A 105,822-nucleotide genomic window follows, 5' to 3' on the forward strand; every position below is an offset into this window, starting at 1 on the left:
GCTTGTACTACCTTTAATCTATACCTCTTATTAAGCTTGATTACGACTACTACTACCCTCTCATTAACGCTCTAGAATTCTTCAATGTTGCCCTCTGTATGCTTATGGATTAGAAATCCTACCCTGTATCACTTCTTATCTGGGATACCTTTATAGCAGAGGACATGGCCTTTAGTCAGCACTGCATAGGCCTCACCAGTTCTTCTAATCTCACTAGGGCCAATGATATCACAAACAATGTCTGATAGTTCCTCAAAGCGTCCTGCTAAGCTAGCCTCACTCGGCAAAGTACGGTGTTGCCAGGGTCAGTTGCCAGGGTCAGTTTCCATTGGCGGCCTGTTTGGGTCAAAACATTCCTAGCACCCCCTGCTGCGTTACAGGTCTGACCGCCGACTTGGTCAGGTGCTCTGCAGCTGCTGGGGACTGAGGGCTATTGGTTGATCGAATGAATCACTTGGAAGGGAGTGGCCGAATACTGCACCTGGGGAGACTAATTCCTGTTCTGGTGAGGGAGTGTCTTTTGTTGAAGCTTAGTGGGTCTTCCTAATTTGGTTGTACCTGGATTAGTATAGCCCCACTCGCTCTCAGCATCTTTTGTCGGTGTCAGGCACCACTCCAAGCCTGGCGATGTAGTGCACTGGAGGAAGTGAAATTAGAGCTTGCCAACCTCAGATTAATTATATATATATATATATATATATATATATATATATATATATATATATATTCAGGGTGTCTACCAAGTTGACATTTCCAAATTCCCTGAGTTTTCCAGGTTTTCCCTGAGTGCCATTGCAAATTTCCCTGAGTGATGCAGAACCATGTTTTATATCAACACGGGCTGAAACCATATCGCCTGATGCTGTCACTCTCTAGTAAGCACATGAAAAAAAAGCTATTTAATCCAATTTCAATACTAAGGAGCAGTGTTTATGTTATTCAAAAAGAGAATAGAAGGCAGGGGTTAGTAAAATGCACAGCAAATAAAGTGTCTTCGAAAGCAATTGCAAATAGGGTCGGACATTATCAAATACGAATAAAAAGGAGATGCATACAAAGGCAAATATTTTCTCATATGAGCTATTTCTATCAACTGATAGCAACCTCAGTGGGATGAGGCCTGAACTCTGTCACAATTGAGATTCTCTCTCAACAGCTCGTAAGTCAACCTCAACAGTCCTGACATACTCTCAGCCCGCGCACGACGCCCGAGTGTTGTGTTGCACTGCTTCAAAGAGTGTATTTTGGTTTGGATGAGGGACACCTGCATCTCGGCATCAGCCAAAACTTTACTTTTTGAGCTCAAGCTCTTTCAATACGGCGGCAACAAGCTTACTTTCTCGTTTATTCCTCAATGCGTAGGTCACTTCTGTTCTTGTCCGCCTTCCACCACTCGTTCACCCCAAGGACCATTTGAAGCATCTTGATCAGTTGCACAGTCCACGACCAATTTTTCGAGCTCCCTAGGGGCCGCGAAAACGTCCGAAAAATCGGCCAGTTGGAAAAAAATAAATGCGTATCATTTACTGCCCTTGGGGGCTCAAACCGCCACAGGCACGTTCGAAAACGCTCTGAAGGCCTGTCGATACACATATAAGGCATACCTGTGCTCGTGCTGTGACAGGAAATGCCGGGTGCCCGCGTGCATAATTCAGATATACATACTGTATTCCGTGGCAATAGCCCCTTCCCACGCTTGTTGTGCTTCACTGCAATACTTTTTTGTAAGCTTTACCGAGTAACATTTCTGTGCAGAGGCGAAGCTGACTTTCACGAACCGGCATTATGCAACGCACCGTGTTTTCCAAGTTTCTAAGCCAATCCGCCTTTTGCGACGCCGAACTGCGCATGCGCAGTGCCCTAGCGGCTGAGGAGCGAAGCGATTTGGCAGGCGCTAGAGCAGACGGCGGACGGCCGGGGCAGGCGCTGCGATTCTCAGCTGCGCTATTCTCGCTGCCGCGCGCACGGCACGCCTTCCTAACATATTGACATCGAAATTTGGCGCGATGCCAATGTCGTGTGTCGCGTACGGCTGCAGTTCACGTGACAGTCCCAGCAGGACAGTGCGGTTTTTCCGATTTCCGTCGGTAAAACGAGATCGACAGCGCCGTGAAGCCTGGATTAGGGCTGTGAAGCGGCAAGATGCGCAAGGGCGTCCATGGCAGCCGTCAGCAGCATCTCGACTCTGCGGGAAGCACTTTGTGACAGGTATGCATCCACATACGTAGTTCTCTGTTTTTGTCGTTACTGACTCATACGAATAATCTCGAGAAAGACGCAAATGTGTTTGAGCTAGCGAAACAAACGATCTCTTGCTCGCGCGAGCCGGCCGAGTGAAACGCGGTGCTTTATTTTTTTTTAAATTCTTTTTTGTCGTCATCTCTGTGCGGCCGCCGCGTTGTGCTTTACTTTGTTTTTTTGCTGTCATCTCTGTGCGGCCGCCGCTAGAACGCCGTCTTTAGCAACTTTACACCGTGCACACTTTTACTACTTCATAAGCGTTCAGCGAGTGCTCGTGATGTCGGCGTAGTTATCTGTTGGAGCCAAGCGCGCCTGCACTGCCGGGCAGATTTGGAAACGGCGTGCACTGTTTAAGTAGCTGATGGTGCTAGTTAGCAATCGCTGCTATTTGTCGTTTCATAATTCTCGTCGACACCGAGTATAGTAATATTTCTTGAAGAAAGCTTATGTTCGTTTAGCGAATAGCGATGTAGTACGATTTGTACTATGGCTCATTTTCCCGTGCTGCGCTTTCTGGAGTCGAGTGGCGCGTCTTATTGTGTAACGGACACATTCCAGGGGCACCTTCACCGTCACCCAGACATCCGGACTTCATACCGACGCTGTTCGTGTATACAGACCAGTTCAGAAAGAAGGACGCGGTCGACCGCCATGTTCGTACCGCGGCGCGTTCCAAGAGGAAAACAGGCGCTCCACCAACAGCAGGTATCGCCGGTTCCGGGCATACTGGCCATTTTCTGGCATTTTTGTAGGTGTACATATACTTTATGTGGGTAAAACACGTATGCAAACTGACATTCTGTTGGCCTCCCCATTGCCTGTGTATGTACGCCAAGCACTATGGCACACTATAAAGGAATATATGCAGTGGTGAAACGTGATATTTGCCCTAAGAACTACACTTCATGCCCTATCCGAGTCATGCGTTTTTGTGTGTACTCATACTATTTTATTACTCACTTTACGTCACAGGTACAGAGGTTTCAGGTCAAGGAGGAACTTGTAAAGGTCTCAGTGATGGGGAACCAGACACGTCCTGTGTTCAGGGTGAGCAGTGGCTTTTGAACTAATGGCAAGCACACTGTCACATTATGCAGCTGGAAATGTTTTCTGAGGCTCACCTTATGTTGCTCATTGCGAGTCTTGCACGTTTGCGACATATGAATTATCCATAATTTGCTTTCAGGTGACCAGGTCATTAGAGTAGTGCACTCCGCACAAAGTGCGAATGCTCAGAGTAAATGTCAGTGTTCAATGAATTGTGTCTAAAGCAATAGCGTCACTTTATTGCATTTGTTGATGCAAATGCAGGTGCAGACTCTTCATTCGACGAGGAAGGAGCAGCTGATGCACTCTTGCTGCTTGCAACATCCCCAATGCTCACTGAGCCACAGGAGGTCCTAGAGCCAACGCCCTTAAGCAGAGAGGAGAACACTGACCACCTATTAACTGAAAATGTGGCATTACAACGGAAAGTCAGGGATCTAGAACTGCAATGCAGAAAGCTAAAACGCTGCACGTTTTCTGTGGATACTATTCACAAATCGTCTTTTAAGTTTTATACAGGACTGCAAAGTAAGGAACAGTTTGAAGCACTCTTTAAGCACATTGAAAAAAATGCAGAACGCATGGTTTATTGGGATGGAGGAAAAACACAAGCAAAGGAAAGACAGCTCTCCAAGCGCGAAGAACTTTTCATGGTGCTGTATAGGCTCAGGACTGGTGTTTGTGCCAAGGAAGTGGCTCGAATCTTTGGAATTTCTCAGTCATGCCTTAGTCGCATCTTTTGTACATGGGTAATTTTTCTCGATAAAGAGCTCTCAGCATTGACAAGGTTTCCCACATTAGCAGAGATCAAAAGGCACATGCCAATGGCATTCAGTGACTTCTCAAACACTAGAGTCATCCTTGATTGCACAGAGGTGAGAATCCAAAGACCTTCAAAACTACAGGCACAGAGGCATACTTTCTCCTCGTACAAGCATTATAACACGTTCAAAGCACTTGTTGGGGTAACACCAGATGGCTACGTTTCATTTGTGCCAGATTTGTGGGGTGGGCATGTTAGTGATAGCGAAGTTGTCGAAAAATCGGGCCTACTGGGTTTATTAGATGCAGGGGACGGTGTGATGGTCGACAAAGGCTTTAGATTGGAGGGCGTTTTTCCACCATCTATTCAAATCCACATGCCACCATTTAAAATGGGGAACCAATTGTCAGCTAGTGACGTGATTGCCACCCGAAAAATAGCTGGCGCTAGGATCCATGTTGAGCGAGTCATAAGACGTATCAAAGAATTTCATTTTTTAGACAAACCACTGCCAATCAACATGCTCGACATTATTGACAGCATTTTTAGGACTTGCGCCTTTTTGTGCAATTTTCTACAGCCAATCATTTCAATCAATAATGAGAACAAGTAGCCAGCTCGCACATCTCTACTTCAAATGAGCCTCCTTTACCATGCTTATGACCAGAAGAGACCAGACTGTGTAACAACAGTGTACTCTCATACTATATCACGTGTACTTACGACGACGCTGTCTACTGTGCTACCTTCTGAGGAAATTTGTATTTTCCATCTCTAAATAAATGATACTGCTTTTTCAGTTATCTTCCATGTACACTGCACATTTATTTTGTTATGTCTATAGACGTAACGGCTATAGTTATCACCAATGCTACACAATTTGCTTAGGCCATGCTATTTCTTTTCATTTTGCCATAGAAAACAAAATACTTCGAAACAGTTTAGCCGAGCTACGAGCCGAGTTTGAAGCTTTTAAGCACACGGCAAACAACAGCACATCACAGCAACCCATACAAATTGCGGACCACACTTCCAAATCACCACCACAAACATCACTGCAACAAAGTACCGCCTCCAGCACTCATTCGTTAACGCTGCAACAGTTAGCACAAAACATGCAACTAATGTTCGCAGAGCTACACAAACACCACACAATTCTTTTAAACATTGAGGCAGTTAGCCGACCAATCCGCTCCATGTGCCAGGTTGGATTTGCGGCCTGTCCAATCGTTGACTCGAGAACTGCTCTGCTGTCCACCGAGAGGGCCTGTATAGCTGCAAAAAACACAGTATTGTTAATTTATAGGTTTAGAATCCGTTTTACAAGTCGTACAGCAAGCATTACATTGTATTAAAGCAATGAGAAGTAGCATGACGTCAACAAAGCATCACTTGTCATGGCAATGTTGAGCTATTTGGTGGGGATTCATCGTGGAAGGAAGTAAGGGGTGCAAACATGGACACAAGAGAACCAGACAACACAAACACTGCAGATAGGAGCTAAGTGTACTAGAAATGAAGCTTAAAATGAGAGAAAGTTCAGCTAGTTGGTAGCGAATCGCACTAAAAGAAAGTAACGCATGCAAACATGGATACAAGAGAACCAAACTAAGTAAATGCCATGTTGTCTAGTTCTCTTGTTGGTGTTTGCACGCCTTACTTTCTTTTATGTTGAATCACTTGTCAGAAACTTAATACCATTAGGTTAGCTTTTATTTACTCCTACAAAGAAACCCCTACAGGCCTACTCAAAGAGGCGAAAGTACTTAGGCTGTGTCAAATGACACAACTGCATATTGCAACGATTAAAATGTAGGTAGATACTAATCTCCTACAAAATTGTACAGCTTACTTTCACAGTGACATAAGAATTTTTCTGCAGCTTGTAACTTGCATGTGCTCATTATGTTTTATTTTTTTTTCGCTAATTATGCTGGTCAACATAGCTAAATCGTAGAGTTGGTTCAGTATTGCAAGTATTTAAACATGCCTAAAAACAAGAAGAGCAAGACAAATGTGCATGCTTTCAATTCCATGCTCTGCTAAAACACAGTCAACATATATATATGACAAATGCCGTGCATGAATCCAGGTGATGGACTCATGCTAAAGGAACATCCATTATACATTCACACAGTGCTTCACAAACATGCCATAGATGAAGCAGATATGTTTGAGGACCCTGTGGGTGCTCACACACATCGAGTTATGCGACAGCCCTGTAAAAGTTAAGAAATGACAAGACACTAAGTCTAAAAGTGACTGCTGCATTATCTGCTGCTCAGTGGGATACTTGTGAAGGTGATGCCCAGAGACATAGGTGGGCATTCTTATATAAATGAGACAGCCTCAGAATGACACGTGCCAAGACAAAAAGTTGCGAAAAAAGTAATAAACAAGGAAGTGGACTTTCTTACCATCAAACCTCTCTTGTATGAGTCTTTGACAGGTCTCACTGTGGATGTCTTCAATGTCTGGGACCAGTGGAGTGTCTGAAGCTTCTGGTGCCACTTCACTGGGACTGTGTTCATCCTGGAATATAGTGCTTTACATTAGACAGCGCAGATAACATGCAAATGTTAGCTTAGTGACTACCTTGAATAGTAGTGCAGCTTGAAATATACGAAGCAGCATAGTAAAGATTTGAGGATTTTGTAAACAGGTCTTTGACAGCATCATATTGCGCCAGTGGTGAGAAGCGCAACAAAATAGGTTCAGATTGTGGTCTCATACCTGGCATGCCTTATTGTGCATGGTTGTTAAACAAGCAAACTCAGTATTGTACTTCTGAATCATTTTTCACATTTTATTTATTCGTACTCTAAATGCCTTCTTTCAGGGTGAGCAAAGAACAGTTTTGAAAGTAAGCAAACTACAAGCTTACTAGCATTAGAAAATTAAAAAAAAAACATTCAGATGCAGTGACATGAACTCGTGCTAACATGTGCTGTAAATCAAGAGCAAATGTAAATATGAAAGTGCAATAATGTGCATGTTGCAGAAGGGGATAGAAAAAACTCAAGCCATACGTAGAGGTAAACAGTAATCAATGCACATCAGATATGCCAACGCAAGATTTAAAATTCTTTAAAATTAGGTTCAGCAGCTCTGTGTAGAGAAGTTATTCCATTCAGCTATAAAGCATGGTATGAAAAATCAAGGGACACTTAATACACGTAACTAAGGAAACTATGTACAGATAATTTAATAAGACTTGCCCAGCATGCTATACTCACATGCTTTGCTGCATAAGTTGCAGGTGATTGGACAGTCTCGCATGATAATTATGTGAATAACATGTGGCTATAAGAATTTATGAAGCAGGCACTGGGGAGTTCATCACCGACTTGATACCTACAGTATTACAGGAGGCGTCAAAGGTCTTGTCATTTGTAAAGGCACACAGCATTTGAAAGCCCTTAAATGTATCACACTTTGGAATTCACAGTCCCTTACTGCTGTCATGGACAAGACAAGCTATAGAATGGAAGTTGAACAGATGTTTGTGTCAGTTTAACAGTGTATATGTGCATGAATGCTCTCGCATTATTTCAGTCATCACGATATAGGTTCTGCCAGAATTTTTAAAATAACTTTGGCTTTAAAGAGGTTTAGTTGCCTCAATTAACCAAGACTTACATCACAGGTTTGCTGCATCATCTCATTGCTAAGCTTGCAGATTGTTTAGCGAGATAAAAAAGAAAGTCACCGTATATAAACACTACTGACATTAGTGTTATACTGATGCAAACTGTACTTCGCATAAAAGCACAGTAAAAGGGGCTCTCAAACTGTTCCTGTCTGTCGTCACATGCTGATGGAACACTGCTAACTCTTATTTTAACAGATCACAAGCATGCAGAGTTAAGTGTAGCACTTACAAGTGATTCTCCTGAGTTTTCTTTGCTCATATAATGGAGAAGCAGGCAGTTTGCTGCCACCTTTTCGAGATCGGCAGCAAGCAGAGATGGGTCACTCGGTGAGAGCCCTGGCAGTGGATCAAACCGCCGCCTTTTCGCACCTTCATGTTTCCTTGTGTGAAAAGTGATGTCTTGCAGAGGCAGAGGTGGCTCATGCTTTTTGACTGAAAAAAAAAGTTTTGTTTGTACAAGTACAATAACGAAATTTTAAGTGCTTCCTGTGATGTTTAGCCAACGACCACATCCATTGTAAGAAAATTAAATGTTGCAGTTTGGGATTATTTTTTCTCTATGCAGGTCTTGTAGTTAAGAATTTATGAAGCGACACCAATATGTGTTCTTAATTAAAACCAGTAGCCTATATTTGTCCACATACCAATACTCATGTACGCTGTAAACAATGTAGCTGTGTGAATGAGTTGATATTCAACAGCTGCTACCACGAATGCAAACTTTACAACACGTTAAATGGTCAACACGGTGCCACAAAGAACCGTTTGCAGAAAGGGGCCGGAAGTGTGATCACAGATTTTTTAGGCACTTTTGCCGCCTCCTATGTTAACTAATGCTTGCTAAGTAGTAGCATTCTTACCTTGGGCAGGAACAATCCAAGCACATGGAACTTCCGTGCACGTTGCCGCATCCTTTTGCGCCAAGTGAATGGCATGAAGGATTAACCCAACAAAATGTTGGCATGTGCCGCTCAGGCTGCAAGAATAAAATGGAAGAGGAGATGAGTTTTCATGCTCAACAGGTATTCATCAAGGAAAAGATGGGATCAAGTGTTTATGAATTCGAAAGAACGGGTTTAAGTTCACGTCACTCAACGTGAAATACATGCGCCAATCTCAGACATGAGCCGCACACCACCACTCGCGCGTTGGCCTTGTAACACCATGTGCACACATTAACAGCATCATTGAACGATGCGATGCGGCTTGTCAGACAGCTATGCCGGCACGAAGTTAGGTACAACTAGCGGTTTTACAGTAAACAGCCAAACTTGAAAGTCATTCTCGTTATATGCCTCTAAATAGTGTACTGTGTGATACCGGCAATCCAAGGCTGTGTACGGTCGCAGACAAGTGCAAATTGGTATGCTGCACGACCGTGTCGATCGGTATACATGCAAATGCGCAAAAACAAGAACTCCCCGCTTTCTTCATTTACAGTATGTGTATTTTTTCAACATTTAAGCAACCGTACCTTTATATAAGCAAACAGCTAGCCCAAAACGGCAGGGCCGGTATAGTTATGAATTCCAAAATTTAACCCATCAGACTTAAATGTCCAGCACGCGGTTCATGCAGGTCGCGCTCCAGATGTAGAATAGAAAGCTTGCTCACCCTGCGGGGCAGAGGCAATGACCAGCCAGGATGGAGCCCGACGCCTTGGAAATCGCGGCGTGCACGATGTAATAGCCGCCTTTCATTGACGGTAGGCAGATACTACGCAAAAGTCCGCACGTGGATTCTGCTGACACGTCGTTGTACATGACGTTGCGCACGTATCCTTCTTCTTGGAACATCGTTCCTTTCATTTGCTGTCGCGCGAAGCGCGCTCCGCTCGACACCATGTGTTTTTCGAGCTGCGCTTCCGTGGGTATTTTGACGTTACCGAAGCGCTTTTTCCAGCCGTTCGTCACGCTGAAGAAACCTCCAGGTACAAAGCAGTCACCAGCGGGCTCCATGGCTAGCGGACGGCGACAAACTGTGCGCACACGTTGTTGCGGTTTTCACTCACACGCTGCTTGCTTGCACACGTGTCTCGCGTGCGGCGGCTGTCTGTCGCGGCGAGAGCGACGCCTGCCAAATCGTTTCTCGTGGCCACCGCACAGTGGCGCCACAATGCATCGCAAAAGGCGGATTCCAGTGCCTCACTAACTATCGTAAACTGCTCTTCTCTTCCGAGACTGTTAAACAATACTTTAGTTTTCTCCAGATTAATTTTTAGACCCACCCTTCTGCTTTGCCTCTCCAGGTCAGTGAGCATGCATTGCAGTTGGTCCCCTGAGTTACTAAGCAAGGCAATATCATCAGCGAATCGCAAGTTACTAAGGTATTCTCCATTAACTATTATCCCCAATTCTTTCCAATATAGGTCTCTGAATACCTCCTGTAAACACGCTGTGAATAGCATTGGAGAGACCATATCTCCCTGCCTGACGCCTTTCTTTATTGGGATTTTGTTGCTTTCTTTATCGAAAACTACGTTGGCTGTGGAGCCGCTACAGACATCTTTCAGTATTTTTACATACAGTTCGTCTACACCCTGATTCCGTAATGCCTCCATGACTGCTGAGGTTTCGACTGAATCAAACGCTTTCTCGTAATCAATGAGAGCTATATATAAGGGTTGGTTATATTCCGCACATTTCTCTATCACCTGATTGATAGTGTGAATATGATCTATTGTTGAGTAGCCTTTACGGAATCCTGCCTGGTCCTTTGCTTGACAGAAGTCTAAGGTGTTCCCGATTCTATTTGCGATTACCTTAGTAAATTGTTTGTAGGCAACGGACAGTAAGCTGATCAGTCTATTATTTTTCAAGTCTTTGACGTCCCCTTTCTTATGGATTAGGATTATGTTAGCGTTCTTCCAAGATTCCGGTATGCTCGAAGTCATGCGTCAAGCCCAACGGGTGCCTGGCAGTTTCTCCAGAATCACTGAATTTCTTCAGAACCACAGCAACGGGGACACCAAGGCTCAAACCCAACCTTATTGGAGGGCCTGGGCTGCGCCGAGGCCTCCTCGTGCCGGGGGCGGATAAGATCGGCTGTACGGTGTAGAAGAAAGCCGGCGTATTCCTCTTGTTAACCTACAACATACCTATTTGACCGGACCTAACCTGATCAACCCTAACTTAACTAGTGTCGCTGTTCTCGAAAAAGACATATATATAAGCAGCTGCTTCCATGTAATAAACTCGGTTTGTAGTCAGCACACGTCCACTGTTTTGGTTGTCCCTGTCGTAAGCGGTGCTGTTGAAGATTGAGCCTGTTTCTATCTATATAAATAACTCTGTTTCATTTTAACGGGTTTGGACGTCCTGAAGCAGCAGAGTGCGTTATGATGGACTCTAATATTAAATTTGGACGTTCGGGGTTCTCTGATTTAGACCTAAGGCATGGTATTCCGGCGTTTTCTCAATCCGCGCGGCGCCTTTGCAATGCGGCAGCCGCTGCCAGAACTAAAACCCGCGACGTCGCGACCAGCAGCACAATGCTATAGCCAATGATCCCCTGTGGCGGGTATCTATCTATCTATCTATCTATCTATCTATCTATCTATCTATCTATCTATCTATCTATGTATCTATCTATCTATCTATCTATCTATCTATCTATCTATCTATCTATCTATCTATCTATCTATCTATCTATCTATCTATCTATCTATCTATCTATCTATCTATCTATCTATCTATGTATCTATCTATCTATCTATCTATCTATCTATCTATCTATCTATCTATCTATCTATCTATCTATCTATCTATCTATCTATCTATCTATCTATCTATCTATCTATCTATCTATCTATCTATCTATCTATCTATCTATCTATCTATCTATCTATCTATCTATCTATCTATCTATCTATCTATCTATCTATCTAAACTAATCTAATCTAAATTTATTGGGAGTAACCTCGTCACCACCAGTGCAAACGTTTGCTGTTCCTGGTGCGCCTGCTCGATGCGATCTTAGTGTGTCTAGAATAGAAAATCGCTTTCCCCGTGGGATGAGCTCGATTTTACTCGTTAGATTATTTGCGCGTGCGTGCGTGTACTTCGACACATGTACACGTGTACTTAGATTTAGGTGCACGTTAACACGTGTTTAGGTGCACGATTTAGGTGCACGATTTACGTGCACGTTAACACGTGTACCACGTGCTTACTAACTAAGTACACACGTGTACTTAGATTTAGGTGCACGTCAAAGAACCCCAGGTGGTCGAAACTTCCGGAGTCCTCCACTACGGCGTGCCTCATAGTTATAAAGTGCTTTGGGCGCATAAAACCCCATAATTTAATTTTTAATGCTTGCAGCACCGTTTCGCACCAATGCTGTGTTAGCTAACCCCGACGCAAACCATTATTTAGTAAGCATAACGGCAACCGCGATTCTAACTCTATATCACTATGTTGAGAAAGCATAAAGTTCACCGTAAAAGGGGGGGGGGGGGGGGCAGAAAGCAAGCGCATGTTTTTAGGTTTACGTCACACCTTATAAACCGTTACATTTTTGAACTAATAGATAATGACCACGCCAGAATAGTAAAAAAGGATCAAAAAGCGAGCGCGTATGTTGAGGTTCACGTCACATTTTATAAACCATTGTCTAGAACACGATGCGGTTTGCATTCCTGAACTGATAAATGATGGCGACGCCAGAACGGCCCCTAACGCCTTGAAAGCTCGGAGAAGGCGGTTTATGGTTTCCCTCTACTAAGTGAAAACAAAAAGACGTATGTGCAAAAATCGCAATACTATCCAGTGTCTAGAAAAAAATATAGCACTGAGGTTTGCCGCATGCGTTAGGGTTAACTTTTCCGGCACCGAACGTCAATTCAGTCTTAAAGAATCCCCGAGCGTTTTGAATTACACGCGCCGCAGTTTCGCAGTGAAGCGTTAGCCAGAAATAATGGCATGGTGTGGCCCCTTTATAAGTGAAACCTTATCTTCCCTTATTATTACAGCAGGCATCCTCTGGTCGTCTAGTTTTCTTTATTAGCTGGAGTTAGTTACAGGTGGAAGCTACAGCGAAGCGAGGCGATAACAGCTGTCTATAGAATAATGCTGCGCGCATTCATGACATACTTGTGAGAGTGGAACCTCAGAGCCTCTTGGAAACCAAACCAAAGAAAAAAACTTACGGCCTTTGTTTTTCCTGAACTTATCAGCGGTGCGCCGGAAGTGCTCATTAATTTTCTGCAAGCTAAGCGCGTCTGTTGCGTGGCAATGAACATGTTAAAACAAAAGTTTCACTTCAATTTCCTCGACAGGAACTGCGTTATAGCTCCATGGTTAGTGACAGATATGACATGATATGATATGACATGATAGTGCGACGCGGCGTAAATTATGACACGAGCTTGTCGGGTCTTGTTCCCCTGGTGCCACATTAGTGACAGTGAATTCCTCACGAAGATAACGTAATCATCTAGATTACTTTATGCCGACATTATTGTTATTATCAGTAGTATTATTATTGCTTAAAAAACGAGTAATCGAGTTAGGATACCCCCTACACGACGCACACCTCCCTGGTGGCCACCGTTTCGTAAATTCCCCGAGCATTTATTGGACAGACTTTTTGCATTTTGCTTGCTTCTTCCACTCAGCACGGTTTCAAAGCACACATACGAAGTGAAGTGTGCCATAAGGTATGCTAGAAGTTAATTAAAATCGGAAAGACGAGGTAATTCGGCAATGTCATCGCTTTATTCATGGATGCATGCATCTTTAAAATGACTTGAAATTGTAACTGTACGAATAAATTATAATGTGAGCAAATGTACTTTTCAACCAAAAGAGTCAGATGATTCGTCCTGTAATGCAAAACTTGAACCTTGTCACCAAAGCAGTTAATCAAAGGTTCTAGAAGTGGACGAACTTCACGCCGCAGGTGTCTTCGGCCTAGTGAATTGGAGCCGGTTCCATCTAGCGCCATTTATAGACTAGCGCCATTTATATATCGCACAGCAAACAACTCCTATACAGACATTTAATTACGCAGATTTCTTTCTCTTTTTTTTGCGCTCAAAAGTCCTACCACCAGTTCGCAAGACCTAGGGACCCCTTGAATAGCCCATAGAGCACGCAACGCAAGGGTAAGTTAGTCCTTGTCGGGCAGCAGTTATGCGCAAGCACCTGCCATTTTCCATGCAGCGTCCGATGTACAAGGTGAAGACGTCGGTACCGAGCACCTAAGAAAGCGGGCAACTGCTTAAATGAACGAAACCGTGCACGCAGAGTGTTCCGGTGCCTACTACATAAGTCACTGAACCTTGTAATTGCGTCATAATCATGTGCGCGATCTGGAAGGGCCCGGATACGCCATAGCCACACAAGAATGCAGATCCCATGCACTGTGGGAGTAGATGTAAGCGAAGCTTTGTCGGCTGCTTGCGTTCGTTGACGTTATTTGACGGTGATATTGACGGCATACGACAGTCGTGACGTGATGGGAAATTTTACCTTGCCTGCTCCGCTTGTGTTTGTTGTTCTTTCTCTGCTCGACGCTTTATGGGAAACCTTCGTTTCTCGGCACCAAGTTCACGCTTCGGCGCCATTCTGGGTTGCAGCGTTACAGCTCACACAACCGCCTCCTCTCTCTCTCTCTCTCGCTCGCTCGCTATTCCCTCATTAGCATTATCCCCACCTCCTCCCTCTATTGTCGTTGCGCTTGCGGGTGAGCATGGAGACAAGCGCGGCAGCTCCTGCGCTGCACTTGTGGAGGGAGTAACGTCTAATTACCGCGTCCATAGGGCATTGGGCACATGCGACGCGGAGTAAATTATGGCACGAGCTTCTCGGGTCTTCTTCCCCTGGTGCCACATTCCTGCCACGTACTAACGCGATGGCGGTAAAGGGAAGCTGAAACGGTTTTCAATTTCCATGAATGGCTGGGATTGTGAAGAACAGACCTAATAATTGACGGTTCCGAAATTTTTTCTACGTTTTGTTAATATAAGGGGTGGAAATCGCTTTCTAAATCACCTCGCGAACACGCCCCCATCGCTTCCCAGAGCGCCGGGTGCGGTGGTTGCCAGAGGAGAGAACCGGCGAGAGTGACGTCACTCGCGGGGACCGAGCTGCCGGACCGGCGTGCTGGCATGTGCTGGCATGCCTCTTTCCCTCCTGCGCTTTACTGAATGACGCTACGATAGATTTGCCGCCCCCGCCGCCACTCACGTTTGTTTTCTTTTGAGGTTTTCGTAAACTGTTCTTTCCTTCTCTGCTGCGTGAGTGCCTACAGCCAAGGGCGCCCAACATGCCCTGGTTCTGTGCAGCATTCGGCTGCGCGAACACAGGCGGGCGAGACGATGTGGTGTTTCACAGGTTCCCGAAGGACAAGAAGCTTGCAGCGCACTGCGGTGAGGAAAGATAAGTTCGTGCCGACGAAATCAACTGTGCTGTGTTCGGACCATTTCCGCGATAGCCGGATAGCCTTTCGACAAATGCGGAAACACGTTGTTGCTAGCGTTGCTATACTGCGTTTCATACATCAGGTGCAACGCCGTGGAGGCTTTCATCAAAAGTAGGAATTCTCCACAAGAAAAGTTGGAAGATACCTATAAGGAAAGGGGTCAGACAAGGAGACACAATATCTCCAATGCTGTTCACTGCGTGCTTGGAAGATGTATCCAAGCAGTTAAAATGGGAAGGCTTAGGAGTGAGGTGCAACGGCGAATATTTTAGCAACCTTCGGTTTGCAGATGACATTGTCCTGTTCAGCGACACCAGGGACGAGTTATAATAAATGATTGAGGCCCTTAACAGAGAGAGTGCAAGGGTTGTGTTGAAGAAGACAAACATAATGATCAATAGCCGGGCAAGGGAACAAGAGTTCAGAATCGCCAGTCAGCCTCTAGAGTTTGCGAAGGAGTACGTTCACCTAGGTCAATTACCCACAGGGGACCCTGATCATGCGAATGAACTTTACAGAATAAAATTGGGTTGGAACGCATACGGCAGCCATGCTCAGATCCTTACGCGAAGCTTACCATTATCACTAAAAAGAAAGGTGTACAATCAATGCATTCTACCGGTGCTAACATATCGATCCCAAACTTGGAGACGGACAAAGAAGCTCGAAAACAAGGACCGCACAAAGAGCGATGGAACGACGAATGATAGGCGTAACGTTGACAGAAAGGAAGAGAACTGTGTAGATCAGAGAGAAAATGGGGTTAGCCGATATTGTAACTGGCATTAAGAGAAGGAAGTGGAGCTGACCAGGTCATGTAATGCGTAGGTTAGGTAACCGGTAGATCACTAATCTCACAGAATGGGTGCCAAGAGAAGGGAAGCGCAGTCGATGGAGGCGGAAGACAATGTGGGGTAATGAAATTACGAAATTCGCACGCGCAAGTTGGAATCGGTTGGCGCAGGACAGGGGTAATTGGAGATCGCAGAGAAAGGGCTTCGTCCTGACGATGATGATTAACACTAAAAAGAGTATTCAGGTTTGTTTCTCTAAGAAACGGAAGCCGCTTATGAATAAGAAAGCTACCAGTGGTGATGTGGTAGCCAAAGTCAATGCTCACACATGTTTATGTCTGCTATTTTCAGCTGACTGCTCATAGACTGCACCTATAAAGGAAGCAGTTCCAAAAGCAGGCAAGTTCCTAAACTTTCTCCAGTGAAACTTCAGACGTCGAGAGTCTGAATTAAAGCATAGTGCACACACCACATAGCAATAATTTCAGACCCTAAGATGAACGGCCACTTAGCGCAAATTGGAAATAAAAAGGCGAGGTGACAAGATCGCCGGCTAACTTCCGACTATTTATTCTGCTTACAAGGACAACCACTCTATAGAAGTATGCTGCACAGTGTATACTTTTATACAGGGTGATCATATTTAAGTCAATTCTAGTCCTTGAACTAGTATTATTGAGAGAGGCAGACATTACTCGCAAGAAGAATATGAACAGTTATTCAGCTTATTAACGAACATTCACAAATTAGCTAGTGAATTGGTTAATTTACCACACGTACCGAAATTTACGAATTGTCACCGGTGAGTTTGCAAAGCGTATCCACTTGGAACGAATTTCCAGAATGATGTCAGTTTGAAGATAAGCGCCACCAAACTCGCCGTCAGAATGCACTGTCGTGCGACTTACTCTTTTTTTTTCGCAAACGCTCTGTTATGCATAACAGCACAAAAGTAACGGTAACGCCCATGTATTTCGTCTTACATTTTCGGCAATGACATCTTGAAACTGGTGCCTTCCTGGACATTCAAGCCGATACGAAGTTTTGGACCAAGTAACTCGAAACAGGCTTCCAACTTTCTTGCCAACCGAAAGCAGAGCCTATATTTGGGAAACGTAAACTTCACTCTTCGCCAGAAAATTACGCATTGCTGCCGTCAGTATTACGCCTAAGTTGCACACAGCGTGAAAACAAAAGGAAACTAACGGCACCCTATGCCTGCTGTGGTCCTTTCGTTTGCAAGCACGCCCGCCCGCGTCCTCTTGGAAATATTACACTGCGCAGAACAAAGGCGTGCTCATTACACTGCTTCGTGTTCAGTGAGTCTCTGATTGCCTACTCCACGCGTCTAATTTGCCTGGCCTTCGCGGCACATCTCAAACAGTTGTGTTCACTGAGTAGAGAAAGGAACGATTCTCGCTAGTTATCGGCCTCTTTTAAATCAACTAACTTTGCTCGATTAAGACCAATAAACCTGCTCGCCGAGCCGCTCACGCACAAGAGGCGTGAGAAGTAGTGTTTTCATCGTTGCCAAATAAGCAGTGAAATTATGAAAATCAAAGTCAAGGGGCGCTTAGTTATCCCCACGTGGATGAATGTGAAATCACTGCGACCCGCGCGCGATGCTTAGACATTATGCCACAGCGCAAGGTCGTGAATTCGACTCTCACCAAAGGTCGAGCGTGTGACTCGCAACAAATGTCGTGGGTTCGAGTGCCCTAATTAACCTTACCTTAATTCGCTAGAAGAATGCTAGGCATAACTTTAGGAGACAGAAAGAGAATGGTTTGGATCAGAGAGCAAACGCGTATAGAGAACATTCTAATTGATACGAAGAGAAAAAAAATAGCGCTCGGCAGGTCATGTAATGCGTAGAGTAGATAACCGTTGGACCATTAGGGTGACAGAATGGGTACCAAGAGAAGAGAAACCCAGTAGAGGAGCACAGAAGACTAGGTGGTGCGACGAAATCAGGAAATTTCCGGGTGCTTGTTGGGATCGGCTGGCGCAAGACAGGGGTGATTGGAGATCGCGGGGAGAGGCCTTCGTCCTGCAGTGGACATAAAATAGACTGATGATAATAATGATGAATTCACTGTAACTTCACATCATCATCATCAGCCTGGTTACGCCCACTGCAGGGCAAAGGCCTCTCCCATACTTCTCCAACTACCCCGGTCATGTACTAATTGTGGCCATGTCGTCCCTGCAAACTTCCTAATCTCATCCGCCCACCTAACTTTCTGCCGCCCCCTGCTACGCTTCTTTTCCTTTGGACTCCAGTCCGTAACCCTTAATGACCATCGGTTATCTTCCCTCCTCATTACATGTCCTGCCCATGCCCATTTATTTTTCTTGATTTCAACTAAGATGTCATTAACTCGCGTTTGTTCCCTCACCCAATCAGCTCTTATCCCTCAACGTTACACCCATCATTCTTCTTTCCATAGCTCGTTGTGTCGTCCTCAATTTAAGTAGAACCCTTTTCCTAAGCCTTCAGGTTTCTACCCCGTAGGTGAGTACTGGTAAGACACAGCTATTATACACTTTTCACTTGAGGGATAATGGCAACCTGCTGTTCATGATTTGAGAATGCCTGCCAAACGCACCCCAGCCCATTCTTATTCTTCTGATTATTTCAGTCTCATGATCCGGATCCGCGGTCCCTACCTGCCCTAAGAAGATGTATTCCCTTACCACTTCCAGTGCCTAGCTACCTATCGTAAACTGCTGTTCTCTTCCGATACAGGTAAACAGTACTCTAAACACTGCAACTTAATTCGCCTTCATTAACATCAAAGGTCGTGGCTTCGACTCCACCCAAAGGTTGAGGGTTTGTAGCATTTTTGTTCCATCGTGTGGTCGCGCGCCAACGCCGGATATTCCACCTCATGAGCCATTTAATGCTCTCGCATTAAAACTGGTTCTTGTTTGTTCAGTTTCATTAAGTGGGAAACGGGATAGATAGTGTGCTGTATGTGTTGTGTCTGGAACCAGCACGAAGCTGCTGTTTCTAGACTGTCTTATCATCACGTGACTGCACTCGTGATCGCGAGTTGCGCATGGCATTTGCGTGCCGTGCTGGTAAGTGCCGGTAAAATTTTTCTCATGCAACAGTCAATTATTAGCAAGAAGTACCCAAGTGCCAAAATTGGTAATGGCTTACCCGGAATTTCCTTTCCTGTTTTACTCGCTTCTAGGCGTCTCGCTTAATTAGTATTTATAAACGATACAGCTTTAAATTATACCTGTGCCATAGGTAAATAAACAATTGGAAGTTGGAAATGCAAAAGTGCCTGCGCTTTCCCAAGCTGGAATCAGATTTTAAGGTGGTTCTTTGTCTGTAGGAGAGGATCTTTGATGCATCCGCATATTTCTCTAATACGCTCTTCGATATGTATTTAAATGTGGCGACAAATGAAGGTGCATATACCATTCTATATATGTATTTGCATGTAAATTGAAGCCTGCAGAAACTTGAGCTAGTTCGCAGTTTGGGAGTGATTCACCGTGAAAAAGAGAAAGGGGGCAGGCCTGCATACACAGGCAAAAACGCGGTTTTTGTCTTAATCAGAGATTAACGGAGCATAAAAGGTGGTTAACTTGAGGGTCGCCGTCTACTTTTTCATTGCACAATCGCACTGGTAAATAGGCGCCAGAATTTGATGAATGCGATGTATTGGACAGGCACAAGAACGAAGAAAGGGTCGAGGCCGGCATATTAACAAGAGTGGAAGTCCGCGCGTGAGCCAACCTTCGGTCGATTTGCAAAAATAGAAAAAAATGAAATGCCTAAACAGTTATCTCAAGCATATGGTCGCACGTGTGATTGATTACCAGATGGCGCTAGGATGCATGCCTGAGCATGCGCAGTAAAGTTTTGCGTCTACTTTCTCTTCCCCAGAAGTGCGCACTTCGGCTGACTGCGGGCGTTTGTGTCGTCTGGTTCTCTTCCTTTGTCCTCGTGTCTGCAAGCCTTGCCGTTTCTTTTTTTACGATTTGCATGCAAATAACGCGACCACGACTATAATGCGAAGGGGTGGGGCGGATTTCGGCAAGCAAGATAAGAAACAAACATATTTTACGATTATAACGCGAAGAGTTGCCAGATAGTAACAGGGAACGACGTATGAAAGCGCGTGCTCGCAGGACTTCGTTCATCGTTGCATTGTTGCAGCCAAACTGCCGTCGCAAAATAAATTAAAAATGCGAATGCTCACGTCGTTGCGACCGTCGGCGAGAACGCAGCATTATTCAGCGACACCTGCATGTGCTGGGAGATTTCGCCATATGAAAATAGAGGCAGTGACTGCACGTATAATCACTGTATTCTGAAACTCGCCCGCCATGGTTCCGTAGTGTCTGTGGCCTTGCGCGCCGCTGTACGTTGTCAGAGATGCATAGTTCAGAACCCGCAGACGTCGCTGGAGTCTGCTGACGCAGTTTTTTTCGCTTCGTTCGTGCCGTGGTCTGCGAGTCATTTCTGCCGTTCTCGTGAAGGGAGAAAACGAAACTATAGAAATGCGCATCTACAGTAACTCTACATTTTGGTCACCTGCAGGGTAATATACAGGTTTCAGGTACACTTATGTCTGGCACATGGAAAACCGGGAGCAAACTTTGCTTACTCCCCGTTTTAATACACACAGCGTAGCGGGCGTGTGTGTGTGTGTGTGTGTGTGTGCGTGTGTGTGTGTGTGTGTGTGTGTGTGTGTGTGCGTGTGCGTGTGCGTGTGCGTGCGCGCGCGCGCGCACGCACGCACCAAAGCATGAAACAAACGCACGCCTTCCTCGGCTCCTGATCATATTTAGTTGTGGGCGTTGGTTTTAAAAGCGCTGTTCGTATGAAGAAAGTTAACGAAATCAGACGTTCCTAGTGTTCATGTGCGAATGCAAACGCTTTAGCCAGCGAAGGATTCACTTCAGTCCGCCTCGCTTGTGAGCGCGTTCCGCCAAATTCGTCAACTTTAGTCCTACTACCAGTGATTGTCAGAGAAATTGACGAAGTTAACATGGAATGGGGGGGGGGGGGGGGGGGGGGGGCAGGCTGAGTTGACTTTCGACCTACTCTCAGTGATTAAGCTCGCAAGCAGCTTTTCAGTTGCGGTGTCAATGAAACGAATCCAAGGCGGTTCATATATTTGCGCGGAGGAGTAATCTGTGAACAAAACAACCCCTCCCCGAACGTTTACCGTAAATCCGAGCAAACCGAATCGAATGCTTAGTTGAACGGAAGCCGATGTTACATTCTCTGTTTGAACATGACCTGGGAATCGTCCTTGCAATAAATAACGCGCAAAAGTGCGACTTCTGGGTAGCCAGAATATTCCTAGAAAAACTGGCATGTACTATACCGCTCCCCTTGTGAAATTTTAAATACATCTACACGTGGCTCATATATATTGGAGGCAGTAGCAACATGTAGCGTTCATTATTTTAATATGTCCGGTAAAATCAAAAACATGCGTATTTCTATCAAAGGGACAGACAACCCCTCAGCACATGAATCGAGATAACCCCGCGGATAAAATGATTCGCTATCGTAGTGGCTAAGACGAGCCATGTCTTTCTCATTAAACGTGAATTTCTATTTTGAATTCGTCACTCAAAGTCACGAAAAAATTACCTTTGGCGCCCCATGCGGCAAAAAGAGGAAACTGCGTAGGAGGTCTACCACGTGGCCTTCTACTAGCGTTACGTGGTTCCTGGTCTGTTTATTAGCATTGAAATGCAGTATACCCTTTTATTATTATAAGTTTTTTTGATACACAGTGTGTACATAAGCCTTCGTTTGTAGTGAGCATACAAGTGGCGCTGCCTTCGCCTTCGTTTTCGGCGAGTTGGCTTGGCTCATCAATCGACAAAACAACGATGCCGGGGGCCAGCCGGCCATGACGTAGGCGTGTACTTGGGGGGAAAACGCGGTACAAATATAAGAAATGTCTTTTAAAAATTTTAACTATGGGGTTTTACGTGCCAATACCACTTTCTGATTATGAGGCACGCCGTAGTGGAGGACTCCGGAAATTTCGACCACCTGGGGTTCTTTAACGTGCACCTAAATCTAAGTACACGGGTGTTTTCGCATTTCGCCCCCATCGAAGTGTGGCCGCCGTGGCCGGGATTCGATCCCGCAACCTGGTGCTCAGCAGCCTAACACCATAGCCACTGAGCAACCACGGCGGGTAAGAAATGTCTTTACAACAACGCAAACCTATTGAACCAGCTTATAATTTTCAAAAGTCACTGAAAAGGTCGAAACGTAGGTGGTTAACCGTATACACTGTCTCCTGTGAAGGCAGAAGAATGGGCGGCTTTCACAATTTGCGAGGCTGGCTATCGAAATCGCTCGCTCTTCAGAGCGTTGCTGGAGGAACGACTCTTACTTTTTTTAGAGGCTGTTCAGATCGCAAAGTTATGCTCACTGAATATCTACGTGCTTTTGGAAGTAACCATCTCAGATGTGAACACTACCGAAGGTGACCTTTGCGTTGCGGCATAAAACACTAAGTCTCTAAAATTCGGTTGTCAGGCCCTTTAGGCAAAGCTACGATTGCGAAATGAATCTTTTTTTTTTTTTCATTCGTTAGCGTTGCGTGTGGTGCACTGCCTTTCGCAAAGACGCAGGAGAAAGCTCCTTATTCAAATCATTACTTCCGCGGCGAATTTGTCGCGGGGGTTTCCACACCACCGAAACATGAATCGTGAAAAAAGACTCTCGCGTAGCGTGAATGCGCTGTTCTCGTACAAAATTATACATTACGGTGAGAGCTGAACTTTGCATATGTATAAGGAAGGCCGTGCCGTTTATCGCCACGGGTTCATGAAGTATGCAGGGTTCGCATTCTTCGCGAGTATGGTAATTCGGCCGTCGGCAGCTAGGAACCATTTCCAAGCGAAAGGAGATTTTTAAAAAGGCACCAAAAAACAGCACATGCCGTGGTTGTCTCCCATACTTTAAGAAAATGTCTTGCTCGTTTAGCCTACCACAGCGAAACCGCTCAGGCGTATAAATCATGTGGGAGCGAGGGGGACTCCTTGGAAAACTACGTTGGAGAATCACCGTTGGCACGGCCAGAAAAATGAGACCATTGATTTGGCAAGACTTTCCGTGCTTGCACTCTAAGAAACAAATTTCCTTGAGACAACGTTCCCGAGGCCTGCTTTTCGGGAGATTAATTTACGAACAACAAATGCCGCATTATGCTGAAGTACTCGGTCATTTGTGAATTGTCTTCCTGGCTCAGTTATCTATTCGCGCACGTTCGCTCCCGTATTGTACTCTTGCTCATCCGAACATTTCGCACTCGTTTGGGCGCCAACAGATGTCGTTAGTTCGCGCGATAGTAAATCGGGACACGAAGCAAAGGGAGCTGAGAAAACGTTCTGAGAGCTGTGTCACTATACATGTTCAGAGCATATCGCACGTTGGCTCGTGGATGCCGTGGTTACGTTAGCACCGTACCTAACAATTCCAGCAACAGATGAACTATGAAGACGAGCTTTAGTAATTACACTTTATACCAGTGTAACGTGTGTCATTCGTACCCATCTCACGGAAATCTCGTACACCAAAAAAAAAGCCTCAATAGTTTCTACATAGCGCCCCAACATTCGCTACCTTAGTATAAGTGTAGTGTGTAAAGAAAGAGTTAGTAACAATACTTACTAAACAAGGCCATCACTGTCACTAATGGATCTCAGCTACCGATCCCAAATACAGTTAGCACCGCCGTACTCAAAGTTTCCATTCTATAGCCCATATATCGGATATATCGTACCAACTCTGGAAAACCACAGACCTGGTTTGATATATGCACCAGGAGCGGGAACATTTGCGCCAGGTAGTGACAACTACAACAATCGGTAGCCGAGGCTCCCTTAGTAACAGTGACTACCTTGTTTAAATGGCGTCGTTACCAACTGTATCGTTATCAAGTGCAGTTATACTAAGTATATACTGTGGCGAGGAAAGCATATGTCGCCTTGAAGAAGACAAGTCCACTTGTCGAAACGTTGGCTCCTGCATTCACCTTGTTCACGTTTTGCTGATCGTCTTGAATTGCCATCTCCCGCATTCCCCATCTTTTCTCCAAGTTAGCAAGTGGTGTGACACTAGGTTAATGTGTCGCTGCCAATTTCAATACGTTTCTCTTACTTTGGCACTGTCTCGCTGCACAATGTAGTCGAAGCAGGTGGAACCCGTCGCGGTAGCTTAAGGGCTAAGGCATAGCTCTGCAGCGTTCGAGGTCACGGGATCGATCCCCGCCGCGCATACCGCATTTGGATGAGGGCGAACCCTTGTGGTTCGTGCAAGTGAACTTCGAGAAAAAAAAAACAAGGACAGAAGAGGGCACAGCGCCAGCGCTGACTTCAACAAATTAGTTATTTCAGACAGGGCGCGAGGGCACAGGGTGTCCCACGTAACTTGTGCCAAAAGTGTAAAGGTGTGCGATTGGCACGTAGCTAGACAGAACCAAGGTAACGGTAGTAGCCGTCGCTTAGAGGAAACCAGGCATTTTTGTTGTATTTCGTCTAGTTGCATTACTAGTTAATCATAATTAAGTTCTAAATATTATATCAGAGCGAAATCGTCAATCCCGAAATTGTGGCCATCATGAAATATTCCCGATCCATCTTTGTGTTGCTCAATAGGTGCTGCATAAAAGGTTTTTTTTTTTTTCAAGCCTGAAAGAAACCCGGGTAAAGCACGGGAAAAGTGCCGTGCGAATAACCGCGCGGGCGCATATTGTGTTTCACGGGCTTCCTTGCGGGCTTCAAAAGAACTTTTGCGTAGCACATATTGAGCAACACGGAAATGGATCGGGAAATCACTGCCCCCAAGCGAGCATTCTCAGTGATATCGCCGATCTCTCCCGCATGCCTACCATCTGCTCTCAACCACCTCCTGACGGGTTGTGTAACACATTGGCGTCAGAAGCAGCATTACAGCAGCAATAGCTGTAATGGAAAAATCTAAAGAAGAGGCAAATAGAGCTTCGCTTTAAAACTGCGCAGAGTTTACGACTAGTCGTTCATTGTGAAGGCCTCAGGACATTCCGGGATATGTATCGGCCTAAGAAGTTGGCATCGTCTGAGTACGGTGTCCGACCTCAGGCTAACGTCAAAGATACACTTAACACACTATAGAGCCTTGCGTACGAAACTTCCATAGCCAGCTATGGCTCCCTTTCCCTTGACGCCTTATCAAGACAGGCCTAGGGTCATCATTTATAATTATTCTTTCTGTGTCTCGCTTTCAGTCTGTGCAACGTATGTAAATTTATAGCGTCTGCTGTTAGTATTGTTCATGTCATTTTTGGGATAAATTTACTGTCTTTCTCGAATAAGGCGTGCGTTCTTATAGTACATTGTATTGGACCGGTGATTAGCCACATTAGGCCGTTGGTTCCAATATTTCTATATGCAATCTTCGACAGGGAATAAAATGTTTTCGTATTTATTTTTTTATTTACTTATTTATTTATTTATTTATTTATTTCAGTTGCTTGTTTTATTTATTTATTTATTTACTGACTTATCGGTTGATTGAGCAGTCGACATTACGCATGTCTGGTTTGCTACCCTCCACCGGAAAATGTGTATACGGGATGGGACGAGAGAAAGAAATAAGCTGAACGTGTGAGCACAGCCACCGAGATACGTCAACTGGAACTGCAGCAGCGCACGCCGTTCTGTTGTTTTGTCGCCTTTCTTTGACATACTGATATCGCAAGTTTTTTTTTCGTTTTATAATGTATTACATAATACTGAAAGATATGACCGAGGTTGTTGGAGAAGTATGGGAGAGGCCTTTGCCTTGCAGTGGGCGTAACCAGGTTGATGATGATGATGATGATGAAGGAATGACTTTTCACACACTTTGCGCAAGCACATTCTTCAAAAGGCATCGCCACCCGTGCATTGAAACAATGCAAGGATCTGTGAAAAGACATTTTCCACCCTAGTCCCACGAATCAAGAGATTTAGACCGAGACTATGCAGCCGCATAGAACAAGAAGCACGTGATGGTGTGTGACGCAACAGAGGCGGGTACTCGGCGTACATACAATCGGCAGCGACTAGATCTACACGATACAAAAAATGCGAAAGGAACTTTGAATGCAACAGACATGCACAAAACCAGAATCTGCTACGACAGAATTGCACGCTGCGACATTCGATAAAAATACCGACGGCCGTATTGAGTTTCACATATCCTTGTCTCATTGAAAGCCAGCAAATTAAGATGTTGTGACGCAATAGTGCAGTCACTTCCAGCGTTTTCTTCATTGCTTCACTTTTCCGCATCGCAGAAACGAGCAGTTACACTCCGTCGTTCTTTTTGCACAATTGTCCTTGAGGCAAATGCTGTGTAGAGTAGAGAGCAGTTCGAACGTCTCGCTACCAGACGGGCAAAGCTTTTCGAATGTCTTAGTGGGCAAATCATTTGCATTCGCAACTCCCTTTGACCGCATATCTCAGAGTACACACCTGCGCACACTCACATACGCGTATGCAGGAGAGCTGCGATGAAGGGCTATAGTTTGAAACATCGTCACTAGACGCGCTGCTTAGTATCACACAGAGAAGGCAGGTCAGTAACGAGGTGTCGCAAACGGCTCAAGAAAGTTGTTGCACACCACCACAACGTGGCGGCTCAGTTGCTCTGGCTGTTTTTTTTTTTTCGCTCCTGAATGTATAGTTGCGGGCTTGATCACCGACCACGGTTGCAAGAGTTCGACGGAGGTGGAGTGCAAAAAAGAATAATTCTCGTGTGCTTCGGTTTAGGTGCACGTTAAGGTATGCCTCAGGCGTTCAATATTAATCCGGCGAGCTCTATTATGGCGTCTCGTGTAGCCCGAATGTTAATATCCGTTATTGTTGCGGTAGCAATTTTATGGCCACTCCAGGCGAATTACTGAGCCCGTTACTGGACCCATTAGGCCGCGTGCAGATGGCTCAGCAGGAGGAAGAACATCCTTAAGAATATTCTAATAAGATCGATTATCTTCTTCCTTACGCGCCTACGCGACACTTTCGTTTTATTCTTTGTCATTTTAGTGTTGGTCTTCGTCTCTAACACGTTTATCTGCGTTGCAATATCAGTCCATATGCGACATGCTTTAAGAAAAAGTAAACATATCGTGAGTTTGCTCATCGTCTTCTAAGTGTCACCTTGCTGTTATACTGTCCTCTGTTATAATGCAAGACAAATTATATATATATATATATATATATATATATATATATATATATATATATATATATATATATATATATATATATATATATATATATATATATATATATATATATATATATATATATATATATATATATATATGTACACTCAGATAATGTGGTAAGTGCATTTAAGATGAATATTTACTTCGAGCGCTTTTATCTAACTGCACGAGAACAGACAAATCGTTTCGCTCGGCAATTACTAGAGGAAGTCACATTATATTTGTGGCATTTAAAAAAATAACATGCATCCACTCGCTATAGGGAGCAGATCTCCAATTCAAGTAATAGATCCTTTTTAATGTTTGAATTTCTAGAAACTTGCGCATCAAGTTTGAAACTACGTAACTCAGCAATAAAAACGACATCGCAACTCTGTAAACTGCATCTGTCGAGACATCTAAAGCAGGCAAGATTAATTTGAGATTTCTAGGTGATACTTTTGCGAAACCTCCGTAAGTGTGTCACAATTATGCGTAAACTGCAAACTTTTCATGACATTCGTTCACTTTCGATGCCATTAGAGATTCAGCGATCTCTGTCTTTGGTGCGTAGTTAAGCATTTGTAAACGTCGTGCTTCATTTTTTTTAATCCATCAGAAGGGGTATGTCCAACTGCCACCCGAAAGGTGCAATGTCCCTAAATGTCGCTTGATACGTGTCGTACTTTTCTATGCATAGCAGACTGCTACGTAACGAGTTACATATAAATAATTACCTCTAATCGATAACACTTTTCCTGATAGTGTAACATAACGTTTACTTTGTGCAGTCGGTAGCGCTCCCCGCAATTAAATTATTTTTTTCCGGTAGCCAATTACATGCAACCAGTTACTTTATAGACGCGACAAGCTGCGACAGATGACGCAGCTATGTGAACCCGAATTCGGCTACAGAAACTACAGTAGAGAGCGAGAGATCGTGCCGTATGCAGCAGTCTCGCGAATACGCATGTTCACAATAGCAAGCTCAGCTTTTGTGTCCTGATTAAAGCAGCGCTGGTATGTCTCAACGGAGAGAGTTTGCATGTACGGTACTCCGGCAAACGCAGGCAGATCTGGCGGAATAGCGGATTAGTGGGGGCGCAAACGCCAGTGGCCTGCACGGTGGAGTCGCTTGCCTGGCGCAGAGCTAAGCAGGACAAGCACGGAGCTATTCTTAGAGCTACCCAGTGCATTCTACGTCGCTATTGGCGTATATTTCCCAGAGTGGCGCAAACGTTCACGATTGTGCTTCTGTACCTCTCCCCTCCCTTTCTCCCTTTCCTCCTCCCACTCCGCCTTCCCTCCCGGACCGCTGGAGAGGCCTGCGTCCACTTTGTCCTTTTCACTTGAGTTTCCCGTTCTCCTTGAGTGCCACTCTCCACCCCTTCGAGTACTAAACAAAAAAGCATTATCAAGGAGGACCTTGTTTGCCGAGTGTTCTGCAAGAGTGTAGCGTTACGGGCGCGAACGAACAGGTTCTCGTAGATTTATTTATTTGTTTGTTTATTTTCGCAATAGCAAAAGCCCTAGTGCTATAAGCAGGAGGGAAACAATTCAAACATACATGCAATGTACGCAAAGTGTGCGCATTTGAGAAAAAAAAAACAAATAAAAGCAAAAAAGCATTGGGCAATTCTTAATGCATGAGAAGAAGAGCTTTATTGAATTGGGAAAAGGGGATAGGGGGTTAGGAGCTCGATGGGTGGGCCCCTAGTCCGGGGCTCCACTGGCTTCGGCCGTCAGCCGAACGTGACCCAGAAGAGCCTTCTGCACCTCCGCGTCTGAGCTGGCGAGTTGTGCCTCCCATTGCTCCAGTGTGTTATTTAGGTTATACCTAGCTAAGTAGGCATTTAAACTTGGCGGTCTACTCTGGCATCCCCATGAGATGTGGTACAAGTACGGTGGGGAGCCGCTACACCACGTACAGGAACACCCATACATCCTCGGGAAAATTTTGCTTAGTCTTAATAAATATGGGTAGACCACCGTTCGAACCCTGCGGATATCTACTGCGTAGAACACGTTGGGGGGCTAGTCGGTTCACAGCTTTCAAACGATGAAGCGCCAACAGGAAGAGCACGCCAATGAAGAAACACGCAATAATGGGACAAGGCGCTACCTGCAAGCATTTATAGAGCGCCTTGTCCTGTTTTGTTTGTTTCTTCATCGTTCTGCTGTTTCTGTTGGCGCTTCATCTTTTGAAACCTGCTGCGTCTTGCCCCTGTGAAGATGTGTGTGTGTGTGGGGGGGGGACACCGTATCGTTGCCGCATGCCGTGCTGGTGGGCAAGTATATATTGCGTGGTGCCATGCGTGACGCTGACATGGCGTCGCCGTTTGGGCTGGGCGCGAATTCACGGGCGACACAGCAACGTCGCAGCGTCGTCTCGCGTCAAGCCAGCGCGTGGCTCGAAATGTGCGTACGCGGGAAACGTGTTTCTCGGAGCCCCTTGATCTGACGAAACTCCGGCAGGGTCCCATGTCATGGCGCGTGGGCGCTTTGCTTTCATGCCGTGTTTCCAAGTTTTTCTTTTCTTTTCATTGCTGCTAATTTATTGCGTCATTGAGCTTGTGTTGCGGGAAGGTGTGCGGTCTCCGCACTGGAGATGAGATGGGCTGTCTACCGTGCGGCCTGCGCTAAACGCTACAACACGTTCGTAAAGGCACGGCAAATTAATCGAAAAGCGCACATGACTGTGACGCATAGACGGATGGGCATGCGATGTTCCTGTGGTAACGCATGGCCCTGCCTTGCCGCATGCAACGCAAATTTAGTGGTGAAGCGGGCCAAAATATATAACCAGACTCGTTGCATTCCTTCCCTATGTGTTCCTTCTTCATGCCATGCTCTTTAATTTTGTCGTCGTCGTCGTCGTCGTCGTCGTCGTCGTCGTCGTCGTCTTTGTTGTTGTTGTTGTCGTTGTTGTTGTTGTTGTTGTTGTTGTTGTTGTTGTTGTTGTTGTTGTTGTTGTTGTTGTTGTTGTTGTTGTTGTTGTTGTTGTTGTTGTTGTTGTTGTGTATTAGATCATGTATCAACATCCCATGAAAACAAAATCCTAAAAGACTGCTGACTCGCCGAAGTGCACTTTCTTTCGGTAACATGAACCAAATAGTTTAGGACGGGCAAAGGTGTCGAGTTTTGCACAATATTTTACTAAAGGAAACTCAAGCGCTGGCGTCTGCTGCGAGAACTACAAGTATGGCGGCTCATGTCAACGTGTAAATAACGGTTAATACATCGGTTTGCCTAAACTTCCCCTCGACGGCATCAAACGGCTTTGTGACATTGCAAACTAAATTTTTAAGATGGCATTCCGTTAGAAATGCAACAATATGCAGTCATTATGCGTATTCACGCAGTCTCGTAGCCCACCATGGTGCCCATATTATACCCATACCACTGTCAAGAACAGATGCAGCCACAAGTCTTCGCTCCCTCGCCTACGAGCTTACGCAGAATATGTGGAACAGCAGTGAATTCACGAACGCACGTCTCCACAGATTGGATCCGCGTCTGCAACTCCGTTTTCCACCAGGGTTACCACGCGCGGAAGCAACACTTTTGTGCCGCCCATGGCTCGGCGTGGCATTCACGAACTCCTATTGCTTCCACATTGGAATGGCCGACAGCGCTACTTGCGACACCTGCGGCTGCGAGGAGACGATCGAGCACCTCCTCTGTCACTGTCCCCGTTACAATGTGTCAAGAAAAGTGCTCGTGACCGCGCTCGAAAAACAGGACAATCGCCCCTTCACAGAAGAAAAAGCTCTCGGACACTGGTCCAGACGAGTTTCGGCACTCAAGTTCTTAAGGGCTCTGCCGAAGTTTTTACGCGCTTGTGGATTGTGCGACCCCCTTGGAATGTAGTAGCGCGTGGCATCGCATCGGGCCTACCATCAGGGTTAGAGCAAACGATTAAAATGACGATGCAAAACGCCACTCGCATGATGACGACCTCTTCCACGCGGAATGACTTCGACATAGAATTAGAGCACCTTCGAGCGCTTCGTCGCCGGGCGGAACGTCGATATCGGCGTACAAAATCAATTCATGACCTTAGGGCAGCCAGGAGGATGCAAAAGAAGATTCAGCGTCGTATGGATAGATTAGCGTCGGAACGTTGGGCAACGTTTTGCCAGAAACTCGACCCCCGCAAGCCACTGTCTCACATATGGAAAACGGTGCAAGGTCTGCGTTGCCTTCCGGAACGGCGTTTCCCATTCAAGGCGCTAGCGCTTTTCCAAGGGCGGCAAGACATCGATGTCGCAGAAGACTTTTGTGCGCGGATCGCAGACCAAGCTACTCGTCCAGATCCTCCAGCCCGAGCTGACGTCCCCAATTCACGTGATGGCCGCATGGACCTTCCTTTTACAATGGAGGAGCTCGAAGCGGCTCTAGCTCTCTGCAGGCGCTCATCATCTCCGGGTCCGGATGGTATATCATACCGGGCCTTGTGCTATCTCGGAGAGTCCGCACGGATAGAGTTGTTGAGCCTTTACAACTCCTCATGGTAGGAGGGAAACGTTCCTGACGAATGGAAAGTAAGCCGCCTGGTGCCACTCTTAAAGCAGGGCAAATCCCCATTAGAACTCACCTCTTACCGCCCAATAGCGCTGGCCAGCTGTGTAGGAAAGATAATGGAACGGATGATCCTTGGCCGCCTGGAATGGTACCTTGAATACTACAAGATTTATCCGATTTCCATGGCTGGTTTCCGACGTGACCGCTCTTCTATCGACAATGTCGTGGATCTCGTTTCCTATGTCCAGCACGAAAAGTCCCGTAAGCGTTTATCTGCAGCTTTATTCCTAGATGTGAAAGGGGCATACGATAACGTATTACATGAGGCCATTCTCGACGCCCTTGCGACGGTTGGCCTAGGTGGTCGAGTTTTTTTGTGGATTGCAAGCTACCTATCTGCAAGATCATTCTTTGTGTTAACTGACGATGGCCCAACTACGCGACGCTATACCAGCAGGGGCGTTCCTCAAGGCGGTGCTCTCAGCCCGACGCTATTCAACCTCGCTCTTGTTGGACTTGCTGAGTACTTGCCAACTACCATCAAAATTTCAATATACGCTGACGACATCTGTGTCTGGACTTCGGCAGTCACACGTCCTCAGATACGTGCGCGACTTCAAAGAGCGGCCACTTTGACAGCGAACTACTTGTGTAAACAGGGTCTCAGCATATCACCAGAAAAATGCGCACTAGTAGCATTTACTCGCAAACCGATGACGCCTTATATCATCTCAATCAATGGGCGGACTATTTCCTATGTCCGAACCCACAGATTCCTTGGCGTAATAATTGACCGAGACCTCTGTTGGAGCCCGCACGTGGCCTACATGAAACGGCGCCTGACAGCGACTTCCCAGTTGTTTCAATACTTGGCAGGAAAGACGTGGGGGATGTCAGTAGACGCAATGCTTAAACTCTACAGAGCTCTCTTTCTCGGTTTTCTAAGATATAGTCTACCTGTGCTGACCAACACCTGCAAGACAAATATTCGTGTTCTGCAGGCAGCACAAGCTCAAGCACTCAGAGTCTGCCTTGGTTTGCCCAGATGCACCTCAACAGAGGCAACTATTGCGATTGCTCGGGACCATCCAATGCGAACTCACATTACGGTGGAAGCCCTGAGAACGCACATCAGACATTTTGCACGTGCCACCTATCACCACCTTGCAGCACTACCTTCGGACAGGCACCAATCATCATTCGCTAAAACTATCATCAAATACAACGACAAACTGCCATCGGGCTTCACCGCTGCATCTAAACCATCGATACCCCCTTGGTGTCTTATCAGCCCTACAGTCCATCTCAGTGTACCAGGAATCGGAAAAAAGTCTGAACTGTCGTCGCCTGTGCTCAAACAACTGTCTCTGCTTCTTCTGCACGAGAGGTACGCGGACAGGGAACACATTTATACCGATGGTTCCACAAACATCCAGTGTTCGTCCGGTGCTGTGGTTGTCCCAGCAAAAGCTATTACCATCAGCTTTAGGACTGACCACCCAACAACATCGACATCTGCTGAACTAGCTGCTCTTCGCGCTGCACTTCGTGTCGTCAATCGGGAGCCACCTCGGCAATGGTCAATCTTCAGCGATTCAAAGGCAGCCCTACAATCTGTACTATCAGCTCTGCATCGCGGGCCATTCGAGCAGCTCGTATTCGATATTAGATGCCTACTCCATACATCACAGGAGAAAGGACACCATGTGACGTTTCAGTGGCTGCCAAGTCACTGCGGCGTCACTGGAAATGAAGACGCCGATAATGCCGCTCGGGCAGCTCTTGAAGACGCACAAGAAGAGGCCATACCGCTTTCACGATCCGACGCAGCTAGCAGACTTCGAGTGCTTGCACATGAGATCACGCTATCTCTATGGTGCACACCAAACAGCCAGACCACCCAGAGCAACCGTCAATACCACCTGCCCTCTTTGATGCATCTCTATATGCCATCTGGACTGCGTCGAAGAGAGGCGACCCTGCTTTATCGCTTATGGCTGGGGGTGGCTTTCACCAAATCTTACTCCTTCCGCATTGGAATGGCCGACAACGATCTCTGTAATGCCTGTCTTTGCGAGGAGACGCTGGAACATGTTCTGTGCGACTGTCCTGACTATAACGTTCAGCGACAGTCCCTGGCATCTGTTCTAGCGCGCCTTGACAGTAGACCATTGTCGCTCGACACGATTTTCACATGCCGCCGACAGAAGATATCGCAGGTGAAGGCGACAAAGGGACTACTTCGGTTTTTGAAAGAGACGGGATTGGACAAGCGGCTGTGAGAGTAACGTCGCGTACCATGCCAGAATGATGGACTCCAACGGACGATGTGTGTGTGCTGTGATATGTGCTCTCTCTCCCTCTCCCCCTTCCCCATCTTTAATCTCCCCCATCCCTCTCCCATGTGTAGGGTAGCAAACCGGTTAAGCCATACTGATTAACCTCCCTACCTTTCCTTCTCCACTTTTTCCTTCCTTCCTTCCGTGGCATCGCATTATTGTGTGAATTTCTCTGAGTTTTTTTCTCCTTTTATTCCCTTTAATCCTTTCCCCAGCACAGGAAAGCCAGCCGTACTTATACACTCGCTACCTCCTTCTCTTTCCTTCTCTTTTGTGTCTCTCTCTCTATCATCGCCGTCAGCGTTTAGTAAAGTAGGCGGACCTCAAAGTTTAGAAAATTAAAGGCAGATGAAGCGCAGAAAGCAAAACCACAAGAATGTCTGAAAGCCACAAGCACAAAACTCAAACATCATTATTTATTTATTTATTTATTTATTTATTTATTTATTTATTTATTTATTTATTTATTTATTTACCAATTTCCTTTTTAATTATTTATGTATCCTAAAGGCCTATTCTGCCATTACATAATGGGAAGGGAGTTACAATAACAACCGCTTAAATCAAGTACACCATAAAGATATGGTGAGGTATTTATCAGGAAAAATGCCTATGCGAGAAAGTGCTGAACACATGATAATGACACATTAAGGAAAGAATATTGAACTCGTGAACAAAAACATCATAATCCATTACAGATACAGCTTTCTTTGGCCTATTCCACTGACACATTTGCAAAAGAAGCGGTGAATACCGATACTAGTTGTTATGTCCAAAAAAGAAAAGTGGGGTGGTGCAATATCTCGGAATCTAAACGCTCAAAAACACGAGCTGCATTGATGTGAGATCGATGGAAAAGAAATTTACTAGGATAAGGCGTATGAAATTATGACAACACCGTTTTTGAAGGGAACGAAACCAAACCTATCCATGGATATATGTGTGACGCTATACTTGTACGACCATTTCTTCGTGATAAACGCTGCGTTATCCTGTGTTGCTTCTAGTTGAGGGATCATACACGTATGATACGGATTAAAAAAAAATCGAGCCTTATTCAGCGTTATAACGGACAAGCCTAGAGTAGGCTAATAGTTCAGTATAAAAGTTGGCCACATAAAGGGTTCGTTTAATGATGCCATGTGTCCTAGATGCCTTCCTAATTATGGCATTGGTACGCTCGTTCCACTAATCTTCACTCCCATGGCCGATGATATATCGCAGCGACAAAGTTCTTTTAGTACTTTTAGCAGAAAACTCTGTCGGCGTCGTGTCTCGGGATGTTCAGTGGCGATAGCGATCGGCTAACCATTTTTCGAAAGAGGTACGCCTACAATGAACGGTGATAACTTGCATCGGATATCTACTACATAAGGTCCTCTTGCGATAACGTTTTCAATTTGGTTTTTTTTTTCGGAGTCTACGAGACCAATTAAAATTATTCAGTGCATACCGCTTGGTGTAACCATAAACCTGCTTCATTAATTCAACGCGTTTCTTAACGCCCTTTCGTAATTTTTCGTAGAAAGCAATAACGCTTTTCCAGAACCTCAATTAGACGATTGCGAAGTTTCTCCTTGACAACCAGTCGGGAGCAGTCTTATCTCAAACTGCGGGAGGAAGCAGCGGTTCGACAGCAGATTCATTAGTCGCATAATTTGTGTACAGTGGAATAGTACTGCATACTTTCAATATTGCTGGCTATTTATCCTAAAAATGTGCATATGCTTAATTGGCGGACAGTGCTCGAGACTGTTTGGCGCATCAACAGTTTGTACAGGTAATGTACATCCCTTTATTGTAGTGAATCCTCTTGCATCTCAAAGAAACACACACATGCCACCCTTTCGGCCATTCAAAAGATATGGCGGCCGCATTTCGATGGGGGCGAAATGCGAAAACACCCGTGTGCTTAGATTTAGGTGCACGTTAAAGAACCCCAGGTGGTCAAAATTTTCGGAGTCCTCCACTACGGCGTGCCTCATAATCAGAAAGTGGTTTTGGCACGTAAAACTCCAAATATTATTATTATTATATGTACAGAATACAACTTTACAGTAAGAAAAGGTTGCTTCATAATCACGCGTAGAGGAAGAAGTATGGTCTACTCGCACGTATAATGTAAGGCAGCTCAGCGTACTTACAAGCAGATTTAAACTATAGGAGCGTCGTGAGTCTCAAATCTATTTTCTTCACGAAATTAAATCAACCAAAATAATGGTCTCTTGTCCAGCTCTTCACCATACAAAAGCTTCGCATGCATTCCCTGGTGTAGCATTATATCGCGAATCGTTGCAATCTGCCTTGTAGTTTAAAAAGATTGTTGCACTTCTTATTTGTTTGTTCTAGTGGGTAAGCAGTTGCTTTGAATATTGAGGCCGTTTGTAATAATTCCCGAATGTATTAGCGCATGATACCCAACTAAAAAAATATGATTTCACGCGAAGATCAGGAGTGTTGTTTCGTTGAGCATTGAGAAAGCAAACACAGCCCCATGGCACTCTGTGGAGGTTTGTCACGTTTTTGGTAGCCTAACGGGGTTGTCAGATGTTCGTGAAGCTGCACTTTGAATGCTATTTGTGTCCTCAAAGTCGCTGATACAAAGAAAAGAAAGCTCAAAAGGTGCATAAATCGGTATTGGCGCTGCCTATATATAGCTGCATGCGTGCCCAAAATTCTCTCTTCTCAGCTGCAAATTGTTTCCGCTGAGTTTCACAGACAGCGCGAAATGAACAAACACGTAAGAAAGACACGCTCACAGAGAATCAGTTCACCACTCTTCGTTACTTTTTTTTTCTTTTTTTATCCGAAGGTTTACTGAACTTTCATCCGACGCAAGTCACCGCCGTTAAAAATTGAGTTTGGGCGGTCGATTCTATTCTTTGTAGGACAATAACACTGCTCGCCCGAACTTCAAACGAGGAATGGGCTTGAACGTTGGGCGAGCTATCATTATTGCAAGAATCTCAGCTTTCACTGCGACCCGATCATGTGTCGTGCTTTGCTCCGAGCGGCAACTTACGACAGAGTGCACCGATTCTAAAAGCCGAAGCACAGCTCGGGAGACGGGACGTGGCTGGTGGGGCAGTTAGGTTTCACTTCACATCGAGTTCGCTGGTTAGGTCCACTTATAACTGAAATTTCTTGCCGTCCAGTCTCCCGATGTTTGCTGTAAGGATAAAACGAAGTGAGACGTAACCTTACTATTGATCATGTCAAACCCTTTGTGAAGACGTACAAGGAAAAAAAGTTGTAGTATAGCTTACACTTGCTCGGGTACATTTGTTTATTTATCGCAGTTATAAAAGTGCAGTGACTTGTATGGACCGCGCTCTGCGGGTTATAAATTGCGAAAGCTTATGACTTCAGCGTGCCTCTTGTATTTTCGGGGCTGCTGTCTCTGTCGACCGAAGTGAAGGAGAACGATATGGATGGTATTCTAACTGTAGAATGTTATTATGATTATTATTATTATTATTATTATTATTATTATTATTATTATTATTATTATTATTATTATTATTATTATTATTATTATTATTATTATTATTATTATTATTATTATTATTATTATACCGGCGAGTGCGTTGCCGCAGCTAATACGCTGTATTCCAACAGGTAGCGTGTCATTTGGCTGATATCTCTCGACTTTGAATTTGCCGCTGGCTGCACACTGTGTACGCCTTACCTTGTGTGCCTTGTACGCCTTACCTGCATGACAATGACGGAGTGTATTACTCGCCATAAGGCACTGGCCAATGGTGGCAGATTCATAACCAGCGCGAGTTGTAAATTTTCTCATCATTTGGGTCAGAGCTGTTCTGGAATTGCCTCAAACACTTTTAACACAATGGGTAGAGCAAAAAGAGGCGTGGGGGTATGCAAGACATGCATAACCGCAAAAAAAAACGCCCAGACGGTTCCAACTCTCAGTCTGATGTTGCCGAGGTCGATGAGAGTACGGACGTGGAATCGGCCTTGCTTTCGAAACTACAAGATATCAAAAAAAATCTACGATACTTACCGGAGATTTATACCAAGGTTGGTTCGTTGCTCCTTTTGAGTACAGAAGTGTCCACATTAACCACAACAGTCCAAGAATTGGAGAGCTCGGCGAATAATAAGTCACAACAGTACGATTCTGTTCTCGGAGCAATAAACTCAGCCAAGGAACAAGCGTCTTCTCGAGATGCAGAAATATCTACCGACAAAGCAGATGTCCAGACGCAAGCCGTACATCTAGAACGGATACAAGAAGAACTAAATGGCAGTGGATAATACAGCCACAACATGAACATGAAAATCCATGATCTCAAGGAAGAAAAGGACGAGAACCTCAAGGAAGTCTTATGTAATATCGCCGGAAAGCTACAAGTCCAAAGTTTTTCCCTGTCAGAAGTTGAATCAATCCATCAGTTGCCGGGCAGATATGGCGCTGTTCCTAGGATTCTTGTGAGCTTCACTTCCGTTGCATCCAGAGAAAAGTTACTTGAAGCCCGCAGGAAGCTTCCAAATTTTTGCGAACCTGGAAAATGCCAAAAGATATTTTTCGACGGCAACTTCACAAGATTGAATCGAGAATTACTCTGGCATGCAAGGACTAGGGCAAAACAGAATGAGTACAGGTTTGCTTGGATTAAGCGTGGCAAGATTTATGTGAAGAAGACCGAATACGCGACCCTCCCTCGAATAACCAGACCGGCAGACTTGGATCAAGTTATGTAACTACTATGGCCAACACCTGCAGCCAGATCCCAAACTTTAAGTATTTTAAGGACACATTCGGTAACACCTCGGAGAATGAATTTACTGTCGCAAACACCAATATCAGAATCCTTCGAAAATACTGGGAAGAATTTAGGCTAGTTGCTACATCGGCAATAGGATTTGTTGGCGTATTCGTCCTGGCAGAAATCAATGTTTCAGAGGCTTGCATGCATGCGTTTTAAGTGCCAGGCTATCAATGCCACTCTGTGACGCGGCCTCACCAACGAGGGCGCGGGATCGCTATCTTTATTAGAGATACGTTTGACGTTGCATTCATTGACCTGAACTTCGTTCATGCGGAATGCGTAGCGCTGACGGTATCTTGCGATACTCGATGTATAAAGTTGCTAGCTCTGTATCGGCCATCTTTCAACAGTGTTACCCGTTTTCTTCTGGAACGCGAAGAAATGTTGATCTCATGGAATTCAGTGGAAGAATTATGTTTAGTGGGAAACATAAATATAAATACCCTGTGTTCCACCGTAGGCTCTGTATCCGATTACTTGTCCCTCTTGTCCTCGTACGGCATTGCTAATACTATAACCGCTCCCTCCAGGGAAGAAATAGTTGATGACCATGTAGCAATGTCATGTTTAGACCATCTCGCTTCAGGCGCTCCTAACTACTGATTTGCTTCTTTTGTTATTTTGCAACGTTTCGCGGATCACAATCTCGTCGCTTGTCGTTCCTCTCCATCTTCTCCAATGCCAACTGCTCGTCGAACCACCTCACCCAATACATCAATGTACATCACTATAACTGACCAGAGGGTCTTAGACAACCTCATTAGCAGTTTCATTTGAATGGCTATAACTGATTCAAGTTCACCACAGAAGGTGTATAGTATATTTTGCGGCAAAATAAAAGAGTTTCAAAACATTTCTAAACGCGTCGTAATACATAAACGTAGAAAACATTATAATTGGTTGACCACGGACATAATGCGTGCCATTTTTTAAAGAGACATGCTCTGGAAACGGTGTAAACATGCCTCAAAAAAATAAAAACATACGTCTCGAGTACAAAGCCGAAAGAAATAGGGTGGTTGCTTTGACAGGATACACGAAGCACCAGTACTTTTCTGAAAAATTTGGTGATGCAGTTGAAAGTAAGTTCGAGCCAGTGGATTACATTACAGTTTCGCGTTAGGGTGTATCGTAATCATCGGTGCTTTTTCTCTGGCCACAGAGACACAGACAGCCGGTATACTGTGCAGTTTATCTGGTGAATCCCATAGTGTATTCTTAATTTGTCGGCAAGTGTACTTTCTTTCCTTACTCAATACAGAGCTAGGGCCTTCGGCAGACTCTCGCGAAGCACAAGCTTTCTTCCCAGGTGTTCGAATTCTGTCTCGAAAGTCAGAGCACGTCAGCGTAACGTTACTCGTCCTGGTAATCATCTTTCACCGCTTGTATTAGTATTTCACCAAGACGAATGGATTTCCTGGGTTCTGCGTAGTTTCATTCTTCGCAGGTGTTGTTCGAATTCCGTCTCGAAACCCGGAGCACGTCAGCGTAACGTTACGCCTGCTGTTAATAATCTTTCATCGCTTGTTTATGTATTTTACCAAGACTAATGGCTTTCCTGGGTTCCGCGCAGTTTTGTTCTGTGCGCAGCTTCCGAAGCCTCAACGCACATAACTGTGCCTGCGCGGACAGATATTCAAAAGAAATAAAGAGCTACGACGTGCTTAGTTTCATTCAGCGTAGCAGAGGTAACACACTAAGTTGCCTTTATGTTTTGTTCTTTGTTTCGGCTGTTCTCGTGGCGTCAAATTCATAACTCGTGCGAAAAAACCCGTGGTTATTTTTTGACAGTGCTTGTAGCCATAGATATATAAGTGGGTGACGTTCGAAGGTTAATTCCTAAATGTCAACCTGTGCACGGGTCATACCATCGCTTTTGCGCCTGTCTGCACAGAAGTTTTCCTCAAAGAGAAACTTACAGCCGCGACGAATACGGTAGTTAGGTCTGGCAATGGCCCTAAACGGTGATCGAAGTGGTTTTCAACTGATATTTCAGCAAGATATTGGTGTGGATTAGTTTATGGGTCATTCTGAATATGCTTACAGCCTAAACACTTCTTGCCACATCGTCATTTGGCCCATGTATTGCCATTTCGGTGGCCTAATTTTTTTTATTGAAATGAATATTAGGAGAGATTGGCGCCTTTATGGTGGCACCGGTTACTCCTTGTCACTTGGCAAAGGAAACAAGTTTGCGCAAAAAGGGGAGAATAGCGACACGAAACATGACACTCAGTACAACACTGCATGAATAAAAAATACACAGTCCAACAGTACATGAGTCGCAAAGGTCTGTGCATTAGTGCAGTCCACGTACGCATATATAAAGTCAGATATTTTGAACAGCCAAGACATACAACACATCTAATGCACTGCAAGTACAGAACAGAATTATACATATTGCGTAAAAGTTGCGATCACCACATAAACCAATTATGGACCACGAACAATGTTTCTGTTACTCAGTTAGCGTATTCGGATCATCTGATAACTAATATTTTCCCAAAATATTGGTGTCTTCTAAAAACTTTTTCAGAGCAAGAAGCGCTCTTTTTTGAAGGCCCGCAGTTGGCCATGGGCCAAGCATCGTTCTTAGGGTGAATGGTCTTCTGTCTAACAACAACAAATTTGCTTGCAGTACCCTTCTTTGTGGATCATATTTCATGCACTCGAGAAGATGATTCACAGCTTCGTCTGGATGGCCACAAGAACACTGCGGATTAGAGACAGGTTTATTCTGTACAAGAAGTGTTTGGTAAATGCAGTACCAAGACGCAGGCGGTCTAGCAATGTTTCGAATTTTCTGTTGTCTCTTAGATTTTCCGGCATTGATAAGTTTATACATGGGTCTATAAAGTATAACTCCGAGTTTTTTGTTTGCTGATCAAACCAGGTAGTTTTGCTGAGGCGACAAGAAATCTGTCTCAGGAGCAGACGGACTTCGCTACGCAATAGAGGAAGTTTGGTTGTCTCCGCGTTATTGTGCGCCCGATTCGCAGCTGCGTCCGCTGCAGTATTACCAGGAATATTGCAGTGCCCAGGTATCCACTGGAATGCAATTACGTGGTTCATTGCGCTTGCTTTTGTAAGTTCTTTGAGTGTCTCATATAATATCAAAGTGACAGTGACAAGAACTTTTTTTAGAGTGTCCTGAGGAACTCGATTGGGGGGACCGAAGGCTCCCCGATCAAGTTGGTGGCTCCGCCCACGACGGGACAGGGAGGTGGTGACACTCCGCGACGTCGCGGGCCCTCTGGACGGCTTGTAGTTGGTTTGTGAAATCCGAGCTCTTCAGCAAGGCGTCCCACTTGGACTTGTTATGGAAGTCGGAGCCCGCGTTGTACGGGCACAGCCAGAGCATGTGGTCGAAGGAGCAGCACGCGTGACCGCATTTGGAGCACGATTGCGGGAAGTTCGGGTCTATCCATCTCAGCGCTCTAGGGGTGAGGTAGGATCTCGTCTGTAAAAGTCTGAAAGTAACAGCCTGAGCCCTGTTCAGTTTCGGGCTGGGGGGAGGGAATTTTCTCCTGCTTTGTCTGTAATGTGATGTAATTTCATGAAAGGTCGTAAGATTATCTTTGAAGGGGCAGTCCTGCGAGAGAGCCGGACCGTTATCTCGGGCGCGGTTCGTGAATTCACGCGCAAGGCAGTTGGCCCGCTCGTTAGGGTTGCAACCCGCTTGGTTAGTTGCATCGTTCATGTGCGCCGGGAACCACGCTAATGTATGACCTCCAATGTGTTCTCGCGTAGTAATACGAAAGGATCTGTTGACGATGTCGGCTGCGTGTTTACAAACTAGAGCGGACAAGAAAGCCCTAACCGCCGTGCGCGAGTCAGAGAAAATGGTCGCCGGGCCTTTTGCGGCTTGAAGAGCCAAGGCTATCGCGGTTTCCTCCGCCTCATTCGCGTGTTTAGCGTAAATTGATGCGGCGCTGATAAGTGTTCCGCGCGCGTCAACGACCGTGATTGCAAACCTGTCTCCGCTGCCATATTTGGCGGCGTCGACGAAGAATGCGTCTGCCCCGTAAGGATCGATTCGTCGAAGGATGGTTCTAGCCTGCGCTCTTCTGCGACCTTCGTTATATATTGGGTGGATGTTCCTCGGCACGGGCTCAACCTTTATACCTTAACGGGCTAATTTAGACAGGGGGTGTCTGTCGAGTGGTGCCTGTATAGGGAGTTGACCAGCTTCATCGAGAATTTCGATTCCCGGCTTAGTTGACGAAAGCCTGGAGATCTGTGCAATAAACCTAGGCTACCCCACACACAGCAAAGGCCACGAACAAGCAATCCATCTGGCCCCCAACTTGCGAGAGCACATCAAGGTAGCCCCTATCCCCAGAAGCATGCACCCGGAACATCATGCCGATCGTCGCCAAGCTCGCGCAAAAGCTCTACAGACAAGATATGGCAGTCTCCCCACCACACTATACACAGATGCCGCGCAGTACCCCCAAAAAGCAGCCATGACGGCCAGCGTTGTCGACTATAACCTACAAGAGGTGGTGTCGCTGACTGTCCGCACTGCCAGCACCCTCGTAGCGGAGGAGACAGCCATCGCCTTGGCCATCACCTCTAGTCTGACCAACGAGTACATCACAATTATTACCGACTCCCAGGCAGCTTGCCGCAGCTACGCGAGAGGTCGAATATCTTCTATCGCCCACCGACTCCTCAAACAGGCCTCCGCATTCCCGGACGTTGAAATAGTGTGGACTCCAGGACACGAGTCCCTCCGTGGAAATCAGCGTGCGCACGCTGTAGCCCGAGCTCATGCCACCCGGGCGCCACAAGAGAGGGATACGGACGCATCCATGGAGCCCGTACCTTTACAATACAACGCCATACTGCAACACCACAGATTGAACAGACGACAATACCCACCTCCACACAAGACCCTCTCACGTGAAGACGCCGTAACATGGAGACAACTACAAACCAATACATACCCACATTTAAGCAGACTACACGCAATCCACCCTACACTATACTCATACAAATGTCCTTTTTGTAATGATTACGCCTCCCTATATCACACCACATGGGCGTGCCCCAACGTGAAGGCGGCCCCGCAAATACCCAACCCCACACCCGAGCAGTGGGAGGCCGTGCTGACTAGTTCGGACCCTCGTAACCAGCAGCAACTGGTGCGGCGGGCCCGGGAGACAGCAAGAGCCGCAGGAGCCCTGGACTAAGGGCGCCTCCCGCACAAGCAGAAAGACATCTGCTTGTCCTTTCTTTTATTTTTTAAAATAAATGTTTCTCCTCCTCCTCCTGTGCTTCAATTGATTCGTCTGTGGTATTGTGAATTCCGAGTTGAAGTATTTTTACTGTGCTAGCGGATTGTGGGATACCGAGTATTCTTTTGATGCCGGACCTGATGAGCGTGTCGAGTTTGTTCTTTTCAATTTTGCTCCATTTGAGGTACGGTGCCGTGTAAGTAATGTGACTGATGAAGAAAGCTTGGAGCTTGGAAGACCCTGAGTAGGTTGTCCTCCTTGAGTCCCCCGTTTTCTTTGCGATTCTAGTTACGAGTCTTAATATGTTTTTCGCCTGCGCACCCAGCTTGTTTAGAGCTTCTGCATTACAGCCTTTGGCGTTGATTAGAGGTCCTAAAATTTTGATGGAGTTCACGCTCGGAATGGGGTGCCCTTCTCGTGTTGTAATTTTGACTGGTAGCGTTTCCAGAGGCTCGAGGTTCCTAACGCCCTGCCTCGACTGTCTGTAGAGGAGGAGTTCGGATTTGGTCGGTGACAGCTTGAGACCCGTGCTTGTAAGAAATTCTTCCGTTACATCTATGGCCGCCTGGAGAGATTGCTCTAAATCGGCCAGAGATCCCCCCGGGGACCTGATTGTAATATCGTCTGCATAGATTGCGTGGCCTATTTTTGGGAGTGCGGCCAGCCTTTCGGACAGTTTATGCATAGCGATATTAAATAGCAGCGGGGATAGGACCGAGCCCTGAGGGGTTCCGCAGTTGCCCAGTTCGTAAGGACCGCCCGAGATCGGCCCAGTCGAAGGAACGCTTTCCTTTCCGATAGGAACGAGAGAGTGAAATTAAAGAATTTCCGCCCTAGGTTGAGATTGGAAATATCAAAGTGTTCAAAGAATTTTTCTTATTGCTCTGTAGTAAAGTGAGAGCGGCTTGCGAATCGCTAAAGATAACCCATTTTTGCAAATGTTTTTCTGATGTTATGAAACGCAAAGCACACAGAATTGCAAACAGTTCTGCCACGGTGGAAGATGTTTCTCGGGACAATTTGAATGTTTTCTCTAGCGCTAAATGTGGTATGACGAATGCTGAAGTCGAGGAATTTTTTATGACACGAACCATCTGCATAACGTGGATATACTGGGGATATAAGGAGTAAATTTCGAAGAGTGCCAGTTGTTGTGCGGCTACTATGAACATGTCTCTCTTAGATATAATCCCGTCAACCGATAATTCTATTTTAGGACATGTTAACATCCAGGGAGGGTAACAAACATCCACTTTGCGTAATTCAAATCTTAGTAATAATACTTTATGTTCTCGAACAACATGGTGAATGTTGCTTTCGTTTCTTTCGGTAAGCGCGAGGTTTAATGGATGATTCTCGTGTTGGGTTAAGATGCGATAAGTATGTCGGCATGTTTCGACCGTTCGTATAACTGGAAATGGTGGGTGACGAGCTTCAGCAATTACTAAAGAATTCGAGGTAGCCTGCGGAGCCCCAAGACACACTCGCAGCCCTCTTGCCAGTAAACGTTGAAGACGTTCCTCAGAAGTTTGCGATAAACTATGGAGAATAGGTGTCGAGTAAGCAATTCTTTGTTTTATGAGTGCGTTATGAACCTGTAGTACTGAAGAGACTGATCCCCCCCACGTTGTGCCAGCGAGTCGCCGAAGTACGTTTATTACTGCATTGGTCTGCTTTTGAATTGCTCGGATGTGTGAAGCCCATGTTAGCTGGCGGTCAAGAACAACTCCAAGAAATTCAAAATTTGCCCATTGAGCGTGAGTTGGAAATTATTCAGCTGTCGTCTAGTGAAAGGAAGTACGGCTGTCTTTGCGTATGAAAGTCTCATACCTCTTTCTTTTCAAAAGGTGTCGATACTATCAAGACCCTCTTGCAGCGTTGTTTGAATGTCTTGTATATGAGATCCAGAGGCCCATATGCAGATGTCATCTGCGTACAGCGAATACTGTAGACCAGACGGGAGTTTTAGTGGCAAGGCTGCCATGACACAGTTGAATAAAAACGGACTGAGAACACTGCCCTGCGAACGCCCTGCGCTATGCTGTGATAATTGCTCTCTCCTTCGATTGTTTCCATGAATATTTTTCTGTCTTTCAAGAAATTTGACACCCATCGCAGTGCTCGACCGTGTAGGCCAAGCTCTAACATAGCAGCAAGGATGTGTATGTGACTTACAGTGTCGAATGCTCTTTGAATGTCTAAAAATACTCCTACTGTCACATTTCCGCAATTACGTTCATGTTCGACGCATGTGGCAATGTCTAATACTGAATCCATTGTACACCGATTTTGTCGAAAACCGGTCATGTAATTGGAAAACACATTTGTGTGTTCACACCACCACTGCAGTCGACGGTCTATCATCTACTCCATTAGTTTAGAAAAGCAGCTTGTAAGACTGACGGGTCGGTAGGAGTCAAGACAAAGGGTAGTCTTTCCAGGTTTTAGAACTGTAATTACCCGGGCTAATTTCCATGAATCTGGACGAGTCTCTCTGATCCAGGTATCATTAAATATCTCCGAAAGAGCCATTCTTCCTGCTGGACCTAGATTCTTTAACATCATATACGTGACACCATCTGGACCTGCTGTCTTTGTAGGGCATGACGAAAGAGCACATTTCAATTCGTTTAGACTAAACTCACAGTCAAGTTGAGGATGTTGTGATATAAAGCATGCACGAACTTTCTGTTCTGCTAGTGTTGTCGAATTTTTAAACTGTAGGCAAGTAAATTGAATTCCTGGTCTGGTTATAAGTTGACAGAATTCGTCAGCAACAAATGTTTCCGGAGTGTTTCGAGCTACGGCAAGGGCTCGGAAGGGATGGCTCTGGGTAACTGGACCACTAAAAGATCGGACAACTGAGCATATTCTGGGAACTGGAGTAAACGGAGACAACGACGCGCAGTATTCTCGCCACCTTCTCGTGCCTAATTTTTGTAAGCGTCTGCGCGAAGTTGATCGAGCTTTCGGTGCCATCTTGTAGAAATCCAGCTTTCCACTGCGGCGGTAAGACCGTTCTGCGCGTCTCATAATTGCTCTTAGATATTCATATTCCCCGTCGACTGCAGCGTATTCATTTGGAACAATTACTTTCTTTGTTCAGATCTCGTAAGACTCACACAATATATTTGCAAAACTTTGAAAGCTCGGATTTTCGCCCAATGAGTTACTTGAATGGTGACGAAAACTTTGCCAATTAGTATATTTTGAGTAGCGCCGGTTCCTCTCACTCCGTATGTGGTGATGTTTTACCAGGATCGGAAAATGATCACTACCGTGCGTTTCTATGTCTGTTGACCATTCAACGCCATCAAGAAGGTCTTGTGAGCAGAGCGTAACCTCTATACAGCTTGAGTAACGAAACTCCGGCAAGAAGGTTGGAGAGCTGTCATTTAACACGATCAGATTACTTTTTTCTGTGGCAGACTCTATGATGCTTCCACGGGAATCGTTATATTCACTACCCCGATGACGTTATGTGCGTTGAAGTCCCCACAAACCAGCACATGTGAGTTTGCGATACCAAACACATTCGCCAAGCTGTCAACTGATATTTTGCTAGCACATTGTAGATAAAGGCTGATCACTGTGACGCTTGTATTTCTAAAAGATATCTTGCATGCTACGAACTCCGGTATATCTAAAAAGCTCGACTGTAATAAGTGCGACGGAAGGTCCTTTCTCACGCATAACATCGCTCTGCTACTTCCAGCAATGCGCGATGATTTATATATAACATAGTTTGAAAGATGAAAGTCATCTCTTACGCCTACCTCCTGTATACATAAAACAGGAAAGCTATGTTGAGCTAATAGTTTGCGAAAGTCAGCTGACTTATTTCGAAGGCTATTAGCATTCCACTGAAATACGAAAACATTGTTGTAACGATTATTCATCGTAAGCCTGCCGTGGAACTGTTGGTGGTTGTGGAAGCACTAACAATTCCGTAGAAAGCAGTGCTTTTACCTCTGGTAGGTTGTTTGCTTGTGGAATGGCATTTAGAATTGCACGCCTAAATTGCCTAAATTATTTATCTTTGGTCCTTGCGCCATTCATGCCTACAACTGCGCCGACTTCAAAATTTGTGCTGCGGCCACACACTCTGCTGTCGTTCCGCCGAATGTCCTGGTCTACCCAAATAGTATTTGGCACCCAAAAGCGTAGTCATGTGCAGGATGCCTTCTGCGCATGTGTGATAAGATTTCATGTGTTTATTTCGGTAGCCACGTGGTACTACGCCCCTGTTTTTATGATATGAAATCAGAGGACACGTTGGCGGTTTTATTAGTGCATGCTAATCCTATTCGCACGGCAAGCAACACTAAAAGCATAAAAACGCTAAAAAGCACGCGAGACAGTGAAATATCAGAAACATTTTAGAAGTTTCGCTCACAAGTATAGGAAGACAGAGAAGGCAGTTTTGTAGACAAGTGAAAGTGCAAAAATGAGTCTGAACACACGGCCGTAAATTGAGTTTCTCAGATGGCTGACGTATCCACACATATCATGCATAAAAAGACACATTAAGAACACTTAACAAAATCAGACGATAGCTACACATATGCGTGTAATAATAACATATAAGGTTAACAAGGCTCCCGTCAGGGGAGCCGAAACGTCTTTTCTTGTATTCTTTCAGTGGTCGGTGTCCTCCTTTTTGCCCTTCTTCATGATGCCTCCCGACCAGACGGGCTTCCGTCAAAACCTCGACTTCAATAATAATATACGTGCAACCACAAACCTTTGGTATCAGCCTAATACTTTATTTTTTAGAGATATAAGAGGCACAAGTGTTCTGTTTTGTAGACCCATCGCTCACTATGGGCCATGCATATCAAAGCGAAACATTCGTTTCCTATTTTCCCGCGTTTGGCATGGCTGCCTGACTGCTCAGCGCTGGATGCTGTTTGGTCAGTCGCTATCTAGGCCGATGTATTTTTGTTTGACAAGCATGCGCAACTTCGTTCTGCATAACAAAAAAGATGACTTCCTACATAAAACGTGAACATTATAACGTCAGTCGACACACAGCCATCTCCAAAGCACACCGATGTTATTAATAGAATGGCAAATTACGGTCGAGGTACCATCGTAGTCGTTCCATTGTCGGCATTGCAGCCTCGTGATAATACACTCGTCATACGGATGTCGCCACGCCATCCACCCCGACCCAGTGGGCCAAGTAGTCTAATAGCTGGGGCCAGTAGGTATGGGCTCGTGGTCGTGGTGCCATCGCTGTCATTGTATCGCCGTCATTCCACCTTTGTCATCCGACACTCGTCATACCATCCTAACCGCGCCATTGCTGTCGTACAGTCGTCATTCGTTCGTTGTCTCACCGAAACGGTGTTGCCGTCGTGTTTGTTCAATCGTCGTCATTCCAACATCGTGATTTGACTCTCGTCACACTGTCACCTTCACGCCTTCTACTCCGACCCAGCGGTAAAAAATAGTTTGTGTCACTAGGTATTTGTTCAGGTCCGTGATGGCGTCGCTGTCATTGCATCCTCATCACTTCTGCTTCGTCACCCGACTCTCGTCACGCCACCCTCATCACGCCACCATCGTCCCGCAGTCGTGGTCATGTCTTTGTCGTCACACCACACTCGTCATTCCATCGACGTCAACCTTTCTTCGTCATTTTATTGTAATTATACTGTTGTCATACAATCCTGATTATGGCGCCCTTGTCAGGCCGTCATTGTTAATCGCTATTATGACTCCGTCATCAGCCGTCTTCTTGATACCGTCGTTATCGTGACATCATCGTCTCTGAAGCTACGTCATCCAACTCGCGTCATGCCGTCGTGGTCAAGCCATCGTCGTCCTACAGATTTCGACATACAGTGGTCTTCACGCCATTGTCATCGCACACTGGTCGTCACCACATTGTCCGCGTACCATTATCTTGCCATCGTCTTTACTGCGTCGCCGTCACACAGTCGTCGTCCTGCATTCGTGGTCACACCACTGTATTCAGGCCATCTTCATGTCGCTGTCTATTCACACATCGTCAGTACATCAGTATCACCGTTCCAATGCCGTCATGCCGTGGTGGTAAGACTACCTTCGTGGATCCATTGACGTCATTCCTCATTCGTCCTTTTATCGTAATCATGCTGTCGCCATTCAATCGTGACTGTGCCGTCATTTTTATGCCATCCTCGCCACTGCGTCGTCGTCACACAGAAGCTATCATGCGTCCGTTGACCTACCGTCGTTGCCACGCCGTCTTGGTCAAGCGATCGTCGTCCTTCTCGCTTCATCATATAGATGTCGTCATACAGTCGTCTTCATCACGTTGTCGTCGTTTTACCATCGTCATAATTTAAGAATCGACACGTCATTGCCAGCACGCTGTCGTCGGTATACGCCTGTGTCGTGCCATCGATATCATTCCTTCTTCCTTATTCCGCTGTCACTGCGTCAGCTAGAATAGCAGCTTGGCCTTGTTGGTTTTCCATCCTGGTGTTAACAGCGCAAAACGCAGACCGGGCACGAGACGAGAAGACGACACACCAAAAGCACTGCCTTTCAACAAACAACCTCGTTGTTGGAAGCAGCGCTTGTGGTGTCGCCTTCTCGTCTCGTGTCGCGTCTACGTTTTGCGCTGTTAACACCAGCACTGCGTTAGCGTCATACAGTCTCCGTCATGCCTCCACGCTCGCGGGCGAACTTGGCAAGCGAGTGATACAGCGAAGTGGGACGATATACTGGTGTGTAGCATATAGCCGAATCAACGAGTCTCAGAACTGCCTCTACCCGGGTTAAATGGACGGGATTTCAAGTTTACGTTCCGTCGCCGCACCGCTCGAATGCTCTCCGTAATACCGTCTACAGCCATCATGATATGATTTCTACCGTAATTTTCTTTGTCTTGTTTCATTTTGCACTGTCTCCTCTTATTCGATCATTTGCTCTTCAGGCGCGGCAACTTTTTTTATTTAGTACAATGCTAAAATATGTACCGTTATGAGTCTGCCTTACAAGCAATCCTCGAGGCTTTCGCCTGCCCAACCTGCAATATTAAAGGAGAGGCGAGACGCCTTGTGTAATGGTGAAATATTTATTTTGCCGTATAAAAAAAATGCGAAAAACTAAGTGCACGTGTAGATGCGGCCATTTTTGTTCGTCGTGCGTGCCCATGATACATAATGTCTCGCGCAGTGAAAGGGTCCCTATACACCTCTTCTGCCCAGCGTACAGCAGGCTGGCTGGCTTTATCCCCAAGGTAGTCACTTCGTGTGTACGCCATTCGCGCCGTCGGCCTGCCTACATGTTTAAAGCAATGGATCCGCCGGAAAAAAAAGGCAACTTACAAGCATTTTTCGTTCTGTTGTATAAAAATTATAGAAAAGTGCGGGAAGAGGTGCAACGTGCAGAATTGGTGAACGGGCGGCTTTGCGAACGTGGGCAATTTTCGAATGTCACAGGAAAACACCGATGCATTTATCATCATTAAGGCACGTGCTTTAAAAAGGTAGCCATATATATATATATATATATATATATATATATATATATATATATATATATATATATATATATATATATATATATATATATATATATATATATATATATATATATATATATATATATATATATATATATAGCTAGCTTTCAAACTTAAAGAACTTCAGGGATGGGACGAGGTGAACAGAACAAGTGTTTAATTTTAACAATTTCAGTGCAATTGACGGCAGTGTATTATGGACCCAAGCGTTAGTTCGCTCCTCGAAGAGGCAGGATGTGTATTGCGGTGAGCTCCTGACAATACTATGAAATGTTTGAAAAGCGGTCACAAACCATGAGTCCCGGGATCCAAAGGGATGCGACGTAACACTAACTTATTTTTGTCGCATTTACCGCTAAATTGCCACTGAAGCTTCTTAAACAGCTATTTTTCCCCCAGCTCTCTTTTACTCCAGTATTCCAGGGCAGCAGCCGTTGTCAAACCAATGTCGTGACATTTTCGCCGTGTCTCGACAGAATTTTAATACAGAGTTGATTTGATCTGATCTAGTTGGTTGTCTGCTCATTATGCTTGTGCAATGACTATTTGTCTCAAGGTATTTCGCCTTACCAGGCTGCCTGGCTAGCGAAAGGTAGCCTCTAAGAAACATTAGGCCTGCGAACGGCGCCTTAAAGAAAAAGGCTTATTCCTAGCCACTCATATCTCGAACACATTGGCGAGTTGCCACTGTAGTAGTGCGAAGGACTCCTCCAAGATATATATACAGAAGCGAGGGCCATCCATCACGGTGATGGATGCCTCCTGTGGGACAAAGCATTTATGCATGTTTGCGTAATCATTCCTAAAGCCATGGGCGGTGAATGTGGAGCGGTTCGTATAGGCATACTCGCCAGGCTTGGCCTAATAGCATCTTTACTGCGTTATGCTCGTTTTTGACCGCGTTGTCATCGCTAATAACTACGCACGCTTTCTCACATAAGCCAGTTCCTCCTGACGTAAGTTCCTATATGCGGGGAACGATATCTCGGTTTACCCTGCTCTATTGTTTTTTCTCTCTCTAGCTGAAAGCAAAAGTACAATCCTGGAAGCTCTTCGTTCGTAAGAAGCACTTATCATTGGCCGGCTGCCTCCGCAAATGGTTTGGTTGCTCTCCCAGAGGAACGGTGTCAGTCGTAACGAACCGTTATGGCAAGAATAAGCTGCCATCAGGCCTACAGGTGACCTGAACCACGCCTCGGGCTTGGTGAAGAAACGCAGCCCGTGAATATAGCGTATACGCTGCTGTGAACATCCCAACGAAATTTTGCAGTCGTTCGAGGCACGTGGATCGCACAAGCGGAACGCAAACTCACCTTTTTCTCAAACACTCTCTTTTCAACAGAAGCGTTGTCCTCACTCTTTTCCGTCTGACTGCATTCGTTCATATAGCAGATATCCATACGCTGCTGCTTTTGGCCATTAACTGGCATCAATCTAGAAGCGTGTTTGGATCAGAGCCCTTCTTTCCATTATTCTTGTGTGTACTTACTGACGCAGTAAGCACGCTGAAGTAAGAGAAAAATCTGTGTTTGGAATTTCGATCGGAATAGCGTACTTCCGGATGTGGGACTATTGTCCCATCCCCGACTGTCGAGTCCTCACGCTCGCCTTCGCCCACTCGCGTAGGAAAGAAAATGTCTGTATACCATTTCTTGTAGCCAATCGCTATGAACCAGTAATAAACTGAAACTGAACTAAAGCTGAACTGAAACTGAACTGAAACTTCAGCCACCCTGTTTATTAGTGCCGTATCCGACGGTTCTCGCTATACTTAAAGAGGAGAACCGCGACTTCAGACGGGACGTATGCCATCCGGGACGACATAAGACGGCCCATATGTCATCACCGCTAGAATCCATTGATTGCACACCTTTATTTTGCAACGTTTAACACCCGAACCCTCTCGAGTGAAGCTAGCTTAGCAGGACTCTTTGAGGAACGGTCAGGCATTGTTTGGGATATCATTGGCCTCAGTGCGGTTAGAAGAACTGGCGAGGATTATAGAGCGCTGACTAATGGCCGCGTACTCTGCTCAGACGCGTACCCGGGTTATCTTTTAGAGGGTAGGGGCAGGTGGAGGTGGGCAAATCAAGGTAACTTCTTTATGAAAATGAGGGGGGTACCTCTACTAGTACAAATGCGAATAATGCCCAGCATTCGCCATAAAGACGCGTAAACCCGCAAAAGATAAATGAAATAAGGTGTATCTCACTAGTACGCCTGCGAGATACACCTCTCCTTTGCTTAAGAAACAAGGAACCACATCAGATGTACTCGCGCAGGGAAGATGCGCAGGAAAGAACACTGCCAATAACAAGTAAACAAGCGAAAGTGTAAAATAAAGATTTCTAGTATCGTTTCTTGAATTATGTTTGGAAGAATTAAACTGAGATATGTATTTGTGGAACAATCACAGTTCTTTTGGATCTCTCATATACTTCTCTGCCAAGTTAAGTGACAAACCGACTCGTATTGTTATTTGGGAAGTTACGCAATGATGCGTTTCCGCTCATTCCGTACGACAGCGTATAGAACGCAGGACGCTGCGGTTCTAGACGTAGGGCTGGAAAAACTTCGGATGGCTGGAAAAACTTCCACATAAGCACAGCAGAGAAGTGGCTACGTCAGGTGGCTTGACTGATAACTGTAGAAGCGTAATTCAAAACACATGGAATCATTCTCAACTTCCGGCGACATTTTCTCTACATTCTTTTTAAACAAAACAATGTTGATCCACAAATATTTTCACGAACAACGTTTAAATTTGGTAATTTTCGCATTTCATTTCTGTTTGGCTGTTGCCTCTGCTTTCTCCCTTAGTAGATCACTTAATTTCTCAACTCACTGCGACTCTTGTTTCCAGTTGCCAATTTTGCACGAAAAGTTCTGTACAATTAGGGGAAAAGCAGACGAGGTAACGGATGACATTCATATTGCTTATGGGTTTAACGGTTATTGCAAGGTTTGATCATGTGCGCTGTTTCGCGTGATTTTGTTTTCCACCTTATCTATCCCATATCACGTGTATACGGTTCCGAGGATCTGCCAGCGTCGCGGCGAGCCATCACTCGAGGAAATAATGAAGCAAAAGGAAAAGTTAAACGTAACTGGCGTTTTCTCCGCCCGCAGCTCGCTCCACGAGCATACAGACCAGCTGCCTATGGACCGAATTCCTTTGCTGGTCTATGGATCAGTCTAAACAAGGAAGGTTGAACTAACTGCTAAAATTGAACTAACTGACAAAGTTTATCCGATATTTGTTTACTAACTACCGCAGCTCTGCATTCGTAACTCTGTTATGCAGCAATTATTTCTACTCATCTTTGCGGTATTCTCGTGTACAACTTACTTACTGTGATGCCCGCCTTATTCAATGCTTCTCATGGGGCCTGTAAGTTATCTTGAAATAAATAACGAAGAAACAGCGATGTGCGTTACCGTTGAATAGATGGCGACAACTGAACGCACCTCGAATTAATTGCGCGGCCACCGAAAGGATGAGAAAACTGGCCCCCACACTCCAGGAGACGGCGGTCCCTACCGCCTTCCAAAAGTAGTGAAAAAGGCAGCAAAAAGATGACCGCCGAATAGCTATCAAGTCTCAAGATTGATTTGGCGGCGCTTTAATAATGTGTGTGGGGAGTGGTACTTTTATCTGGGGACGCGGAGGGGTATGCCGAATAATTTCCGGGGGAGGCAGGCCACCCCCCCCTGGATACGTGCCTGGTTGTAGCGCATTTGGCAGATATTGTCAAATCCTGACTAGAAGCGTATATATATATATATATATATATATATATATATATATATATATATATATATATATATATATATATATACATATATATATATATATATATATATATATAAAGATATATATATATATATATATATATATATATATATATATATATATATATATATATATATATATATATATATATATATATATATTGTAGTATGTTAATTTCTGTTTGTGGCTATAGTAATTCGTTGTTTGGACATCGAAGGGTTGCGAAATCACCTACAGACTGGTGATCAGCTCTAACTTTGTTTCACAAGTTGATGGCTACAGTATGTGAAAGCCACGGTGTATAAACTCCGAGCAACACAGAAGTATACTCGGAAACAGAACCCGCGATACTTTTGAAGCTCATTTTTTATTGGGCATGCGAGCATTCGCCGAGGCCACCGTCTCGAAACCGGTCTTGCGGATCCTAGGGGACAAGGAAATCAAGCACCACACGATCGTCTGGTTCCCCACTCACATGGGACAGATCATATGCGCCCCGTCCAACCTACACGAATCGGCCCGCAGAGCTGCGCGAGGAGTCCTCGAACGCGTAGCTATGGAGTGGTGCGGCGCTGAGGTTCTCTACAATAGGGATCCCCCTGCCTCGTTCAACGAACTCACGAAGTACTTTTATCTGGGGAGGCGGAAGTATCCGCCGCCGCACAGTAAATTGAACAGGACTCAGGCATTCATTGACACTCAGACTCTTGCAAGTCGGGGCATACCCTAGCCCCGTCCTCTTACACCGGATCTATCCCGAAATTCAAACGTCAAACACTTGCACGCTTTGCTCAGACTTTGCCAACGTAGATCACATGCTCTGGCAGTGCCCCGCGTAACGGGGCGACGAAGACGTTACGTTGTCCAAGTGGGAGGTTGCCCTACGCAGTCCCGATTTTGAATCCCAACTACGGGCAGTCTAACGGATCCGTGACGCCGCGAAGAGGCTGGGTCTTTCTGTCCCGACGTAGGAGCAGTGCGCTACGTGCTAGTGCACATCCCGGTGGACCTTATTAAAGTTTTTCCACCCATCCATCCATGCGGGCGTGTGAGCTTAGATGTGTGAGTAAGAACAAGCGTCGCAGACATATTCTTTAAAAATTGTTGCGTATCGGGTTGGTTGCATTCCCAGTCAAATGGACTACGGCAAGCGTTGCAGCAAAGCAAAGTGTGAAAATGCTGCCGAAGAACATTGTGCTATTCTATTTCCTCCTCCCCCAGTTTCTGCGTGCATTAGAGCAAGTTTTGATAGACCACTTTTTAGCTCGCTAAAAAGAAATCAAACGAGGCGCACAGGTAAAATAAACCCGATTGAATAATAGAAAGGCTTAATGTTGTTATATGTATAAAAAATGGTGGCATAGCATTATTCAAGCAAGAAAGAGATCGCCAGCCCGAGGCACTTATGAAAAAGAACAGAAGTTCTTTCGTTTTCCATCATGTTTCCCAGTCGTGAAGAAATAAGACTCAGCTGGAATGAACACACCGCTGCAGGCTTCCGCACCCGTAGCTATGCTTGATAGGCTCGAAGCGGAAACGGGCTTAGAGAAAATCTGCTCTTTCTGTTTCTTAAGTTTGTTTCATTGTATTCATCACGTTAATGAATTTGAGTTTTCTGTTACAGTGCTTTCACTTTCACTCGGGCAACACGAGGAGTTACCGGGGATATACAGCGAACTGCATCTCATTTTGGGCTCTCAGCTGTCAACTGTTTTGCTAACTCATATCGTTAAGCTAATCCCTGTGGCTGTTCTATCTGGTAAGAACTTCTCAATTGAATCTCATACTGCATTATATTACAGCAGAAAAGTTTTCCGCATGCCACACGAAACGAACGGCTGACATTTAAAAAGAAAACAAATGATGTTTTTTATGCTACTTAAACATGTACAGACGGGAACTCGAGAGTTCCCGTCTGTCCATGCAGTATCCAAGCATGCATCCAATAAGGTGCAGCATAATAAGCTGATGTGCTAGCTCAGAGCCTGTGTGTGCAGAAAGGTGTCTGCTAAAGCTACAAGAAAAAAAAAGACATTAGTGATGCAAATTCTCGCAAAAGGAATTCATTTATCAAACACCCGACGTGAAGATAATCAAGCACCTGGGGTCCCACAACCAGAAAAAAATATGAAAAGAGAAGTCTGAAGCCACCTTTGGGTAAAGGCAAACCATGCCGCTTAACTCTTGGATAGGCATCTAATTTCAGTAACCAGATAGTTGGCCTCGGGCCGAAGTTCCTTACCTTCTTTCTTTTTTTATCATCTTCATCACTTCATTAGATATTTCGTGTTTTATTTTTTTCACGCTTTTCATGATGATCCACCCTGAGTGCATCGATTCACACTTCGTAATACATTTACAATACGTCAATTCTTGCTTAAAGTGTGCTACTCGTGCTCTTTGTATGAGTGGGATGGGCGTCGTTGACGCAAGGAATATGTATCTGTGGTACAAATGATAGGCATTCGGTCCTGCAGTGGAGCTAATGTGACTGATGTTCGATATAATGAGTGTTCTTGTGACCTACCAAGTGCCACACTATTGGCCTTTATATATTCACAGTGAACTGCAGAACATTACGGCAGGCGCTGCGGCCGTAAGTGCGAACACGTGCGGCATAGATTATGAATTATTACTTGACGTCCTTGTTAACTGTCATTGCTGCTTTAATGCGAAGCATATTACTAGAGCTCAACCCAGCTCCTCAGGCGCGGCGGTGTCGCCTTCAGTACCACGTGACACCGTGACGTCACGACAGAGGAGAAACGGGGCTCCAACTCGCGCCGTCGCTCACGGCGTCGCCTTCAAGGCTGACCACGTGACACCGTGACGTCACGACAGAGGAGAAACGGGGCTCCAACTCGCGCCGTCGCTCGCGGCATCGCGGTGGTATATAAGCAGCTGCGCTTGACTCTGCTAGACACTCACGAGGTGAGATGCCTCCTGGAGACAGAGCTGCTCGTTGTAATGAGAAGCGAAGGTTGCGGCGTGCTACAGAGACTGATGAAGAGCGGGAAGAACGTCTGGCCAAGCAACGTGCTCAGTATGCGGCTCGGCGACAAGTTACTTACCAAGTTTAGCCACCAATATGCTTCGCATCTGACTAGGCTTAACCAAGCTAAGCCTCAGCCAATTTTTATTATCCAGTTCTGAAAACGACAAGAATATAACTTGTGGCAGAAACCATAGGAAGATGATTGTGAAAGTCGCGTGAAAGCTTCCCGGCAGGCCTGTCGAGATATAGTGTTGAGGACAGCCAATGGTTAGAGAGAGAGAGAGAGAAACAAAGAGGAGGAAAGACAGGGAGGTTAGCCAGTGTAAGTACTGGCTGGCTACCCTGTGCTGGGGAAAGGGGTAAAGGGAGTAAAAGGAGAAAGAAGAAGAAGAGGAGAAAAAAAAATTAAGGAAATTCACGCAGTACCGCGATACTACACGATACAACACTCAAAGGCGATCGCACAATTCGCAAGTCTTTAGATACTTCAGCAAAGCCTTTAAGGCCTTGAGTGCCGAAGCCTGTCTGGACCAGTGTCCTAGAGCCTTCTCCTCTGTAAAGGGGCGATTGTCCAGTTTTTCGAGCGCGGTCACGAGCACTGTTCTTGGCACTTTGTAGCTGGGACAGTCACAAAGGAGGTGCTGAATCGTCTCCTCGCAGTCGCAGGTTCCGCAAGTAGGGCTGTCGGCCATTCCAATACGGAATGAATAGGAGTTCGTGAAAGCGACGCCGAGCCACAGGCGGCACAGAAGTGTTGCTTCCGCTCGTGGTAACCCTGGTGGTAGCCGGAGTTGCAGACATGGATCCAGTCTGTGGAGACGTTCGTTCGTGAACTCACTGGTGTTCCACAGATTCTGCGTAAGCTCGCGGGCGAGAGAGCGAAGACTTGTGGCTGCGTCTGTTCGTGACAGTGGTAGTGGTACAACGCGGGCACCGTCGTGGGCCGATCGGGCGGCGTCATCCGCATGATGATTGCCCGCAATTCCGCAATGACCCGGTATCCACTGGTAGATGACGTTGTGCCCTTTGTTGATTGCTTGATGGTGGAGTAGTCGGATGTCTGCCACTAGTTGCATATTTGGTCCGTGGTTGAAAGGGGACATCAGACACTGGAGAGCTGCCTTCGAGTCACATAAGAGGGACCATGACTGTGACGATTTGTGACTAATAAACTCTAAAGCAGCACGGATAGCTGCGAGTTCTGCAGCCGTCGATGATGTTACGTGAGACGTCTTGAACTTGAGGGTGACAGACTCTGCGGGAATAACCACTGCTCCAGCTGAGCTATTAGAGCAGACAGAACCATCCGTGTAAACGTGGATGCGTTCTTTGTGTTTGTCATGAAGGAATGAAAGCACGGTTTGTTTGAGGGCAAAAGATGACATCTCCGTTTTCTTTTTGATACCGGGAATATGAAGAAGAGCCTGGAGTGGATGAAGGCACCACAGCGGTAGAGATGGTCGTGCTGCAGGCGTGAAGTTTGATGGTAAAGTTCCGTGGTTGGCGGCAATAATCCTGCTAAACGCTGAACGAGGTCGAGTGGCAGGAAGGGAGGCGAGATGATGCGATGGAAGTCGCGCGAAGTGTCTGATATGCATCCTTAAAGCGTCGACTTGAAGATACGTATCGATGGGGTGGTCGTGCGCGATGGCTATTGTTGCTGCCGTGGATGCACATCTGGGAAGTCCAAGGCAAATTCGCAGAGCTTGAGCTTGTACAGACTGGAGGGCACGGAGGTTGGTCTTACTGGTCCCACCCAGTACAGGTAAGCTATAGCGCAGGAAACCGAGGAACAGTGCATTATAGAGTTGGAGCATCGCACTCACAGACGCACCCCACGACTTTCCTGCAAGAAATCTGAGCACGTGAGTCATCATGAGTAATTTCCTTTTTAGGTACGAGACATGAGGACTCCAGGAGAGGTCTCGATCTATTATCACCCCTAGAAAGCGGTGCGTCTTCTCGTAGGCAATCGGATGTCCATTAATTTTGACAACGTACGGTTTCATTGCTTTGCGCGTGAAAGCGACCATAGAGCACTTCTCGGAGCACACCTCCAGGCCTCGCGCTCGAAGATAGCCTGATGTTAGTGTGGCCGCTTTTTGAAGTCTGGCGCGCACCTGGGGACGCGTCGCTCCTGATGACCAAATGCATATATCGTCTGCATAGATCGACACATGGACGGACTGCGGAAGGATGTGAACCAGGTCGATGAGCACGAGGTTAAATAGAGTGGGGCTCAAGACTCCACCTTGTGGTACGCCACGGCAGGTGTTGTGTTGTGATGACGCACCATCCTCTGTTTGCACAAAGAAAGACCTGTCCTTCAAGAAGCTGAGTATCCACCGAAAAACAAGGCCGCCTAGGCCGACATTGCCCAGAGCGTCTAGGATGGCTCGATGGGTTACGTTATCATAAGCGCCTTTAACATCCAGGAACATTGCCGCTGACAGCCTCCTTAGGCTTTTTTCGTGCTGAACAGACGTGACAAGGTCGATGACGTTGTCTATAGAAGAGCGTCCGCGTCGAAAGCCTGCCATAGCGTCAGGGTATAACCGGTAGTGTTCTAGATACCACTCTAGCCGCGTCAGCACCATCCTCTCCATCACCTTTCCGAGACAACTGGCCAGAGCAATGGGACGATAAGACGCCACGTCTAGGGGTGATTTACCTGGTTTGAGCAGAGGCACAAGGCGGCTGGACTTCCATGCAGCAGGAACCAGTCCTTCACGCCATGAATTATTGTACACGCCTAGAAGAGCATGCCGGGCTGTTTGACCGAGGTGTCCGAGAGCTGCGTATGTCACCCCGTCAGGCCCAGGCGATGAGGAACGTCTGCACGCTGCCAACGCCGCCTGCAATTCCTCGATGGTAAACGGATTGTCCATACGTGAATCCCGCGAGATTGGAACATCACCGGGATCACGTGTAACGAACGATGGCGGTAGACCAGCAACCTTGACACAGAAGTCCTCCGCTACGTCGATCTCTCGGCGACCTTGGTAGAGAGCCAGACATTTGAAGGGGTGGCGTTGTTGCGGTGACGTTCGAAGACCACGCACCGTTCTCCAGATATGTGACAGGGGTTTATGCGGATCAAGGGAATCGCAGAAGGTTTTCCATCTGAGAGACTGCAGGGAGTTGATCCGACGCTGGATCTTCTTCTGTATTCGTCTCGCCTCCCTTAGGTCGTAGATGGACTTGGTGCGCCTGTACCTTCGTTCCGCGCGACGGCGGATTGCTCGAAGCCGCTCCAATTCTGCTTCGAAATGAGAAAACATAGGAATAGGCCTAGAAGCTCTGGTGGCTTCTTGAGCAGCGGCGTTAATTAGCTTTTCGATGTTGCCAGGTAGACAGTCCTGAATCTCTTGGCAATTCTTCTCCATGAGCAGCGTGTATTGAGGCCAGTCAATGTGACGAAGAACTGTGGTCGACTGTGTCTTGCGTATGCCGTCAATTTTAACATATGTTGGGACGTGGTCACTACCATGCGTTTCGTTGTCCGTGAACCATTTCACACTGGCGCTGAGGCATCTTGAAACAAAAGTCAAGTCCAGGCAGCTGCTGTATGTCAATCCCCGCAGAAAAGTAGGACTGCCATCATTTAGGCAGCAGAGCTCATGGTCCGACGCGAAGGATAGTAGGCGTCTTCCTCGGCAATCCATCTTTAAGCTTCCCCATAGCGGATGATGCGCATTGAAGTCGCCGGTAATAATCCATGGTCCAGCTGTCGCTGTTAAAATTGCACTTAGTCTCGCGTTGTCAAATCGACTCGAAGGTGAAATGTAGGCACCTACGAGCGTGAGTGCGACGTTCTTGCATTTTATCGTCAAACATACGTACTGCTTGTCGTCATCAGGTGCGACTGGGTGTGAAACATATGTCAAATCGCATCTGATATAAACGATGACTTTGCTGCGTTCGCTACAGGTAGCAGACATGAAAGCTTCATATCCTGATAGGCGGATGGCGTTGTCGATGTTTGGTTCACAAATGACGATTATTGGAAATTTGTACTTAAAGACAAACGGACGAAAGTCCGAGATGCGGGATTTAATGCCTCTGACATTCCATTGGAAGAGAGACGCTTCCTTGACCTCCTTAATGAACGAGTGTAGAGGAGCAGCCATGGTGCTTCTCAAGACCGGACAGTACTGGATTCAGGGCGTCCAGTATTTGAAGTGCGCCTCGAGCCGCCGGAGTGTGTATGGCGGTCAGTAGTACTCGTAGCGTGTTCATAAGGGCCCTTATCATGGTGACAACTTGTTTGTCGTCGTCTAGGGTGCTACCTGAAGGTGAAGCCAATGCCTGAAGAAGGTGCGAATGGTTAGGAGTAATGATTAATGTTATTAGGCGTGTCGGTGCTGGCACATTGCACTGCCTACGTGATCTGTCCGCGTTACAAACCAAAACAGAATTTTCGCAAAAGCAGGAATTGTGAAGTTGCATTGGGATCTGTCGAGAAATTCCTTACCTACGATTACACTGTGTCTGGGATGGGCCCAGTTCCTCACGGCCTTGTCTGTACACCTGATCCTAAAAAATTCCCGCGAAAACTTCTCTGGTAGTTGTCTAAGTATATGGAAGCATTGCACCACTTGCTCATCTCCACGCAGCCTATTGTAATTATCAATAATATGGAACTTCATTCGACCAGTATAAATGACAGCGCTGCGGCGACACGAACTGCTGTGGACGGCGGCGCAAGGTGAATTGGTGACGCAAGCAAACTACTGCAGGTGGCGGCTCCAGGTGCGCTCATGAGGTTCCGATCATTATCAGCCGTTGTCGCTCTAGAAGGATTGACATTTCGGCTAGTTGGTGCTGGTTGAACATCTTGAAGGAGCAGCGGAAGACGACGTAGACTGGCTATGGGTTGTAGTACATAAGTTTGTGTATGCCTCCGAATAAAGTTACTTGTGAGTTCAGTGCTGTCCTGTGCGTTCCTGCCTTCTGTCTTCGTCTTCTTGCGCTGTCCCTTCAAGACATTGTCACCTTTTAGCGCCTTATCCATCCCCGCCGAACCATTACCAACCGTGATCAACCGTACAACGGCGGTGGCTTCAATAGCTTCGTATGTGCTGTGTCCTCGCCATTTCCTTCGCGTTGAAGCGAGAGGCAGCACAAAGAATTCGCTTGCTACTTCGGGCTCTATCTTGAAAGCGATCGTCTTACGTAACAGACGGGCAGACGAACGGACGGGTTCGCTTTAAAAGGACAATTTTAAAAAAAAATTTTAAACTGAGTTAGGTTTGTAGAATATTTGTCAAGAAGTATATCATCGTTTTTGTTTGCTAATATATGACTTTCTTGTATTAGTAATTGCCGGCGAAGGTCCCTTTGATCATCCTCATTTTCAAGCGCCGTCGCCGAAATGGACGCGATTACGTAATCCTCGCGTAACGTCCCACTAAAGTTCGTTCTTTCTCCTTGAAGTTCACCAAGTCCCTCGAAGGTGACAATCGGCGTTCACGAAACAGAAGGCAAGTTGAGGGTAGCAAACTTGGAGATATAGTGCAGCGAATACATTTACATAGTCAAATGCACAGTTTGTAGAACACTGGTGATAAACGCAGAAGTAAACAGCGCCTTAATCTCCTGCTTTTCCTTTGTTAGAACCTAGGACAGCTGTCCCTACATACGGCCAACTGAGTGTTAATGTTCGACCACCAAGTGTTTACGGCACATATTAGCGTTGCATCATCCGAAGCCTTACTGATCTATCAGTTTGATGATTGCTCCCTAGGCTAAAAGGAATGGCTTCCGTACAGCCTTTAAATATATTTCAGCAAACAAATAAAAAGTCGAGTTGGCTACTGCTGGCCCGCCTCGACATTTCCTTGGCCAACATTCCTTTAGCCAATACCTACTAGGTTGGGCTTAATCCCTTTAGCAGAGTTGTCAGACGCTGCGCAAACATTCGGCAGTCTTTCGAATGATGGCTGTCTGAGTCGCATTATTGGAATTCACCAACAGGTGCTTGTCTACAAAAACAATAAGAATTTCGTCTTTGCTGCAGAACTTATTTGGACACAAATACATTTGGCCGTTGTTACAGGGTTGGAGGTATCGAAAGTGCTTTACAGGAAGTGACAACACTGCTTTTGCTACAACGACAGGGCTCCCACCATGGATGTTGACGCTGGCATCACTATATATATGATTCGGGATGTTACGACAGCACTTCGCAGCAAGATGTGCCAAGTATTTTCTTTTTTTCATACGACCCTGTTTGAATGAAGACTTCAAAGGAGGTAGACATGACCCAAACCAAGCTTTAGAAACTAATGTAAACTGTACCAACTGAGAAGTTAGGCAGTCCCTAACCAAATAACTACGGAAACTACAGTGAGCCAACCGGCGATATGTGTTTGTGTTATCCTTTCTCAATCCTATGCCTACAGTTGAAGCGTTAGACTTTTGTTTCTTTCGATATATATTTCTTTCCGCAGAGGCTGGTCGTCCAATTTGTTGAGCCCTACAGAAAGCGATTGTCTGTGCACACTGTACTACGGGCACTGACATAGAACGTGCCCAATCGTTTCCGCGTTGCTGCAATCGCCACATGCTGTGCTGTCAGCCATCCCTATGCGGGAATCGGTAAACACGACGCCCAACCAATGCCTACACAAAAGGGTCGCGCATTCATGCAAACATAGTTGTTGTACTGATAGATACCTACAGCCCTAAGTGTTCAACACACAACAATGTCACATCGCATTTGTCCATTCATAGAGCTCCTTTGTAGTACTTCGTGGAGCATAAATTACGATCGACTGTCAATCGAGTATGTACTGGAGTGGCTGTTAAAGTTGCGCATGGTGTGAAGTTTGAAGTTGCACAGTGCGTGGACCTGTCTATCCCACTTTGCATAATCAATTCCCTTGTGGTTCTCGCGATGCCCTTTGAAGTTCTAAAGCGCAGAATCTCGTGTAGCCCAAGCCCCTCGGGATTATAACGTCGAGGATTCATTCGCGACGCGAGACGTGGACACGAAGACAGGACTGCACATTCACATGCTGGAGACATATACTTTGAAAGCAGAGATGACTAACTTGGCAGGGCAGTATCTTACTTGCAAAAACTGAGTAACGCACTGTTTGTGTTTGTTGTATGCGTCCCATTAGTACTGTCCGAGTTCATTCTTCTCACTGGGAAATGTTCTCTCACTGAGGAAAATGACGGATATGTCTGCTGCAAGTCGTCCTATTTAGTCTTCGAGAGAGAAAATTTCCGCGCCCCAACTGTATAAGTAGGGAAGGCGAATGCAGGCACCTCGAATATTGAGATTCACAGTCGACGTATACTTCAGGCTTTAACAGCGGCGGTCCCACCTTCCGGCAGCGTGGATCGTCACCGGGTAACGAGGCTGAATGATAACAGATGCTCTTCGCGTAGAATGAACCCGAAATTAACTGGTGTCCCGTAAGTTTCCAGTCGCCAACACGTCGGCATCCCAAAGAGCTTTGTATAATCGCCAACCGCTCTCGCGTGCGGACGTCACTGCGAGAGTGGCATCGGTTGCAGTCGTAACCCTTTCACGGAGCTGCCAGTTGCCTGGTTTGCTAGCGCTAACCAGAACCCATGCTGCCGGTAATCCATATTTAGTTGCAGCCGGGGTGCAGCGCATCTGTTCCCATTACCTCAGTTTCAAACTGTGTTAACGTAGTTTTTGGGCCTGACGGGTGGCCCAAAGACATAATATGCTCAACTAAATCTGCGCAGCCCTTCTTCGTGAAGCAACTCCGGAAGTTCTGTGCTGAGTTTATCATCTACCACTAATCCCACTTACAGTCCTGAAGCTGGTCCGTCCGGACACCAGCACCTCTAAGCCAGTTAAGTATTGCGACCTTAGTTATTCTAAACGGGCACTGCAGATGGGGAGCATTCATATTTAAAACAGCGCCAAAAAACACGGACAAGGGAGGACACGGGACGAGCGCTGTCCTGTGTCATCCCTTGTCCGTGTTTTTTTTTCGCGCTGTTTTAAATATGAATGATCCGCACCAACTAGCTCGCACCCAAACCCTTCTGAGATGGGGAGCGTTTGCTGCTAATGTGCGGGCAGTGCCCATTGGGCAACTCACAATGTTTTCAGGAGCTGGGCACCAGTGCGAGGTTAGGAAATGTGTAAGGGCATCCCAAGCCCGGAAGCCTCTTGAGCAAGGTGTCCTCCGCCCGAGAGAGATGACGTGAAGAGCAGCAGACACACGCAATGTGCCCGGAGGGGGGGGTTACAGCACGTGTATGCCGTCAGCGAATTATTATTTTTTTTTTGCGCTAGTAGGAATGGAGCGGGTGAATTGTAACTAAACGAAACAGGTTCGTTGTTAGATACAGTTGGGGAGGTAGCGATCGCGTTAATTTTATAATTATAGCTGCTGCGACCGTGTTCCTGCACCCGGTGAAATTTGATGGTCCATATGCCTTATTAAACTATGCGACTTATAATAATATTTTTATGTGAAAACAACCATAAGGGAAATGCAGTGCCTTATGACTGAATTATCAGTAAATGAAACATTTTCTGTCGTTTGCTGGCCCTAGGTGGAATTGAGGGCTGCTTTTCAAGAACGAAGGACAGCCTCAAAAGCAAAATTTTATAATTATTTCTCCTGACTCTTTGATCGGGCAATCGCTATGAAGTTGGAACATTTCATGTCTTGAAAACTACGACTAAAAGGACTTGTACGACGTTGACCCTAGCAGCTGGCGCTTCGGACTGCCTATAGCTTGTACTTTGTTCCTAAAGTGTTCGATGTGGTCAGTCTCCCATGTTGAAATTTACGTTACAAATAACGGATGGCGATAAACTGATGGTATGGCTTCTTGAAGTACACATTCCCTTCAAGGTTCCACCACACAGGACTAACTATCCAAGGAAACCGCTTTTCAAAGCTTTGCAACTATGGAAAGAAACAGCCTAACTCCGATTGAAATAGTGAAACAGTGTACATCATACCCCAGTGTTAAAATGCAATGAATTTGTATCACATGACCTGTTCCACGAAATAAAAGTAAGCCGGTGGCTGGTCGATGTATAAATTCCTTTATATAACTCGTCCAGTGTACCGTATGTACCACTTACTCTTTGTTATTAATTTATGTCTGCGTTTGTCAGAGTAAGGGCACTATAGCGTAAAGCTATTCCAAACTTTTCTATTCCAATTCCACAAGAAGCCCTCCGATCGGTCAAAAAACGTTCGGTCCACCCCCACTTTGCCTGCCGCGCAACGCCAGGAAAACCGTGATAGCTACTGATTTAAGAAAGAAACCACAGAGAAAACCACAGAAAACCACTTGCATTATTACTGGGAGCTCACAACACAAGTATCTGTGTTGTGTCCTTCCTGTGCAGCGATGTGGTTTTGCGATATAATTGCAAAATGTCACGCAAGCAAAGCTGACCATCAACTTTTACATTTCAAAGGCTTTTCTGAATGCTAGCCAGTTATACTTATAAGCATATTTTGACAGCAAATGTGCCCGTCCTTCATTTCAGAATGATTGAAATGGATGTTTAAGCATAGCCAAGCTGTTCTTGAGTGTCTGCGGGAATACAGCAGTGCCTGTTGGCACCGTGGAGTTCAATCGTAACAGTGAACAAGTAGACAAGAAAGCGGCTGATACTAAGGTGAACCATAAATAGGATTATGCTATCAAAGCCACATGAAAAGTTGCTTTCAATGTACTTAATTACCACAGTTTTCATTTGTCAGGTCATTTTACTGCACACACACAGCCCCAAATAATATCTGTACAATGGTTAGCAATGCTGGAAGAAATGCACGATTATTTGTGATGCGCAGATTTTAATAATACATCTGAATGCATATCCAGTTCGCCACCATGCATGTGTTCTTGTGGAACAATTTTGCACTTAGCACAGAGTCTGAGCCACTGCGGCCTCTTGACCGCAAATTTATGTGCTCTGTTTCACAGTGCTCATGGGGGGGGGGGGGGGGGTACCATTTATTTGGTTACTTGAGTAGTGACTAAATAATACAGCACACCAATCTTGCGGTTATACGCTGAACACATGGCGCACTGATCACAAGTCTTGACCCTAGGAACTACCCGTTGGTTTGTTATGAAAATAAATAATGGCAACGAGTGTTTCCTCACTTCTTTTGTGCTGCCCTGTCTTGCGCCATACGAGCCTCCACTTCATTTCCTTGTCATTTTAATCTTAAAGCAGCTAATAATTAATGAAGACAAATACAAAACCACTTACTACACCAACCTTTTCAGACAACGTGAGATCACTGAACATAGTGCGATGCATGCTCACTTGATAATCTTGGTCTGATTTCAGATAAAATGCCGGTACTGGCCAACTGTTTATGTTATGCTAAGCATTTTTTTTTTCATTTTTCTTAAAAGATGGCTGAACATTAGCTAGCTACGTTGTTGATAAGCAACACGCAGCCTATGCCGAACTCAAATAACCTGAGCAGAGTTAATAGCTTAACTGATTATGTGCAACTTGTGTGAGCTTATTTCTTATACATGGAAAAGGAATCAATATAGAACACGCATGTATGGTGCTAACAAAATTAAACGGTCTCAAGTCGATCATCCTTGTCTGCTGCCAAGGCTGAAGGAGGTAACATGCCTGCTATGGTACTGCTTGATTGTTCTGCACATTGGCAATGGGGTCGTACATTGCTTAAACGCTGAATTAGGTATGTCTGAGTAGCAAAGGGACAAAAAAATGGCCACCCAGGCGAGCAAGAAAGAGTGCAATTATTTTATTTCACTCAAAATAAGTTGTATTATCAGCAATATAAATTATTTGCTTTCGTATAAGTATTTTCCTTCGAACCATTTGACGAAAATATATCTGGATAAGGTCACCATCATAGATACATATTGCGCTTAAGCCAGTTATAGGGAATAGTACACTCGCTTAATATTCTCTTCCTTGCTGCGTCATGTTATTCGTTTATGCACAATATTTTTACACACAGCAAGAACTTCATTCATGACTGAGCACGTTTTGTATTTCTCTGCTTCAGTTGGGCTGGTTTTTTGGGGAGACAGAGGGAGGAGGGGGTTTACAAGCAGCAAGCATTCAATTTCTAAATGACATGTTTCATGCCGCATTTCGTCTTTGGTTGTGTTATATATGTAAAGAAAGCAAAGGCATTTCACGCATTAAAGTGTTTTAAGCACACTCTTAAAACTGGCAGAGTAAAAAAAGACACACGTTGGTTAGGTTGAGGTTGCTCCCCTATATATTTTTCAAAGGTTGCGTAGATAAGGTGACCGTGCAGTGTTTCGAACAAAAGTAACCGCGCCATTGCAACACATGCGGCTGCTTAACAGGATGCGACAGCCTATAGAGTCGCGTTTTCACCTTGACGCGGCAACTTGAACTCGCATCTGCAAGAGCATGCCAGTGTCGTCTGCTGTGAAAAATGGTTGCCAGCCTTGAGTGCCTTTGCTTCGCCGAATGGTTGCCAGCTGGTAACAGACCGAGTCGTCCAGTCGGAGCGTCTGTGATATCCGCTCGTGCGGATTGAGCGTGCAGCAAAATTTGCGACGTGATTCGCCCTGCAGGCGTCCGCCCCGGTCCGCATGCAGACGGACGAGATGGGCGTCCCCCATTCATATATATATATATATATATATATATATATATATATATATATATATAACCAGCTTTTCTAGGATGCATGGATGGATGGATGGATGGATGGATGAATGGATGGAAGTTATGAGCTCTTGCTACATAAGTTAAAGCAGACGTAAACGAAAAAAAACCCACGATGAATTCTCATAACCAAATTTTCTGACCCCCTATTGTGAATTTCGTTTTTGTACGTCTCCGTTTTTTTGTCATTTCCCTACTTTTCTTCCAGCAATCTTCTCATCGCCTCCTACCAATCTCTATTACGGACATGTTTACTTTTCCCCCTGTTCTCGCTGAACCGAAGGGCTTGAATGAGGCCAGTGGTGCCTCAATCAACCGCTGGACAGATATCTTCACATTCTTCACATGCCGCAGCAAGCACATGCTTCTTCTTCGTTCTTATATCTCGCTTTATAAGTGCGCCTTCTAAGACATCCTGATCTCGCTTCGAAACGTAATGAGCTTCCCTTTGAGTATTCATGAATTCTTTCTTTCCTGATTTCGTTTTTTCAAAGGCCATGTATTTAAAAAATGGCAGTTTTTTCCGCAGGTCGAAGCAATGACCATGACAGCAAGCTTTAGCGATGCGCTCGGACTCCTCTGAAGATGTCATAACTCAATACGGGTGCGACATATTTAGAAGCAGCCCGCAAGGCAACTTCTGCTCAGCAGAAGAAACAGCGCCGTGGCTGTTACCAGGCGTCCCAGAACGCTAGCGTCATAAGCGCCACCACCAACGCCCATGGTGACGATGACAGTGAAAATTCGCCTGGAGCATCCATATAAATGCTGTCACAATAATGAATAAATATCGCTCGGCGCCCACTCCTCAAGCACTGGCTTCCTGCCTCCTAGAGCTTGCATGACGAAACCTGGCGCCATTCACGTGAAATCGTCTTATGTTATTATTACTCCCCTCTACTCCTTCCTCACACACTAATTTCTTCATCTTAGCACTTGATGTGCGCTGATTTGGCAAAGCACATGAGACCTCTCTTCAGGGAAACCCGCATTATTTAAGCGTCTCACAATAGAAAGAGGGACGAATTCATCTGAATAATTTGTCGCGGGGCAGATAACAAGAATACCACAGTGCAGGCTTGCGCATTAGAGAACGTCATAAACGCGACCGCTATCATCTCGTCGTATTGTTGAATAAGTGAATGTCGTCACTTTGTCCGGAAGGGGCGGGGGGGGGGGGGGGAGCGAGAATAGTGGATCTGCATTTTAACGCCGCGGAAACAGCCACGCTTTCCTGCAGTGCAGCCTTCTGGTGTCGCAAGTTCCATCATTGGAGTCCTCGCTACGATGTGCAACGCCTCTCTCTCTTAGGACAACATTAAAGCGACTGCACTCGAGGCCGTTCTCTGAGTCAAAGATATTCGGTCGGTGGCCACACCCGTCCCTGGCCCAAAGAGCGATTCGTGCACTAGGGCAGTACTTGAAGCACACCCGTTTGAGAGACCGCTTATAGTGTCCCTGTCCATCCTCCCGGGTGCATTCAGTACTCGCTGTCTCCTTCTTTTCATCGTTTTATTCCCATTACCTTTACCCCAAGTTTAATGTAGCATACCGGACGCTCGCCTGGTTCACCTCCGTGCCTTCTTTCTCCTTACTTTTTCTCTCTCTCTCTCTCTCCATCACTCGAAGCAGGGATGTGAAAACCAGCTGAATATTCGTTGCCATTGAATAAAACAAAAAATTGAAAACACGCACGTAGTGGCAGGAATTATAAATAGTTATTAGCAGCAGGACACATCGAGTGTTATAGGCTAAGTGTTAGAAAAGCGCGCTTTTTTGAAGCGCAACCTAAATGCACAATTTTGATGGGTATTTCTATGCATTGCCGAAGAAACACAAGATGTAGTTTCTTTCACACACTTGACATCTGTTTCATAATCTATTTATGTAACGGATCCATTACCAGCCTAAGTGGCTAAAGATCCAGATGCGTAGTCACAATATTAAGGTACCACTTATATTTTCAACGAAAGCGTTTCATTTCGTTAGAAACCGATTGCGACAATTGTGTTTGGACGCCACGTGGGGCTTTACCGCTTCACATGGAACATACTGGGACAGTTTACACAGGAAAACACTAGCAACACTTGCGCGCGTTCAAGCCACTTCCTGGAGAAGGGAAAAATCCACTGTGTGTCCGATCGATGTCCACGTCGCTGCCTTTGAACTTCTGTAACAAAGGACACCCTTTGTTATGCCCCTTAGGAGTGGCTGTACAAAGACTTTGGAACGTCTTTGCTAACTTTGCAATTACTGTAATTGCGCTAAGATGTTGTCTCTGCTGCAAACACAGGAAACTCGTTTGTTTCCCACTGTAAAGCAGTGGGAAACAAACGAGTTTATTATACTTCCGAAGAAACTGTTATCTGTAACAAATTTTAGTGAAACTGAAGTGGAAAACCCACTGCACTTGCACCCCTCGAGAAGGGTTTCCCAGTGGAGCTTTTATCTAAATACATGGCAAAAGAGACATGGCTTTTCTTGGCGCCCGCGGCACCGCATTCAATTAAATGGTTGCTTTTGAGAAAAAAAGAATCTGAGGTTGCCTAAGGGCACTTCTTTTGAAGGGGGAATGCGAAAGCATTATTATCAAATTGAACGCCCCTGTGCAGTCCTTGGACTTGTAAACTCCTCGCAAGCAAGCGAAAGTGTTCAAACGCTAGGTCAACACAAGGCCACTGCACTTTGACGTGTAACATCATGCTACCTTGTCCCTTTGAATAGAATCTAATGGGCACGCTTCTGAGTAGGCCGCGGTGACTTTTGACGTCACCGCTTTCGTCACGTGCCGGGCTTGAAAGTGGAAATTTCGTTCCAAGTTGCATGATTTCGTAAAGCAGAGTGCACAGGACTGCTCTCTAGGAGGCGCTTGTTTAGCCCAGTGACTTCTGAGCGCGGGATCGTAGGTTCAAAACTCACTCCCGCCAGCGTTCTTCCCATCGACTTTATTCTATTTTTCTACAGATTTTCTTGATAGCGAGAACCGGGGGGAAGTTAGCACCGAGGCGAGGCCTTGCGCAGACATGGAACGCGAGGATAACACAGGCTTCCGCGAGCGAGAGTGACGTGACGTCACGGTGATGCCCTCTCCCCTCACGCAACACCTCGTGCGCCAGCGCGATAGCAGTAGTACCCATTCCCCCGCTCTGCTCCATCGAGGCGAGCACGTGACGTAGCATTGCAGCCTATGGGAATTTAGGTGCTCTTTCGCTTCTACAGACGCTATCTTTCTAACTTAATTGGCCATTTGATTCTTTCGCATGAAAAAAGCCCCTGTATCACGGCAGTAGATGTTTTATTTAGGACAGCGATTATACTTCCCAAGAAACTAGAACTTGAGACTGACTCCAACCAAATAACTGAATTTTATTAGCCCGACGTTTCGGAGCCCATTCGGCTCCTTCTTCAGGGGGTTGTTCTTCGGGGGGTGGCGGTGTGCCGCTTTTAAAGCGTCTTTTTTAAAGAAAGGAGGGGGGGGGGAACACGGGAGGTGGGGAGACACTTCACAGACGGAAAGGTGGGGGGGAACAAAAGGAAAGGGGGGCTGTGTTGTTGACCGCTTCCATGGTGCTGGGATGACCGGTGCTGGGGGGAGTGTCTAATCAATTTCCCAACCAGACAGGCAATTCTGTCGAAATGTTTAGCTTCAAGTTCCCAAGAAACTGTTATCTGTCACAAAATTTAGTAACACTGAAGTGGCACCCCTCGCTACGTACACCACTTTCTTAATTTCATTTTTATATGGACATCGCATCGAGGCTAGGCAGGTGCCCAGCCAGGTCGAGGTGGGTGGGAGTAGGAAAACTAATGCTGTCATACCAAAAAATCTTCTAACATTGTGCTGCCGGTAGATGAGACTAGAGCTGTTCACGGGCTCGGGCCGGTCCGAAAGCCCGGACCCGGCCCGGCCCACGGGCCGGGCTCGGGCCATTTGGAGATTCTCATACTCGGGCTGGGGCCGCGCCCGGGCCAGGCTTTCTATGTCTCGGATGGACCGGTCGGGCTCCCCGATCTCTAATGCTAAACCTTATGCGAAATTACGCTTGTCATCTCGCATGTAGGTACAGCAGGGAGTGCAATGTACTTATTCATCAAAAATGGAATCTACAGGGACGTGAGAAAAGTGCAAACGCTAACAAAAGGCAAACAAAAGCCAGCGGTGGCTTGGAATGCTTTTTCGGTTCTACCAAGTACCGACGCTTCGGAAAAGCCGCCGCTTGCAGGCGCCTCCCAGTAAAAGGGCTGAGAAGGGAAGCGTTTGGGGAGAGAAGATAGTCTGTGTACGACGCACGTGGGGTCGCCTTTGCCACACATACTCCGGGCTCCGGGCCCTCCTCTCCCGACGACCTTGGCGAGGCGGCGCCCGCCGCACGGTAGCTTGTAGAGAGCGTGAGGAGGTATACGATCGCGTAAGAAAGCTCCTTGCGTCAATACCACGGGAGTACTCGTGAACTCTGCAAGAACAACCTCCCGCAAGAAAAGCCATGCATGGACTTCTTCAGCGAGTGGAGCGACGCAGCCAGCAACCAGACTGCTGAGCAAGACGAGCTGACCGATCACTTGGCCGCAGAATCGACACCGTGCTCGGAATCTGAACTCGCGCAGTTTCGGAAAAGCAAGGAAGCCACGTACCCAAAACTTGCTCTTCTTGCTAAGAGGCCATTAGCAATTCCGGCCCCCACTTCAAGCAGTGAACGAAACTTCAGTGCTGCCGGATTCATAATGCAGGAGCGCCGCACTTGCCTTAACCCTTCATCAATGGGCAAATTGTTGTTTTCGCACAATAGCTTTGAGTAACAATTCTGTGTGCGCGCTGCATCTGTATATAGTCACGATTTTGTGACATGGTATGCAAGAGTTCAACATTATAAGGTCACTTAAATAAAATGATTTTGCTGATAGTGTTTCTTATTGTGTCGGCGTCGCCTTATTGCATGACGGGCCGGGCCCGGGCCGGGCCTTAACCCGGCCTAAGGCCGGGTCGGCCGAACTCAGGCTTCTTTAGCGTCGGGCTGGACCGGGCCGCCTGTGGTAGTGTAGGGCCCGGGCCGGGCGCGGGCTCAGAATTGCGGCCCGTGCACAGCTCTTGATGAGACCTCTGACTTCATGTGGTTCCACACTGCACGTACCTGCACGACACCTTTGCTGAAGACCCAAGCATGTCTAGAGTGGATGTTCGACGTGCCAAGTTTCATTACCGATTATTAAAGAAATAATGTTTTGTTTGATGTATTCCTTACAGCCAAAGGCTAACTTGTTTGTATGCTTTGAGCCGGTCACCAATTCATTTTGAGAGAAAAGCGAAGAACGTACCACAATTCACTGTGCCCTAAATCGATGTTGTGTTCGTTAGTGAAATGGCGCAGCCCACCCACTCTAGGGTATCGCCCAAGAATGGGTGGTGAAAAGACTTCTTTTTGTTAAATATATATATATATATATATATATATATATATATATATATATATATATATATATATATATATATATATATAGGTGGTAAAGAGAAATTCTTCACGCTACCTTTCTAACCTAAAGAACTTGAGTGGTGCTACAACGTAAACACAACAAGTATTTAGTTCGGCCATTTTGTAGTAAACACTGATTGAGATCAGTCCACTGACCGAAACTGGTGAAATTAAATACTCGTTCCTTTTACCTTGTAGCACCGCTCAAGTTCTCTCTCTCTCTCTCTCTCTCTCTCTGTGCGTGTGTGAGTGTGAGTGTGAGTGTGCGTGCGTGCACGTGTGTGTGTGTGTGTGTGTGTGTGTGTGTGTGTGTGAGAGAGAGATTGCAGCCTTTCCTGCTCAAGAGCCTCAGAACCTATTGGGAGCACTTATCGGACGTGGAAATGACAAATAAACCACAGTGAGGGAATTGCCCCCCATTACTAAAATCCGACAAACCAAAGTCATCTTTTGCCGTCTTAGAATCGGGCACATGTATGGCACGCATGACATGATAGTACATGACCGGGGTAGTTGGAGATGTATGAGAGAGGCCTTTGCTCTGCAGTGGGCGTAACCAGGCTGATGATGATGACGGCACAAATTCTCCCCTGTTGACCGGTAATGAACCTCCTGTCTGTAGCAATTGTGGGGAGTCGCTGACTGTAATCCATGTTTTAATAGAGCGCAAGGTATTAGAACCTCAAAGAAAGAAAGAAATGCTTCCCCTCAGCATACAAATAATACGTTCCTCTACACCCAGCAATGTTCCTGGGCATGGAACCGCTTTTTGCCCAGAAGATAGGTTTAGGGTTTCTCTAAGATGCCAGAACATTGCGAGTTATCGACTTGTCACCATGTGTATACACAAGGTGATAAATTTTCATATGAATTGTTTATGAGATTCAGAGTTTTGCTGTAACAGTGTATGTAGCATGGCCGTAAACAGGCCTAACATCACACGCCGTAGCTTGTGTAAAATATAGAAGTACTAAAACAAGGACAATGACTATAGATGTGAGCTACGGTCATATATGTTTTTTTGTTGCGAAGGGTTGATGCAGTAATGCGTGTAGGTGAAATTATCACTGATGCCTCACAGGGCCCTTGAATGCAAGGGCTGGGAGCAACGTACTCTACGAAAATGCTACCGCAGCAGCAGCCTCTACGGAGAGGAGGTGCTACGTATGGCAGTCTTTGGCCATACTTGGCCCTTGCTCTATAAAACCCCATGCATCGTCAAGGTTTATAGCCTGACGTTATACATTTATGCTCATGAAAATATCGGAGACGAGGAAATCAGCGGGGGCAATTATATTTTTCTTTTTTTTTCATTTTGTGACGCCGCATTCAACGTTATGACTAGGTCGTAACACCGGTGTACGAAAATGAGCTAGGAGACGGGGCGGTCCGTCCGATGCCGTGACTGTTCCCCGTGGGATTTCACAGTGCGAGCCGCAACAGATCCAGCGCCGGGAACGTGACGTAATCACTTGGTCACGTGGCTTTGTGCTGCCATCGTACGACAACAATGGAGGGGCGGATTTTTCGCTTTATGGGGCGTATGAGGCTTTCGCCTTCAAGATGGGTTCCTAATTCGAGTGGCTGACCCCATCATCAGAAGATGCGGTCATTCCACTCTCGTCAGCGTCCCACAAGGCTTCCTTGCTCCATTATATAATACCTCAGCTCTCTGAGCCTTTGTTTTTGTTTTTTCTATGGCGCCTCTTTCTCGCGTGCCGCTAAAAGACTGTTTGCGTGCTTTCCATGATGGAACATTCTTCGAGGAAGCTTGAGGAGCGTCATCTCGGCAGAAGTTTGGAAAAGAGACTCTTGTCCACAATATTGCTAGCACCCACTTCAGCATTACGTGCCCCTGCAGGAGGCTTGACGCCATCATACTGCGGGCACACCACTCGTCCGTAGCGCTGAAAGAACCGGAATGAGGCGTTTCCTCTTTTTTGTTTTCTTTCGCAACGACGCCATCTGGCACTGAGCTGCGCAACATTCCAGATATGATCCCGCACAATACGCAGGGATTATACGGGGCGACATAACACGGGGGCATTTGGTGCTTCGCTTCGCCGCGAGATTGAGACTTCGAGCTATTTGGCGGCTCCTGCCTTTTCTTTCCTCTTCTTTTTGCGTTTTTAGTTATGCGGGGAAACACGAAAATGCTCGTAACCAGCCCTTTCGCTCGGAGCAACGTTCTTGGAATATTTCTTTCGTGCGTGTAAAAAATTGCGAGGTGCTGAGAAATTGCATGATACATTTTATTTAGACACAGTATACTCGCAGGCTTTCAAATTCAGGGCACGTACTTACAACTCCATAACTCCGCCACAAAAATAGGGGACGGGAATATTCATTCATTCATTCATTCATTCATTCATTTATTTAACTCAAGGACTCCGAATAAAAAAATTTACATGAGACGTTGGTCCAGTTATTTGCGGGTGAGTATTAAGTTAACTTAATTCAGCGTTGACAAGGTCACAGCATTTCCTAACCGAACTGAAGAAGCATATAAAACGGACAGCTCTCGCGCGTTCTGTATGCTTTAAGTTGCACAAAGCATCGGCTAACCATTCGTTTCGTCTACGCTGTATAGCTTTATTGCGAAGGTTTAACATGCATATACGGCCCACTTTAGACTCGCTATCAGTAGTACTTCACGGAATCAAACTGGGCTCTCCTGCACGCCGCCTTTCAAGACGTGGCATTCCCAGCAGGCCCAACGGAGTGGTAATTAAGAAAGCTTTACGCCTCCTTATCGCCTTTCTCAGAGACACCCGTTGCTAATAGCTGGACAGATGTGCTTGCGGAACAATTGCTGGCCAAGCACACCTGACTAATTGCACCTGCGGCTACTATACTAGCACCACTTGAGGTGTCTGTTTTGCAGCGAAGCTATATATCGATAGGGTTACAGGCATTTTAGTTCTCCGTGAACAGAACTATCATCGTCAATGGCTCATACCCTCGTTAGCATTCTTGCTCCCGTAAGCAAGCAAAAAATGCACTGGCTTATAGCACCATAAGGCAGAAGGCTACAAGCACTCGGCAAAGTGAAGCGAACCTTGCTTAACATATTTCTAATCACGCATACAACATACAGTACAGCATGCCGAAAACTGTCATCATCGATGGCTCGTACCCCCGTGAGCAATGGCTCATACCCCCGTAAGTAAGCAAATATTCAGTGAGCAACTGTCCCGTAAGGTTCATGGCTGCTCACTTTGCATGAATCAGCTGAGATTACGCTACTCCTGTTGCCGTTGTCGGTGATTTCAATGTGTATCTGTCAGTACCGAAAAGGAAGTTGTTTATGCGTTCCGTGTTGCAGAAATATCCCTTGCGATGCCACACCGATCCGGCCCAACCGGCCGCCCAGCGGTGTAGGTGCATCGATTTGACATTACCAAAAAAAGTGATTGCAGTTGCGAGTGAAATAATGACCAGTGATCAAGACAACAAATGAGTCTGCGCACCTTTCTTCAGGATGACCACCCATCAAGACAATACAGGAGTTTGTGCCTTTGTTCAAAATTATGTGCCACCTCCGTGTCGTGTGCTAGACAGCTTCACTGGTCAATCAAATTCAGAGAGTGGAATGGTCCATGAATTTTGCTATTGCTCCTTCGTAGTCGTTGTCGCTTTTGTCGATGCTATCATTGTTCATGATGTTGTCATTGTTGTCGATGCTCTTCTTGTGGTTGTTGTTGAATTAAGAGGAAGCTTTAGCTGGGGGACTCCGATCTACATACAAGGGAAAAGAGAAATCGGTTTTCTCGACAACTAACGCTGCAGGTTTGATGTTTGTTGCATTTAGCAGAAAAAGTAAAAATGTAGCGACTGTTGGTTGCGAATATGTGATTCAGGTCGCCGCTTTTGCAGTAAGAACTGGCAAGATTAGCGCATCTTCGGAAAACGAAATCGTCAAGCTTACAACTCAGTAACTCAACAAAGAACACCAGATATCATAATTCTGTAAAATGCACCTAATTATGCATGTACAGCAGCCAAAATTGACATATTATACATGGCTCTAAAGTAAACCACTAATATGTGAATAGAATTGGCGATCTTTGGCCATATCTCGCCCTCGCGCCAATGAAAACCATACATTCATTCATTCACCCCGCAGGGGCGTCTGCGTCAGCAGGCGTTTGGTGCGTTGCGTCACCACGGACCCGAGCACACGAGGGTTGGCCCCTCCCGCGTGTAGCCGTGCGCGGCTTAGCCGTGTCTGGGGAAAAGGGGATCCTGGGGGTTGAGACGATGCCGGGTGTTTGGACCTTTAAGGCCCCCCGGCGGAGGCAACACACCTCTTTGGCCTCGGCTTCACATAGACGGCACCTCCAGGCTGACCCACCTGGAGGAAATCGGCAGTCACCTTTTCCTGTCGTTCTCTTCAATCTTCGCCTTTCTCTCTCACTTTCAATCTTTCCTGTCTTCTCTTCGCTTCTTATCACTTCCAGACTTCCCGGTGGCGAGGGTTAACCTGGTGTAGTTATCCAACCTTGGGTATCGTATATTAGGTTATAGCGGCGATGCATGGCTGGCGTCTGCACGTATTTTCCCGACCTTGTAGCGTCCCCTTGTTGGGCTCGGTGGTGGGTGGCCACCATCGCCGCCGAATTTTCCAATTTTTTATGGCTGAAGCTTTTCCACTATTACCTGATCGCTCCCTGAAGAGGGGGCACACCGATGAACCTTTCAGTTTTTTTATGCAACCAAAAGAATCCTTCCCGAAATACCACGTCGTTCACAGTCAACACGAAACTAAGACTGTCCGTATGATATCACCTTTTCTTGTAGCGAAATCCCTCACTGAAGCAATAGGCCCAGGATATAAAGTAACAAAGATGGGAAGTGGTGATCTTCTTCTCGAAGTTCGCGACAAGCCACAGTACGACAGACTCTCAAAACTTGTAGCGTTTGGGGACATTCCCGTCTCAGTAGGCCCACACAGGACAATGAATACAGTGCGCGGGGTCATCTCGGAAGATGACCTTCTGGGACTTAGTGAAAGTGAATTACTAGAAGGATGGCAAGAACAGAACGTTGTCAAGGTGCAAAGAATTAAAATAAGAAGAGATGACAAAGAAATACCAACTAGGCACATTATCATAACTTTTGGAACCAGCATTCTTCCTGAATCAATCGAGACCGGTTACTGCAAGCTACGTGTCAGGCCATACATTCCAAACCCACGGCGATGTTTTAAGTGTCAACGTTTTGGGCACGGGTCCCAAACCTGCAGAGGGCGTGCTACATGTGCCAAGTGTAGCTCCGTCGAACACTCTTCTGACGTTTGCAGTTCAGCAACCCACTGTGCCAACTGTGAAGGAGACCACCCTGCTTACTCGCGATCCTGCCCTTCGTGGAAAAAAGAAAAACAAATAATAGAACTCAAGGTAAAACTAAATCTGACTTTCCCAGAGGCACGCAAACGTTTCCATTCCAACAATCAGACCAGTCCTTCTTACACCGAGGTGGCACGCCGGGGGGCAGCGCCACATCGTTCGGCGGCCGCCCAAGTCACTCGGAGAGTGACGGCGGTCACGCCATCCGCCCCCCTGACTGGAACAGCCAACGCTGTTCCGTCGCCCGCAAATGAGGGCCAGCAGACCTCCGGGCCTGTTGTACCCAGGGCCTCTGCTCACTCAGATCGGCCCACCACTCCCGCAAAAGTGCCTGCTCCGCGGGCACTATCCACCGCCTCAGACGAGGTGATGGATACAAGCACAAATCCGGCGTCTCTGACGCCCAAGGACCGGCGCAGCTCCCTCGAGCGCGCCGGGAAGAAAGAGAGAGCTCGCATCAAGGGGCCTGAAAAGGTCTCGTGAGCTTATATAATCTAAATTTCTTTGACACACAGTACAAAAGACATACATTATGGATACGCAGATAATACAATGGAACGTCAGGGGTTTACTCCACAACCTAGACGACATTAAGGAACTCCTAAATAACTATAATCCAAAGATGCTGTGTGTCCAAGAAACACATCTTAATTCTTCACACACGAACTTTCTCCGGCAATATGCCATATACCGAAAAGACCGCAACGACGCTTTTGCCTCGTCCGGCGGCGTGGCAATAATTGTAGATAAGAGTGTTGCTTGCCGACAATTACAACTTAAAACACCCCTAGAGGCAGTTGCAGTTCGTGCGATACTGTTTAATAAACTAGTAACGGTTGCCTCAGTATACATCCCTCCGAACTGCCATCTTTCAAAAACAGAATTCCAAAGCTTTATCAATGAACTGGTGGAACCTTATATTGTCGTCGGAGATTTCAATGCACACCACACCCTTTGGGGAGGTTGTCGTTGTGATGCCAGGGGACGCCTAGTAGAAAGCCTCCTCTTCACTACAGGTGCATGTTTGCTAAATAATAAAGAGCCTACATTCTATAGCATGGCAAACAAAACATTTTCATCGATCGATTTGAGTATTGCATCTGGTACACTCGTACCGTATCTAGAGTGGAACGTGCTTAAAAATCCATATGGCAGCGACCATTTTCCAATCGTCATAAAATCAACAAAACGTGATGAATGCTCTCCATATGTCCCCCACTGGAAAACCGAGTCAGCCGACTGGAAACGTTATAAAGAACTCACCTGCATGACTTGGGAAGACATCTCTGACCTTTCTATTGATGACGCCGTGGCATATCTGACAGCATTTATTGTTGATGCGGCGTCACTATGTATCCCTGAATCAAATAGATCGCTCTTCAAACGACGTGTTCCCTGGTGGAATGCGGAGTGCAAAGAAGCTCGTAAGAATCAAAATAAGGCGTGGAGTCACCTTCGCGAATCTCCAACTGCCGAGAATCTGATCAATTTCAAGAAAATAAAGTCACTAGGCAGAAGAACACGCCGCCGGGCCAAACGGGAAAGTTGGCAAAAATACATTAGTAGCATCAACTCATATACAGACGAGCGGAAAGCCTGGAATAGGGTCAACAGAATAAAAGGCCGCGAAACTCATCCTCTACCTTTGGTAAACACTCAAGGAGACACTATTGAGGACCAGGCTGATTCGCTAGGAGCACATTTTCAGTACATCTCCAGTTCATCTCATTACTCAGATACATTTCTAAGATATCAGCGACAAGCGGAACGGCAGCCTCTGAATCAGAGAGGAAATAAAAACGAATCTTACAACCGGCCATTTAACATGGTGGAATTTCAGGCTGCACTGAAGTGCTGCAACAGATCAGCTCCTGGAGGCGATCGAATAGTTTATGAGATGATCGAACACCTACACGCCGAAACACACAAAACACTACTATCACTCTTTAATTCCATATTCACCGCCAGTTATATTCCATCTGTCTGGAAGCAAGCAGTCGTAATTCCTATTCTCAAAGAGGGCAAGGATCCAACTTCGGTCAGTAGCTACAGGCCTATAGCCCTGACAAGCTGCCTATGCAAACTATTTGAGAAAATGGTAAATAGACGCCTAATTCATTATCTTGAAAGCAACACAATACTCGACCCCTTGCAGTGTGGTTTTAGGGAGGGTAGATCTACGACAGATCACCTTGTCCGTATGGAGGCGAATATCCGAGATGCGTTCGTGCACAAGCAGTTTTTATTAGCGGTATTTTTAGACATGGAAAAGGCATACGACACAGCCTGGCGTTTTGGAATTCTTCGTGATCTGGCTAGTATGGGTGTCAGAGGCAATCTGTTGAACCTGATCCAAAGCTACCTCTCTAATCGTACGTTCCGTGTGAGGATTGGTGAAGTGCTGTCTCGTCAGTTTACGCAGGAAACAGGTGTTCCACAAGGTGGTGTACTGAGCTGCACGCTCTTCATCGTAAAAATGAATTCCCTCTACAGCGTAATACCACGAACAATGTTTTATTCAGTGTATGTGGATGATGTACAGATAGGATTTAAATCATGCAACATTTCTATCTGTGAGCGACATATACAGCTTGGCCTAAACAAAATATCTAAGTGGGCTGACGAGAATGGATTCAAGTTAAACCCCCAAAAAAGCACATGCCTTCTATTTTCGAAAAAGAGAGGTATATTACCTGACCCTGCTATCTATCTTAATGGACAACGGCTATCTGTCAGCCACGAACATAAATTTTTAGGAATCATCTTAGACTCCAAACTAACATTTGTCCCTCACCTTAAATATCTGAGAGCGAGATGTCTGAAGACAATGAATTTGCTAAAGCTCTTGTCCCGCACATCTTGGGGAAGTGACAGGAGATGCCTTTTGAGCCTCTACAAAAGCCTTATACGGTCCCGTCTCGACTATGGAGCAATAGTATATAGCCCTGCTGCACCTAGTGCTTTAAAGATGCTAGATCCCGTTCACCACTTGGGTATACGCCTGGCTACAGGCGCTTTTAGGACAAGTCCCGTAGAAAGCCTGTATGTGGAGTGTAATGAATGGTCATTACATCTCCAAAGGACATACTTAACCTTTTCCTATGCTCTCAAGGTCAAATCAGATGTTCAGCATCCATGTCACTCACTTATTCATGAAGAGTCTACAGCCAGATTATTTCGTAACCGCCCAGCTATTAGACCTCCGTTGAGCCTTCGCTTGACAACACTGGCAGAAGAAACAGGTGTCTTAATCCCAGAGAATGTCCAAATGGCACCCACTCGCCTGCTCCCACCATGGGAATGGCAGACCATTGAATGTGACGTCTCCTTCGTAGAAATAACTAAGAGGGCACCAGAAGCACATATACAATTCCATTTTCGTGAACTTCAGGAGAAGTACTCCTGTACAGAATACTATACAGACGCTTCCAAATCCTCTAAAGGAGTTTCCTACGCAGCTCTGGGACCTTCATTTTCAGTATCCGGGGCACTAAATCCACACACAAGTATATTTACAGCTGAAGCCTACGCTATACTATCGGCTATTCAAAACATAAGGCTCACAAAACTTTCTAGGGCTATTGTGTTTACAGATTCATTGAGTGTAGTCAGAGCCCTACTTAGTCCAAGAAAATACAAGAACTCAGTTTTTAGTGAGCTGTACAGTCTGTTGTGCTCCCTATATATGTGCAATCAAGTGATTGTCATATGCTGGGTACCTGGCCACAAAGATATAAAAGGCAACGAAGCTGCTGACGAAAGCGCTAGGTCAGTAATTTTTAGTCATGCAGATTCAAATATCCCCATCCCTGCCACAGACCTAAAGCCCTTTCTACGCAGTAAATTGAGGAATCACTGGCAGGGCGAATGGGACACACAGGCAATGAATAAGCTTCACATAATAAAACCAAAACTGGGGAACTGGATGAATGGGAAAATAGTAAGGTACAAGGAAGTACTCCTTTGCCGTTTAAGGATAGGCCACACATACGGAACCCACTCTCATCTCTTGAATGGGGGCGATCCTCCAACCTGCGTTAAGTGTGGCAATAGTCTTACCGTCCTCCATGTTCTTATTCAGTGCCGTGCAATAGAAACAGACAGGAAAAAGTATTTCCCTGCTGCATACCGCGAGAACTTACCCCTTCACCCTGCATTTTTTCTTAGCGATGAACCTCTTTTTAATCTGCAAACAGTTTTAGAGTTTTTAGCCGAAACGGACACCCTGAAAATCATTTGGCCAGGCAACTTTTAGCACACGACTAACAGCCCTGCTTTTCAAGGGCTCTCTTGAAACTCTGTTGTCAATGTTCAGTTTTATTACATCATGTTTTAACGAAAGCCGATTGCCATAGCCCACATCACATCCTAGTTACCGTCATTATTTTAGCACCTATGTATTCTACTCCACTTACAGCGGAAGTTTTTAGGCCCTTTTACAGCCATATCTCATTTACCATGATGAGATCATTGTGCACGTCATCCACAACACATCGTTAACATTACCACCTGTCATGGCGCTCTTTGGCCAAACCTGGCCCTTGCGCCATAAAACACTACACATCATCAACATTCATTCATTCAATATGTGAATAGAACACTTGTGAAACTATTGGGAAATTTTTTATGGAAGTCTTGTAAACGGTGTAACGAACTCACGTAAGATTTTGAATTCCATATGAAATTTGTCCTCTTTGGATGCTCTAACGGATGCAGTTTACAAACCTGCGATATCTGTTCCTGGTGCACAGCTGCGGATTCGTGAACTTCGTTCTTCTGTCTTTTTTCAAGCTTACGAATTTTAGAAGACTCCTTTTAATAAATGCAAGCCCTAAATCGAAATTCCGCTTCACAGAGTCACAGAATTTACCTGTCTCTCTCAATAGAAACTCATTTCGGCAAAAATTGGACCCGTGGTTGTCTCGAAAAAAAATCGCTTCTGCGTTTTACATGCATCTGAATAGGCGGCATCGGAGTTGGGCCTAAAGCCTCCCCTTAGGAATAATTGCTATGCTTGCTTAATTGAAGAGGAAGACGAAGTGCTTCTCTTGCGGAACACATCTCGCCCGTCTCTGTGCTTTTCTGGACTTCTCACTGCACCTGTGGGGTCTACCGCCCCCTCCATCGCGGTGATGGATGTGCAACACCCCGAGGATCCTCCCGGTTCCCGTTCACCCGCGGACATCGGTTCGAGGAAGCGAGGAAATACATCGAGTGGTAGCAAGGACACAGAGCTGTACTCCGCATCAGGTGACGAGTCCTCGGAAGACAGCTTTCGACTTGTCCAGTACCGCAAGGCCAAACGAAGAATTATCAACTCATCTTCGGCGTCCAGCTCGAACACTGTGAAAACAGCGTCTCAACGATGGCCTCACTCCATCCTGTTTGTGCCACAGAACGCTACCGACAACCTGCGCGTCCTCAACAGGCAAGCACTCTCCGTGTACCTCGAAAACACTGTGCCAAACGAGATTAAGGATGTCAGGATAAACACTAGGCGAAACATCCTGGCAATTGATGTGATGAACCCGAGCGCCCTGACCATACTACAACATGTAACGCAGCTTGGAAACATCAAGGTCCGATCCATCATGCCAACGAATGGTGCCACAATAACAGGAGTCATCTATGACATTGACAATGAAATTCCTAATGCAGACCTCCCAGTTCTTATAAAACCAGCAAGTGAACGCAACGTCATTGTGCATGTTTGTCGCCTCGGCAACATACGCTGTGTGAGACTAACGTTCAAAGGCGACTGCCTTCCACCCTACGTGAAGGTCGGCCACTTTCGCCATCAGGTTCGGCCATTTATTCCAAGACCAATGCAATGCTACAATTGTCAGAAGATAGGCCATGTGAACGGTGTCTGCAGAAATTCGGGCGTGTGCCCTCGATGTGCCGAACCCCACTCAGAAGACAACTGCAGCGCAATCAAGTTGAAGTGTCCTAACTGTCAGGGTGATCACTGCGCCTCCTCCAAAGAGCGTCCCCAGATCAAGAAAGAGATCACCATTCTTAAACAAATGGTGAGAGACAACTCTACCCACAAAGAGGCTGCTGTGAAAGTACGGCGAAGACGACGTCACCGTCGAAGGTCTTCACGACGGAAAACATCAAGTTTTCAGGAACAGTCAACTCGTCAAGCAGCATCACCAGCGAAAGTTTCCAGCCCTCCGAACACCGATGTTGGAAGGGAGAAAACTGCCAGATCTCTCTCCACAAAGGAATGGCCGCCACTTCCACGTACACGACCGCCAGAGGAGCCGCAGCAGAAGCCGCCCCCAGTGCAGCAAGGTGCTGTATCCGAGGAGTCGCGGAACACAGATGAGCAAGTGATAGCACTTATTAGGCCTTTAATGAATGCCATTCGCGTGCTGCTAAGCAACATGCACACACCGTCTGCCAGAAGTGCGCTTCAAGTACTGGACGCTCTGAGTCCGGTGCTTGCAACCCTTGAGTAGATCATGGCTCCACAGCCACGGTCTTTTAGGGAAGAGGTCCGACAAGCAGCTATTTTCCAGTGGAATGCGCGCGGACTCAGAGCGCGCCTTTCGGATTTCCGTCGCTTCGTGTACGCCAATATGTTTCCCATTATCGTCATTTGCGAGCCGAACTTAACGAATACAATCAGGCTTTCTGGATATGAATTATTTATGTCGTCAACTGTTTATGAAAACAGTAAGGTTTTGGTGTGTATTCGCCGTGACCTCACCTACACTCGTCAGCCTGTACCACCTAATGACAATAATCAATATATATGCCTAAACGTAAGGAAAAAGAATTTGGCCTTTACTTTTGTGGGCGCCTACCTATCTCCGTCAAGTCGATTTGATTACAAAAGACTGCAAGACATCCTTTCCTCAACCTCCAATCCCTGGGTCATCATTGGAGATTTCAACGCCCATCATACACTCTGGGGCAGTCCGATGATCAACGCAAGAGGCAGAGCTCTGGTATCTTTCGCCTCCAGTAATGAACTTTGGCTGCTGAATGATGGAAGTCCTACCTTCTTACGTGGCTCCACCTACAGCAGCTGTCTTGACTTGGCTTTCGTCTCACGAAGCCTTGTCAGACGTTCAGGGTGGTTTGCGGACATAGAGACGCACGGAAGTGACCATGTCCCCACGTACATCAAGATCAGAGGATTGTCCCCTTCCAAAATACGGGATACGATCCAAAGAGTGGACTGGCCTAAATTTCAGTCTATAATGGAAGAACACTGCGACGCCAATCCATCTTTCGACTTGGAAGAGGCAATTAAGAGCGCGGTGCAAGACACTATGCGCACTCTCACATGCTCTTCGAAACTGAACGAATTTGACGTGGAACTAGAAAGACTTCGAGCAATCCGACGACGTGCTGAACGAAGGTACCGACGTACGAAAACAATGGACGATCTACGGACCGCCAGGCGCACGCAAAAGAAGATACAGCGCCGGTTAGACAAGCTCGAATCGCAACGTTGCGCTGCCTTCTGTGAGTCGCTAGATCCACGCAAGCCTTTATCGCAACTATGGAGAACGGTGCGCGGACTGCGGACACTTCCCGCACAGCGATTCCCATTCAGGGCACTTGCCCTCTCTCAAAAGAGATCGGAGATTGACGTGGCAGAGGATTTCTGTGCCAGATTATCCGGCCAACTCACAGCTACCAACATTCCATCGCCTTCGATCAGCTGTCCGCCACCACGTGATCACCGGTTGGATCTACCATTCTCGATCCACGAACTTAAGGCAGCATTAGCTTTGTGTAGCGGCACATCAGCGCCAGGATCTGACGGAATTTCCTACCGAGCTCTGTGTCACCTGGGGGAGCGAGCGAGAGGTGTTCTTCTTGAGGTTTACAATGAATCTTGGAGAAATGGCACGCTACCAACAACCTGGAAGACAAGTCGTCTCGTTCCACTGCTGAAGCCTGGCAAGTCGCCGTTGGAGCTCTCATCATATCGCCCGATCGCGTTGGCGAGCTGTGTGGGCAAAGTAGTGGAGAGGATGGTCCTAGGACGCCTGGAGTGGTACTTGGAGTACCACAACACCTACCCAGATGCCATGGCGGGCTTCCGACGCGGTCGATCATCGATCGATAACGTCGTCGACCTGGTCACCTACATTCAACATGAGAAATGCCGTAAGCGTCTCTGCGCGTCTTTATTCCTCGACGTTAAAGGGGCGTATGACAACGTTACGCATGAAGCCATCCTCTCTGCTCTCACAGAGGTAGGAGTGGGTGGTCGGATGTTTCAATGGATACGGAGCTATCTATCCATGCGATCCTTCTTTGTAAGCACGGAGGAAGGCCATACTTCTCTACATTATAGCTACCGCGGCATCCCCCAGGGCGGTGTAATTAGCCCGGTGTTATTTAATCTAACACTAATTGCTCTCCTTGAGCACGTGCCAGCCACAGTCAGGGTATCAATGTACGCGGATGACATCTGCATATGGACATCTGCAGTAACACGCCTACAGCTGCGAGCGAGAATCCAGAAAGCCGCCACACAAACTGTTCTCTACCTTCGTAATCGAGGCCTGGAAATTTCCTCAGAGAAATGCGCACTAGTGCCATTTACGCGCAAACCCATGGCCAACTACAGTGTAATGATAAATGGCCAAATAATACGACGGGTCCGATCGTACAAGTTTCTTGGTGTCATAATCGACAGGGACTTGTCATGGAGCCCACACGTATCATACATGAAAAAACGGTTGACAGACATCTGCCACCTGTTCAAGTTTTTCGCTGGCAAGACCTGGGGAATGTCGCCAAGTGCGATGTTGCAACTGTACAGGGTGCTTTTCCTAGGATTTCTGCGATATAGCTTGCCAGCAATAAACAACACTGGTAAAACAAATCTACGCACAATACAAAGTCTTCAGGGTCAAGTGCTCCGGATCTGTCTAGGCCTGCCTCAGAGTGCTTCAACAGTGGCTATGATAGCAATCGCTGGAGATCACCTTGTCAAGACCCACATTGAAATTGAAGTACTCAGGACCCATATAAGGCATCTGACCAGGACTCCTCGTCACCACTTGGCCTCCCTAACAGCGGACAGACCACACACATCTTTCAGCCGGACGATAACCGCATATGATGAATCATTGCCAGCTTGTTTTACCCCGGCTGCGAGACCTTCGATTCCTCCATGGTGCCTCGCTCAGCCAAAAATCAACCTCACAATACCTGGTATATCGAAAAAAGCTGATCTATCATCGCCAGCCCTTAGACAGCTCACGCTACTACATTTGTACGAGAACTACCGTGATTCTACGCATATTTACACTGATGGATCTGTCCTTCCAAGTAGCACCGCGGCGGCAATCGTCATACCAGCGAAAGCTACAACAATCAAGTTTAAGACGACCCACGCGACAACATCGACGGCAGCAGAGCTCGCAGCGCTCTTTGCTGCCCTTCATCACATTGGTGATGAACCACCACATAAATGGACAATATTCTGCGATTCGAAGGCGGCACTGCAGTCTCTACTGTCACCTTTAGGACGTGGACCACACGAACAACTAATATTCCATATTACAGAGACTTTGCAACATATAAGTGAAGCAGGCCATGAGATAACCTTTCAGTGGCTTCCAAGTCACTGCGGGGTTATCGGCAATGAACGGGCGGATCACGCTGCCCGCTCAGCCCATACTGAGGAGCGCTGCGTCCCGATTCCTCATTCTAGAACTGACGCAGCACGGAAGCTCCGCCTACTTGCTCGGCAGTGCACCGCGTCGCAATGGAATGAGCCACATTTAAGAAACACGCGACTGTACTCACTTGATCCAACATTAAGTCTTCGAGCGCCATCACAGCTTCGCCGTAGAGACGCCACGCTTTTATATCGACTTTGGTTGGGCGTTGCCTTTACTAAAGCCTATGCATTCCGCATAGGGATGACCGACAGCTCAACCTGTGACCACTGCGGCCATGAAGAATCAATTGGCCATATTCTGTGTGCCTGCCCGCAGTACAGTACACAGAGGGCATGCCTTCGCCACGAACTTGACAAACTGGACGACCAAGCGCTATCCGAAAAAAGAATTCTACAACATCGAAAGGACCTACTGTCACAGAAGAAGGCCGTGCAAGCGCTATTGCGCTTTTTGCGATCTACCGGCCTGAGTGAACGACTTTAACTGGAACGCCTTTTGTGTGTGTGCCTCCATGTGTGCGTGTTTTTTTTCCTTTTTTTAGCGTTTTCCTCTCTGTCATCTTTCTAACCCCTATCCCCCATCCCCAGTGTAGGGTAGCAAACCGGAGACTCATATCTGGTTAACCTCCCTGCCTTTCCTCTTCATTCTCTCTCTCTCTCTTGCTTAATTGACAAACTTTCGCGACTCTCGTTGACATTTAGAAACTATCGCGTGGGCCCCGAATTAGGCACATGAAACAGGCACTAGAGCTCGGTCTCAGTTCAGGCCGTCTATATATATATATATATATATATATATATATATATATATATATATATATATATATATATATATATATATATATATATATATATATATATATATATATATATATATATATACATATATATATATATATATATATATATATATATATATAGTTAAGGTATTTCGGCGAGCCGCGTTATCAAATCCACCGTTGCACACCTACATCGCACCCGGCTAGTGCCCACGCTTAAGCTTCCCCGTTATTATGCTAATTGCCCGTGTGCAATCGACGCTCGTATTCGCAAGAGGCCACTTTCGTAAAGTTTGCGTGGTCGCCCTTCCCGTATATCCGAGAGGACGAGAGTGTGACGTAATAGGAAAGGATTATATACGTCACCCACTGTACGACACGTATATCCGAAGTGCTGGAACATGCTAATCCTGCAGCAGGCCGCACCTTATGTGAACGCGCCCCTGCAAAGGCGCGAGGATTATCTATGGAGTGATCAGATGGTAAATTCGTGGGTATTTTTAGGAAGTGCTTCTTTTTTAACGTACTGATATCGCGGCCGTCTTGTCCTTATATACGCATACAGAAAAGGAGTTGGGGACACTGCTTTACTGCTGTGGGATGGATGACCCTCCTGGACTGGACTGGGCTGGCGATGCAGTTGTTGAAATAGACATTCTTTTGTGTTTGTGTCTGTGTGTGCGTAGTGCTTGTTGATGTTATCTTCGTGTTTCTTTCTTGCTTTTATAGTTGCTTGAGCAACAAATTTCTGATTTTTGAATAGGTGGCTCTAAAGAGTGGTGGTTCTAGGTGGCTATGTCTTGCTTATGCAAGATGGCAGTATTTGTAAATAAATAAATAAATAAATAAACATGGGCCTACGTCCTGGTGTTTCTACAACTAAAAAACAAGGTGCGGCTGATGCAGGGCAGATCTATTAAGAGATTGATGGGGAGAAGCTTTCTTCGCGACGTGGATTTGAATTGCAATGATGTTGACAACAACAACACCTATAATTATTCTACAGCGGTTCTCTCTATCCTACCCTTATTTTTCTTAGCATTGCTTGTCACGTGGCCGTTAGCTCACTTTGCAGTCCTTTCACTATCCTCCATTTTTCGGTTTCACATGTTCTCATCAGCAAGTAGAATCACTACATACCTGTTTTTAAGCTATCAGTCAGTAACCGTTCCTAACTCTGTAGTGCTTGCCCAAATGAAATTGAATTTATTTTTATTTCTCTTCAGCACCGTTTTGTTATCCAAACTCGTCGATGGAGATTCACAGCCCAACGAACAGCATCTGAACCAAGCGCAAAGCAGGCTGGAAGTGGGAATGCGTCGTGATTTGGTGTCATAATTTGAGCGTCTTTCGTAAATCATCATATCTAAGGCGTCATTCGCGGCGTGCTCAGTTATAAATGGAAACGCTTGTGCTATGGCCGCAATGAAGCGCCTCTTCAAGTTTCTAGAATTCAAAATATCCTCTCCAGGACGTGTAACCCCTTTGTTACCCGGCTTTCACGCGAACGCGCCAACGCTTCACACCATAAGCGTTTTCACTGGACTCCCGGCAGAAGCGCGTCTTACCAAAGCGCTTTGGTAGAATGCCAAATGGTATGTTTGTAAGTAAGCCAGAGCTGTGTGATAGAAAGTTCTTTGTAGCCCCTCGACAAGTAAGTGAAGGTTTCAACCATATTTAACCCGAGGAAGGAAGTTTCCGTTATCGTCTATCTTCCGGAAAGGCAACATTGTTCTTGGAAACCGGTTGCTGGAGTTAAGCCCTCGGCCCTCTTAATATACGTCGTCACGTGCTGCCAAATGCCTCGTTCGCGGGCAGATGGTAATTAGATCATTCATATTTAAAGCTCTTGCGCAAAGCGATGAGGGGACTGAACTTAATTAAGCGAGGAAACAAAGCACGACGCCCAACTCGCGTTTTTGTTTTCTCGCTTAAGTCCTGTCCTTTCGTCGCTTTGCGCAACAGTTTTAATTACGCCCGCTGCGGCATTTTCCTTAGATCCTTCAGTTTTGTCGCCGTAAAGCTCATTATTCGTTATTTAACAGGACGCGTGAAAGGATAGAAACCTTAAACAACTATAAACTTTCAGCTCGTGGAGATCCAGAAGCACAGTTTCGGGGTATTGTTCGACTGTTCTAAATGAGAAAGAGAAGAAAAAAAGTTACAAAGCCAGTAATCGTGCAAGTAATGGGAATCACATGCAAAGAAAGTTGTCACGCACTAACAAGCGATCAATGAATAAGATCTCTTCGCTCGCCAAGGAAACTGACGGCTGGCTCATACCAATGTTCTTGTTCTTGACTATGTTTCATGCCTCAGTGATCTCACGTGTGCGCTGAGCGTGATGTTTCATAATGATTGAGGTATCCTCAAAAGAAGGCGCAGACAGAATCATGACCATGGCTGGCAAGATGCGGCGATACCACCTCTTTAAGGAATTGGCGTGTCCATGTAGCCTGGTCTTTGCACATCGGCCATGTCAGTCCTGTAGTGATCGGCCACTCACCCCGCGACAACCTCTTTTCACGGCTAACCCGATTAAGGGGAACGGGCCGACGGCTTCGTCAACGTGGTGCTCAAAACGGATTATTTCTGCCCAACACGGGATGACCTCGTTCAGGCGAGGTTTGGGCAATCAGCAAGGTTACGGTCATCACTAGTCCGCACAAATTGGGACATCCACGCCGGAGACGAGGTCAGTGCAATGATACGGTCCATCACCTGTCAGCCGCCCTAATTGTTATGTCCACGCCGGGGACGCAGTCAGTGTACAATCCCCATTCCACTGTTTGTTCCCAGTGATATGTGCGCGCGTTTCCGACAAAGCTCCCTTCGGAGAGAAAGCGCAACAGACATCCGGAATGATGGGGCCTGATGTCATCGGTGTCCTGACGCCAGATTGGGGGAAATGACTGAGCAAGGACCACGCAGGGCATAAAAATAGGAACGGATGGCGGGAGTGATCGGCTGCTACAACTTCATCCTGAACTTTTTCTGTAATACTTTGAATGTTCTTTTAAATATGTCAACGTAAACGTGATTGTGAAACGTCCTGAATAATGGTCCCAGCCTCACGTTCCCTTACACCTCCACGAGCAAAGGGAATTGCACATCTTCTGACACCTAGTCGCAACATTGTATGGCCGTGGTGATATTGTCTGCGCAGCACTTCGATTTCGGCATGGAGAGTGCTGGACCGTTTCTCCTTGAGAGTTGCCAGGCTTAACGTGGTTCTCCCTGGTAACAAGGGTGTAGGAAGCCTTGTTGAAAGATACCTTTCTGCTGCACCTAATTCCTAGAAATACTTGTCGGCAAAAGAGAGGTAGCCATGGATTGGAGTAAGATGCACAGAACGGACCTAAACGCGATATGCGGGGAATTCGGGATTGATTGTGGGAAGCAGCTAAGGAGGGCGGAGGTCATCAATGCGATACAGGCGAGCGGCAGAGATGACCAGGAGATTGTGGAGGTTCGGGAGGATATTCAGGCACAGAGAACTACGCGGTTCTTTATCCCGATGATATTGCAGTCTTCTCGGACAGTTGGGAAGACCACATGGGCCACTTGCGAGACGTCTTGACCCGATTACTCGACGCTGGGCTCACTGTAAGAGCCGAGAAATGTCAGTTTGACCAGTCAGAGGTGGAGTACCTTGGGCATCTTATTGGGCATGGATACCGACGGCCTCATGAGATAAAGCTTGCCGCCATCGATAGCTATCCCCGACCCACTACTGAAACCAATATCCGAACATTTTTCGGAATCGCTGGTTATTATCAGCATTATATCCCCAACTATTCCAATGTAGCCAGTCCCTTAACCGATAGCTTAAAGAAAGAAGAGCCGACTAAGGTACAGAGGAACGAGATGAAGGAGGGTTCTTTCCTGGCTTTAAAGAAAGCCCTAACCTATCAACCCATTTTGAGAGCTCTGGATTATAACCTACCATTCTGCGATGCGAGTGATAGAGGTCTCGGGACAGTTCAGAATCAGCGGGACGAAAGTCCATAAGAGCACTCGGTGCTTTTTGTTAGTCGAAAGCTTACTTTACGCGAGGAAGCATATAGCACTTCGGAAAAATAGTCTGCGTGCCTTGTGTAGGCCATCCAGAGGCTTCGATGCTACTTAGCCGGCTCCCGCTTTGCTGTCGAGACGGATCACTGTCCTATGTCATGGCCCCATAATATGTCACCCAAGAATGATCGCCTACGCCGATGGAGCCTTGCCCTACAGGAACATAATTTGGAGGTTAAGTACAAAAAGAGAAGGTAAAACGGAAATGCGGACGTGCTCAGCCGTGGCTTTTCCTACTGATGGCAGGAAAAACTCGCATACCAAACTCCGACCATTGGTTCATTTTCTGTTTCTTTTCTCTTAGTGTTCTGTTAATGAGTAGTTTATAGAACGAGTTGAAGACACCTACGTAGGTACGGGAAGTGGTTTTTTGTCTCTTGATTATCATTTGTTCATGTATGTGTTAAACGATCTCCCTTTGTTTGTCGATCGCCTCAGGGCTGCGTGAGTTACGCCTTCTTTGAGACGTGATTGAAACCGAATTGTTCTTTGTTTAGGGTCATTTGCGCGGCGTTCTTCTATGGCTCCCTTTCTGGCGCTCGCTGTTTCTAACCTCTGAATTAATTATGGGAGACGGTATGATTACCTGGCATATCTCGGAGGGGGATCGTGTGCTTGCCGCGTCGCTGCTCAGGCGCTGTGCGGATTCCGGCTCCTTCCGGCTCACTTCCGGATTTCTTCCGGCTCACTTTGAGCCGGAAGTGAGCCTGCTGAGCGGCCAAGGCCTCTTCAAGGGGCACCGATGAGCTGCCCCTTTGCGAGCTCTCTTCCTGGTGGTGGACGGGCCGTTGTGATCCACCGTTCACCCTGCGACAACCTCCGGTCACGGCTAACGTGATTATGGGGAACGGGCGGAAGGCCTCGTCAAAATGGTTCTCAAAACGGATGATTCATGGCAAACACGGGACTACCTCGATGAGGAGAGGTTTGGGCAATTAGCAAGGATACGGCCACCACCTGTCAGCCACCCTAATTGGTATGTCCACGCCGGGGACGGAGTCAGTGTACGAGAGGAGACAGTGCACGATCAGAGAAAATTGACAAGTGGAGTCAGTGTACGACCCACTTCCCCTGTTTGTGCCCAGTGATCTGCATGCGTTTCCGACAAAGCTCCCTTCGGAGGGGTTTCAAGAAGGCTGGTTTGCACACCCTACCCACTCCAAAGTTGTAGACAGCAGTTTAGAATCGCTGACAACGACTGAAAAATTTGGAATGGTAAGAGCCAAAGCTATGGCCGCCTCCTCCCCTCATCAGAAGAGAAAGCGGGAATGGAGGCAGCAGTAGCTATCTTTCCTTCAGAATTGATAACGGCGATAGCAAAGTAAGGACCGGTACTATATTCTGCAGCAGCGGCGTCGAGCACTTCTTCAGATTTAGATAATTGTTTCTCAAGAGCCTTTGCACGCTGCCGTCACCGCTGCTCGTGGTGGGCGGAGTGCATGTTTTTTTTGGGGGAGCAGTGGTATGTGTAGATCTTCGTGTATGCGGTGAGGAATGTTGTGTTTGGTTTTAGCGGTGGAGGTTTGCATTATGCTGAGCGTTGAGTATGCGTCATCCGGTTTGTGTATTGGAGAGCCAGGTATAAAGTGACGTTAGATGGGCTTCAGTGAGTTCGTTTAGGCTGTTGAGGGTGCCTCTCTGCGTAAGACGTTCGGTGGATGTCCGGATGGGAACGCTTGAGAGCGAATTTGTAGATTTTGCCTAAGAGGGTGTCGATTCCATTCTCTTCCCTTTTTAGGCAGTAGAGGTAAGGGAGTGCATAAGTAATCGTACTGAGGATAAATGTACCGACTAAGCGGAGGAGTTCCGCCTCTCCTAGTCCGCAATGCTTATTAGATGTCCTGCCAACGAGCAGTAGAGTGTGGTCTACTGTTGTATGAAGTTATACTAGGAGAATGCCAGAAAACTTGAAAGTAGAAAAAAAATCGAGAAGCAGACACCTTCATGTCGCTACCTTCGTGTCGCTTTGTCTATGTCTGCTTCTCGAGTTTTTTTTTTTTTACTTTCAAGTTTGCTGGCATTCTCATAGTATAATCAGGTACCAACTAGCCCAACAAGCCACTCTCATGAGTTGTATGAAGTGTTTTGATGGTGTGCTTGAGTTGATTTCGTTCTATGTCTAGTCCAAGCACACTGAGCATGTCGACTTCAGGTACAGGTGTCCTGTTCTGTGTAATTTGGCTATCGCAGATATGCTTTTCAGAAGCGCGATGGGCAGGGAGGAGAAGCAATTCGGACTTAGGAGGGGAGCAGACAAGATTTATGAGTCCATCACAGGCTACCACCTTGTCGGCGGCAGTCTGCAGGGTCACCTGAATATGCTCGCCGGAGCTTCCCATCATCCAGAGGGTGATGTCGTCAGCATAGAGAGAAAATTTGAGATCCCGGATGGATCTCAGGGCTCTAGCCAGCGGCATCATGGCAATATTGAAAAGGAGAGGAGATAACACTGATCCTTGAGCTGTTCCGAAACTCCCCAAGGAGTAAGAAGGAGAATGCTCAGTCACAATGTGAATAGTGGCAGCGCGGTGAGAAACGAACGTGGCGATGTAATTGTGGATTTTTTTCGCCAACTCCTATAACGTTGTGTTCCACCAGGATGGTGACGCGGCTGATGTTATTAAAAGGTCCATGAAGGTTGAGGCCCAGGACTGTCTGAATGTCTATGCTAGTGTTCAGTGTAACGATGTCGTGCTTCAGGCGAAGCATGACATCTTGGGTGGAGAGGGATTTACGAAATCCTACCATTTCGTGGGGTATAGGTTGTGATCTTCGATGCATTTGTTGAGTCGGTTGAAAATTAGGTGTTCGAGTGCCTTGCCTATGCCTGAAGTGAGAGATATCGGGCGTAGGTTGGCTGTGTTTATGGGCTTGCCAGGTTTGTGCATGAAGATAACTTTGGCATCCTTCCATGCGGCCGGTAGGGTATGGGTATCAAGGTAGTGGCTAAAATACTTATTGGGGGCTGTAATAGAGTTGTCGTCTAGGTTACGGAGAAGCTTGTTGCTGATGAGGTCCGGGCCTGGTGCGGATGGGGTGCTAAGATCGGAAAGTGCGTGTCTAACTTCAGTCTCCGTTATGGGAGTATTCACGGCGTCGTTTTGTGTACCGACATATTCAGGTGCCTTGTATCGATATACGGTGGTTAGGTGTTTGTCGCGGAGATCCGGAAAGAGGGTGCTTAGGTTATCCTCGTGTGAGTGTAGGAGTTCGTTGACATGATCATTATGAGTGGTACGCCTGGTGGTGGGATCCAATATGTGCCGCAGGATTTGCCACGTTCTGCTGCTGCCTAAGCGGTCTTCATGTTTTCGCATTTTTGGCCCCACTGTTGGCAGGCGAGCTGTGCGGTGCACTCCTGAATTCTAAGGTCTAGTCTGGCAATTCTAAGCCTAAGTCTGCGATTGTGTCCCTTCTTTTTCCACCGTTTGAGGAGAGACCGCTTAGCGTCCCACATGTGAAGAACTTTGCCGTCAACCGTGGTGAATGGAGTGTCAGGGTGTAAAGTGGTGGTATGTGTTTGTGTGTCATTTTGAAGTTGTACCCAATCCAAGATTCCGAGATGCCCTCAATCTCGGTGAGCGCCGAGGATTGACGGACCTCTCGGAACTTGTCCCAGTTAATAAGGTTCAGGGGCTTGAGAGCGAGGGGCTTGTACCGAAAGCGGATGGTGGTTTGAAGAATATAGTGCTCACTGCCGATGTTCATGTTGAGATTAGTCCAAATGACCCGTTGTATGCGACGGGTGAGGCTGAGGTCAAGGGACGTGTCTTTGGATACACTGTTACCTAATCTGGTGGGCACACCTATATCGCTGTGTAGGGTGATGCGGGGTCCTGAATATGGACCCATAAGGCCCTTGGGTGTGGATAGAGAGCGACCCCATGCATGATTTGGTGCATTGAAGTCGCCATTTACTGGAAGAGTATGATGTTCTGCAGCGGCAACGGCACGGGCGAAGAGAGTGTTGAAGCGATGATGTTTTACCTGAGGCCGGCTAAAGCCGTTTAGTACGTATAAAGGTGACGCTTGAATTTCGGAAGGAAGAATTTCTGAAAATTCGTGTTCCACATCGATGCCGTCGAACCGGGAATGAGTCGCCGTCAAGTGTTTTTGAGTGAGGGTAGCAGTGCCTCGTACAGTGCCTGCAGATACCCAGCGGAGCGTATTGGCCCGTGGGTCTCCTGTAGTGCAATGACCGCAGGGGGATTAGGGTAAGACGCCAGATATTGTTGGAATTTTGCTTTCTTTTTTTGGAACCCTTGCAGTTCCATTGCCGCACCACAATGTTAGAGCGATTAGGGTTTGCAGCCATCATCGGGAGGGTCTGGTGTTGTGCAGGGGGTGGGTACGCCTACGTTTGGGTTGTTCGCGGTGACGGCGACCATCCATCCCGTCGTCTGTTGAATGTGCGCTTGGACAAAATCCAGAAATTAAGTTTTTCATTAATTGCTGTATGGCCGTTCACCAGAGCAGCGATTCTGCTTGTTCTCCATGACAGTGAGTCTGTAATGTGTTCTTTTTCGAGAGCGTTTATCTTGTCGTAAAGAGTTAGTATCGAGGCGTCCAGGGATTCTTCCTGGCGTGGTGTGGCAGCAGTTTTGTATGTGTTTGGGGGTGGGAGAGGGGGATCTCGACAGATAGGGGCGTACTGTCCATGGCAGGGGAGGGGGGGGGGTGCTGGTGCACAGTGTTCGCAGGAGTTCGGAGGTGAGTTAGCAGGGGTGGAGGGGGTTGGTAGGGGCTGCTGTGAAACGGTGGTAGGGGATATTCGGGATTCAAGCTTGAGTTTGAGCCTATTATTTCCCGCCTTTTGAGTGGCGTTTTCAGCTAGGAGGCGTTTTTCTAAGCTACTGTTCTGAGATGAGGAGCAGTTCGAGGAAGCTGCCTCTGTGCAGCTTACCTGAGGTAGGTTACAAGGAGTACTGGAGGGAGCGGGCTTTGTGGACAGGGCTGACCAAGCATCTTCCTTGGGAGTTGAGCTTGGTCCCCGTTTCTTGCTCTTGCTCCGACTCCATTGCTGACCAGGGTTTTCCCGTCGATTGAGGCTGGGCGTACGAGCCTTGCGTGGGCTTCAGAGGTGTCCGGGATTTAGGAGGAGTGTTTTGAAGCGTTGTTTCCACAGCGATGAACCAGTGAGATGAGCAGCGCCACACATAACACAGACAGGGTCGCACTCATGGTCCATTGGAGGGTCCTTGCGCCCACAGTTGTGACAGATGGCAGCGATAGTGGAAGGACAGACGTGCTGTCGATGTCCAATTTGGCGGCATTGGGTGCCCGCCTCCACTTTTTGACGAAAGGGGAGGCAGAGAAGCGCACAGCCTTCGTCGTAAAAAGTGACGCTGGAGCCCCGGAATATCCACAAGATGGCTTCGGTGGCGCGCAGTCGACGCGCAGCCCCGATGGTCATGGTTGGATTGCATATTTCGAGGGTGCGGAGGATTTCGTTTCCGGGATAATCCAGAGGGAACCGAAAGGCACCGCAACAGGGGTCTGTAGGGTCAGCGACATGGGTGGCGTCGTCGTAGAGGATTCCGTCGAATTTTGATGTCCGTGTGTTGTAGTAGGGGCCACCTTTATCCATGCTTGATGTACTCACGAGCACTGTTGTGATTGGTAGGGCTGACCCTGTTCTGATCGGGGCTAGTGATGGGCAGTCCAGCCGCCTTGAGAACGATATGTCGTAGGACGCGAGGGTGTAGCCGGACGCAGTTGAGACTCCCACGTATCCATCGAATTACTTTGTAGTCTGCATGGGGCAGTGTTCGGGGCCGCAGCTCCCACGTAGATGGTTTCTTCAGCGCCGACGCGCGCATTCCAGCCGGTGAGACGTGGCGGGAGGAAAGAAGGCCAGCGTGCGTTGCACGCCGGGAGCGCCCGGCGCCGGCGCCATCTGCGACGTTTGCCTAGTCGCGGTCGGCTCCGCTCATGCTAGGCCTACGGTTAGGCCTAGCACTGAGGCTGTCCAGCTGGGGGAATAAAAGGGCGGCGTCCTCGTCAGCGGGGGGTGGTTATGCCCGAAAGAGCTGTTGCACGGGTGCCTGGTCTATCCACCGACGGTGTGACGTGATCAAGGGTCCCTAGGGCCGGCCATAAGATGGAAGGTCCGTGAAGCCGATGGAATCCACGTCTCAATGTGTTGGGAATATCGACCGTGCAGTAATGGACAGTGCAGAATATGGGCCCTGAAGGAGGTAAAGTCTAACATATTGTGTCGAATCTCTAGTCGTCAGGAGGGAGAGGGAGAGAAATAACATTTATTGGTTCCGGAAGAACGCGGTAAACTAGCGCCTGAGGCACGCGCCAAACCTCTCTAAAAGAGTTAGTTGCTTTTCACATGATAGAAGGATGCGCGTGACCGCGATGCGAGCAATAAAAAAGAAGAAAAGAGATCGTGGCTTAATATATAGAGAGCACCGATCTGCTGTGAGAGGAGCCACAGAATCGATCCCACTGTTGGCCACGCATTTCTTTTTTATTGAATAGGTCCGAAACGCGAAGGGAAGGGGACCCTACTTATGCCTGCCTATCGCAGTGTTTTTGGAGTGAGGCAAATAATGCTACGCGCTCGAAGGCGAATTCCACGTGGCGCTATTGAGAAAACATCGTGTGGCGTTACTAGGACGTCCTTTCTCGAGTGTTCCTCACACCTCTATAAGCCAAAAGTCATCACATGCGCACTTCTCTCGTGCCGTCGTCGAGTAGCTCTTTCGGACAAGTCGGACATTTGCGCCAAAGGACATTTGCGCACGTCAGTGTCCTTTCGGCCACAGACGCTTAAGGAAACAGGCAAATTCTAGCGAACACCATTTTTTTCTTTCACCTTTCCGCACCGTACTTCTTCCCAGGTTCACCTCTCTTCACAATTCTTCCATCAAGAAACAGTAAAACATTGCCATCCTCCTCGAGACATGACTACGTCGTCTTCTCGAAGGGCCCATTCGCATGAACTGCATGTCTGCTTTCCGGCGCAGCTCGTGAGCGGTGTTTCTCCATAGACATAAAACATTGCACAACGTTCATGTCGACGCATGTACGGCGCGTAAACGTAAACGCCCATCGAGACAACACGTGGCACACAGCGACCATAAAGACAATTGAACGCGTCGCGTTTAGTTTTATGACATCTCACTATAACCGCGCGTGTCATTCTGCAAATTCGTTCCGAGTGGATACGTCTTGCAAACCTCACCGGCTAAAAGTCGTAAATTGCAGTGTGTGCCCTCAAGTGATCATTTAAGAAGTTACTAAGTGAATTTTTGTTCATTAGAAAATGTGTTTCAAGTTCTCTTGCAAGCAATGTCCGCCTATCTAAATGATCCTGCGCAAATTCTTGAATTATGTTATCTGCTACAGGAAATTTTAAAAAAATACCGTAAGATGTAAAAATGGTCATCCTTTGCATCCGTGTGTGTGTATATATATATATATATATATATATATATATATATCAGACAGAGAAAAGGACGAGCGCCAAGCCCAGGGAAAAAAACAACAGAAAGCACCGCTGACAAAAAAAAGTGTTTAAATTATCAGCCACGTCCTTGCATTTTTGTTTTCGCCCTCGTGCGCTTCCAGAAAGCTTCAAAACATTTCGTACCGAACTGAGCGTGGTACATACAAGCAGCAACAATATCCTGCCTTCACTATTTAAGCCAAGTGAGAAGTTAATCCAACTAACACTTCCGAGATGACTGCGTATATACTTTACTTTGAACGCAGATTTTGAAAACTTTGAAAGCTTTAAGCCCCTGCTTAAGAAGTAGATTCGCAAAAGGGCATCCCAAGTCATTCTTGAAAACTATGTCTCGGAGCGAAAAAGCTTTCCGCTTCTTGCTCTTTTGATGTCTGTTATAAGTCTCCAGGAGTATTCATCGGTCCCTGCTTTCTCAGGCCTCATCTCGAAAGCAGCTAAATCTCAACATAGAAGGACAAACTCAACGGCACCGCGCAGCACTTTGTGAAGAACCAAGAGGCGCTGTTCAATAAACTCGTCATTTCCGCTCTGGTTAGAGTTAACTCTGTGCGATTGCAGTTATTTCGTTCCGTCTCTTTTACGGTTTTACGGTAAGAAGTAGATTCGCAAAAGGGCTTTCCAAGTCATGCTTGAAAACTATGTCTCGGAGTGAAAAAGTTTTTCGCTTCTTGCTCTTTTGATGTCTGTTATTAGTCTCCAGGAATATTCATCGGTCCCTGCTTTCTGGGGCCTCACCTCGAAAGCAGATAAATCTCAAAATAGAAGGACAAACTCAACGGCACCGCGCAGCACTTTGTGAAGAACCAAGAGGCGCTGTTCAATAAACTCGCCATTTCCGCTCTAGTTAGATTCAACTCTGTGTGATTGCAGTTATTTCGTTCCGTCTGCTTTACGCTGCTGTTCGCCGTCCCTCATCATATGCGGCATGCGAAGGTTTACGAAACCAACCCAAACAGCCAAACTAACTCTTCCTTATTTCCGCTTAAGCCTCGACACTCCCCCGGCGTTATTCATCATCCGAATTCGTTCAGTCGGTTTCTCTCCGCAACGAGGCTTATGTACGCGTATAATGGGGCAGTCGTGAACGCTGTGTTCTAGATTTTGAGCAGTTGGAAGAGTTCCTCATTTGAAGCGAGTTGTCGGCAAGGCGCGTAAAAGTCTGCACGCTGCTTGGGAACCAGCAGTTGTGTTTGCAACTGCGTTAAATAGAACCGAAAGCTTTCCTAAGCCCATTTTCTACCGGATTTTCTGCTTGTTCCTATTTGTTGAATAGACTTGTTAGTTGCACTATGGCAGCGAAAATTCGTAACTATTGCCGTTGTATATGCATGAAACTCCAATATACGGAGGCGCCAGATTTCCCTCTAGGTGTTATAGTGAGAAACTCTATGGCGCGTAGACGCAAGCTTGCGTGTGGTCTCGGCTTAGTTCCAGCTCCGACGAGGGCGCCTCTAGCGGTGGCACGAGCGTAACTTAAAATTAGCAGCACCCGCAGCAGCCATATGGAGTTAATATACATGCAGCAGCGGTAGGCGTCATTATAGAGTCCGGCTGCGCTTTTCGCCTTGTGCAGAAGCTTGCACACCAAAGTTCTTAACGTTAACTACGATAAGTTCGCGTCCAAACTGCAAAACCTGCTGTTGTGTGGTTACAGCAATGCTCCAGGTACGAAGCTCTTTTTCAGAACTGATAGCTGGGCGAGTTGGTACGAATTCCTTGTATCTTTGTCGATTGTGCGAGCTAAATATTTCACTACGAAGCTCTTTGCCGGCATGGATGTCAGATAAGCAACGGCCCTAACTCCGTACCCATTTGGTTCGTCGAATGAAGTCAGCTACATGCTCAGTACTTTCGTTCAACTTGTTGTGATGAAAAACGGGCGTTTCATGATGTTACCACCGGTATGTTTCTTTCCCACTCGGTAGCGTGTGTTTTGTGCGGGAGAACGGGCGCAATGTGCTTGAAGTTGAAAGTAAATTAGAATTTCAACGGCTCCTCAGTGACACAAGGAGCTAGAAACTAGATATACCCCCGTTACATTACTAGGACTGTAGTTAACAGGCGCTAATAATTTTATAACCTTTTGTAACAAGCAAGCAGATGGATGTGGCCTGTCTGTACATGCAACATTACCCGACGCTGCCTGGCAAAGCACGGTGTGCCTGTAGAGCATCGTGCGGGAAGTTCTAACGCAACACTAAACCTTGGTATCTCTGTCAAGGAGCTCCGCCCTTTGGGTGAAGCTGTCAAATTTACCCCCTCCTTTCTAGGCCAACAAAGCCTTCACTACATGGCAGGATTTGCTTCAGTATAGTATGACTAAATGAACAAAAAATTATGAGCAAATAAAAAGTAAATAAATAAGCTTTCGAACAGCTTATTGAAGTAGAAAGCCCTGCTATTTAGTTGTGCTGACATTTCAGCTTTCATTAAGCTTTCTCCCTCTTTATATTTTTTTCCGTACGAATACAGTTTCATAGCAACGAGGCTAAGACGGGACCGCATCTCCTTACACTGACCTTGCACCGCGACTGCTCCGACGACGAATGTAACTGTGACAACCACGTCGATGCTTAATAAGCCGCGGCAATCCCACCCGTTTCCTTATCCGCTATTTATTTGCGGCCATGCACATGCCCGTGACATATGCAGTCAATTACCCTTACACACGTGTGCGCATATGTACTCCTACGGGCGCCGCGGCATCCGTATATTGCCCATTTGTTAGCGCCAAGCTTACCTGAGATCTCTCTTTTAGCCGCACATTCGATTTCACACATCCTCGACGGCAGAGTAAAACGAACGTGCGCTGGCAGGTTCGTCGACCGTCATTACTTACTACAGATCCCATTGCCGGCGACCTTCAAGTGACTTTGGGGCAGAAGCCAGAGCCGTTATCCGTGCAAGTTGCGAGAACAGTGTTTAGAAAAAGTTTACGGGACGACTCCACCAGGACGATAACACAGATATAACACAACACGAAGCATTGCACACACGGCACGGGAA

General features: G+C 46.4%; 2 protein-coding genes across 3 annotated transcripts; one reads left to right on the forward strand and one right to left on the reverse strand.

Moving 5' to 3' along the window:
• The first annotated feature begins 1,910 nt into the window (after positions 1 to 1,910).
• Positions 1,911 to 81,308, forward strand: LOC135912235 (uncharacterized). The gene is made up of 6 exons (XM_065444612.2): positions 1,911 to 2,208; positions 2,800 to 2,946; positions 3,214 to 3,288; positions 3,553 to 4,167; positions 9,867 to 9,913; positions 80,934 to 81,308. Exons 1-6 carry the CDS (start codon positions 2,007 to 2,009, stop codon positions 81,306 to 81,308), a joined length of 1,461 nt encoding a protein of 486 aa, XP_065300684.2. The 5' UTR covers positions 1,911 to 2,006.
• On the reverse strand, positions 4,664 to 9,769 carry LOC135912237 (uncharacterized). Of its 2 annotated transcripts, none has more exons than XM_070530138.1 (5): positions 9,318 to 9,769; positions 8,564 to 8,679; positions 7,933 to 8,135; positions 6,477 to 6,583; positions 4,664 to 5,326 (listed from the first exon to the last, which is right to left on the reverse strand). In XM_070530138.1, the coding sequence occupies exons 1-5, from the start codon at positions 9,659 to 9,661 to the stop codon at positions 5,212 to 5,214; spliced, it is 885 nt and encodes a 294-aa protein (XP_070386239.1). In that variant the 5' UTR covers positions 9,662 to 9,769; the 3' UTR covers positions 4,664 to 5,211. The 2 variants fall into 2 exon arrangements, with proteins under 2 accessions (XP_070386239.1, XP_070386237.1); XM_070530136.1 differs by having other exon boundaries at positions 6,469 to 6,583.
• Positions 81,309 to 105,822: the final 24,514 nt, after the last annotated feature.

Source organism: Dermacentor albipictus, unplaced genomic scaffold (assembly GCF_038994185.2).
Source record: "Dermacentor albipictus isolate Rhodes 1998 colony unplaced genomic scaffold, USDA_Dalb.pri_finalv2 scaffold_52, whole genome shotgun sequence".
In the NCBI taxonomy this organism is placed as follows: Eukaryota; Metazoa; Arthropoda; class Arachnida; order Ixodida; family Ixodidae; genus Dermacentor; species Dermacentor albipictus.

What these genes read in the sequence shown, in the direction of transcription:
- LOC135912235 (XM_065444612.2), top strand. Translation starts at nt 2,007, where the DNA reads ATGCCAATGTCGTGTGTCGCGTACGGCTGCAGTTCACGTGACAGTCCC. An exon ending in AGACACGTCCTGTGTTCAGG is followed by an intron (nt 3,289 to 3,552) that starts GTGAGCAGTGGC and finishes ATGCAAATGCAG; the next exon opens with GTGCAGACTCTTCATTCGAC. An exon ending in ATACTTTAGTTTTCTCCAGA is followed by an intron (nt 9,914 to 80,933) that starts TTAATTTTTAGA and finishes TCCAACAATCAG; the next exon opens with ACCAGTCCTTCTTACACCGA.
- LOC135912237 (XM_070530136.1), bottom strand. Translation starts at nt 9,661, where the DNA reads ATGGAGCCCGCTGGTGACTGCTTTGTACCTGGAGGTTTCTTCAGCGTG. An exon ending in TTGGATTGTTCCTGCCCAAG is followed by an intron (nt 8,136 to 8,563) that starts GTAAGAATGCTA and finishes TTTTTTTTTCAG; the next exon opens with TCAAAAAGCATGAGCCACCT. An exon ending in CATACAAGAGAGGTTTGATG is followed by an intron (nt 5,327 to 6,468) that starts GTAAGAAAGTCC and finishes TGTTTTTTGCAG; the next exon opens with CTATACAGGCCCTCTCGGTG.